The 144,179-nt window shown below is 44.8% G+C and overlaps 2 protein-coding genes across 2 annotated transcripts in view; both read left to right on the top strand.

Annotated features, from left to right (window-relative positions):
• Window positions 1–19,647, top strand: part of VPS45 (vacuolar protein sorting 45 homolog) — a 66,210-nt gene extending 46,563 nt beyond the window's left edge. Inside the window, exons 14-15 of the mRNA XM_089655498.1 lie at window positions 1,995–2,126; window positions 16,919–19,647. Of these exons, the coding sequence (XP_089511624.1) occupies window positions 1,995–2,126; window positions 16,919–16,967 (181 nt within the window). The 3' untranslated portion in view covers window positions 16,968–19,647. The remainder of the gene's footprint in view (window positions 1–1,994; window positions 2,127–16,918) is intronic.
• A 20,412-nt stretch (window positions 19,648–40,059) lies between these two features.
• On the top strand, window positions 40,060–119,794 carry PLEKHO1 (pleckstrin homology domain containing O1). Its single transcript, XM_089655497.1, is given in 7 exon segments — window positions 40,060–40,373; window positions 49,884–50,030; window positions 104,662–104,802; window positions 104,938–105,042; window positions 109,417–109,518; window positions 118,681–118,963; window positions 118,966–119,794. Coding segments are annotated over 7 exon segments (1,206 nt in total). The 5' UTR covers window positions 40,060–40,346; the 3' UTR covers window positions 119,367–119,794.
• The last annotated feature ends 24,385 nt before the right edge of the window (window positions 119,795–144,179 follow it).

Here is a 144,179-nt window from a genome sequence, read left to right as displayed (position 1 = left end):
TCATCAGGAGTATATAGCAGTCTTGTGACTTCTATCAGTGTCCAGCAGAGCACTGGTTAAAGCTTGTAGGAGGAGTTTTATTTCTGCTCTAGGAGGATGCAGAACCCCTGACCTCTGTCTGGACACATTGACGGTGCTATATAAGTACCTGAAATAAATATTTAAATTGTATTTTTGAACAAAACCGTACTGATTAAAAGAAAATCGCACGATCTAGTATTGTACGAGAATAATTTTTGTGCTTGTCTCTTCAAATTATTTCTGACGAAAGCTGTGCACTAACGATCAGATCATCATACGATCGCTTTGAAAGCGGTATTTTTCGGACCGGTTCACACCAGGGACGCACTGTCACATTCCTCTGCGATGCGATTTTGCTGCTCATTCATTTTAATTGGTTGCAAATCACAGTGGAATGTGGAAAAAGTAGAGCATGCATAACTTTTAAAAACTGATGTGGCTGCTGAGGCCATTACAATCGCTGTGTACACTGGCTTGAGAAGGACTATGTATGGGACTTTGGCAGGCTGCTGGCTGTACTAACACGATGAGAATACCAAACTGCTTCCTTATTGGAAGATCTCCCCTCTATTACTTTTCTGGGGACAGCCCAAAAATTGGTATTTTCTTTTACTTCCCTTTCAAAGATAAACAGGAGAAGAGAGGGAAAATCTCCTTAATGGGGACACAGACGGCAATAAAAACTGACAGGGGTTCTAATCCATCTCCATTCTATCCAAACCTAAAAACAAAAGTTTTGTCGTTAGTTATACTTTAATTTGCAGGGAGTTTCTCTCACTTCCTGTTTTGTCTATGGGACAGGAAGTGAAGGGAAATCTCCCTATTTGGGACAAAGAGGGCCAAAAGAAACCTAGCTAGGGATGCACCGAAATTTCGGTGGGCGAAACTCTTCGGCCGAAAACAGCCCTTTCGATATGAAAAAAAGCATCAACACAGGTGCCGAAAAAACCTCGCCACCACCGGCCACCACTCGGTAGTTCTCAGCCTTACCTGAGAAACCATCGAACGATCCCGACGCTGGGCATAGAGATGAGTGAAGGAAAGATGGCCTCCACTCATCTCTATGCCCTTGGAGGACCGGAGCGATATCACTTGGGGTTCTGGCCATTTTTTTTTTTTTTTTTTTTTTTTTTTACTAAGGTACTAGATCAGTGCTTTTTTTTTTTATCTAATGCTTTACATTGCAGTGGAGAGATGTGGGGATTTATTGACTCCATATCTCTCCATAAAGAGGACCTGTCACTAATTATTACTATCAGGGATAGGGATGCATGCATTTATTATGATAAGAATTAAAAGTGATTACAATTTTGTTTTAAAGGGACAGTGCAAAAAAAACAAAAAAAATTAAATAACTAATAAAATGTTTAAAGGCCCCCCGTGCTCGCACGTAGTGGTGAATGCATACATAGGCCACGCCCACATATCTAAATGGTGTTCAAACCACACACGTGAGGCATCGCCACGAACGTCCGATTAAGAGCAGCAATCCTCGCACTAGACCCCTGTAACTTTACACAGCTAACCTGTAGACATTTTTAAAGCATCACCTATGGAGCTTTTTAAGTATCGCAGTTTCACGCTATTCCACGAGTGTACGGAATTTTAAAGCGTGACATGTTTGGTATCTATTTACTCGCCGTAACATCCTCTTTCATAATTTACAAAAAAATTAGGGTATGTATTGGTTTTTTTTTTTGTTTTTTTTTTTTAATCAAAGTGAAAAATATATATTCATTTTTAAAAACTCTGCATTTCGGTTTTCGGCCAAGCGCATTTTGAATTTTCGGTTTCGGCACCAGAATTTTCATTTCGGTGCACCACTAGTTATAACCCTCCCTTACACTATCCATAATGGGGGAAAAAAAGGTTTAGCTGTAATTCTAGTTTAATGCCAGATTCTAATTATTAGCAAGTTGCAGACTTTCTGACTCATTTTACTCCTTTGCCTATTTGGCATGCGTGTCTTTCAGGCCTCAGGATATTATTGTGTTCATTGTGGGCGGAGCTACCTACGAAGAGGCTTTAACTGTCTACAACCTGAATCGGACGACTCCAGGTGTACGCATCATCCTGGGTGGGACCGCCATTCATAACACAAAGAGGTAAGGCCTTTTACACTTTGCGGGTGGAAATCCCACCTTATGTACATGCAGGACACCAGCTGAAACATGGGTCCAGTCACTGGCTGATCCACACAATCAGGCTACGAGGAATCTGAGGTCCCTTTTGTAATGAGAGGATGTTCTTGTTGCTTCTTTGCATCATTTTAGTGCAGTATGGCGGAATAGAAGGGAGATGCTTGGTTGCTGCAGGTAACATTAACAATTGTATACATGCAGGACTGCGGTTAGAAACCACAGGGCCCCTTTAAAAAAAAAAAAAAACAGTTTACTACGCTTTAGTTATGAATGAACACAGTGAGTGATCAGTGCTGATCACTCAATTGTGTTCATTCAGGAAAGGAAAGAGCTGGTTAATGTGACATATATGTCAGACCCTTCCCCTACTCTCCATCCTGAAGAATCTTATTGTGTGCTTGCAGCTGCCGGTGGGAAGGAGAGGAGGGAAGCCGGCACTGTGGGGGGCCCAGGCAGCTAGGTGAATCAGATGTGCACAGGGAGGGTGATCGGCATGGTGGGTGGGGCAGTTACTGGAACCGATCCCTTGTATGGCTTTCTCTGCAGCAGCTGAAAACCAGTGCGAGGGAGAGGAGAAGAATCCAGCTTTCAGATGCTGCAGAGAGAGCCATACAGGGCATCTGTTCCAGTAATCGCCCCCCCCCCCCCCCCCACCGTGCCGATCTCCCTCTCTGCCTACATCCAATTCACCTAGCTGCCTGGGCCCCCCTGCTGACCTGGGCCCCGTACAGGAGTCTTGGTGGTACCCCCTTATTCACAGCCCTGTATACATGCTTTAAAGTATATTTAGATGTTATTAGTTTCTTATTGGGTCCTTTCTGATCTGGCAAAGTGATTTATAAACCTTTTTTATTTTATTTTTTTTAATAATAAACATGTCGTACTTACCCGCCCTATGCAGTGGTTTTGCCCTGAGCAGCCCCGATCCTCCTCTTTGGGGGTCCCCCGCTGACGCACCTAGCTCCTCAACTTTAGTGAGTGCCCCCATTGGAAGGCGCTTCCTATGGGGGAAGTCCTGTGGGCTCGATTGTGAGCCATGCTGCTTGTCTATAGGCACAGGCAATGCGGCTCAGCCTCACAGAATTTGACAGCAGCAGGAGCTATTAGCTGTCAATCTGCCCTGTGAGGCGGGAGAGAGTCGCTGCTCTTGGGCACAGTGCTGGATTGAGATTGGGCTCAGATAAGTATAAGGGGGGGCTGGGGAGGATCCTGCAGCACAGAAGAGCTTTTATCCTAATACAGAAAAGGCATTAAGTTAAAAATATTTAAGCCTTTAGAATCACTTTAAAAATTACAATGAAAACATTTTGATATTTGTTCGATAAGTGCAAAAAAAAAAAACTGTCAATCCTGCCAGAAATCTTGTGACTTGGAAACTTTATGTGCTGCGCCCAATTTTCAGTTGAGGCACCCCAGTCTAAAAATGTAAAGGTTAGTTATGAATAGGAAACCTGAGCCTGGGAAGATGCACACAACTACCTTGGTGAACTCAACTTCATGTCAGAAGCCTCCCATCACATCAGAGTTCCCCCCCCATCACACATCAGAGTCTCCCGATCACATCAGAGGTTCCCCCCATTAGTTCAGAGGTCCCCCATCGTGACGGAGGTTCCCCCATCACATTCGAGTCACCCCTACATGTCCGATGCATCAAGGCTCCCCACATCAGAGGTTTTCTGTCATTCCAGATGTCCCCCCCCCCCCATCACATCAGAGCCCCTTCAATCACACAGTCCTCTTTTATCAGAGCACTAACCTTTTGGCTCCAGCAGCAAAGTAGGGGGTGGACGATGGAAAAAGTCTTCTCCTGAATTCTAGGGATGTCATGCATTGCCATAATGTGGGCTAGTCCGCTGCCTCACCATAGCAACAAATGACGTAATGCGTCCTGGCCCTAGAGCAGGGGTGACAAACTCCATTTCATTGCGGACTGTATCAACATTATGGTTGCCCTCAAAGGCCGGTTGTATCTGTAAAACCAGATGTCCATAGCACCCCCCCATTACATCAAATGTCAAGAATCCCACACCCTCCCTAACATCAGCATGCACCACCATTAGGGCAGAGCTGAAAAGAAGAAAGGGCAGGGTCTGGAGGAGGACCAGATGAGGAGTGCATTCAGTTACCAGAGTATGCTGAATGCTGAGACTAGGGGAGGCAGAGATGACGGGGTGCCACAGCTGCACTGAGAGGTGCAGAATTTGGCAAAGGAGTTATGTTCTCTCTGCTGCCGACTGCTGAGTCAGGGTGGGGGTGGAGACAAGGGGGTACCTGCAGGAGAGGTGCAAGGGCCACATGAAATGGCCTGGAGGGCTAGATTTGGCCCGCGAGCCTTGTGTTTGACACCTGTGCTATAGAAGATCCTGAATTTCTATCCATCTATGTCTGGCTTAAGAGACGACATATGGCCAAACAGTTGAGGACACCTGGCCTTTTCACTTATGTGAGCTCGGTTGGGTCAGAGACAAGGGGGTACCTGCAGGAGAGGTGCAAGGGCCACATGAAATGGCCTGGAGGCCTGTGCCCTAGAGTATCCTTGTTTGGTGAAGTGTCGGCAACTGGCCTGCCTGCACTATGGCAGTTCATAGCAGTGCAAACTGGATTCTATGTTCACAGCAACCCAAGTCACCCAGATGTTTGTGAAATACTGGGTTAGTATTGTTCCCGGCTATCTCTGTGGACTACAGAACACCCAATGTCATGGAGAAAGGAGAGGGAGAAGGTGTTTAGTAGTCCAAACACCATTCTATCCTAAGGTGACAATGCTTCTACACCATCTTCCGGGACAGCACATGAGAGATAGGCACCTCCACCAAGAGGAGCAGGAAACACATCACCAAAAAGACCTTTAAAGGAAGTCCTTCTGCCGAACTGGTTGGTAATTGAGTTTCCTTCATCCAGAAGAGATGCATTGCTTGGAACCTGGTGGAGGGAGACTCAGGATTCTCCGTTGTGGTCCTGCATCCACCCCTTTTGCCCCCTTCCATCCCTTTGATGGTGGGGCTCTCATCCATTGTTGCCCCCCCAGTCTGTTTCTCTTTACAGGCAGGAAGAGATCTAGGCCCACTTCCTTTTCATTGCCTAGGAAGGCCAGTACTGGGAGGTGACCGACTCCTTTGGAGGACCACCCAAGCTGTTGTGGTTCTCTTCTGGTCCCTACCAGTAGGTGATTTTTACAGGGAGAGGTGGCCCAGAGAGTATAAGCAATCCTTGTATTTTACTGCTTTAGCACAGTGGGGGAGATTTACTGGAATTGAAGCACTCGGAATCTGGTGTATGGTAGCCTATCAGTTTCTCACTTCAGATTTTTCAATTCAGCTTTGGCAATAAAACCTGGAAGCTGATGGTTTCTATACAGAGCTGCACCAGATTTTGCACTCTCCAGTATTAGTAAATAACCCCCAATGTTGTCTCCCCCCTGTAACCATCCATCAGTCCTCGTTATCACTAGTGCCCCTTTCAGCCCAGCAATGACACCAAGCTCCAGAAACCTAACCCAGGCCTTTCTAGCGAGCCTGATGTAATGTGCCTGCAGTCAAGCTGGACGAACCATCCTGTGTAACCAACGCCAGTTTTCACCTGACACCGGAGCCGTACTTAACTGCTTATTTTCCAGGCCTTTCGTCACAAGGACGGCGTGCCAGAGAGATCCAGTTACATGATTTGTGTAATGGGGCCAGCACTTCGTGTTTTCCAATGGATTGATAGTAGAGTTCACACGGTAAATGTACGGTAAAGTCAAGCTATTTAACACCACAAAATGCGGTTTGTAGCTGAAAGGCAACATTGCTGAATACCAGTTTTTAACAAAAAGCGTCCTTTTAAAGGGCCAGTCCTTGCAAAACTGCTACTTGTGTTTGGTGGATGCCGGAGCCCGTAGGATTATGGAGCTCCTAACAGATAATCTGAACTGGGGAATAAAGGCTGGGTGCCCACTGCGTATGCGCAACTAGCACTGCGCATTGTGAATGGTCCTGTATTCCTCTGGGAAACGTCCTAGAACACTACAGGGAGGGAGGACAACTTCCGCTTCCAATCACCTAGGCCAGGGGTGTCAAACTCAATTTCATCACGGGCCGCATCAGCATTAGGTTGCCTTCAAAGGGCTGTTTGTATATGTACATGGCAGAACTCCTGAACTCCATACATAGTCTTACAGAGTGCAGGGCCTAGGGGTGTGCTGGGCGCAGAGTGCAGGGCTTAGGGATGTGCTGGGCGCAGAGTGCAGGGCCTAGGGGTGTGCTGGGCGCAGAGTGCAGGGCCTAGGGGTGTGCTGGGCGCAGAGTGCAGGGCCTAGGGGTGTGCTGGGCGCAGAGTGCGGGGCCTAGGGGTGTGCTGGGCGCAGAGTGCGGGGCCTAGGGGTGTGCTGGGCGCAGAGTGCGGGGCCTAGGGGTGTGCTGGGCGCAGAGTGCGGGGCCTAGGGGTGTGCTGGGCGCAGAGTGCGGGGCCTAGGGGTGTGCTGGGCGCAGAGTGCGGGGCCTAGGGGTGTGCTGGGCGCAGAGTGCGGGGTTTAGGGGTGCGCTGTGCAGGGCTCAGCTCTTTCAAGGGCTGTTCACATCTCTTTTCCACCTCTCCTTCTCAGCTTTGACCTCTACACCACTCTGCCACTTTCCAGCTAAAAAAAGCCCTGGGTGTGAGGGTTACACGAAATGGCCTGGCGGGCCGGGCCCTGTGTTTGACACGTGACCTAGGCGGTCGGAGCAGTAGGGGGATCAGGTACCTGTCAAAATCAGGTGCCCCCCCCAAAAGGTGCTAATTCCTCACAGGTAGCAGGGGACCAGTCCTAAAAGTGGGTGGAGCTCCACTTTATTGCATTCCTGGCAATAAATTAAAAATTTCACAGGTAACAGTATAACCCCCACAACCCTCCTTATACTTACCTGAGACCTCGATCAAGTGCTGTGTCCGTTGCAGCTCCCCCCACTCTCATAGGCTTTGCTTAGACAGCAGATGTCAAGCAAATCATGTGACAATGGATCCGCGTGTGGGGCCGAGCCACGTTGTCTGTGTTTATGTATGCAGGCAGCGCAGCTTAGGATCTTAGGATAAGAAGCGACTTCCTATGGTGCCATACTGAAAAGAGGAGGAGCCAAGAGCGCCAGTGAGGGGCTCGAAAAGAGGGGGACCGGGGGCGCTCTGTGCAATTCCGTTGCACAGAACAGGTAAGTATAACATGTTATTTAAAAAATACAACAACTTTACAATCACTTTGAATCGCATATGCCACATGAAATGATCTTGTTAATCTCTGTAGTCTCCTACTAAAAGTATTAGATATCAGATAGCTCATGCTGCATCAGATATTAACAGCACGGGTCCTGGTAATGCCGTATTTACAAAGCCTTGGCTTCCCAGAGCTCCAACAACAGATTACTGTTTAGACCCTACTTCTTCTGCAAGTGAGAATGCCGCCAGTGTGACCTGTCACTAAATATTTCCTTGTCTGTTTGGGGCTTAGCAGTGCTTAAGATATTAAGTGATTAGTAACCTGCCTGTCAGGTTCTCAGTCATGATGTCATTCTCCCTTTCCTGAGCCTGAGGTATCGGAGAATAGCCGCAGTGTGTTCCTGGAGGATGCAGTTATGTTTGCATAAGGTGAGTGTAGTAATAGGAAGCTGACAGTACGGACCTGTCAGTACCTAAGCTCACTGATGGGCAGCAAAACATTAGCCATTTAGTTGCCGCATCTAAGATTCGGGGCTACTGGGCTTCCATAGCTGGCATTTTCTGGTAGTACAGAGCAAGGGTTCTCAACCTTATTGAGGCCAGGGCCCGGTTAACTTTCAATGCCCTAACAGTAAAAAAGAAAAAGTTTATACTCTCACAACGAAAGATTGAGAATATAAAAGCGTTATTGAAATGCTGGAAGGCTCTGGATGGGGTTGTGTGTCACACTGGGGTGGATGCAGATTCTGGAAGGGATTAGGGGACTTTGAAGCAGACTTGGAGGTCTTGTAGGGCAGTGGTCTCCAAACTGCGGTCCTTTGCTTACTTTATTCCAGCCCTTGGGGCATAATTCCTTCTGTTGACACCAACAGTGGGTCACTTATATCCAGCAATATTCCTCCCACCCACGATGGGGCATAATTCCTTCTACTGGTACCAGTGACAGGGTGCTATTCTTTCCAGTATTGCCAGTGACAGGGTGCTATTCTCCCAGTGATACCAATGATGGGGCGCTATTCCCCCCCTAGTAATACCAATGATGGGGCGCTATTCCCCCCTAGTAATACCAATAATGGGGCGCTATTCCCCCCTAGTAATACCAATGATGGGGCGCTATTCCCCCCTAGTAATACCAATGATGGGGCGCTATTCCCCCCTAGTAATACCAATGATGGGGCGCTATTCCTCCCTAGTAATACCAATGATGGGGCGCTATTCCCCCCTAGTAATACCAATGATGGGGCGCTATTCCTCCCACTGATACCAATGATGGGGCACTATTCCTCCCACTGATACCAATGATGGGGCACTATTCCTCCCACTAATACCAATGATGGGGCACTATTCCTCCCACTGACACCAATGATGGGGCACTATTCCTCCCAGTAATACCAATGATGGGGCACTATTCCTCCCAGTAATACCAATGATGGGGCACTATTCCTCCCAGTATTACCAATAATGGGGCACTAGTCCTCCCAGTAATACCATACATTGGGCACTATTCCTCCCAGTAATACCAATGATGGGGCACTATTCCTCCCAGTAATACCAATGATGGGGCACTATTCCCTCCAGCAATACCTATGATGGGGCACTATTCCTCCCAGTAATACCAATCATTGGGCACCATTCCCTCCAGCAATACCAATGATGGGGCACTATTCCTCCCAGTAATACCATACATTGGGCACTATTCCCTCCAGCAATACCTATGATGAGGCACTATTCCATCCAGTAATACCAATCATGGGGCACTATTCCTTCCAGTAATAACAATGATGGGGCACTATTCCTTCCAGTAATACTGCTCACCTCTACTCTCTGGTCTCTGCCCTCGCCGCTCACCTCTACTCTCTGGTCTCTGCCCTCGCCGCTCACCTCTACTCTCTGGTCTCTGCCCTCGCCGCTCACCTCTACTCTCTGGTTTCTGCCCTCGCCGCTCACCTCTACTCTCTGGTCTCTGCCCTCGCCGCTCACCTCTACTCTCTGGTCTCTGCCCTCGCCGCTCACCTCTACTCTCTGGTCTCTGCCCTCGCCGCTCACCTCTACTCTCTGGTCTCTGCCCTCGCCGCTCACCTCTACTCTCTGGTCTCTGCCCTCGCCGCTCACCTCTACTCTCTGCCCTCGCCGCTCACCTCTACTCTCTGCCCTCGCCGCTCACCTCTACTCTCTGCCCTCGCCGCTCACCTCTACTCTCTGCCCTCGCCGCTCACCTCTACTCTCTGCCCTCGCCGCTCACCTCTACTCTCTGCCCTCGCCGCTCACCTCTACTCTCTGCCCTCGCCGCTCACCTCTACTCTCTGGTCTCTGCTCTCGCCGCTCACCTCTACTCTCTGGTCTCTGCCCTCGCCGCTCACCTCTACTCTCTGGTCTCTGCCCTCGCCGCTCACCTCTACTCTCTGGTCTCTGCCCTCGCCGCTCACCTCTACTCTCTGGTCTCTGCCCTCGCCGCTCACCTCTACTCTCTGGTCTCTGCCCTCGCCGCTCACCTCTACTCTCTGGTCTCTGCCCTCGCCGCTCACCTCTACTCTCTGGTCTCTGCCCTCGCCGCTCACCTCTACTCTCTGGTCTCTGCCCTCGCCGCTCACCTCTACTCTCTGGTCTCTGCCCTCGCCGCTCACCTCTACTCTCTGGTCTCTGCCCTCGCCGCTCACCTCTACTCTCTGGTCTCTGCCCTCGCCGCTCACCTCTACTCTCTGGTTTCTGCCCTCGCCGCTCACCTCTGCATTCTTGCTCCTCTCCTCTCCTCTGCTCATGCGTACTTACCTTTATGGCTTAGATTTTAAAATGAATTGCAACATTAACACATCAGCATATATTTGTTTTTGAATGCCAGAGCGACATCACTTGACAGCACAGTGGCCTTTGTGTAACAATTCGTTTGAAGGAAGGATCCATTTAGTTTTCCCTTTCGGTCTTTGAAGTCTGTGAATGGATATGGAGAGTCATGTTGTGTTGGGTTACCAGAACTTTTCCTTCTTGGAGTTTTGTCCTGAGACCCGACCAGTCTGCCTTTCTTGGGTGTTCCCAGGCAACCGTATAAAATAACCCCTTACGTCCCATCACTTTCCCCAGGTATTGTGTCAGGAGGTCATTAGAAGGAATGTTCCTGGGGGAGTCTGTTTCCTGGATGGATCAGGTCTCTCCTCTCAATTATTTACATGCACAGCAGGCTCATGTAGCAGCATTTGCATGGAGAGTAGAAATACTAACCGCTCACACACCAGGATATCATTAACCACTGGATGGCCTGTCAGTGCATGCCGCTTTATGTACTGAGTGATCATGTGAGGACGTTATGAGAAGGATGCAAGCTATTTTTTGAGCAGTCTGGTAAAATCGATCAGCCAAAGGATTGGTTTGGGCAAAATGGAAAGAAAAAAAAAAAGATGCATCAGATATCTGCAATACATTCACATTTCCCCATGTTTTGTCTCTTTAAAATCACTTACGGGAGGCTAAGGGATCTGCTGCTGGCTGGAGACCTAGGAGACCAGGCTGTGGGATGGTGGTTGAGAACCACTGGTGTAGAGCACTGGCTTCTGAGCTGCTTGCATGTTTCTATTGGCCAGTAAGGCTACCGTTCCTATTCAATGAGGGACCAGTAGGAATATGTAACGGATGGGAGGGGCCTCTGCATGTATCTTTGTCTTTTTTTTTGCCCTTTTCTTCCTGTCTTTCTTTCTTTTCTGCTTTTTTGTTCTTTGACAATTCGAGCAATTCAAGAAACCTGCTGGTAAGTCTGCCAGAAATCCACTAACTTTCTATAGTGAGTGACAACCTTACCTCTGCTTCACTCAAATCCCAAGCACTGTTGTCAGCCCTGCCCAGTCCTCCCATATTGGATTACAGAACACCAACACACTTTTTCAACCCCATGATAAGAGGGAGGTGTTCTCTCTTCCCAGGGTGGAGAAATGGGCATGGGATTTCAGTACAGTCATCCCAAGGTGGAAGTTGGGAGTACACTGGACCAACTAAGACCTCTTCTCATTTCCATAACAAAGGGCAGGGGTTCTGTACTCCTGTATGGGAGAACTAAGCAGGTTGATTATACTGTGACCCTGGGTGTATGATTGTGGGTCTCTTCTCAGGCTGGCAGAGTCCTGTGGAATGGATGCTGCTGCGTAGTGAGGGTGGAGGCTGGGGATGGGTTTATCCAGACCCGAGGCATACAGTGAAGATGTGAAGAGGTTTCCCGGCTGCCACAAACCTTGCCTGCACTAGTTAATAGGTAAAAACAGCCATAGCTTGATTCATCAAGGCCATACATCCAACGCATTTCGTCCCACGGGGTGAAACGCGTTTTGGGAGTGGCTTTGATTACTTGAGCTGAGGCTGCTTTTACCTGTTAACCACACAGCTGGGGAAAGTGTGCAGCAGCCAGGAAACCCATTCTCATCTTCACTGTAGGCTGATCATACCACTTGGGCATTCAGTTCAGTAGAGGCAGTGTGTGTTGTCATCTCAAACAGGAAGTCAATAGCTCACTGGATCTCTGGCAGATCAACAGGTATTTTTCTTGACTTTGCAGACCTTGTTATTCAGTGGGAGCCTTAAAATACGTTCAAGCTCTGCCATGTGCCCCTGTGGCCCATCCATAGGCATGCACTGGGGAGTGGTGTGGCACACTGGGTATTAGACTACGTATAGATCACTCCGGGCTCCCTGAGTGGTCTGGATGCCAAGTTATGAGCCAGCACCTTTAGGTGTCTGCTAGGTTCTTATGTTAGATAGACATGACAGGTGCACATTACCCCTTGCCTTCCTGGGAAGTCTTTATCATTGCCGGCCATTCTCTCTCGGCGGGATTAGCCAGTGGATCTCATGAAAAACAAGGGGATTTCAGCTGTTAATACCCCCCAAGCTGCCCTTATAAGAAGCGTCTAATCCCCTTGGCCTGATTGTTATTTCCAGCTCGGCTCTGGTCACCCGTCTCTGACCGACAGCCCCGTGACGCGACCTCTGTGACACGTCACCGCCATCAATTTTGCAGCATAGATTTCTGCCTGTGGGGAGACCTGGATCTCCGCACGGCTTCCTCACGTGGGTGCCACATCTGGCAGAGCTTTCACAGTATGAATTGTTCTAGGCTCCTGATGTGATCCTCCTGTGATCAGATGTCTGAAATAAGGACAGCCGTTATTTCCTCATGACAACCAGTTAGATGCAGTATGCTACCAGCATTTTCCAGTGAAGCTTGGGATCTGGGTGCTGTGAGACAGTAGAGTTTTACTTGGGGTATGTCGATCAATTAGAATCTTCGTGGACCAATGTAACTATGTATACAATATTTATACCTGGAATTCTTCTTTTTAGTGTTTGACTACATGGGTTCTGTGTGATTTGGACGGAACAAAGCTATAGAGTCAGTATTTGTACAGTCGTGTGCATTCCAGCTTTGACGCTCTAGGATGTCCTAGAAAGAAGCTAAAACTGGAGGCACCTAGGGAAGGTGGTTAGCAAGTTTAACATATATCAATACAATAGTCTGATATAAAGATTGTGAAAGAAAAGATTTTTTTTAATGAACAATAAACAAGATGGCTCAAAAAACACATGATTGGTCATGGTGGAAAATCCAATTCAATCTGTTTATGTCAAATAATCATTTTGTAGTATGACATCAAACAATGGAAACCAGGTACACCGGTTTCCTCCCACACTCCAAAGACAGGCTGGTAGGTTAATGTCTAAATTGGCCCTAGTATGTGTATGTATGAATGAGAGGTAGGGACCTTAGATTGTACGCCACTTGAGGGTTAGGGACCTTAGATTGTACACCCCTTGAGGGTTAGGGACCTTAGATTGTACACCCCTTGAGGGTTAGGGACCTTAGATTGTACGCCCCTTGAGGGTTAGGGACCTTAGATTGTACACCCCTTGAGGGTTAGGGATCTTAGATTGTACGCCCCTTGAGGGTTAGGGACCTTAGATTGTACACCCCTTGAGGGTTAGGGACCTTAGATTGTACACTCCTGGAGGGTTAGGGACCTTAGTGTCAGGATCCAGGTGTTCTGCGGCATCGCGTCGGGCGGCGCATGCGCAGAACACCCACTCTCTCTACCCGGCGGGCGGTAGGACCTGGCCGCGCATGGCAGCGGCGGGGTTCGCGCATGCGCACTCGGGATCACGGACGCGCGCCTGGCACCAATGACAGCGGGAGGCGGGCTATTTAAACGCAGGAACAGGTATGTTAGTTGCCGTTTGGTCTTGTATCCTGTGTCCTGTATCCTGTTCCTGTGTTGCTGTATACTCCGTTGCCGACCTCTGCTTGTTCCTGATCCTGCTCTCTCCTGTTTGACCCCTGGCTTGCCTGACTACTCTTCTGTCTGATCCCTGGTACTGTATTTGCCCGCACCCTGCTGAACCTGGCTTGTGACCTGACCATTCTTAGCTCGCTCCTCTGTACCTTGTTGCCCGCATAATACCGACCGGCCTGTCTGACCACGCATACCGTATCCATCCATCCATCCATCCATCCGGTTTGGGTCAGACCTGTGTATCTGTCTGCCTCTTCCAAGTAGATTCCGTTCCTGCACTCCCCTGTCAGTATTCTCTACCACCGCAGGATGCACTCGGGGGTCGCGACCTGGTTTCAGTCTGCACCAAGTCCATCCCCACCATCAGGGGCCCTGGTGAACAGCAGGCTGGGACTTAGAACCCGCGCCCTGGGAGCGTCCGTGCGGTGGGCTGCTAGAGACTCTGCCAGGCGGCTTAACACTTAGATTGTACGCCCCTTGAGGGTTAGGGACCTTAGATTGTACGCCCCTTGAGGGTTAGGGACCTTGGATTGTACGCCCCTTGAGGGTTAGGGAACTTAGATTGTACGCCCCTTGAGGGTTAGGGACCTTAGATTGTACACTCCTTGAGGGTTAGGGACCTTAGATTGTACACTCCTTGAGGGTTAGGGACCTTGGATTGTACGCCCCTTGAGGGTTAGGGACCTTAGATTGTATGCTACTTGAGGGTTAGGGACCTTAGATTGTACACTCCTTGAGGGTTAGGGACCTTGGATTGTACGCCCCTTGAGGGTTAGGGACCTTAGATTGTACGCCCCTTGAGGGTTAGGGACCTTGGATTGTACGCCCCTTGAGGGTTAGGGAACTTAGATTGTACGCCCCTTGAGGGTTAGGGACCTTAGATTGTACGCCCCTTGAGGGTTAGGGACCTTAGATTGTACGCCCCTTGAGGGTTAGGGACCTTAGATTGTACGCCCCTTGAGGGTTAGGGACTGATAGAATTGTACTACACACACACACACTCACACACTCCGTGCAGGTAGTGCTGTGGTTGGAATTCGAACCGATGACCCTAGTGCTGCTAAGCACTTAGCCACTGTCCTGTAATCCCCTTTCATCACCTGGCCATTTTGAAGTTTTCAATGCTATGATATTTTGACCGACAATTACTCGATCAAGCAACATTGTACCGTAAAAAAAAAAGTAAAATGTAAAAAATTTAATTTCTGTGCGACAGGTAGCGCTTTCTTTTTTGTGATATTTAACCACCTCCCGTTTCCCTCCCTATTCACATCAGCTCACTCAGTAGTTCTCAATGGCTGCAAGAATGCAGCCATAGAGAAGGAGAAATGATTGCTTTTACAGCCTTTATGGGTGTAAAAGCAATCAGTGTGAAAAAAAAAAATCTTCATCACCCCCCACAAGTAGTACAGTGTCACCATGGTGACACTGTACTGCTAGGGTGACAGTATGTAAAAAAAAAAATATTAATTAAATATTATAAAAAAATTTAAAAATGTTTAAAAATAATTTTTGGTTATAAACTAATTTGGGTTATTTTTTTTTTTTTTTAATAAAAATAGAACGGAATAAATTTTGGCCAAGATTTATGATGAAATATTATTTATTTGCAAAATTTTATAAGAAAAACACTTTTTTTTCAAAATTTTTGGACATTTTAATTTACATAGCAAAAAAAATAAAAATCCCAGTGGTGAATAAATACCACCAAAATAAAGCTTTATCTGTCTCAAAAAAATGCTAAACAATTCATGTGGGTACAGTGTTGCATGACCGCGCAATTGTCATTCAAAGTGTGAACGCACTGAAAGCTGAAAATTGGCCTGGACAGGAAGGGGGTAAAAGCATCCGGACTGGAAGTGGTTAACAGCCACCAATTTTTTCTCTTTACTATGAGAATGAAAAAAAGATTATTAATATTTTTATGCAGGATTTATATAGCGCCAACAGTTTACAAAGCACTTTACAATATAAGAGCAGACATTGCAATACAATTGGGATTAAACCTTTCTAAAAAAATAAAAAAGTTTCCCTTCGTTTTTGTTAAATTTAAAACCGACAGGACGGTACAGTCACCCCTTGAAATGACAGTGAGAGGATGGAGATGAAGGGCTTAATTTGCAGAAGTGCAGAATGGGGAAGTGAAGAGTTACTATAGATGTCACATGGTGATCAGATGTACAGGAGAACGGGTCCTGAAAAGGTTAAAAAAAAAAAAAAATCTTACAATCACAACCCCCCCTACTCCGAATCTGTTGCTGCCTTCAATCTGGAACTATTGAATGATCATTTATTTGTTGGTTCCCCAAGGAAAGAATTGATTCTAAAATGAAAACGGTGATACGGTTTACTTTTGTGATCGCTGTGGTTGGTCATCACAAGGTACAGAGCCACTTGGATCGGCTCTGTTACCTTGGCTTTGCTGTGATCCAGCGGATGATAGCTCAGATCACAACCATTAACAGGTCCATTGGCTGCCCGAAGGTTATTTCTGCAAGGTGGTTTATAAACGGCACTCCAGAAATAACTGTCCACCTCTTCGCCGTTTATTATTATTATTATACAGTATTTATAAAGCGCCAATAGTTCGCTCAGCGCTGTACATTACAAAAGGGGACAGAACATGTGACAGAACAATATGAATACAATGCAAAACATGAGGGGATCGAGGGCCCTGCTCTTTCGAGCTTACAATCTAGGAGGGAGGGGATGGTGGCACAGGAGGAGATAGCTGTGGGGGATGGGGTGGTAGGAAGAGTGGAGGAGATCGGCAAGTTAGCAGGGGGTGGGGTAGGCTTCCCTGAAGAGATGGGTTTTCAGGGTGCACCTAAAGGAGAGGAGAGTAGGTGATAATCTGATGGGTTGGGGCAGGGAGTTCCAGAGGATGGGTGACACCCTGGAGAAGTCCTGGAGGCGGGCATGGGAGGAGGAGACCAGGGAACTAGAGAGAAGGAGGTCTTGTGAGGAGCGGAGTGTGCGTGTTGGGTGGTACTTGGATATTAGGTCAGTGATGTAGTTCGGGGCAGTATGGTGGACGGCTTTGTACGTCCAGTGTTAGGATTTTGAATTTGATCCGTTGCGCAATCGGAAGCCAGTGGAGGGATTGGCGGAGATGGAGCGGTTGGAAAGGTGGATGAGTCTGGCAGCCGTATTCAGGATCGACTGAAGCGGGGATAGCCAGCGGCGAGGCAGGCCAGTTAATGTATGTAAGTGGTTAAAGCCTAGCAATGTAACTTTTGTATGCTCTGATAATATGGAAGGATGTTGCCGTTGCATTCATTCTTTATTTATGCTTCCTGTTTCCTTTTTTTATTTATTTTACAGTTTTCTGGAAGAAGTCCAAACAGCCGGTTTTCACAGCCGCCATACATAACCCTTTCCAGGATCCAGAATTTCTTGAACTAGGCGATGGTGATGATGAAACCTGGCTCCTCACATCTGGCGTTGTCCATTCCTTTCTCTCCATCGGGGGGGGGGTCCGCTTGTCCTGCTGTGTGCAAAAGAGATCCTCTTCAAAGATTCTCATCCATTAAGATTTTTTTTCTTTTTTTACAATGTTTAACCTTTAGTCATGTCCAGAGTTCTAACAGTCTGTCATACCGTGAGAAGAAGGGTAGAGTCAGTTGTTCCTTCGAGAACACTAAGGTAGGGGTGCAAAAAAACCACTGCAAATCTAACAATGAGCATGGAGCTGAAAAGGCCATCCCATTGTGCTGGCCAAGATCTGAGAGGCATGTCTGTCACATAAACATGTACACTTAGCTAGGGTGGAGCATACATGTTTATGTTTGTCTGTGAGGAGGCGAGAGAATGGAAAGACACCTCATGTTTGCCGAGAGAACCAGTTGTCTGTATGACCTTGAAGAAATTCCTCTTTCATTTCCTTTCTTGGATGTTCCACGGGAAGGAAAATAAAAACGCTCCAAACTGAGGGAAACCCTCACTGACATTTGCCCCCGTTGGATGTTTTCCCTCTCTTTTTCAGTTCCAGTAACATCTGTAAAATTTGGGATTTCCAGCCAAATTCTGTCCTGGTGACAATGGTTTCAGGACATCTGGAGGGGTGGATCCTACTAATGGGGGGACACAGTTTAAACCTGACAGGGGTTCTAATCCTTCTATACTACACAACTTACATTAGATCCAAACCTTAGCTGGTTGGCATTTAGTTTGCTGATGGCACAAATTTTCACCAATGTCTTCTGAATTGGCCGATACCCAAGATGTGAGTGGCCATGTCGGCACTGCCCAATTTGACAAAATAAAATGTTTTAGTCAATTTTTGGCCCCTTGCATGCTGACGGACCAATCGGGTCCCCCTGTAAGTTTTTCAGGCGGACTCGATTGGACCATCCGTAGCTCTTTATGAAGCGGTGGGTGTCAGCGGTTGTGCTCACTGACACCCGCCCACATCCCATCCTATCCTGTATGGTGAAAACAGACGGATGGTGATATGTTCCCCATCCATCTGGCGGATCGAATGACAGTTGGGTGGAAATGCACAAATGGTTCGTCTCCATCCGACCGCCCCATAGAAAGCAGCGGGCTGTGTCTGCTCTGCAGCAGCAGAGCGGACACAGACCTGTCATTCACTTGCTCAGCGGGGATCAGCGGAGAAATCCATCACTCAGCAAGCAGAACCACTGACGGGTCTGCCCCTTTGTCAATGAAGCCAGGTGGAAAAATGTGGCCAAACTGTGACCAGGGCTGCTGTTAGAAACCACGGGGCCCCATACAGGCAACCTGATAGGGCCCCCTTCCCCAAGAAAAAAAAAAACTGTTTACTATGCTTCAGTTATGAATGAACACAGTGAGCGATGGGTACCGATCACGCACTGTATTCATTCAGGAAAGGAAGGGGCTGGTAAACGTGGCATATTTACCAGACCCTTCTTCCAATCTCCATCCTGAAGGATCCTAATGCAGCTTGAAGTGTATTGCAGTGCTGGTGGGAAGGAGTGGATGGAAGCCAGCAGCATTGCAAGGGTGAGGGGCTTAGGCAGCAGGGGAAATGTATTGTGCACAGGGAGGGTGATGGGTGTGGTGGGGGGATTGGGCAATTAGTGGAACTGATCCCCTGTATGGCTCTCTCTACTGCAGCTGAAAGCCAGCGGGAGAGGAGAAGCCAGCTATCAGCTGGCTGCAGTTGCCCCCCCGCTGTGCTGATCACCCTCCCTGCCCACATCCTATTCACCCAGCTGCCTGGGCCCCGTACAGGAGGACTGGTGGTACCCCCTTATCCATGGCCCTGACCGTGACTGCATGCAATCAGATGCAGACACTGTTCGGGTATTCAGTAGCTGCAGGATTAGTGGCTGTCCACAAAAAAAAAAGCCTGCCAGGGGAGATTCCTTCATCAATGCTGTTTAGCATGAATGTAGAAATACATTAGTGTTCTCTTGTTTAGCTTGCGAGCTGAATATGAGAAATCTCTGTGTGTAGTGACGACACAGGAGCACAGTCAAGACAGAGTGTAGTCACCCCATAACAGGAAGTGCCAGAATGAGGACATTTGTGGCAGGATCACCAAAAGCTGGAGAAAATTGATTAAAAGGCATTTTTAAAATGACATTGACATCTTAAAGCTATATGAAATGTTAGGGATCGGGTATAGATCTGCTGTAAGAAAGCAGTTTGGGCTTTATATATACTTTCTTTTAGTATATTTGGTGAAGACTACAGATTTTCAAGTTCTACATCATTCTCTGTGATTGGAAAAGTAAACTCTGGTCAGACTTCATGTAATGTAAATATAATAACTGGAGTGAAGCTATGTAAAGAAGAAGGAGCCTTGTGGGAGAAGCAGAGACACCAATTACTGCAGTAGGTTTGACCTTCATTTCAATTTTTTTCTTTTAACACGTGATTGAAAGAGGGCATGCCATGTACATATCCTTGTGTATGGGACTACTACCAAAAAGCAGCAGATATTTCCTATTTATTTCCTTTGTAGTGTTCTCGGAGAATTGTGTTACAGTCTCAGCTGATATTACAGCTCTACTGAACAAACTGTTTCAAATTAAAAAAAAACAATAAAAACGACTTCATTTAGACTTTGTTTCTGTATGAAGGATGTAGTAAAGGATAACTGGTTTTTTTTAACCAGTTCCAGTCTGGGTCAATTCCAGTTTTTCTCCCCTACATGTAAAAAACGTAATTTCTCTTACGTTCATTGACAAACACAGCGTCTTCTATTCTTGACCATGGGGTTATTTTGCCACCTACAGGAGTAGGACACTAGGCAGAAAAAAGAAACTCGGCACCGCCTATGGGCAGTCCTGGCTGCTCCAAACCACCTTTCTGCATAGACAATCCAATTAGGGAGATTTCCTTGGCCTTTTTAGTGGCTATCACATCTGCTTGCAGGGTTTCGGAGTTGGTGGCCTTGTCCTGCAGGTCTCCGTATTTGGTTATTCACAAGGACAAGGTGGTTCTTCGTCTGTGCCATTCCTTTCTCCCGAAAGTGGTCTCTGCTTTTCATTTAAACAAGGACATCGTCCTACCTTCCATATGCCCTCATCCGGCGCATCCTAAGGAATTTGCTCTGCACTCCCTGGATGTGGTTCAGGCAGTTTGGGTGTATTTGTTCATTACTTTTGGAGGTCCTTTCGGGGGTCGGATTCTTTTTTTATGATCAAGGACGGGCTAGAAGAAAGCGAGGAAAAGATGATGGCTCCAATGAGGGACCATGCAGGCATCAGACCACTGGGGGAGGGGGGCTTGAGTTTCTACAGTATCTCACAGTACATCCCTCACATTTTTGTATTTATTTTATTTCTTCTCCCTTTGGAGACTGGGCCGCAGGGCAGTATTCCAATATAACGAACCCAAACACATCTCCAAGACCACCACTGCCTTGCTAAAGAAGCTGAGGGTAAAGGTGATGGACTGGCCTAGCATGTCTCCAGACCTGAACCCTATTGAGCATCTGTAGGGCATCCCCAAACGGAAGGTGGAGGAGTGCAAGGTCTCTAATATCCTCCAGCTCCGTGATGTCGTCATGGAGGAGTGGAAGAGGACCCTAGTGGCACCTGTGAAGCTCTGGTGAACTCCATGCCCAAGAGCGGTAAGGCAGTGCTGGAAAATAATGGCGGCCACACAAAATATTGACACTTTGGGCCCAATTTGGACCTTGTCACTTAGGGATGGACTCACTTTTGTTGCCAGCGGTTTAGACATTAATAGCTGTGTGTTGAGTTATTTTGAGGGGACAGCAAATTTACGTTATACAAGCTGTACACTGACTACGTCACATTGTAGCAAAGCGTCATTTCTTCAGTGTTGTAACCTCAATCAAATATTTATAGAAATGTGAGGGGAGGACTCACTTCTGGGAGATACTGTATTTTTTTTTACAGTACATTTAAATTTGTGTAGCCACAACCTCTAAAGACTGCGGAGCTGCAAAGTACAATATGTTGTGCTTGAATTTAGGTAGACTTTTATGAAGGTTTCACTCCTTTGTGTTGCAGTAATGCCATGTTGGCGTTTTGTGGTGCCAGTAACATTCTGACCACTGACAGGTAATGCGAATACCATTGATAATCCCATGACAATGGCACTTGAAAGTGGGTGATGATATGTTAGGCAGCAGGTGAACATGTTGTCCCTGAAGTTGATGTGTTGCAGAAAAAAAAAAATGGGCAAGTGTAAGGATTTGAGCAACTATGACAAGGGCCAAATTGTGGCTGGACTGGGTCAGAGCAACTCCAAAACTGCAGCTCTTGTGCGATGTTCCCGATCTGCAGTGGTCAGGACTGACCAAAAGTGGTCCAAGGAAGGAGAACCAGTGACAGGGTTATGGGTAGCCAAGGCTTGATACATGTGGGGAGTAAAGGCTTGCCTGTGTAGTCTGATTCTATTGAAGAGCTACTGGAGCTCAAATTGCTGGCAAAGTTAATTCTGGTTCCAATAGAAAGGTGTCCGAACACACAGAGCATTGCAATTTGTTGTGTATGGGGCTGTGTAGCCACAGACTGGTCAGCATGCCCATGCTGATCTGTGTTCATAGCCAACAGCACCTACAATGGGCACATGAGCATCATAAATGGGCCCAGGAGCAATGGAAGAAGCTGATCTGGCCTGATGAATTCAAGAATGGTTTGAGGAACACAACAATGAGTTTACGATGTTGACTTGGTCCCCAAATTCTCTGGATCTCAATCCAATCAAGCATCTGTGGGATGTGCTGGAAAAACAAGTACAATCCATGGAGGCCCCACCTGGCAACTTACTGGACTTAAAGGACCTGCTACTGATGGCTTGGCGACCGATACCACAGCATATCTTCAGAGGTCCAGTAGAGTCCATGCCTCCACAGGTGATTTTAATGTTGTTATGGATAATTTGTGTGTGTGTGTCTTTATTTTTTTTTTTTACATTGACATCCGGCCCTGCTTTCAGGAGCTTACAATATAAGGCCTCTAACTCTCATTCATACATACTAAAGCCATTGTGGAGCCAATTAAACTACCAGTATGTCATTGGAGTGTGGGGGGAAACTCACGCAGGCACAGGGTGAACATGCAAACTCCTTGCAAGTAGTACCGTGGTTGGGATTCTTGTGCTGCCAGGCAGAGGTGCTAACTACTAAGCTACTACACTGTCCATTTTATTTGTGTCCAAAAAAAGCAACTATTATTCAACAATATATTAACCTTTTTTTCACTTTTATAATGGTTAGTGGAGTCAGTTGCAGTGAACAGAAAATGTTGTAACAGAAATATTGTAATTGTAAATGGAGTGTATGACCAGTTTAATAATGCTGACATGACCCACTGATTCATGTGAAAAATGATAGGACCTCTAAACGAACTTCTTGAATCTTCTAACATTTGTCTTACCCAATCCTTCACCCGCAATAATGATTAAATGAGCAAAAATAACCCTCAAAGGTTTATTTGCACCTCTCAAACTTCCTCATAGGGAGACAAGATGAGGTGCAGAAGAAGGTGGCCTGATCTGATGACTTCTAATAATGGTTTGAGGAATACAACGACGAGTTTGAGGTGTTGCCTTGGGCTTCAAATTCTCCAAATCCCAATCCAATTGAGTATCTGTTGGATATGCTGGAAAAACAAGTCCAATCCATTGGAGGCCCCATAATGTAACCTTTGTAGATCTTTGGCAGTGGGTGAGATTTCGTAAGGATGCTCAGAAAGTTTTCCAAATGTCCCCACGTCACAAGTCAACCGACATTGTTCTCAAGAATCCTAGGTCAGCAAAATCTTGATGATGCAAATGGATCACCTTTCTTTGGACACCGCATGACCTATTGAGGTGCGGGGAAGTGCAGTTGCATGATGCAGCACTTTACAAGAACGCCCTTGGCCAGCAACCCTTCCAACTTCGATAAATTATCAGTGCTGTACATGTTTGTCTCCCCTTGCAGACACATGTGACAGCATTGTGACCTGCAAGGACAGAGTTTTGAGAACTTCCTGAGCATCCTTGCGAAATCACGCCAACCGCCAGAGATCCATGGTGATCGTCTGGTCTCCTTAGGAGGAAGTTCAAGTATATATATATATATATATAGCCATGAGAGTTATTTTTGCGCAGTTCATCATTATTACAGATGAAGGATTGGGTAAGACAAATGATGAAAGAGGAATAAAGAAGAAGTTCATTTAAAGGGGGCCTATTATTAAAAATCACGTTTCATGTGAATCAATGGGTCATGTCAGCAATACTAAAACTCCCATACACTCCATTTATGGTCACAGTTTTGTTTGAGAAAGCTTTCCATCTTGTTCCTTAGAATTTTCTGTTTAAATACAGATGACCTCACTAATCATAAACTTGATGGCTGTCACATGTATTTAACGGCTTGTAGGCAGGTGCAGCAAACTAGTCTTTCACTAGGTGGCCCTGTTCCAGAATAGTGTCTGGTTTCAGAAGACCGTGTCATCAGGTGTTAGCACCCCTTTAGCTAGAGCCCTCCTGTACTGATGTCATGGGTGAGTTAGTGTCCACTTATAAGTCAGGTTGGGAGGAACTCAAGGATAGGTGGGTCATGGGGGCCATACACCCACAGTTGTATAGATGTAGTCAGTACATGGAGGCCCTGGACAGTGCTAGAGGCCAGGGATAAGTAGACCTGCACCCAGGGAAGCTGGCTGTAGTCTTCCTGACCCTTATGGGGTTGGGGACTAGGGCAGGTTGCAAAAGATCTTTCAGGCCAGGCTAAGAGTTCCCTGAGTGAGGCTTTTTCCCTGGTGGGTCCCAGGAGAGGTGCAGCTATGGAGGAGGTACCTACAGAGAACCAGTTTATACCAGAGGAGGTCTCCAAACTGTGGTCCGGTAGCCAAATGCGGCCCTTTACTTACCTTTATCTGTCCCTTGAGGCACTATATTGCTCCCACTGATAAGGCATTATTTCTCCCACTGACACCAATGATGGGACACTATTCCTCCAACTGACACCAATGATGGGACACTATTCCTCCCACTGATACCAATGAATGAAGCACTATTCCTCCTACTGTTCCCAGCAATGGGGCGCTATTCCTTCCACTGATACCAATAATTGTGACACTATTTCTATCACTGACACCAATGACGGGGCACTATTCCTCCCACTGATACCAATGACGGGGCACTATTCCTCCCACTGATACCAATGATGGGGCACTATTCCTCCCACTGACACCAATGATGGGGCACTATTCCTCCCACTGATACCAAAGATGGGACACTATTCCTCCCACTGACACCAATGATGGGACACTATTCCTCCCACTGATACCAATGATGGGGCACTATTCCTCCCACTGATATTATTAATGGGGCATTATTCCCACTGACACCAATAATGGGGCATCATTCTTTTCATTGAAAACAATGATGTGGCACTCTGACTGACACCAGCGATGGGGCACTATTCCTTCCACTGATACCAGTAATGGGGCACTATTCATCCCACTGACACCAATGATGGGGTGCTATTCCTCCCACTGTTACCAATGATGGGGCACTATTCCTCCCACTGACACCAATGATGGGGCACTATTCCTCCCACTGACACCAATGATGGGGCACTATTCCTCCCACTGATACCAATAATGGGGCACTATTCCTCCCACTGACACCAATGATGGGGCACTATTCCTCCCACTGACACCAATAATGGGGCACTATTCCTCCCACTGACACCAATGATGGGGCACTATTCCTCCCACTGACACCAATGATGGGGCACTATTCCTCCCACTGATACCAATAATGGGGCACTATTCCTCCCACTGATAACAATGATGGGGCACTATTCCTCCCACTGATAACAATGATGGGGCACTATTCCTCCCACTGATAACAATGATGGGGCACTATTCCTCCCACTGATACCAATGATGGGGCATTATTCTTTCCACTGATACCATACCCTTCAGATGAAGTATATACAGTTGTGTTCAAAATAATAGCAGTCAGACATCACTAACCGGATCAATCACTGTTTTTGGTAGAAATGATATTTCTACATGGCAAATAATTTCCTAGCAGGTGTAGTAGAGTAATAGAAATCCAACAGACCCAACAGTCATGACATGCATGCTGCTGATTCTGTGTCATTGAATCACTCATTGAAAGGGGCGTGTTCAAAATAATAGCAGTGTGGAGTTCTATTAGTGAGGTCATTCATTCTTTGAAAAACAGGTGGCAATTATTGCCCTTATTTAAGGAAGGAAGGCAGCAGATGTTGGACATGCTGGTTACAGTGCATTTCTCTCTGAAATTCTGAGGAAAATGGGTCGTTCCAGACATTGTTCAGAAGAACAGCGTACCTTGATTAAAAAGTTGATTGGAGAGGGGAAAACATATAAAGAAGTGCAGAAAATAATTGGCTGCTCAGCTAAAATGATCGCAAATGCTTTAAAATGGCAACCAAAACCTGAACGACGTGGAAGAAAGCGAAAAACTACCATTGGAATGGATAGAATAGCCAAAATGGCGCGGACTCAGGCAACAATCAGCTCCAGGAAGATGAAAGAAGGTGTGACGTTCCCTGTGAGGACTGTTACAATTAGAAGACGCCTATGTGAAGCCAAGCTATCTGCAAGAAGTCCCCGCAAAGTCCCACTGTTGGAAAAAAGACATGTGCTGAAGAGGTTACAATCTGCCAAAGAGCACATTGACTGGCCTAAAGAGAAATGGAGCAACATTTTGTGGACTGATGAAAGTAAGATTGTTCTTTTTGGGTCTAGTGGGCGGAGACAGTTTGTCAGACGACCCCCAAACACTGAATTCAAGCCACAGTACACTGTGAAGACAGTGAAGCATGGTGGTGCAAGCATCATGATATGGGGATGTTTCTCATACTACGGTGTTGGGCCTATTTATCGCATACCAGGGATCATGGATCAGTTTGAAGACATCAGAATACTTGAAGAGGTCATGCTGCTTTATGCTGAAGAGGAAATGCCCTTGAAATGGGTGTTCCAACAAGACAACGACCCCAAACACACCAGTAAACGTGCAACATCTTGGTTCCAGACCAACAAGATGGACGTTATGGAGTGGCCAGCCCAATCCCCGGATCTTAATCCAATAGAAAACTTGTGGGGTGACATCAAAAATGCCGTTTCTGAGGAAAAACCAAGAAATAGAGAAGAACTGTGGAATGTAGTCCAATCATCCTGGCCTGGAATACCTGATCACAGGGGCCAGAAGTTGGGGGACTCCATGCAACACAGATGTACAGCAGTTCTCAGAAACAGTGCGACTACAACCAAATATTCATGAAGTCATTCAAAGGAAAGCAAAATCTTCAAACATTTCTCAGTTTATATAGTGAATGTTTGAGTTTGTAAAGAAGAATACAAACACTGCGATTTTTTTTGAACCGTCTAATATTCACTTTTCTTCAATTTTTTTTTTTTAGAGGAACAACACAAATTTGATCTATTTTTCTTCATGTTTTGATTTGGAATAGAATGTGTCGTGTTCACAATGCATTTGTGTGGATGGAAATAAAAGCTATTAGAAGGATTTTGAGCTTTAGTCACTTTTTTCAACACACTGCTATTATTTTGAACACAACTGTACATCACAGTATTTCAGATCCGCAGCTTCTAATACCACCACCTGCCTGCAGTTTGCATGTTCTCTGTGCCTGCGTGAGTTTCCTCCAGGTACTCCAGTTTCCTCCCACACTCCAAAGACATGCTGGTAGGTTAATCGGACCCTGTCTAAATTGTCCCTATTATGTGTATGTATGGATGTGAGTTAGGGACCTTAGATTGTACACTCCTTGAGGATTAGGGACTGATGTGAATGTACGCTTTACAATGGGTCTCCAAACTTTCTAAATCTAGGGCCAGTTTACTGTTCTTCAGACTTTGGAGGGGCCAGACTGTGGCCACTGGGAGTAGAAAATGTCTTGTCATTGGTGGGAGTGAACAATGCCCTGCTTTTTGTATTAGAGAAATAGTGCCCTGTCTTTGGTGTCAGTGGGAGAAATAGTGCCCCATGGTTGGTATCAGTGGGAGGAATAGTGGCCCGTGATTGGTTTCAGTGGGAGGAGTAGTGCTCCGTGGTTGGTGTCAGTGGGAGGAATAGTGCCCTGTGGTTGGTGTCAGTGGGAGGAATAGTGCCCAATTGTTGGTATCAGTTGGAGGAATAGTGCCCTGTGGTTGGTGTCAGTGGGAGGAATAGTGCCCTGTGGTTGGTGTCAGTAGGAGGAATAGTGCCCAATTGTTGGTATCAGTTGGAGGAATAGTGCCCTGTGGTTGGTGTCAGTGGGGGGAATAGTGCCCCATCATTGGTTGACATAAGGGGTAATTATGTCCCATTGTTAATGTCAGTGGGAGGAATAGTGTCTCAAGGGCTGGATCAAGGCAAGCAAAGGGCCACATCCGGCCCTCGGGCCGCAATTTGGAGACCACTGCTATATAAGTAACTGAAATAATTAAAAATTTAATAAACATACCAAGATCACATTGTAAACAAGTTGCAGTGGCCCAAAACTGTCACTAGATGTCAACATACCACAGAAAAATGATAACCATGTAGTTCAATGCAAGATATAAAAAAAGACACAACGAGGCAGAACAGCCTGGCGCTGGCGTCTTCTCCCTGAGTGTTGGTTTTCGACCGTCTTGATCGACCAATGAGGAATGACATGCTCCCACACATGCTCATGGGTGTCATTGAACCCGGCACCATGCCGAGAATACATGCGGAGCTGCACATGGGCAGCTGCGTGTCCCCTCTATACAAGATCGCACGTCTCAGCCGCCGGCTCGCAGTGTTTTAGTTCCATGTTAATGAAAATCTTTGAATCAATAGGACGGTGTCTGGAATGAAAGATCTATAGAGCTACGAGAGCTAGCAATCTGTAATGAGCAACAAGTGGGAGCCTCTTATGCAGGCCATAGATGGGTCAAAAATCGGCCGATTTTTCAGCCGAAAAATGAAATCGGATGATTTTCGCACTGTTAGTGGGTTAATTGGTCGTCCGTTTTTCAGGGTTTTGGCACATTTTTTTTAATCAGTAAAGTTGGAAAAAAATCGTCTGATTTTACCGATTGGCCAATTTTCCTGGCAATGATGGGCAAATTGGCCGATCATTTTACCGATAAAAAATCTGCGCATGAGCCGTGACCTGCAAGAAGAAGAAGAAGAAGATGAAGAAGAAGAAAGAATTCCAGTCCGCTATTATATTTTATATGAAAAGTCTTGCGGTTGCAACAATGTATCTGTATCCGAAAAAAAAACATCTGTATCCGAAATGGATACAAATGGATACAAATGGATACAAATAGATACATTGTTGCAACTGCAAGACTTTTTAATGCCAAATATAATAGCGGAGCTCTCTGCAGGGACAGAAGTAATTAAATGCTGACGGGACGAAAATCGGCCGATTATTTTTACTATTAGTGGTAAAAATCCCACCTATTGAACAACCAATTTTTTTTTTTTTTTTAAACGTCCGGTTTTTGACCCGTCTATGGCCTGCATTAGTGTTCGTTGTGGCCCTCGGGATCGATGATAGGATGATTGATCAGCGGGCTGTCGGAGACGCATACAAAACCTGCTGTCCGGGTGCTTCAGGCTAAACAATCTGCCGGGTGACGCCTGTACAGACAGCAAACCAACAGCCCGCTCCCACCATTGTTCCCATACAAGAATGGAGAGTCCACATTCCCCGGGTCTATTACCTCCCAGCTCCAGGGAGAAGAGTTCCCCATCCACAGCCGGCTACTCTCATCGCTTAAAGGAACTGTCCCACCACACAATGATCTTTTGTCAGGGGAGTGGGTGACTACTGTTGGCTTTTTTTCTTTTTTGTCTTGAATGAGTTGTCTGGTCCGGCAATACTCGGCGTATATAATAAAAATGTTTGTTCACATGTGGGCCGAGGATCAGCACTGTTTACAAAGAAGAAGAGTGGGCGGGGTTACGGGAGGCTGTAGCTTTTCACCTCCGGACTTTGTAGGCTTAGGAATAGGAACATGTTCAAAGGTAAAGTCTGTCAGCGTTTATGTAGGTGAATGCCATTTATTGAAGGGTTAGTCTACCCGAAAATGAGATTTCAGTGTTCTGTGGAAGATAGAGAATTAAATCATCTGACAGTCTCTTCTACCTGCTGTGCCCATTATGAGGGGTACCCACCATCCCTGTGCTGAGTGCCTAAGTCTGTACGCCCGCTGTGCCCATTATGAGGGGTTCCCACCATCCCTGCACTGAGTTCCAGGCTCTGTACACCCGCTGTGCCCATTATGAGGGGTTCCCGCCATCCCTGCGCTGAGTTCCCAGCTCTCTATGCCCGCTGTGCCCATTATGAGGGGTTCCCACCATCCCTGTGCTGAGTTCCCGGGTCTGTACACCCGCTGTGCACATTATGAGGGGTTCCCGCCACCCCTGCGCTGAGTTCCCGGGTCTGTACGCCCACTTTGCCCATTATGAGGGGTTCTCGCCACCCCTGCGCTGAGTTCCCGGCTCTGTACGACTGCTGTGCCCATTATGAGGGGTTCCCACTATCCCTGCGCTGAGTTCCCGGCTCTGTACGCCCGCTGTGCCCATTATGAGGGGTTCCCACCATCCCTGCGCTGAGTTCCCGGCTCTGTACACCCGCTGTGCCCATTATGAGGGGTTCCCACCATCCCTGCGCTGAGCTCCGGGCTCTGTACGTCCGCTGTGCCCATTATGAGGGGTTGCCACCATCCCTGTGTTGAGTTCCCAGGTCTGTACGCCCGCTGTGCCCATTATGAGGGGTTCCCACCATCCCTGTGCTGAGTTCCTGGGCCTGTACACCCACTGTGCCCATTATTAGATTTCCCAATGGTGACACCAGTGTACCATGGCTGTTGAAACAGATGCTAGAAGGTTGGTTTATAGAACATTTGCAGAGCTGTGACACTGCATGTACACTCATTCTGTGTGAAAGTTTTTGTTATTTTTTTTAATTCTTCATACAGAATAGAGCAAATCAGGAAAACACCAAATTATGGCCACTAGATGGAGCTGATGATCCTACAATCACCATCGCCATCTAGTGACCATATTGCAGCATTTTCCTAATTCACACATTCCACCTGGAGAGAACATAGCCTAATAACATTCACTCGGCTCCCACTCACCCAGAACAAATGTATATGCATTTTCTTTTTTTTAAAGATACACTCTTTGCAGTCTCCACCCAGTGTGACAACCCAGGGGCACAACTGGGAGACAGGGGCGGAGTGATGTCACCCTAGAACAGTGGGAGGAGCACCAGGTCTTATCCTAATGGAAGCTGCAAGATTTAAAGAGACTGAAAAAAAATGACTTTGTAATGACATTAACGCTTTCACTGCCACCGCCCTATGCCTGAATCAGCAGCGGGGGAGGGGGGTGTGGTTTACAGCCGTAAAGCCGGTTGTCAGGTGGACACTCCGGTACGCTCGTACGCCTTTTCTTTCCTCTAATAGACCGCGAGCGTCTCATTAACAGGAACCTGTCATGGCGAAATGCTATCACAGAGATAAAAAAAAAAAAAAGTTGGGTGGAAAAGAAAAGTGTAAAAAAAATAATAAAGTTACACTCGGGCACTTACACCCCTCCCCCAAAACTCGCACTCGGGAACATGCGTCGGGGGAGCCTACATAGGAAAACGTTTCCTGTGCTGCACATGTTACGTATCGCCACGCATGCAGAAATGGGATCGATCGTTTGACGGCTCGTTATTCCTGGTCACTGAAGACCTGCGGGGGGGTTGCTCTCAGCACAACCCTCATGGGAAACGTCTGCCATCGAACTTTGTGGTGTACAATTTTAACCCCCTTGTGGTGTACAATTTTAACCCCTTGCCCTTCTGGGGATTTACCCCCCTCCCTGACCAGGCCATTTTTTGCGTTACGGCGCTGCGTTACTTTAACTGACAATTGCGCGGTCATGCACCGCTGCAGCCAAATGAAATTTACTTCCTTTTTTCCCACAAATAGAGCTTTCTTTCGATGGTATTTGATCGCCTGTGCGTTTTTTCATTTTTTGTACTTTTAAAAAAAAAAGACCGACAATTTTGAGGAAAAAAAAACAATATTTTTGGCTTTTTGCTATTAATACCTTCCTGCCCGGTCTATAGCAGATTGACGGCTGGGCGGGACACTCGTCGTTTTGACTGGGTGTCATATGACGTCCTGTCAAAACGAGTCGCCTACTTGGCTGCGGTGCCGTGCAGCAACGCGATCTGTCACCGGCTGTGTCCATGGGACTCGGCCAATGACATATCACTACACCGGCCCATTGCCAGTGTCATGTGACCGCTGTGACCAATCACAGCAGATCACATATCGATTGTATACAATGGATGGCTTCCTGTCATGCCACCCATTGTATACAGTTATGTTGTTAGCTGTGATTGGTCAAAGCAGTCACATGGTACAGACAGGGCCAATCACAGCACATATGTAGGGGTGGACTGACAACTCATGGGGCCCCCGGGCAATAGGGGATCCCCGTGTCATCGCCCACATCCAAAAAAGCCTATTAAAAAGCCAATGAAAGGTACCAGGGGCATCTCTTGGGGCCCCCTACTGACCCCGGGCCCTCGGGCAGTGCCCGAGTGCTCGAATGGTCAGTCCGCCCCTGCCCATATGTATCATGTGATGAGCTTTGCCCGATCACAGCTAATCATAACAAAAGACTGAATTAATCAGTTTCATTCAGTAACAATGATTGCAAATATCAATGAAATACATCGGTATTAGCAATGTGTAGAAAAAAAAAAAAGAAAAGAAAAATCCCGATCACTTGCCCAGAGTAGTTCAATGTTACCATGGTAACACTGTATTGCTTTGGTCACAGTGTGCTGAAAAATAAAATTGTACAAAAAAGAAAAAATGTAATAAAAAACAATAGAAACGTGAAAAAAATACAAATTCAATTATTATTATTATTTTCACCAAAGAAATGTAGCAGAATACATTTTGACCTAAATTTAGGAAGAAATGTTATTTATTTGCAAAATTTTATAACAGAAACGAAGAAAAGTGCGTTTTTTTTTCAAAAGTTTCAGGTGTTTTTTGTTTTGTTTAGCAAAAAATAAAAAACTCAGCGATGATTAAATACCACTGAAAGAAAGCTCTATTTGTGTGAAAAAATGATAAAAATTTCATATGGGTACCAGGGGCGGACTGACAACTCATGGGGCCCCGGGCAATAGGGGATCATGGGGCCCCTGTGTCCTTACCCAAACTCAAAAAAAGCCTATGAAAAAGGTACCAGGGGCATCTCATGGGGCCCCCTACTGATCCTGGGCCCTCGGGCAGTGCCCGAGTTTCCAAATGGTCAGTCCGCCCCTGAGGGGTACAGTGTTGCATGACCGCGCAATTGTCATTCAAAGTGTGAGAGCGCTGAAAGCTGAAAATTGGCCTGGACAGGAAGGGGGTATAAGTGCCTGGTATTGAAGAGGTTAAACATGTCCAGTAAAAAAAATTTAAAAAATCAAATTTCATCATAAATTTCGGCCAAAATGTATTCTTCTCCGTGTCTTTGGTAAAAAAAAATAATCCCAATACGTGTAAATTAATTGGTTTACGTGAAAGTTATACCGTCTACATATGGCGGTATACATACTGGGATTTTTTATTTTTATTAGTAATGGCGGCGATCAGTAACTTATAGCGGGACTGCGGTGGGCATTCTGACACTGGGGGGGAACTGACTTGGTGTCACTGACATCCCCAGTGACACCAATACAGTGATCAGTGCTAAAAAGCACTGACACTGTACTAATGGCACTGGGCAGGAAGGGGTTAACGTGGGGCGATCAAAGGGTTAACTGTGTGCCATGTCTGTGTGTTTCAATGTAAGCACACTGCTTCGCAGGGCTCAGCTATGCAGAGCCCTGCAAAGCAGTGTGCAGGAGATGCCAACTGTATTGTTTACAAACAGTTCCCCCTCCCCCATCGGAGATGCTTGGCAATCACCAAGCCGGCGAGCAATCACCGGCCGGGACCCGGTGATTGACAGCCGAGGCCGCGAATGGCGGCGAAGGTAGGGTGCCCGGGGATGCAAACTCTTGTGTATATACATGATTTTGCGCACCCGTGCCGCCCTGTAGCAGTACTTCTGCTATAGGGCAGATAGGAAGCAGTTACGGCTTGACATGTTGGGTATCTATTTACTCGCTGCAACGTCTTCTTTTATATTCCAAAACATGGAGAAAATATTGGCCTGTCCTAGAATGAACTGTAGTGTCGTTGTAGTGAAATTTTGCGTTTGGTAAACCATTGCACCAATTAGTCCAACGGTTTACCAAATACAAAATGTCACTATAACGACACTAAAGTTAATTTTTTGGAAGTTCCAATTTTTTTTTTAATGTCATATGTGACAAAATTGTATTCCCCAGGGTCTCTGCTTTTCAGAAAATATGTGTTATGGGGGTTTTAAGTAATCTGCATTATTTTATATGTGAACAGAAAACCCCAAACGACTCCAGAAGTAGAACTCTAGGCAGACTTTTTTTTTATTTTGGATAGAGTAAGGGAGGGTTATATCTCCGGCCAGTTTATTCTTCACAATCTGTGTCCCATTGGGGAGATTGTTCTTCACTTCCTGTCACATAGCCAAACAGGAAGTGAGAGGAAATCCCTGCAAATTAAGGGAATTCCTTGGGAACCCCCAGGTCACCAGAACTAGAGAACTAGTGTCCCCATTGGAAGATTTCCCCTCTGTTACCTTTCTGGGGATGACACAAAAAGCCAGATTTCCTTTTACGATCACTTTCAATGATAATGGTAAACAGGACAAACTGAGAGACTGACTCTTCCTAACAGGGGAGCAGACTGCAATAAAGGCCTGACAGGGGTTGTAATCTCTCTCCATTCCGTCCAAAACTATACAAACGTTTTGCCTTTGGTTATACCTTAAGCTAATTGGGTTTATATATTCTTAGGTAACACTGAGATAATACTAATAATAATAAAAAATGTAATAACACCACCTGCCTGGAGTTTGCATGTTCTCCCTGTGCCTGTGTGGGTTTCCTCCAAGTACTATAATAATTATATTAAATATAATAATAATACAAATGCAGTATTAATAATGATACATATAACAATAAGTATAATAATACGACTGCTAACAATAATACATATATTATTAATGATAATAAAAAATATAATAATACTGCTACTATTACCACTAATAATAATAATAATAAAAATAATAATAATAATAAAAATGCAATAACAAGAATAATAATAATAATAATAATACAAATATCGAATAAACATAACATTACTACTGCTATTAACAATAAATATAATACTACTACTGCTAATTATAACAATAGTATATATATTCTTAGGTAAACACTGAGATAATAATAATAATAATAAAACATATAATAACACTACCTGCCTGGAGTTTGCATGTTCTCCCTGTGCCTGTGTGGGTTTCCTCCAAGTACTATAATAATTATAATATTAAATATAATAATAATACAAATGCATATAATAACAACAAAATATAATAATAATAATACTGCTAATAATAATACATATATTATTAATGATTAATAATAATAAAAAATATAATAATACTGCTGCTGCTACTACTACTACTACTACTACTAATAATAATGATAATAAAAATGCAATAACACGAAGAAGAATAATACAAATATCGAATAAACATAACATTACTATTGCTATTAACAATAAATATAATACTACTACTGCTAATTATAATGATAGTATATATATTCTTAGGTAAACACTGAGATAATAATAATAAAAAATATATTAACACCACCTGCCTGGAGTTTGCATGTTCTCCCTGTGCCTGTGTGGGTTTCCTCCAAGTACTATAATAATTATAATATTAAATATAATAATAATACAAATGCAGTATTAATAATAATACATATAAAAACAATAAATATAATAATACTACTGCTAATAATACATATATTATTAATGATAATAATAATACAAAAATATATAATACTACTACTACTACTAATAATAATAATAATAAAAATGCAATAACAAGAATAATACAAATATTGAATAAACATAACATTACTACTGCTATTAACAATAAATATACTACTACTGCTAATAATAATAATGAGAAGAAGAAGAATAACAACCATAATAATAATAAAAAAGGAATAATAATGGTAATAATGTTACTGCTAATAACTATAATAATTATACTAATAATACAAATAATAAAACCAATAATAATAAATATACTAATATTATAAATATAAATAAAAAAAGGAATAATAATGATAATAATAATACTGCTATTAACTATAATAATAATTATACTAATAATACAAATAATAATAATAAATGTACTAATATTACAAATAATAATAAAGAGAAGAAGAAGAATAACAATAACAACCATAATAATAATAATAGTAATAATACTACTGCTAATAACTATAATAATTATACTAATAATATAAATAATAATAACAATAATAATAAATATACTAATATTACAAATATAATTAAAAAAAGGAATAATAATAATAATAATACTGCTAATAACTATAATAATAATTATACTAATAATACAAATAATAACAAATATAATAATAATAATAAATATACTAATATTACAAATAATAAATATAATAAAATGTTAGCTCCTGGAAAACACACAACACTTTTCCTATAACACCCCCAAGCCCATGCCGGGCGGTGAGCGGTATGAGCACCATACCCCCCCATGTGCTCCTCATACAGGGAGGAATGAGTCACTGGTGGAGGTACAATGCAGATGTATGGGGATGTGTTGTGTCCCTCTAGATTTGCAGTGACGCTCAGTGTTGATGCTCCAGACAGTCCTGCGTGCTGATTGGACGGTCAGATGGGAATCTCTCAGTAGAACTGGTGCCATTGACGTCTGACCTTTCCTGTCGCAGTTTTCCCACGCCTAGCTCACCAGAAGACCACCTTATTCCTGGATCCTGAGGGGGAGACATTTGTTTTACTTCCTTTGTCTATGAGGAAGGAGCCGAGGACACTGATAAACACAGCAACAGTATCAGTGTTTGGAATGACTCCATGTATTTTTTTTTATCCCCTTGGTGCCAGCCCTTTATGGAGTCCTGAAAGACGGGAAGAGGTGGTGGGCTTCCCGATCATTTGATCACTCTTATTGGCTGTCACAGAAATCGCATGATCCGGAGTCCCTTGCGCCGGCATCCTGACTAAACGGTGATCGGGAGCTCTCGGTGGACAGCTCGGTCACTGTGCTGTGAATGCACTCAGCCAGGGGCGGACTGACCATTTGGAAACTCGGGCACTGCCCGAGGGCCCGGGGTCAGTAGGGGGCCCCATCAGATGCCCCTGGTACCTTTTTCATAGGCTTTTTTGAGTTTGGGCAAGGACACAGGGGTCCCATGATCCCCTATTGCCCGGGGGCCCCATGAGTTGTCAGTCCGCCCCTGCTCTTAGCACAGAACCATTTGGCGTTAAGGAAAGGGTTAAAGAGCAGTCCTTAATCTCCAGTCCTAGACTGAAATGATGCCATTAGGCTGCTGCAGGCAGGAGGAAGCATTTCCTCAATCTCTTCTCTCCCAGTGATCTCTCAGACTGTACATTGTAACTTTGTAGCAAGTCACAAGTTGAGAGGCTGCAACAGAGGCTGATCTGTGTCAGACTTTGCCTATTCTGAGATGATGTCATCAGTCTTCTGCAGGCAGGAGGAAGCATTTCCTCAATCTCCCCTGTTGACTGTGCACTGTAACTTTGTAGCAAGGTAAGAGGCTGCAGCATGAGGCTGATCTGTGTCAAGCATTTGTGAACACAGCCAATAACTGAACAGGCACCAGGATTTACATGATTGTGTCATCTAAGAGCCACCTTCTGAGGGCAGGAAGTAGATGGTGACCCTGGATGATGCCTGAACAAAGATGGTGCCGGCCTTCTGGGCAGGAAAGTAGATGAAGGCATTGTCAGGGCAGTACTGTGATCTCTGACAACGTATGTAATATACATGCAATGTATGTGGCGGGAGGGTCACTATAAAGCAGCAGATAGAAGAAAAGTGAAGCTGAACCTCCATCACACATTACACTAGGAAAGCCCATGAATAGGCTGCTATGGCACCACTACGGACTGACAATCAGACACCCATCTTTTCCAACACATCACACTTACTAATATCAGGTACAAGAAAGCACCAATAGGGGGCGCTCAACCCACCAAACATCGGTCGGGACCCATTGGGCTCAGTACACACAGCCATTCACTTCACTGCACCTCACGTCAATAGAAATATGTCACTTCCTGTCCTAGGGTGACAACACTCACTGCATGGTGTCTATATGGAGGAGCAGTGTTGTCACGCAGCTTTACATTTAAAAAAAAAACAAATTGTCCTCAATTATACTTTAAAGGTATAACTAAAGACATTTTTGTTGTTGTTTTGTGATTGGAACCCCTGTCAGGTTTTTATTTGTCTTCAGTAGGTCTGTTTGTCCTGTTTACTGTTCTCACTGAGAGTGAAAGAAAATCCCAAGTTGTGTGTTGTCACCAGAACAGGAATAGAGGGGGGAATCTTCCAATGGGGACATTAGTTCTGGTGACAACTTTGGACAGATTTCCTCTCACTTCCTGATTTGGCTATGGGACAGGAAGTGAAGGGAAATCTCCCCAATGTAGACACAAATGGCAGAAAATCCCAAATGAAAATAAAAAAGTTTTGACTACTTTGGTCTATCATGGTCAATTCTCCTCTCCTCCCCACCATGGTGCTCCCCCCCATCCTAGTGGTGCCCTCATCTGCTCCCCCCATCCTAGTGGTGCCCTCCTCTCCTCCCCACCACAGTGCTCCCTCCCATCCTAGTGGTGCCCTCTTCTCCTCCCCACCATGGTGCTCCCCCCATCCTAGTAAAACCCTCCTCTCCTCCCCACCCCAACATGGTGCTCCCCCCCAGCCTAGTTGTGCCCTCATCTCCTTCCCACCATGGTGCCCCCCCCATCCTAGTGGTGCCCTCCTCTCCTCCCCACCCCAACATGGTGCCCCCCCCATCCTAGTGGTGCCCTCATCTCCTCTCCACCATGGTGCTCCCCCTCATCCTATCGGTGCCCTCCTCTCCTCTCAACTACGGTGGTACCTCTCCCATCCTAGTGGTGCCCTCCTCTCCCCCCCACCACAGTGGTAACCCCCCATCCTAGTGGTGCCCTCATAGCCTCCCCACCACGATGGCAACTCCACCCATCCTAATGGTGCCCCCATCTTCACCCCCCACAGTGGTAGCCCCCCATCCTAATGGTGCCCTCATTGTCTTCCCACCAGGGTGATACCCCCATCCTAGTGTTGCTTTCATCTTCTCCCCACCATGGTAGTACCCCCCAACTTAATGGTGCCCTCACTGTCTCCCCACCATGGTGGTACCCCTCATCCTAGTGGTGCCCTCATATCCTCCTCACCACGGTGGTAAACCCTCATTCTAATGGTGCCTCCATCTTTTCCCCACCATGGTGGCATCCCCCATTCCTAATGGTGCCCTCATTGTCTCCCCACCATGGTGGTACCCCCCATCCTAGTGGTGCCCTCCTCTCCTCCCCACCACAGTGGTAACTCCCCTCCCATCCTAATGGTGCCCCCATCTCTTCCCAACCATGGTGGTACCCTCCAATCCAAGTGGTACCCTCATCTCCTTTCCACCATGGTGGTACCCCCCCCCCCCCAAACCATAGTGGTGCCTCCATCTCCTCCTCACTGTGGTGGTATATCCCTTTCCTGGCCATCATGATTATCTCCTCTTTACAATGATGGTACCTCGTTTCCTACCCATCATGGTGCCCTCCTCTCCTCCCCACCATGGTAGTTCCCCCTTATCACAGTGCTGCCCCCATTTCCTCCCTATTATGGTGGTACCCCCATCTTAGTGGTGCCCCCATCTCCTCTCCACCATGGTGGTACACCCTCCATCCTAATGGTGCCCTCCTCATCTCCCCACCATGGTGGCACTCCTCCCATCCTAATGATGCCCTCATCATCTCCCCACCATGGTGGTACTCCCAGCATCCTAATGATGCCTTCATCATCTCCCCACCATGGTGGTACCCCCCCCATCCTAATGGTGCCCTCATCGTCTTCCCACCATGGTGGTACCCCCTCCATCCTAATGGTGTCCTCATCGTCTCCCCACCATGGTGGTACCCCCCCCATCCTAAAGGTTCCCCTAATCGTCTCCTTACCATGGTGGTACCCCCCCCCATCCTAATGGTGCCCTCATCGTCTTCCCACCATGGTGGTACCCCCTCCATCCTAATGGTGTCCTCATCGTCTCCCCACTATGGTGGTACCCCCCCATCCTAAAGGTTCCCCTAATCATCTCCCCACCATGGTGGTACCCCCCCATCCTAATGGTGCCCTTATTGTCTTCCCACCATGGTGGTACCCCCTCCATCCTAATGGTGTCATCGTCTCCCCACCATGGTGGTACCCCCCCATCCTAAAGGTTCCCCTAATCGTCTCCCCACCATGGTGGTACCCCCCCATCCTAATGATGCCCTCATCGTCTCCCCACCATGGTGGTACCCCTCATCAAAGTGGTGCCCCCATCTCCTCCCCACCATGTTAATACCTCAGCGCCCCCTTCTTTTCACACAATTGATTTCAATGAAAAATCTACCTAAAATTGATTTTTCTAAAATGATATTTTTTCTCCCAAGCACGGCTGGCCCCACGGATGGTATAAACTCGCACACTCGGCTATTCAAAACCTTGGCTTGGCCTTAAAACCGCCGGCTCTTCTGGCAGTGGCCTGCCCTCCGCAGCTATGGAAGGGTTACAAATAAATGTATGCCAGCGGTGGGGCTGGAGAAGGGGGGTCAGTAATGATGGGGATGACTGAATAGGTGTCTACAAGCATGAGGGGGCCTCAATATATTACACAATCACCCCCCCCCCTCCATTCTATGCCCCCCACCCCTCCTATTCCAGAGACAGGGAGGAGTAAGGGGGGTGAATAATCAGAAACAAAGGAGGAAGCCTCCTCACGTGTTACAATGTAATGTGCTCTGTATTCTGATCTTACATCACAGTAGCTCACCATAGATGGAGCTACTGAACAGAGAAGGGAAGCAGAGGGGGCTGTGTGTCAGTGTGTGTGGACATGTCTCTGTGTTAAAGAGGCTTGGCTGGACTTAGTGAAACTAGATCTGCAGAAGGAGGACAAGCAGCAGCAGCAGCAGCAGAGCCTGGGGACACACAGAGGGGAAGCAGCTCTGTCTGTGCAAAGCCTGGACACCACCATCAGCCAGCAGCCTGGAGCTCAGCTTGTAGCATGAAGAAGAACATCTCTGCAAAGAGGGTGAGAAGAAAGGGGCACCATGATGATGGGGAGGAGATGAGGGCACCACTAGGATGTGGGGGTACTACTATGGTGGAAAGGAGATGAGGGCACCACTAGGATGAGGGGGACCCAACATGGTGGGGAGGAGATGGGGTCACCGCTAAGATCAGGGGGGTACCAACATGGTGGGGAGGAGATGGGGTACTACCAGGTGGGGAGAAGTTGGAGGCACCATCGTGGGTACGATCATGAAAAGGAGGAAATGGGGGCATCATGAGTGACCAGGGAGGGGGATACCACCATGGTGGGGAGCAGATTGGGCACCACTGTGGTTTAGGGGTGTACCATCGTGGTGGGGAGAAGATGGTGGCACCCTTTGATGAAGGGGGTACAACCATGGTGGAGCGGAGATGGGCACACAGCTATGATGAGCAATTGAAGCGGTACCAGAAATAGGGGCACACTATGCTGATGGGGTACCACCATGGTGGGTAGGGGATGGTGGCACTTCAATGATGATGGGGGTACCACAATGGTGGGTAGGAAGTGGTGGCACCTTTATGACACTGGGGGTACCACCATGGTGGGGAGGATATAGGGACACCTCTATGTTGAGGGGGTACCACCACAGTAGAGTGGAGTTGAGGGCATCTCCATGGTGAGTAGAACAGGGGCTGCCACTCTAGTGAGGAAGAGGAAGGGGGGCTCCATCTGTGTTGAGCAGGGATTGCTGTGCGGTGTAATGTTCGCTGCCTTCCCTGCATTGCAAACAGCTGCCCTCAATTGCTTCTCTGAAGGCTTGCATGCTCAGCCTGCTGCTGTCTGTAGATGGATGGAAATGCGGGCAGAGTGGGGGAAGATTTGCAAGCCAAGGCTGTGTTTGCATGATTCTGAAATGTAGGTTGTTGTAGATCTGTGCAGTGTGATATGTGTCTGTCACAGAGGTATGTGGCTGTGTATATACAGAGATGTGTGCTTGTGTACAGGGATATTTCTATGCATATGCCCATTGGTATGTCTATTTGTAGAAAATGTACTTACATACAGAGACATTGTTCTATATCATGCTTAGGAATTTTAACAATCTCACATTTATGTTTCTCTCTTTCCTTTTTTCTCTTTTCTTCTCTCTCTTTCCTTCCTTCTCTCTCTCTCTTACCTTACTTCTCTCTCTCTCTTTTCTTCCTTCTCTCTCTTTCCTTCCTTACCTCTCTTTCCTACCTTCTCTCTCTCTTTCCCTCACTTTCTCTCTTTCCTTTTCTCTCTTTCTTTCCTTCTCTCTCTCTTTCTTTCCTTCTCTCTCTCTCTCTTTCCTTCTCTCTCTCTTTCCTCCCTTCTCTCTCTCTCTTTCCTCCCTTCTCTCCCTCTCATTCTTTCTCTTTATTCACTCTATTTTCTTTTTATGTTCATCTCTCTCTATTTTTTTGTTCTCTCTATTTTTATTTGTCTCCTTCTCTGTCTCTCTTTCCTTCTCTCTCTCTCTTTCCTACTTTCTCTCTCACTCTTTTTTCCCTTCTCTTTCCTTCTCTCTCTCTCTTTTCTTCTCTCTTTCTTTCCTTCCTTCTCTCTCTCTTGCTTTCCTTCCTTCTCTCTCTCTTTCTTTCCTTCTCTCTCTTTCCTTCCTTCTCTCTCTCTCTCTTTTCTTCTCTCTTTCTTTCCTTCCTTCTCTCTCTCTTGCTTTCCTTCCTTCTCTCTTTTTTTCTTTCTCTCTTTCTTTATTTCCTTCTCTCTCTCATATGCTTTCTCTTTTTCCATTCTATTTCCTTTTTATGTTCTCTCTCACTGTGTTCTTCTCTCTTTTGCTTGCTCTCTATATATTTCTCTCTATTTTTCGTTCTCTCTCTTTTTTTGTCTCCTTCTCTCTCTTTCTTTATGTGTTTCTCTCTCGCCTTATGTTTTTCTCTCTGTTTCTGTTTTTTCTCTCTCTGTTTTCTTTCTGTTTTTCTATCTTTCTGTGTTTCTCTCTCTCTTTTCTTATGTTTCTTTCTCCCTCTCTGTCTCTCTTTTTCTTATTCTTTCTTTTTATCTTTCTATCTATCTCTATCACATCTATTCCACACTACCTCTCTCTCACACATACACAAATCTATTCCTTTTTCTCTCACCAGCCATCTCTTATCCATCTCTTTACATGCCTGTATATCTCCTCTGATATTCATGTAAAGCTCACAACACACGCTACATTACAATCTGATTGTACAATTTCCTTTGGATCTTCCATCAACTATGTAGTGCAAGGGCCTGCCTGATTGGATACAGATAGATTGGATACTTTAGGTATCTTTTCATATTTTTTTGGTTGATTGTACAAATTTATACAAAATTTATTGTACAAAGATTGAACAGTCAGATTGTAATGTGTATGGTGATCTTAAGTGTGTTGATCTTTCAATCTGCGGTATCTGTTCTACACATCATTAACTGTTGGTTGATGTTTCTAGATATATATCTGTCTTCCATTTGATGGGTTTTTTACTTTACCAATACTTTAAATCTTTGTATTTGACTGGGTCGCATATCTAAAAAGGTCTTGTGTTTCCCCATCATTGTCTAGCCTGTGCTGGAAGCTGATTGGTTGCTCTGGCAGCCCAAACAGTCCTCCTATACACTAGTAGTGGAGTAAACAGGATCGTTGCACCATCATCAGTCAGATTTATGATTATTCCCGTAGGCTAGCTAGTTTGCTAGCTCCTCAGAATGGGCTCCCCAGGTGGAGAGTTTTCCACTGATTGGCTAGTCTGATCCACTCAGAACCCCCTCATGGTTTACTCTTATTACTGGTACTTACACAAGGCTTGAGACCATGAGATCCCCAGGCTTGTGTTTCATGGTCTGCACACCTACCATAACGAGGGGCCCCACTATGTGAGATTTCATTGACATCATAGAGAATGCAGGAGGAGGAGCTGGGAACCCAAATCTCCAAAGGGGGCTTTGAAAGACTCCAAACTAAGAAACTGAGGAAGGAAATTGCTCCTCAATTGGACTCCTTAAAACGAGATTTAGCCTACTGGACTCCACTGATAACTGAAGTATCACTTTTGAATGGACTGGCCTGGTAATATGAGACTGTGCCCATGCAAGATAAAGCAATGAATTAACATTAATGGTAGCCCACCAGTCGGTCATTTTTACCTTCCCTTTGCTTCCATGATACTACACTTGACCACAAGGAGAGAAAAGTAATACTGAGTTCATCTGGTTATGGGGTATCATGTTGCCTATTAATCCTACTCCCATCTGGCAGTGCTGGTGATTGGCTGCAGGCAATCCAGTGCCATCCTAATAGAACTTGGCAATAGCTCACCAACTGCTTATTTTCACCTTTCTTTTGCTTTCATGTCGCTACATGTGGCCACAAGAATAGAAAAGTGATACCCAGTACTGTACTTCCAAGTATGGGGGGGTTTGTGTCACTAATTACTCTTACTTCCAATTGGCAGGGCTGGTGGTTGGCTGCAGGTAATCCATTGCCATCCTAATTGAACTTGGCAATAGGATAATGTTATTGGTAACCCACCAGCCACTCATTTTTGCTTTTCCTTTGCTTCCATGACACTACGTTTGGTCATGAGAAAACGAATGCCCAGTACATCCGGGTATGGGGGACAGGGGTGTATTTATCACAAGACAAACAAGGCATTTGCCTAGGGCAGCATTTTGCAGGGGGGGCAGCACTGCCCCTTGGAAGAAGGGACGGAAGAAGGGACACACGCGGCATGGGGACCTGGTGGGTTCCGAGAGATGCTGCGGGTTTCATGACGGTGTATGCACAGCCCGATTCTCGTTCCTGGGGATGTTCGGAGCTGTGAAGGTGAGTGTCTTTCTCGCCATGGGGGATGGTGGCTGGTGTATGGGGTGGAGGGCAGGGGTGCTCTTGGTCAATGTCAGGATCTTTCTGCAAGGGGGCGGGGGCACCAATTTTTGTGTTGCCTAGGGCAGCACAAAACCTAAATACACCAGTGTTGGGGGATTATTGTCACTCATTAATCTTACTGTGACCTGGCAGTGCTGGTGATTGGCTGCAGGCAATCAAGTGCCATCACAATAGTACTTGGCAATATGATAATGTTCATGGTTGTTCACCAGCCCATTTTGCCTTCCCTTTGCTTCCATGACACCACATTTTGCCACAAGGAGAGAAAAGTAATACCCAGTACTGCACTTCAAGGTACGGAGGATCATGTTACTCATCAGTCTTACTCCCCCTGGCAATGCTGGCGATTGGCCACAGACAACCCTGTGCCATCACAATTGAATGGAAGCTCAATGAAACTTAGAGCCTAAAGCACCAGCTAGATAGCAGAAAAACAATGGAGCTAAATTAGGATCATTCACACCATTGTACAATGCAGTTCAAAAACGCAAGTCGATGTATTACAAGATGCATGCGCTAACATAAACGTTGTGGTGTAAATAAACCACTAAAGTCGTATTCACTAGAAAGCAGCCACATCATGAGTAGAACAGCCTGTTCCATGCTAGCATGCTACAGAATGGGAAATGTGCTTTCTGTGTGTAGCCAGTGGTCTCTCTTCAGGGGTCCAACACTTTGGTTTGATGCACTTGGAATGTATGTAGCTGATTTGAATTAGAGCTTTTGTTAGACTTCCTCTGTGGTTGAACAGGGTGGTAGGGGAGCAAAGTGTAGCTGCTATACATGTGCTGCTAGTGCCCTCCTCTTTAAATGAACTTTGGCCTACATGGGCACAGGACAGGTTCACTTTAAGAATGAAATGGTCCTACACAATTTCCTGTAGCTGGAAGTATCCGCTCATTACGGACATTTTGTTTTACCAGACAATTTAGCTGATGTTTATTTTAGTTTTGGATAGAGTGATGAGTGGTTAGAACCCCTGTCAGGTTTTTATTGCTGTCTGTGTCCCTATTAGGGAGATACTACCTTGATTTGACCAACGTCAAGGGAGAAAGCTAAATTTTGAGCTGCCAACAGAACAGGAATAGAGGGGAGATCTTCCAGTGGGGACATCTATTCCAGTGACAACTCTCTAAGGACCCTTTTCACCTGCGTCTTTTGGTGGATTGACTTCTGTAGAACCAGCCTGCCCATACATGGATCATCCAAGTATGGACGGCTCTAGGGTTTCCCTGGAGCAGCCTTTCTCAATTAGAGTTCCTCTAGAGCAGCTTTTCTCAACTTTCATTCCTCTACTGTTGTCTATCTATAGTTATATGGTTCCTCTAGAACAGTCTTTCTCAACCAGGGTTCCTCTAGCATAGCCTTTCTCAATCAGGGTTCCTCTAGAGCAGCCATTATTTCTTCATTACACCCCAAATGCGACTAGCAGGCGTGCGAGGCTCACATGCGCATTGGAACAGTGCAGCGATTAATGGTGCTGGGTTGCTTTTAGTCATTTTTATGATGGAAATCTGGTTGAGATCCCTTAGAGATTTGCATGTGTTGGGTCAGCATTAGGTCATGGAAGATACAAGCATCAGGCCTGCTTGAAGGGAGATTTTCCGAAGAGCTTGAAAAGCTCCCCGTCAATACCTAAAGCCTCCAACTGCCGGAGGTGCTTGTTATCACTCTGTGGGAGAGGTGTCAACCATTACCGTGAGCAATCCTGAAAATCGAGAGCAGCGTTGGCTTTTATAGACTGTCTTGTACTTTGCTTTGTGTACCTGGATTGTAGTTAAATATATTGATAAAGAGATAATGAGCTTCATTTATCAATGTGCCTGAGGAAAGAATTGTTTCAAAGAGGCCTGGAGGAACCAATCAAATTCAAGCTTCTCCCTCTAGCTACCAACTGCATTTGAGGCCCAGTAGAAAGCTGCAGATTCTAGAACAGATACTCTCTGAGGTTCATTCAGATATATTCAGAGTGCAACGCAAGGTCAGTTGGCACAAAAACTCATTTCATCCAATCAGAAATGATCTCTGAAGCTGGCTACGTACAATACAATCTGTTCTTGTAATCCACTAATATTTTCATTGTATTTTCCATGTATAGATACCACATCCAGCAATAAACATGCAGTTCATTGGTGATTGTAAGATTAATGCACTTAGACAAAGATTCTGATTGCCACCTAGCAAAATTGTCCAATCATGATACAAAGGGTGCATCCTGCTTAGATCTTATAAAATTATTTTCCAGCATGTTAAATGAAACCAGTTTTTCAATTAGGGTGCCAAAGTGCAAATCCTGATTGTAAGGTGTGTATATTCAGCTTAAAAACAGCAACAGAATATTTTTTTCGACAAAACATGTACTATTGAAAAAAAAATTCTGGAGATGCAGACAGGTGATTACGTAGGTCAGACTTTCTAAATCAGGGTTTGTGAAACCCTAAGGTTCCTCTAGCGTAGCCTTTCTCAGCCAGGGTTCCGTGAAAGCAAAAGCAGCCCATATATTTGTCATTTGATTTGTTCAACCAGTGGGTTGAATAAAAAAATTACTTAATGTGAGCTTCCTCCACTGTAGGCTTTCTCAACTATGGTTCTTCTAGAACAGCCTTTCTTAAGTAGGGTTCCTCTAACATAGCCTTTCCTAACCAGAGTTCTGTGGAATGCTAAGGGTCCTCTAGAGCAGCCTTTCTCAACCAGGATTCCTCTAGCATAACCTTTGTCAACCTGGGTTCTTGTAGAGCAGTCTTTCTGAACCAGGATTCCATCAAACCTGAGGGATCCTCTAGAACTGCCTCTATCAACTATGGTTCCTCTAAAGCTACCTTTCTGATCTAGGGCTCCTCTAGAGTTTCCTTTCTAAACTAGGGTTCCTCTAGAACAGCCTTTCACAACTAGGGTTCCTCTAGAACAACCTTTCGCAACTAGGGGTTTTCTAGAACAACCATTCTCAACTAACTAGAGTTCCTCTAGAGCAGCCTTTCTCAACTAGAGTTCCTATAGGGTAGTCTTTCTCAACCAGGATTCCTTTGGTATAACCTTTCTCAACCAGGGTTCCATAGGGCAGTCTTTCTCAACCAGGATTCCATCGAACCTGAGGATTCCTCTAGAGCTGCTTCCATCAACTATGGCACCTCTAAAGCTGCCTTTCTCAACTATGATTCTTCTAGAGCAGCCGTTCTCAACTAGGGTCCCTCTAAGATAGCCTTTCTTAACCAGGATTCCGTGGAACACTATTGTTCCTCTAGAGCAGCCTTTCTCAACCAGGATTTCTGTAGAGAAGTCTTTCTGAACCAGGATTCCAAAAGACCTAAGGGTTCCTCTAGAGCCACCTCTATCAACTAGGGTTCCTCTAAAGCTACCTTTCTCAACTAGGATTCCTCTAAAGTTGCCTTCTCAGCTGGGGTTCCTCTAGAGTTGCCTTTGTCAACTAGGGTTCCTCTAGAGCAGCCTTTCTCAATCAGGATTCCTTTACTATAACCTTTCTCAACCAGGGTTCCTGTAGGGCAGTCTTTCTCAACCAGGATTCCATCCAGCCTGCAGGGTCCTCTAGAGCTGCCTCTATCAACTAAGTTTCCTCTAAAGCTGCCTTTCAAAACTAGGGTAACTCTAGAGTTGCCTTTCTGCACTAGGGTTCCTCTAGAGTTTCCTTTCTCAACTAGGGTTCCACTAGAACAACCTTTCTCAACTAGGGTTCCACTAGAACAACCTTTCTCAATTATGGTTCCTGTAGAGTAGCTTTTCTTAGCTAGGTTTCCTGCAGGGCTTTGCCCCTACCAAGAGTCTCTTATAAAGGAATTAAATTGTGGCAGATGGTTCTGTGTAGTTTTTAGAAATGTTAGTGCAATGGCCATTTGATCTCCCTTTAAAGAAAAAAGCTGGATACTGCCATCATTCAGATGCATCCATTAAAGAATATTCTAAAGATGAGACGTGTTCTCGCTTTGTACAGAGAAGACAGCATAATTGTCCTGCATTTATTACTCTACACACCATTTACATAGGAAAAGCTGCTGTATTTGCATGCACTTTGATGGCCATGAAGGATGACATACGACGTGTCGGAGCTGTCCTCGCTGGTTTATTGAAGTTAATAATTTGTAATTAGGACAAGGGATCCCTGTGGATGTTGGAGTCAGGCCCTGGTGTATGTACTGTATAGAGAGATTGGTTCTGTTACTGGTGGTATGCTCATGCAGAGGGCTACGGTTAATTCAGGTTTTCACTTGACACAACTGGATCTTTCAGTACTGTTTTTCTTTTGGTTGGTCTGGAGAAGGAACTGTCCAGAAACAGATTCAATCTTTAATTCTCCAACTGTTGTAATCCAGGGTAGGCTAATGAGGACTGTCCGAGACAGTTCTACCCATAAAACCCAGAGCTCATTTAGACCCAAATATCTGTTCCCATTTTTTGGTCACAGTGGTCGCTCCTTCTTCAGTATGAAGATCTGTCTCAACAGTCCATTCATTATATATACAGTTAGGTACGCCATGTCTGCTTTTGTCCATTTTTTAATGTACGTCTTTGCACATTGACATGCATTTCCAATTGCTAAGTGAAGCAGTTCATTTTTGATGCATTAATTCAAATTTAAATGTATTTTGTAGTTTGGCCAACCGGGATTGATTTCCTCTAGTAACATCAGTGTTGTGAACTTTCTACTTCCAGGCCACGCATGAAAATGCAATAAAACGCATTATATGCATGTCTTCATGCATTGCCATAGACTTGTATGGGCCTCACAGCGCAAAATGCCCCAAAAAATAGACACATAGACATGAACGTCCTCATTGGTAAATTGTTCCTATAATGTGTTCCTTGAATTCCAAGATTTGAATGGGCCCTAACTGCGCATTGAAATTAGTTTTTAAAAGTGCTTTTTTTCTGTACATGCCACATCAAGAGTCAAAATTCTACCTTTTTGTATCATGACAAGCGTATTGGGTTTGCACTTTTATGCAACACACTAGTAGAGTGTGAACTGAGCACGTAGAGAACAATTGTTTCCCGAGTGTCCTTGCATTGAGCTCAATGCAGCTCAATGCACCGGAAATGAATGAGTCCTAAAGAAAATTGTACAATTCAGTTGACTGTAGAGATACAATCACAATTGTGAGGCCATCTTTGCAGTGTGACAGTAACTGAGCCCTCCTTGATGCGTTTCACCAATACTGTCTTGCTCACAAGGATAGGGGAAGTTCTCTATCCTTGTGAGCAAGCCAGCAGTGGCAAAACGCATCAAGGAAGGTTGGTTCTGGATGGAGATTTCAATGTATGCAGTCTTTTTTTGACACATTAAGCGCAGAAAGAAGAGCTAAACTGTGACTTATATTTTTTACTTTTGGCTGAGAAGAGAGACAGGCTGTGCTATCCAGAATGCAAGTGTACAATCCAAACGTACACGTTCCTGCATTAAAAATGGCTGTGTGTATAAGTGGGTGCTGCAGCGACCTTTCACCTAGCATTAGGTGATCAGCAATGGCAGCCTCCATGTTCCCCCCCAATGACAGTTCCACTTTAATACAATACTTTTGTATAAACATGCTCCTCTGCCTTCAATGCATTTTCTTATATCTGCACAGGTGTTACAGCAAGATATGTGGAATGAGCAATTGAAAATTTTGCCTAGCTTACCTGCCTCCTTTTCTCTCTAGGGCCTCCTGGATGGGAACCAACCACCCAGCCAGCCGGATAAAGTAGGCTGGATTCGGAAGTTCTGCGGAAAAGGGATTTTCCGAGAGATCTGGAAAAACCGCTATGTGGTGATCAGGGGAGACCAGCTGTACATGTCCGAAAAAGAGGTAGGTCCCATTGGTAGAATGAGGAAGAATTCCGAGCCAGTCTGTACATGATAATGAAGACTGGACCAAGGGCCCATTCAGACCTAAGTGCTCCATCATGGTGGGTTAAAACACGTTGTGGTACACATTGCCATGTTGCGTTAAGGCAGCTCATTCCGTGTGCAAGTCAAAGGATAAAAAAAAATGCAGTGCATTGCAGGTCACGGTATATGCACAGTGGTGCACTACGGTGTGTTGGACTGCATTAGGAGGATCACTCACAATGAACTGCACCACAATGTACATAGAGCAGGTATGCTACCTTGTGGCAACAAGCATTTGCAAAAGTGTGAATAGGCCCTAAGTGCTTGATTACAAGGTCAGACTGGTTCAGACATTGCCAACTTTTCCATGATGATAAGAGGCCACACACAATAAAAACTGGCCCTTTTGATTGCTAGCTCCTCTGGAAAGGTCTTTTCCTGCTAGTTAATGAAACATGAATTTGCTTTCTATGTATACTCATACATTGCTCTTGAATATATTGGTGGTATAGGGACAAAGTACAGCATTATCTGTAATACTGTTAATATTTATAAATTAAATCAATAATAATAATAACATATATATATATATATATATATATATATAATTAATAATTTAAATCAATAAATAAACTAATTATATATATATATATAATTTATGGCCATATATTTATGAGCATACAGCCTGCATACAGTCTGCATCCAAGGCATACAGCTAAACTGCGGGATCAGGGGCGGACTGACCATTTGGAAACTCAGGTACTGCCCGAGGGCCCGGGGTCAGTAGAGGGCCCCATGAGATGCCCCTGGTACCTTTTTCATAGGCTTTTTTGTTTGGGCATGGACACAAGGGCCCCATGATCCCCTATTGCCCGGGGGCCCCATGAGTTGTCAGTCCGCCCCGTGCGGGAGTATTTCTGCACCTGGGATATACAGCTGCTATGTACAGCTGCCAATAGTAATGAATGGCTGTGTGCAGGTTTACTCCATTACACGCATAAAGCTGTATGCATGCGTGGGTTAAGTAAGTAGTGGTGTAAACCCCCATATGGCCATTCAGTACTATGGGCAGTGGTACACAGAAGTGGGTATCCCAGGCGTGGAATTACATCCTTACATTGCACCCATAATTCAGTCCATAGACATTATTTCTTAATGCAAACCCTGATGAAGGGGGTGTTTCTGGACTCCCAAAACGCGTTGAATTCCACTTTTTGATTTTGTTCTCTGACTCTATACTGGAATAAAATTGTATCTGGACTATTAGTATATAACCTTGTATTTGCTGGTTTGCTGGTCTGTTCTGGTGGGGGTAGAACCTACAAAAAGATGCCATTTTTCCTTGTGCATTGTGTTCAGCTGTTGACAATGTTATTTTTTTTTTTTGTCTATTAATATTGCAGCATTAAGACTTCCACATGTGGAAAAGTTTTGCTATGAGACCATTATGTTCTCTATTATGTTTGGAGATGTTGTTTTGGAAGAGACAACATTCTCAATAGGTTTTTATCTGCTCGTTTAGTAGGTTGTGTGATGGAAAGGAAGAGGTAAATCTAGGATTGGTTTCAGGTTAATGTGGATACTGTTCAAGGTTTATTCCGGAGGTGGCAAGAGCCCAGTCCTCCAAATAGATGAACATTGGAAAGGGATTGGCTGTTATAAGTGTCTTTTTTTTTTGTAGGCTGGATTCATACCTCTCCATGTTGATTTTCATGCGTTTTGACATGTGTTCTCAACAATCTGTAGTTTTTATTCTGGTGCCATCAGTAGGCCCTACAGCCCATCAATGCATCACACAACAGAGAGTGCACATCCACCCATCATATAACTTACCTGTGCACGTGAACTGCAGCATCTGCATTAAAATGCATAGGGTGCTTAAAGAGACCCTGCCAATAACCTAAAAGGTGGAAGTCAAAGGACTGAAAATTCAAGAATTCGAAATGCTTACTTATAGTGTTTTAACTTTCCATAAATTGTTTTTGTCTGTGTCCCATTGCAGAGATCTCCCTTCACTTCCTGTCCCAGAGACACCACAGGAAGTGAGTGTAAATCTTTCCAAACTAAGGAGAAATCCCATTTAGGCAGTTGCCACCAAAACAGTTGGAGGATTGGAAAGATTGGATTGGACAAGTTCCCTCTATTCGTGTTTTGGTGACATCTCTAAAATTTAGGATCACTCTCTGTACTGGTAACAATTGTCATCAGGACAATTGGAGAGGGTAATCCTAACCAATGGGGACATAGATGACAATAAAACCTGACAGAGGTCTCCCCACCCTGGAGAGCTTGGGAGATCAAGAACAATAGTCATTTAGCCCTGATAATGCTGGAAACCACTTGATATCTAGTTTGGCACCAATCTCAATACAGGAAATACTAACGTAATTTCCTATCTAGGGCCCCAGAATTATTCTCCTACTATCAACCAACTTGAGATACAAAGGAAATGGACCTACCACACTACAGAGAGAAGCTGTCTATAGTCTGTTCCTTTTATAGCCATTGCTCCCCTAATAACATTGGAAGCCATCAGCCACATGATTGCCAGGTTGGCACCAGTCCGAATACAGGAACTACAAATCTATTTGCCTTTTTAGGGCCCAGAATTATTCTCCCACTTTTGACCAACAAAAGAAACTAAGGATATTGACCTACCACACTACCGAGGGAGCCAGTCTATAGTCTGTTCCATTTATACCCATGGGTCCCCGGAAAACACTGAAAGCCATCAGCCACTTGATGACCAGGTTGGTACCAGCCCTATCTAGGACCCCAGAATTATTCTCCTACTATCGAGGAGATACAAAGGAAATGGGCCTACCACACTACCTAAGCACCATAGCATGAAGCTCTTCCAGGCTTTCCTGCTGCTGTGAGGTGCTCATCTCCACCTGATGGACCTGTGTACCTGTCTAGGTCAGCTGAGTGAGCTCAGGTAGCTGACCTCTCGGAATATTTTCTCTGACCAGACAATTTTATGAAAGGGTGGAATAGGCCCTTAATGATAGACTAAGGTCATACAGTTACTTACTATACACTAGCTGTATTCAAGTGCTCTGAAAGTACCGCAGAATGGAGTCACTTTCCTTGACAGGTTTTCCGGTTAGAACTGCGGATTGATTTTTTTCTGGAAACATCCATCTCATTTCTCAAAAAAAAAAAAAACATTGAAGGAGCCAAACCAAACTCAGGCAAAGCCACTATCATATATCAGTCTCAGTGTCTACAGGACATCATTCAGCTATGTCTGCTGTTAAAGCTAACTGCAGGCAAACAGCTAAATAGATTAACTACACATATGAGATCTGCTTTGTCTGCCGAAGCATTTGTGTTTGTCCATCCAGTCCTGAAAATGAAATAGTTCTGACCAGGGGTGGACTGACAACTCATGGGGCCCCCGGGCAATAGGGGATCATGGGGCCCCTGTGTCCTTCCCCAAACTCAAAAAAGCCTATGAAAAAGGTACCAGGGGCATCTCATGGGGCCCCCTACTGACCTCGGGCCCTCGGGCAATGCCCGAGTTTCCAAATGGTCAGTCTGCCCCTGGTTCTGACCAAGGGCGGACTTACAACTCATGGGGCCCCCGGAAAATTGGGGATCATGGGGCCCCTGTGTCCTTACCCACACTCAAAGTACACCCAAAAAAAACCTATAAAAGGTACCAGCGGCATTTCATGGGGCCCCCTACTGACCCCCGAATGGTCAGTCCGCCCCTGGTTCTGACACAGCACAGTTCTGTCTGCCTGGGCAGGAGGCGTGTTTGTTTTTCACTTCAGTTCAGTAACACTCGCAGGTCTTGCCCTTCCCCCAGTGAAAGGAGAAGCAGCAGACTGATGAGCCCATCCCTCTGTCACTTTGCTCTCTACTCCTATCAGCATTCATATTCTTTGTTAGCACATGAGCACTGTAGCACGCCGTTCCCTCCTATTGCTGCTTCTACCTCCCCTGGTCTGAGCTCTGCTGTAAAGTAGCCTGCAAGAGACTGATACTAGGCCAAATACAGGTACTTCCACGGTTTACATAAAAAAATAAATGTAATAGTATTTAATAGCACATGTGAAAAGTATACCCTGGACTTTGCTGTATAGGTGATGGGTTCACGTTAACTTATCTTACTAGTATATTGTAGTTGGAGTAGTCTGCATCTCGTCTTCTTGTTTTTTCGGTCTATCCGGTTTTCTTTGCGGGAACACCCACCTCTTCGGCTGCCAGCGTACCTTATTCCTCCGGTAAATGGAATCTAGCGTCTCTTTCCAGCTTGTATTGTTAGCCTGAAAGGCCTGTGGCTTTGCAGAGTAAGCTGTATTGTATTACAAGTCCTTGGATGGCAGCCAATCTGAGCCCAGGTGTGCATGTATTAATACATGCCACCATCTACGCCGATGCGGAGTGCCTCTTCTTTATGACATGTCAGGATTTATACAAAAGGTGCTTATGGGCCTTGCTCAATTATGACTTTTTTTCTTCCTCTGTATCAACTGTGGGTATAAGGTACTGTATATGGAGGTTTTCTGTTTATTATTTTCTTCTATTGAATAAACCAAATGACTAGCTATGAATTTTTCAAGTCTGTGGTGTGGTGCACAAAATCAAAACACCAAAGTGAGCCAAAAAAGTGCATGTGAGCATACACACTATGGTTGTGTCAAATGGTCCCTCCCGAAGAGGAATAACTCCTCCCTGATGCCCCACAGGCGTGAGAGTCCTGATGGGTGTAAAGCAGACTCAAGCCTACCTAGCTATATTAAAAGAGGTATAGACTCCAGAGAGAGAGAGATCATATTACCCCTGTACAAATTATTAGTAACACCTCATCTGGAATATGCAGTTCAGTTTTGAGCACCAATTCGCAAAAAGAACATTGGGGAACTGGAGAAAGTACAGAGAAGGGCAACTAAACTGATAAGAGGCATGGAGGAGATCAGCTATGAGGAGAGATTAGAGGAACTGAATTTATTCTCTATTGAGAAGAGGAGATTAAGGGGGGATATGATCTCCATGTATAATACATAAGGGGGGATATGATCTCCATGTATAATACATAAGGGGGATATGTTCTCCATGTATAATACATAAGGGGGATATGATCTCCATGTATAATACATAAGGGGGGATATGATCTCCATGTATAATACATAAGGGGGGATATGATCTCCATGTATAATACATAAGGGGGATATGATCTCCATGTATAATACATAAGGGGGATATGATCTCCATGTATAATACATAAGGGGGATATGATCTCCATGTATAATACATAAGGGGGGATATGATCTCCATGTATATAGTGAACTCGGTGTAGAGTTATACACCCTGAGGTCATCACAGAGGACAAGGGGGCACTCTTTACGTCTGGAGGAAAAGAAATTTAATCTCCAAACACGGAAAGGTTTCTTCACAGTAAGAGCTGTGAAACCTCAAGAGTTGGTTCTGGCCACCTCAGTGGATTGCTTCAAAAAAGGCCTAGATTCTTTCTTAGATACAGAGAATATAACAGGATACTAACATTTATAGGTAAAGTTGATCCAGGGAATATCCGATTGCCTCTCGGGGGATCAGGAAGGAATTTATTTTCTTGCAGGAGCAAATTGGATCATGCTTTGCTGGGTTTTTGCCTTCCTCTGGATCAACTGTGGGTGTAGGATTATAACTTTTTTTTTTTTAATGATTGAACTGGATGGACTTTTGTCTTTTTTCAGCCAGACTAACTATGTAACTATTATTATTATTATACAGGATTTATATAGGGCCAACAGTTTGCTCAGCGCTTTACAATATAACGGGAGACAATACAGCAACAATACAGTTCAATACAAGAGGGATTTGAGGGCCCTGATCCTGGGAGCTTACAATCTAGGAGGGAGGGGCTAGTGGTACAAAAGGTAGTAACTGTGGAGGATGGACTGGTTGAAGAGTAGAAGATTCCAGTATTAGCTGAGGGCAGGATAGGCTTCCCTGAAGAGATAGGTTTTCAGAGATCGACTAAAAGTGGGCAGAGTAGGCGATAGTCTGATAAATTGGGGTAGAGAGTTCCAGAGGATGGGGGAAGCTCTGGAGAAGTCCTGGAGATGAGAATGGGAGGAGGAGACAAGGGAGCTAGAGAGTAGAAGGTAGAAGGAGCGGAGAGTGCGGTTTGGGTGATATTTAGAGACAAGATCGGTGATGTAATTTGGGGCAGAGTTATAAATGGCTTTATATGTTATTGTTAGTGTTTTGAATTTTATCCGTTGGGCAATGGGAAGCCAGTAGAGGGATTGGCAGAGAGGGGTGGAGGACACTGAGTGGAGGCCAGTGGAGGGATTGGCAGAGAGGGATGGCAGATACAGAACGGTTAGTAAGGTGGATGAGTCTGGCAGCAGCATTCATGATAGACTGAAGAGGGGATAGCCTGCGATGAGGTAGGCCAATGAAGAAGGAGTTACAATAGTCAAGGCGAGATATAACAAGGGAGTGAATAAGTTGCTTAGTGGTTTCTGAGGTTAGGAACGGGCGTATCTTGGAGATGTTGTGGAGGTGAAGTCTACAAGATTTGGACAGTGATTGGATTTGGGGCTGAAAGGACAGAAGGGAGTCTAGGATTACACCTAGTACCCTGGCATGGGGGGAGGGATTGATGATTGTGTTATTGATCTTGATGGAGAAGTCAGGGGAGGGGGCACGGGCTGGAGGGAATACTAAGAGCTCCATTTTGGAAAGATTGAGTTTGAGGAAGTGGAGTGACATCCATGCCGATATGTCACTTAGTAGGTTAGTAATGCGAGTGGAGACTGAAGGGGTGAGGTGAGGGGTAGAAAGATAGATTTGTGTGTCATCAGCATAGAGATGGTACTTAAAGCCATAGGAGTTTATCAAGTGACCAAGGGAGGAGGTGTAGATGGAGAAGAGAAGGGGTCCAAGGACAGAACCTTGAGGGACCCCTACAGAAAGAGGGAGTGAAGAGGAGGAGGCAGCATTATAGGTAACACTGAAGGAGCGCTGCGATAGGTAGGAGGAGAACCAGGAGAGAGCAGAGTCTCTGAGGCCAAGAGAGCGGAGTTTGTTGAGGAGGAGGGGAAGGTCAACCGTATCAAAAGCCGCAAGTAGTAAGAGTACGGAGTAGTGGCCATTGGTTGGGATGAGTATGGAGTGGTGGCCATTGGTTTGGATGAGTACGGAGTAGTGGCCATTGGTTGGGATGAGTATGGAGTAGTGGCCATTGGTTGGGATAAGTATGGAGTAGTGGTCATTGGTTGGGATGAGTACGGAGTAGTGGCCATTGGTTTTAGCAGTTAGTAGATCATTAGTGAGTTTTAGTAGGGCAGTTTTGGTGGAGTGTAGGGGACGGAAGCCAGACTGTAAAGGGTCAAGAAGGTTGTTGTCGGTGAGATAGGAGCTCAGGTGATTGTAGACTAAGCGTTCCAGGAGTTTAGAGGTAAATGGCAGCAGGGAGATGGGTCTTAAGTTGTTCAGGTTGGTCGGGTCCAGGAAGGGCTTTTTAAGTATGGGAGTGATGTGCGCATGCTGAAGAGGAGAGGGGAAGGCACCAGTAGAGGGGGAAAGATTGAAGATGGAAGTGAGGGAGCATAGGATGGAAGAAGACGGTGACCGTAGTAGTTGTGAGGGGACAGGGTCCAGGGGGCAGGTAGTGAGACAGGCTTCTGAGAAAACCTTAGTGACCTCTTCAGTAATAGCAAGGTCAAAAGAGGAAAGTGTTGAGGGAGGTTTGGTATAAGGTATGCTAAGTGGGTTGGATGCCTGTGCAGTGGCGATGCCCCTATGAATTGCATCAATCTTGTTTTTGAAATGATTTACAATCTCGTGAGCATTGAGTGAGGTACTGGGTGGAGGGTTAGGTGGAGAAAGTAGAGAGTTTAAAGTAGAGAAGACATGACGAGGACTGGATGACAAGGTATTAATAAGAGTGACAAAGTAGGCTTGTTTGGCAGCATGAAGGGAGGAATTGTATGTTAAGAAAGCAGATTTATATAGGGTGAATGCTTGTTGAGATTTGGTTTTACGCCACAATCGCTCCAGCGCACGACTATATCATTTAAGATTTCTGGTGTCGTCAGCCTGCCAAGGTTTTAACGGTCGGGGCCTGATGCTTCGTGTTGTTAGAGGAGCAAGTGAGTCTAATGCGGATGAAAGCGAACTGTTGTAGACAGCAGTGGCCAGGTCAGGGCAGGACAGGGGAGAGATTCTGTCATAGAGTTGGTCAGTTGCAGAGTGGAAAGGAGCAGGGTTCAAGTTGTGAAGGTTTCTGTGGGTAATTGCCGCTTGGAGGGATAGGTGTTTGAAGATGAGGAGACTGTAAAGGTGATGAGATTGTGATCAGAGAGAGGAAAGGGGGTGTTTGTGAGGTTGTAGGGAGTGCAAAGACGGAAGAAAACAAGGTCTAATGTATTCCCATCAGAGTGAGTGGAGGACTGTATACACTGTGCTAATGCAAAAGATGAGGCTAGGTTGAAGAGTTGGGATGTAGCCGGGTTGTTGACATTAATGGGGATGTTAAAATCTCCGAGAATGATAGTGGGTAGTTCAGAGGAGAGAAAGTAGGGTAGCCAGGTGGAGAAATCATCAAGAAAGTGCGACACCGGTCCAGGAGGCCGATAGATCACTGCAACAGCCGGAGAAAACAGCCGGATGCAGTGAGTCTCAAAAGAAGAGAAGGATAGAGAGGGAGGGTTAGGGAGGACTTGAAAGGTGCTCAGTGGGGATAGAAGCAAACCAACCCCACCACCTTTCCGACCACTGGGTCTGGATGAGTGGGTCCAGATGAGGGCTCCATAGGAAACTGCTGCGGGAGAAGCAGAATCTGCTGCTTGGAGCCAGGTTTCTGTAATTGCTAGTAGGTTAAAGGAGCGGGTGACAAAAAGGTCATGTACAGAGTGGGCATTCCAGAGTACACATGAAAAATGGAGGGTGGTTTTTGGGAGCACTGATATTAAATTGAGGGGATTGCGGCTATTCCCGGAAGAAAGAGGATGCCTGGTGTGGGGGTGAGATAGTGGAGGACCAGGGTTTGGGGAGATATCCCCAGAGGTTAGGAGAAGAAGAAGGGTGAGGAAAGTAACATGGGAGTGGGATGTACACGAGTGCACATGCCTTCCAGTCCTGGTGTTTGGGTCAGCAGGAGAGTGAAGTATCAGCAGGAGGTGATGAGAGCAGTAGTAGGGAGATAGTAGCAGTGACGGTGAGATGTACAAGTTTTCGGGTGGAGCAGAGGGATAAAGAAGTGAGATTTTGGGAACCCAGGAAAGTAATATGAAAAGGAGGAGTAGAGGGGACATATTAAAAGGTACATGGAGTGGGACTTAGACTTGTAAGAGATGTTTCCCAGGGTGTTTGCTTGCAGTCTGTCCAGCATGCAGTAGAGTTTCTTGCTGTTGTATCTTCCTGCTGCTTGAGTTATCCTGCTTTAGTTCAACTGCTGTGTTCAACTGCTTCTTAGCACTCCATCAACGCAGAGCTAACTGCTGTGTTCAACTGCTTGTAGCACTCCATCAACGTAGCACTCACACAAAAGCAGCACCCCATCAGTGACTGTGCCCCCCATCAGTGATCTCCCCCCATGAGCTGTTCTAAATTTATAGGGAGATGGTCAAATGAGCACTCATCTCCGCTCCAATTAGAAACTGATAAGAATCACATGAATAGGGGGGGATGTTTCTCAAACAGACCAGACTACAGTCATAAAATGAGTGCAACTAGAGGTGAGAGCTAGTCAACTATGTAGCTAAAAGGACTGGTGGACCCTTCTCATGATCAACTTAAGCCAAACAATGAGTACTGGGTGGGAGGCTCTCCTGAAGAGTTGACTAACTATGTATGTAACTTTAAAAAAGCAATATTTCCTGGATAAACAGCATTTTTCGCCCATTGACTTGTATCTCAGTGCCCCACCTGAATTATATCTAGGATATAGTGCGGAAGGCTTAAATATTTGGTCAGGATTTTATTGCTTCAGATAAAGGAGATGAGAGCTTTACAAAGTTTAACATGTCAAGAAGCCATATTTTTTTTAGGGACTCGAATTGGGGGAACCCAGAAAGGGTATAACAATTTAGATAAGTACATCATCTGGGCTCGGCCAAACCAAGAAAGAGTCATACGGTTCCTTGAGGAAAGCAAACCTTGAAGTTGTTTGAGCAGAGGAGGAATGTTGGCTCAATTCATGGTTTCAAAGTGAGCGAGCATGATTCCCTGGTATGGGAGGTTGGGACACCAGAGAAATGTGAACTGAGCTTGAATTGATTTAAAGGCAGTGCGTGAGAGATTAATGTTCGTAAGTATAGACTTGGATGGGTTTGCATGAAGGCCTGAGTAGCGAAGTGGGGAAGAAGCTCCATGAGGTTAGGAAGAGAAATGTGTTGAGAAGTAAGGTATACTAGTATGTCATCCACAAAAAGCAGTCCTATGGTGAACTCCATTGATTTCAAGACCCTTAATATCAGGGTGTTGGTAAATGTGAACCGTTTGCGGCTCTACTGCTAATATAAGAAGTATAGGCAACAGCCCTGGCATGTTCCCCTGTGAATTGGGAATGGTTCAAATTCAATGTGGTGGTATCTTATAGTTTCTAATGGAGTGCTGTAAACCCAGGTCAGATATGTGCAGGACTTGAAGCAATTAGCAGGGTGCTTTAGTGTAGCCAGTGCCTTTCAGGGGTACATGTAGACCTCCTTTATCCGGGCTTTCATGTAGCCCCAAAACATGATGGACATACCCGGGAAATTTGAATTCCTGAGATTTGGGGGGGAGTAGAGTGTAGGGTTTAAGTGCAGCTTCCCAATTTTTGGGTATGGTCAAACTGTGTTTAAAAGTGGGAGAGGCTTAAAGAAAAGGTCTGCAGAGTCTAAAGACCATACCAGTGTTACTAAGAGTGTACCTGGCTCCCACCTATCCACCTTCCAGTGTGATCTCTAAATGCCAATCAGATGCACTATCAGTGTCAGATGCACTGTGTGTACAACATTCCAGTGATGCTGACAGTACATCTTGGTTGACACCTACCTACCCCCCCCCCCCCCCCAACATTTTGTTGAAACTTCTAATGTATCTGGCTGCCACCAAGCAATTGACCCTTTTTCTTGAGTCCCTTGCTGGCCAGCTGAGGACCTCCACTTGTACGCTATGACTTCCCCCTGGGCTACAGCAGGCTTCCATTGACATGCTGAGTGCATACCTTGTTAATAGCAGTCCCCTCAACCCATTGGGCCATTGGTGGCTACCCTCCCAGAGATCTCTGACCGCCCCCGCCCTCCGAATGACTGTTCTACTCCCTCACAGCACCCATCCCTCCTCCTCTCCAAGCTTATAGTCATTGCAAAGTGCAGCATGCATAATGGTGGAGCCCTCCTCCCCTGCACTTTTGTAACATTTTACATCTCTGGAATAGAAATTCTGGTGGTTTCACAATTCCATTACTGTCCTGGCAACTGGGAAAAAAGTTTGGCATAGCCAGATGAATTCCTAAAAGTTCCCAGGGATGATGATGGCTATTCCTGAGCTTACTTGTGGATAAGAAAATGTTTTGGAACTTGTTACACTTTCTACTATCCTTATTTCCTTTACTTGAAGGATCAATCCTTGGGACAGACAGGAAATGGGGGTAGTGGTTGTCACCAGGACAGGAAGGCACAGACAGTATAAAAATGTTGTTACAGATTCTAGCGGTTCCTCGTTCTACTAAAAACTTGTGTTAGTCTCCTGTTGAAGAGACTTCACAACACTTCCTGTCATAACAGGAAGTTAGGAGAAGTCTCCCCAACAGATACAAAGGCGGCAATAAAAATCTAACAGAAGTTCTAAACATTTCCCAACCTATCCGAACTAACAATTTGACTGGATTTGGGATTTAAAGGGGACTTTTATTGAAGACGTATGGAGGCTGCCATTGCTGATCTCAAATTTGAAAAAAGATTGTTTCCTGGCTGTTGTGCTCATCCAGGGGCTCCAGTTCTTTCCGAGAAGAAAGTAACCTCTGCTTATGTGTTTTCCCTTCAGACATGAGTTAGAACCACTATCAGATATTTATTGCTGTGTTTGTTCACGCTGGGGACATTTCCCCTCTGTATTTGTCCTGGTGAGCATTAACGCCAGGAGTAAAAGGGAAGAAAAATCTAAAATTTTGAGATGTCTTCAGAACAAGAATAGCAAGAAATCTTCCCATGTGGGTACTTGTTCTGGTGACAATTGTCCAAGAGAGAAATTCCCTCACTTTAGACAGGTTTCCTCTGACTTCCTGTTGAGTCTGCAGAACAGGAAGTATAGGGATATCTCTTGAATGGGGCACAGGGGGCAGAAAAAAAACGGAGGGATTTCAATTATACCCTACCCCAGGGGTGTCAAACCAGGATTAGTGTTCCCGCTTGGCTTACTGAGCCACGAAAATACACAATTTTGTTTGTCGAAGGGTGGATTGATGGGGTGCATAACCTTGATGATTCTAGGAAAGGGGTGTCAAACCGCAGGCCATATCGGCATTATGGTTGCCCTCAAAGTGCTGGTTGTATCTGTAAGACTAGATGTACAGAGCACCCCCCCCATTACATCAGATGTCAAGAATCCCACACCCTCCCTAACATCACCGTGCACCCCCATTAGGGGCAGAGCTGGAAAGCAGAAATGTCAGGGTCTGGTGGAGGACCAGAGGAGGAGTGGAGTCAGTTACAATAGTCTGCTGAATGCTGAGACCAGGGGAGGCAGAGATGAGGGGGTGCAGGGATGAGGATGATTTGGCAATTTGTTCTATTTTCCTCTCTGCTGTGGACTGTTGAGACAAGGTAGGGGTGGAGACAAGGGGGTACCTGCAGGAGAGGTGCAAGGGCCATATGAAATGGCCTGGAGGGCCGGATTCGGCCTGCGGGCCTTGTTTTTGACACCTGTGCCCAACCCTATCTAAAATAAATTTTAGGATATTTGATATACTTTACATGTTAAGTCCTAATTTTCTTTCCGATGGGTGGGTAGCTTTTCACTTATGATGCCTTCTTTACAGTACAGTAAATCAGTAAATAAAAGTATAATACAGATATATACTGGGTGTATATATATATAAAACGGACATATAAATATTTATTTTGGATCCTTGATCTCCAATTTTCGCTGCTCAGAGACCTCTGAGCCCTTGAGACGTGTTGACGAGCCGGCTCATGGCGGTATAAGTTACAAGGTGAAAACAAGGCCCAGCTAATCCCGCGTAGGCTACTTCCATGTTCCTATAATGGAGATCTCGCTGCTTGATTATAGCTCTCACAATCTGTGGTGCTCAGCTCTGCCTTTCTGTATATATTCTCCAAAGATCTCGAGGAATATGTAGGTGGAGAGTCACGCCGCGCAATTCAGGGAGGATTATGGGAAAGCAGAAACCTCAGGTGGGGGGGGGGGGGAGTTAACTCTCCAGGGTCTATGAGAAATCTAAGCCAGCTGCATAAACAGAGAGGCTTAGCTGTGAGACCATTAAACTGGTTAAAAAATATACACACACACAATATATATATATATATATATATACACAGTACATACAGTATATCAGTAGATGTAAACCCTTTTAGTTTGCTAAAGCACCATGTACCACAAACAATTAGCATTTTTTGTATTAAAATACTTCTTGCCATTTTTATCCTTTGTTGCATCTCAGTGCTGCTGATCTCCTGCAGCCTCTTTGAGTCCACTTCTTGTCTAGTGTACATGCACTGTAGTGATGTTTTCTGATGGTGACAACAGTGAACTATGCCTGTGCCATGCATACCTCCCAACTTTTGAACTTGAAAATGAAGGACACTTTAGGGCAATGTTAACCTCTCAGCACAAATCCTCACCCCCTTCTAGCACAATTCCCCCTCCTTGTGCAAATCCTCACCCCCTTCTAGCACAAATCCTCACCTGCCCCCTTCTAGCACAATTCCCCCATCCCTGCACAAATCCTCACCCCTTTCTAACACAATTCCCTCTCCCAGCACGACTCCTCACCCCTTTCTAGCACAATTTCCCCATCCACGCGCAAATCCTCACCCCTTTCTAGCACAATTCCCCCTCCCAGTGAAAATCCTAACCCCATTCTAGCACAATTCCCCCTCCCAGTGAAAATCCTCACCCCATTCTAGCACAATTCCCCCCTCTCAGCACAAATCTTCACCCCTCCCCCCCTTTAACAGCACAATTTGTTCTCCCAGTGCAAACCATCTCCCCCTTTCTAGCACAATTCCCTCCTCCCAGTAAAAATCTCACCCCCTTGTAGCACAATCCCCTATCCAAGCACAAATCCTCACCCCCTTCTAGCACAAATCCTCCCCACCCAGCACAAATCCTCCATCACCAAATTCCCCCAACACCCCACCCCCCCAAATCACCCGCAGCACAAATCCTCTTATTCCCCTGAATTCCTCCCCTCTCAGGATACATTTTCTCACCTGATAGTGTTCGTTTTGACAGGTAGCCAACAGGGAGAGATGTCAGCTGCTGTAGTAGCTGGGGATTGCAGTGTTGGGGACCCAGGCTGTATGGGGAGTGCGCCCTGGGTGCCTGGCATTAACGCATGCCTGCTAATTCCACAGAGTAAATAAGTGTAGCCAAGTGCTGAAACTCGTTGCTGCTTCGGGATACAGCCCAGATCCGTGGGATGCTGGGATTTTGTTTGAAATACCAGGACGGTCCCACAAGATCCGGGACAATTGGAGGTATGGTAATGTGTGCTGAACGGACCACTTGAAGTCTCCATTGAAAGCCCTTCTGATAGGGTGAGATGTAGCGAACAGATATAACAAACGGCTTTCAATGGTCTATTTAACAGACCAGAAGAAAGCATATAAGAGAAGTTAGGTTTACATGTACTTGGTATATGCTTCTAGGGGTCTTCTTGCCTCCCGTTATATCATTCAGGTAGAAATTCATCATATTGGGTCTACCTAGCTGTATTAAAAGAGGTATAGACTCCAGAGAGAGAGATATTATATTACCCCTGTACAAATCATTAGTAAGACCTCATCTGGAATATGCAGTTCAGTTGTGGGCACCAATTCACAAAAAGAACATTGGGGAACTGGAGAAAGTACAGAGAAGGGCAACCAAACTGATAAGAGGCATGGAGGAGATCAGCTATGTGGAAAGATTGGAGGAACTGAATTTATTCTCTCTTGAGAAGAGGAGATTAAGGGGGGATATGATCTCCATGTATAATACATAAGGGGGGATATGATCACCATGTATAATACATAAGGGGGATATGATCTCCATGTATAATACATAAGGGGGATATGATCTCCATGTATAATACATAAGGGGGATATGATCTCCATGTATAATACATAAGGGGGGATATGATCTCCATGTATAATACATAAGGGGGATATGATCACCATGTATAATACATAAGGGGGGATATGATCTCCATGTATAATACATAAGGGGGATATGATCACCATGTATAATACATAAGGGGGGATATGATCACAATGTATAATACATAAGGGGGATATGATCTCCATGTATAATACATAAGGGGGGATATGATCTCCATGTATAATACATAAGGGGGGATATGATCTCCATGTATAATACATAAGGGGGGGATATGATCACCATGTATAATACATAAGGGGGGATATGATCTCCATGTATAATACATAAGGGGGGATATGATCTCCATGTATAATACATAAGGGGGGATATGATCACCATGAATAAATACATAAGGGGGGATATGATCTCCATGTATAATACATAAGGGGGGGATATGATCACCATGTATAATACATAAGGGGGGATATGATCTCCATGTATAATACATAAGGGGGGGATATGATCTCCATGTATAATACATAAGGGGGCAATATGATCTCCATGTATAATACATAAGGGGGGATATGATCACCATGTATCATACATAAGGGGGGTATGATCACCATGTATAATACATAAGGGGGGATATGATCTCCATGTATAATACATAAGGGGGGATATGATCTCCATGTATAATACATAAGGGGGATATGATCACCATGTATAATACATAAGGGGGGATATGATCACCATGTATAATACATAAGGGGGATATGATCTCCATGTATAATACATAAGGGGGGATATGATCTCCATGTATAATACATAAGGGGGGATATGATCACCATGAATAAATACATAAGGGGGGATATGATCTCCATGTATAATACATAAGGGGGGGATATGATCACCATGTATAATACATAAGGGGGGATATGATCTCCATGTATAATACATAAGGGGGGATATGATCTCCATGTATAATACATAAGGGGGGATATGATCACCATGTATAATACATAAGGGGGATATGATCTCCATGTATAATACATAAGGGGGGGATATGATCACCATGTATAATACATAAGGGGGATATGATCACCATGTATAATACATAGGGGGGGATATGATCACCATGTATAATACATAAGGGGGATATGATCTCCATGTATAATACATAAGGGGGGATATGATCTCCATGTATAATACATAAGGGGGGATATGATCTCCATGTATAATACATAAGGGGGGTATATGATCTCCGTGTATAATACATAAGGGGGGATATGATCTCCATATATAATACATAAGGGGGCAATATGATCTCCATGTATAATACATAAGGGGGGATATGATCACCATGTATCATACATAAGGGGGGTATGATCACCATGTATAATACGTAAGGGGGGATATGATCTCCATGTATAATACATAAGGGGGGATATGATCTCCATGTATAATACATAAGGGGGGTATATGATCTCTATGTATAATACATAAGGGGGATATTATCTCCATGTATAATACATAAGGGGGATATGATCTCCATGTATAATACATAAGGGGGGATATGATCTCCATGTATAATACATAAGGGGGGATATGATCTCCATGTATAATACATAAGGGGGGATATGATCTCCATGTATAATACATAAGGGGGATATGATCTCCATTTATAATACATAAGGGGCATATGATCACCATGTATAATACATAAGGGGGGATATTATCTCCATGTATAATACATAAGGGGGGATATGATCTCCATGTATAAAACATAAGGGGGGATATGATCTCCATGTATAATACATAAGGGGGATATGATCTCCATGTATAATACATAAGGGGGATATGATCTCCATGTATAATACATAAGGGGGATATGATCACCATGTATAATACATAAGGGGGGATATGATCACCATACATAAGGGGGGATATGATCTCCATGTATAATACATAAGGGGGGATATGATCTCCATGTATAATACATAAGGGGGGATATGATCTCCATGTATAATACATAAGGGGGGATATGATCACCATACATAAGGGGGGATATGATCTCCATGTATAATACATGAGGGGGGATATGATATCCATGTATAATACATAAGGGGGGATATGATCTCCATGTATAATACATAAGGGGGGATATGATCACCATACATAAGGGGGGATATGATCTCCATGTATAATACATGAGGGGGGATATGATCTCCATGTATAATACATAAGGGGGGATATGATCACCATGTATAATACATAAGGGGGGGATATGATCTCCATGTATAATACATAACGGGGGATATGATCTCCATGTATAATACATAAGGGGGGATATGATCTCCATGTATAATACATAAGGGGGATATGATCTCCATGTATAATACATAAGGGGGATATGATCACCATGTATAATACATAAGGGGGGATATGATCACCATACATAAGGGGGGATATGATCTCCATGTATAAAACATAAGGGGGGGATATGATCTCCATGTATAATACATAACGGGGGATATGATCTCCATGTATAATACATAAGGGGGGATATGATCACCATGTATAATACATAAGGGGGGGATATGATCTCCATGTATAATACATAAGGGGGGATATGATCTCCATGTATAATACATAAGGGGGGATATGATCTCCATGTATAATACATAAGGGGGGATATGATCACCATGTATAATTCATAAGGGGGATATGATGTCCATGTATAATACATAAGGAGGGATATGATCTCCATGTATAATACATAAGGGGGGATATGATCACCATGTATAATACAGAAGAGGGATATGATCTCCATGTATAATACATAAGGAGGGATATGATCTCCATGTATAATACATAAGGGGGGTATGATCTCCATGTATAATACATAAGGGGGATATGATCTCCATGTATAATACATAAGGGGGGATATGATCTCCATGTATAATACATAAGGGGGGATATGATCTCCATGTATAATACATAAGGGGGATATGATCACCATGTATAATACATAAGGGGGGATATGATCTCCATGTATAATACATAAGGGGGGATATGATCTCCATGTATAATACATAAGGGGGGATATGATCTCCATGTATAATACATAAGGGGGGATATGATTACCATGTATAATACATAAGGGGGGATATGATCTCCATATATAATACATAAGAGGGGATATGATCTCCATGTATAAATACATCAGTGGTTCATATAGTGAACTCGGTGTAGAGCTATTCACTCTGAGGTCTTCACAGAGGACAAGGGGGCACTCTTTACGTCTGGAGGAAAATAAATTTAATCTCCAAACACGGAAAGGTTTCTTCACAGTGAGAGCTGTGAAAATGTGGAATAGACTCCTTCAAGAGTTGATTCTGGCCAGCTCAGTGGATTGCTGTAGGAAAGTCCTGGATTCTTTCTTAGATACACAGAATATAATTGGATACTAACATTTATAGGTAAAGTTGATCCAGGGAATATATGATTGCCTCTCGGGGCATCAGGAAGGAATTTTTTCCATTGCAGGAGCAAATGGGGTCATGCTTTGCTGGGGTTTTATTTGCCTTCCACTGGATCAACTGTATAGGATTATAACTTTTTTTTTTCTGTGGTTTAACTGGTTGGACTTTTGTCTTTTTTCAGCCAGACTAACTATGTAACTATGTTACTGGAAAGTCTTTGGGCACCAACTCTTTTTTTAATTGGCCATCATGACAAATGAACAGAGCAGACCCTCTGTTTGCCTGAGCGATATTTGGACATTTTTTCAGATAGAATGAGCTCCTTCAGCTAATGAATTAAAGGATATATGTGTTTGGTTTCTTTATTCAGTTTATGTCCCACATATGAAACAAAAAATCTATGCTATGCCTCACAAATTGCGTTACTGGCATTTTCTTATTTCCGATAAACAAGTCTCCGAATACCAGCAAATCCAGACATACTCCTCTGTCAGAGTTTTTATCCGATTTAGGTTTTAAATTCTCTATATACAGATGCTCTGTGGTTTAATTTAATCACTAGCCTAGAAATTATTAGATTTATCATGTTATATGAAGGGATTACAAGCCTATTTGGAAGCTAAATTTACCAAAAAAAACCCCATTTATTTCATAATGTATTGACTGCTTATATATCTCAGAATACAGTACAAAGAGCTTGGAAGTTCCCAGTCCCTTCTGCTGAAACTGTAATATCTGGTAGACCAGTTCATCCCTAGGGCTGAAATGAGGACCTATCCCTATCTCATTCTGAGGAGATGGCAATGAACATGGTGGAGAGATTGGATTGTGGTTTTGGTGCTACAAAGCGGGCATTGGTTATTTTGGTCTCCATCAACCCATCAAGGAACAAAATCAGTTTTGAGTGGCTTGCCCTTAGAAGGTTCAGAATTATTTTTTTCATACCCTTACTATGAATATGTAGGTTGTGAATTGTGCTCATGTAGGATATTTGTAGCTAAAAGTAAGGTAGGACATAACTGGGGCATATAATTGAGATCTTGATATTATGACTTTCACGTAACTATCTGCTTTACTATCTTAAAGGTTTCATAATGCTGTTACCTTTCGCCAGTATAGAGCTAGCAAATTCTGTCAAGGAGGTGGGTAAGCTCTTCAGAACATCGCTGAGACACCAAACTCCTCCGCAGCTGTCACTTAGCACCTCAGAACATCTCTGTGACATCAAACTCCACCACAACTCTCATTCAGCACCTCATTGTATCACAATGTCACCAATATCTACTGCAATTGTCATTCAGCGCTTCAGAACATCACTGAGACGCAAAACCCCACCACAACTGTCCTTTAGAACCTCAGAACATAGCTGTGACGCCAAACCCCACCAAAACTGTCATTTAGCACCTCAGAATATCACTAAGGTTGCGTTCACACTAGCGTTGTGTGCAGGCGGCAGAGAGGCATTTGGGAAGCATTTTTACGCCTCGGACAATTCTGCACATTGCAAGACATGGTGCTGTTCTAACGGGAGCGTTAGCGTCGTGGCAAAACGGACGCCTCTGGTCGAGTCAGGAGGCATTGAAGCCTCCTATTCTAGTCTAAGGTGCCATTCCGCAAAAGCCCGCCTGGCGTTTGCGGAGCGGTAACACCATTTAAACTTCATTATAGGCGTTTGTGGGGCATTTTTAACGTTCGGCAAACACCTAGCAACCGCCGCCAAACCGCGCATGCGGCGTTTGCCGAGCGTTAAAAAACGCTCCGCAAACGCCGGACCAACACTTGCCAAACGCTTTAGGGGCGTTTGGCAAGCGTTGGTAAAACAGTCAAGTGTGAACGAGCCCTTACATCAAACTCTATCACAACTATCATTCAGCACCTCAGATAATCACTGAGACTCCAAAGTGCACCTCAGCTGTCATATAGCACCTCAGAATATCCTTGTAACATCTACATCACAACTGTCATTTAGCACCTCAGAACATGGGAGTGACACCAAACTCCACCACAACTGTCATTCGGAACTCAGAACATGGGTGTGACACCAAACTCCACAACTGTAGTTCAGCACCTCAGACCCCCCACCCCTGCCTTCCCATCTCGTTTCCTATACAGCCTATGAATTTCACCAAGACTCCAAGGACACTCAAATCAGACAGTGAAGGGGTGATTTACTAAAACTGGTGCAATCAAAATTTGGTGCAACTGTGCATGGTAGCCACTCAGCTAACTTCGGCTTGTTTAGTCAAGCTTTGGCAATAAAACCTGGATGCTCATTGGTTGCTATGCAGATTTGAACCAGATTTTGCACTCTCCAGTTGTACTAAATAACCCTCTGAGAGTCTGATGATATGCAAGGTGTGGCAACCCAGAGAAGCCAATCAGATGTCGCCCTGATTATTTGGTATGGGTTACCACTCTTGGCCTTTGCCCTTTATGTTGCTAAATTAAGCTTTTTATTGACCATTGCAGGACCTAGTAATCTATGGCTCTATGAAGAATTTGTGTAGGCTCTCAGTTCTGTCATCCATGGTTGATCTCTGAGTATGACGCTCCTGGGCTGAAACATTCCCACGTGTATCTTACTTAATCCATATGTGAAAGCCTCTTTGCACTTGGATGACATCACCTGTCAACCAGGCTATAGATAGTTACACTTTGCCTCCTCTTTCATGTGACCTACTTACTAATGGATGTCAGTCCAATTCCTTGATGTTAGCACTACCGAAAAGTACTCTTCTGAGTGCCGTGGGCACAGAGTGGTTAGGTTGGCCATAGACAGGCTCAAGGGATACTAATGACAATGATAATAAAAAAGTAGGGGACGTGACCTGTCCGTTGCATGAGGAAAGAAGATATAAGGCAAAATAAATTTCCATCTTGCTAGAGAACCTTCTCTGCAGAGAAGCTATTTGAGTTTTTTTACTAGCAAAAGTAATTGTTTCCCTCAAAATCCTAACGCTGACGTACAAAGCTGTCCACCATACTGCCCCGAACTACATCACTGACCTAATATCCAAGTACCGCCCAACACGCACACTCCGCTCCTCACAAGACCTCCTTCTCTCTAGTTCCCTGGTCTCCTCCTCCCATGCCCGCCTCCAGGACTTCTCCAGGGTGTCACCCATCCTCTGGAACTCCCTGCCCCAACCCATCATATTATCACCTACTCTCCTCTCCTTTAGGCGCACCCTGAAAACCCATCTCTTCAGGGAAGCCTACCCCACCCCCTGCTAACTTGCCGACCTCCTCCACTCTTCCTACCACTCCATCCCCCACAGTTTTCTCCTCCTGTGCCACCATCCCCTCCCTCCTAGATTGTAAGCTCGAAAAAGCAGGGCCCTCGATCCCCTCATGTTTTGCATTGTATTGTTGTTGTTCTGTCACATGTTCTGTCCCCCTTTGTAATGTACAGCGCTGAGCGAACTATTGGCGCTTTATAAATACTGTATAATAATAATACTGTAGGCGTGAGTTGCTGTGTACATAAAATCCAAAACCATAGCGATAGGCAATTAAAAAAAACACAAGCATATATGCAATGCAGTGCTTGGATAATCCCTACGTAACTATGTGGGCAGCTGGCTCCCACACCATTTTATGGCCAAACATATGGGGATGGCCCCCAAATTATTGCATCCAAGTGTTTCTAGTGAAGGGTACTAGTGATGCTACAGCATGCAAAGCCCTTTTAGAAGATTGTGTGCTTCCATCTATGTTGTAACATTTTGGTAAAGGCCAGCTTTTGTTAAGTCATAGTTTGACCAGTTTGGTGTGGAGGAACCTGAGTGTCCTGCACAGAGCCCTGGCCTCAACCCTACTGAATGCTACTGAATTGTAATGCCAATTGTGAGCTAGGTCCAGACCCCCTGCAAAATCTTGTGGAAAGCCTTCCCAAAGGAGTAGAGGCTGTGGTAGCTTCAAAGCGGGAGCCCATTGATTTTGGAATGGAGTAGGTATGATGGTCGGATGATAATAATTTTTGTGGCCGTATAATGTATATTCATATCCTCATCAGAATAAAATTTACCTACCTATAGTAAGGATTAAAGAAGAACCACAGGGTTAAAGAAGAACTCCCACAGCTCTCGCAGGTTTCTCCATCTTACCTCCATCTATTACAAGAGACAGTAGTAATGTGGTCAGAAGAAGAAACCAGTGAGAGCTGCAGGGGAACCCAGAAAATCAGCATCCCCAAAAGTGTAGATATTAGTAGAAGGTTTCTTAGCATTGGATTATAGCAACCTTTCTCAACCTTTTCAATTAAAAGGAACCCCTGAATTAACTTTCTGGTCTCAGGGAACCGCTGCTATAAATTACAATATCTACAACTTGTGGTCACTGAAAAGAATTACCTCCTTACAAATAGCTAAAAAAGATCAGTGGTGTCAGTGGGAAAATACCTAGGAGGCAGAAGATGCTCATTTCTCAAAGAGCCCCTAGCAACCTCTGGACTGGAGAAACTCTAGGGTTCCATGGGACCCTGGTTGAGAAACCGTGGATTATAGTTCAGCAGCACGGGCATCAGGAAAGGTGAGCATTTACTTACTTCTTTGTAGGTCTGCTGTAAAGCAGAGTAATGAGGTATACCCTCAATGTATTTCTAAATGTTTTGCTCTTAGAACAAAGGAAATACAGACTATATGTGGGAGGACTGCAGTCTTGTATAGAAAAAAAAGACACCTCCACCCCCTGATTCCAACATACGCCACAGATATGTTCACTTAGCTCTGAGTCCATGTGAAATAATTTTTGTACCGAACCATTGTAAGAAACGAACTGTAAATAATCTGTACTTTTGAATATATTATCCCTTTAATTATGTAGCTGTGCTGCCCGTTGTGCCTGATGGCTGAATCAGATGAGTGGGAACTGTAATGGCAATATCTCCTCTGTTCACACTGACTGTTGTGTAAACTCCACAGCCCCCTGATGGTGACTCATGCAAGGGATTCTGGGCTTTAGTGGGGCCTGGGCCTTTAGTCTCCTTTGCGGAAAATAAACATGCATGCAGTGGCCATGATATTGAAGCTGAACTGCAGGCAGATTATTAAAAAATCCATCTAACACAGCTATGTATTCCTTTGAAAATAAATGTATTTTAAATGCAGCTAGCATGGGCACCAGAATCCAACCTCTGATTAGCCTCCTGATGTGCCTTGTGCAACAGCACTCAGACTGGGAGGGGGGGGGGGGGGCAGGACTGTGAGCCAGGGCTTTGTGTCATGCTCATGTTCTGATAGGGAACATGCCACCATAATGAGGGAGCAGAGTTGATGGCTTATTGAGGGAGATTTACTAAAACTGGTGCACTCAGAATCTGGTGCAGTTGTACATGGTAGCCAATCAGCTTTTAAATGCAGCTTGTTCGATTAAGATTTGGCAATGAAACCTGGAAGCTGATTGATTTCTATGCAGAACTGCATCGGATTTTGCACTCTTCAGTTATAAAGTGAAAAAAAAACTCATTGTGTTGCTTCTGTATTAGGCCTCATGCACATGGGCCTAATTTGCCCATACAGCCTAAAAAACAGAAATATATCAGCATCCAGGAGGCATTGGTGGTCCAAATCAATGGCAGGATGAAAAATGCTTTGGCAGCAGCGGCGGACTGACAACTCATGGGGCCCCCGGGCAATAGGGGATCATGGGGCCCCTGTGTCCTTGCCTAAACTCAAGAAAGCCTATGAAAAAGGTACCAGGGGCATCTCATGGGGCCCCCTACTGACCCCGGGCCCTCGGGCAGTGCCTGAGTTTCCAAATGGTCAGTCCGTCCCTGTTTGGCAGTATATGGCTGTTTGCACATCCAAGTAGCATTCACATAGAGGGCTCTAGGCATACAAGGACGTATGCCTCAGACACAGAAAGTCCCGCTGATAAAATTCGCAAAGACTGTGAGCTTTACCTGAATATCTCAGAATTTTTGAACTACAGCAGAGACAGCCATGAATTACACTTGTTAGGAAAAAGACAGTTTTGGCATGCTGGAATTCCTGATTATGTGCGTGACCCCATCGGAAGTCATCTTCCGTTCTCACCAGCGATAAGTAACAGGCGCACATTCCAGAAGGACTTGTACTTGTTAGATAACATTTGCTGACAATTTCCAATCCACATGCTGAGTAACAGAAGCAAGCGGATGGAACTGCTGGCCAGGCTCCAATCCCGACACTGTTTGATGTCTCCGAAATCTTCTCACCACCCCCTGAGGTGAAAGAATCTTCTCTCCCTATCCCGGCTGATACGAAACATACTTGTTCTTTTTTGCATATAGATAGGTAGATAGATAAAGCCCTTTGGAATTGTCTCTTTTGATTATTTTGTCTCGGATTTATTTTATGAAAAACAGCTTAATTCTGTCGCTCACTTCTGTATTCTTTAAAAGCCATAGAATTTGCCTTGCGTACATGGTGGCCATGCCCTGAATTATTCTGGTCCAGGGTCTTTGGCCTCTTCCATACACTATTTCATTTGATGATTCCCAAAGAAGCTTGTTAATGCTCTGCTTCACTGTCCGATTCTAGGCCTTCATGCCCACAAACAAGGGTTAGCCATGTTTCTCTTTCTGTCGGCCAAACAGACTATAGCCGAGGCCTAAAAGAAGCCCTCAAAATCCATACAGGAAGTTAAGTTCCGCATAACCTTCATGTTAATTGACAAAAAGATGTTTAGAGTCCTCAATGACTCCCAGCCCACATTTCTCAAAACATTGGACTCTTGGCTTCATTATGCCGTGTCTTTCTTGGACCTGGCAAGCCTAACATCGCTTTAATCACCGCCTCTCTTGCTTCACCAGATTGAGCCCAAGCTTTGGGGGGGGGGGATCCCCAGTCTCCTGTTCTTGCCCCTACCTTCCCCCCATATTAGCCACCTCTTGTCCCTTTTGACCAACATTTATCCTCTCTCTTCCACACATCCCTCTATCCCATAATGACTTGCCTACCCATTTTAGCAGATGTATTCATTCTTACTATTTGTATGCAGAACTACTCAGTTACATGTGATCTACCTTTTGATTGATTAAACGCCTTCTAATGCAATAGCCCCTGCGGGGGCATAACGGTGTTTTATGAAAACTGCAATAAAATCCTTGAACAAGAAAAGCCATACAATTTGTTTTCAATTCATCCAGTATATATTCTTAAATTCTCTTTTATATTGAGTTGCCCTCTGCCATTGGAAAAGTGTGACTCCAACCAAAACAGCTTTTCTAGATTTGGGTACAGCATGGACAGGGTTAGAACCTTTAGCAGGTTGTTATTTCTGTATCCCACATCAAAGAGATTTCCAGGTTCTTTCTGTGCCCAGAAACCCAACAGAAAGTGACTGTGTTCTATCCAAAATGCGGGGAAATCTCACCTTCTCTAGTCGTCACCAGAACAAGTGCCCTTCCTCTTTCTGGGACTACTGTAAAATTGTGGATTGTGTCCTTGCCCAAAACAATGGTCACCAGGACAGGTTAGATCCTTCAAGACCCTTTCAATGTGATCAGTCCAGCACCAAGCTATGTTGAAAGGGAGCCTTGAACTCCAGAAACATATTGGTTTGTTATGAGACAAGAACCTAAATAAAATTTAATCTGAAATGTATATGTTCTGCTTTTGGCACTTTCCTTCTTGCACACTCAAAATGAAAACTTTCCAGGGGTTCTAAGGCTTCCTTGCTCTATCCAAAACTAGAAATAAAAATGTTTTAACTGGAATTCTACTTTAAAATCAGGCGTACAAAGGGCGTTCCTGCTGTAATACCTAATGGGATGGAGAGGGAGGCATTCAGGTGGTCATGTCCTCTAGTAGACCAGAGAGAACAATGGCATATCTGCAGAACTGTTGGCTTTCAGTGTGGCTTCTCGGCTATGGTTGCCCTGTAAATCACAACCCTGGCATTCTCTGTGGCAGTTCTGGATGTTTTCTATCTGCTTTCAGCTAAGCAAACAATCACAGGGAACTGAACATACCACAGCAACCTGCAGCCCAAGCTTTCATTCCCTTCCCAGTTTTGACCATCTAATCAAGACATTCCATAGCAATCTGCCACCCAAGCTTTCATTCTCTTCCCAGTTTTGAGCATCCTGTCAAGGTTGAAACCACCATAATTCCAGTTGATAGACATTTTCATACAATTTCCACCACAATTTTGATTGCTTGCTCAAAGAAAGCAGGAGCAGTCAAAACGTTAGCAGCTTGTTGTGGGCCCTCCATGACCATTAAATTATTTTTTTCAGTCAAAGCCTGATGAACATAATTCAAACTTGCTACAGATTTGCCATGGGTATGGTCAGCTCAAGACCAATTATGAGTACAGTACATGTGAGGATACCATACATGTACTGTAAACATTACCTACTTTAAATACTTTTGAGAAATTTCCTCTTCTGCCCTATCTTGGACAGATGTTGGTTGGGATTTTGTGCAAACTGGATTGTGTTAATTTATATAACGTTAAATAATACCAGATTCATATAACATAATACATAAAATTAATCAATAAAAAGGAAGGTCACCAAATAAATTATTATAAAAAGTCCATGTGATATGCAAAAGTCCACAAATAGTGCAGTTGAAACAATGATCCACCACCAAGGCTCCTGAAATCTATGCCGCACTAGATCAAGAGCCACAACCTAGCGGACAAAAATGCAGGCTTACCAACTCAATATGACCCTCGAACTCAGTGGTCTCTAAACTGCAGCCCGGGGGCCAGATGTGGCCCTGTGCATTATTTTATCTGGCCCTTGGGGCATTATTCTCTCACTGTCAGCAACAGTGGGGCATAGTTTGTGCCACTGACACCAACAATGGGGTACTATTCCTCCCACTGACACCAACAATGGGGCACTATTCCTCCAACTGACACCAGCAATGGGGCACTATTCCTCCCACTGACACCAACAATGGGGCACTATTCCTCCAACTGACACCAACAATGGGGTACTATTCCTCCCACTGACATTAACAATGGGGCACTATTCCTCCCACTGACACCAATGATGGGGCACTATTCCTCCCACTGACACCAATGATGAGACACTATTCCTACCTCTGATACCAATGATGGAGCACTATTCCTCCCGCTGATACCAATGATGGGGCACTATTCCTCCCACTGACACCAATAATGAGACACTATTCCTACCTCTGATACCAATGATGGGACACTATTCCCCTCACTGATACCAATGATGGGGCACTCTTCCTCCCACTGACATCAATGATGGGACACTATTCCTCCCACTGCCATTAGTCATTTTTTACTGCCACTGACACCAGGAGTTTTTCTACTCCCGCTGGCACAGTCCGGCACCACTAAAGAATGAAGGACAATAAACTTGTTTAGAAAGTCTGGAGACCCCTGCTCTAGCTAAAGAGGAGTCATAAATGGAATGTGAAATAAGGTTCCACCACGACTACATCTCCCTTGCTGTCAACCACTTACATATACTGTATGTCTCCCTTCTGATCACCATCCAGTAGGTAGTCAAAGAAAAGAACATAGACTCCACATAATGCAAAATCCTTCTGCGCTACGTGTTTCATCATACGTGACATCCTCCGGGCACACATTACATAAGCGCATATAAAAAGGGGCGCAGCGCTAAAACACAATATAGCTAATATACATGCATATATAGCAAATAGAATAAGTGATAATAATGTGCCAAGAACTGTGCAAAAAAGCAATATAAGTCCTTAAGTAATAGATGGTGACTCAAAAAACGTGCGTCTTCCGGTGATCAGAATAATTGAATCATGCACTCACCAGATGCATAATTCAAATATGCATATAGATGATATCCCGATATCCAAGCGGAGTTATCTTAAAACCAGATAAGGTCATCATCTGGGTACATCAGTCCGTCCAGGTTTCTCCTTATGGATCGTGTGTTTCCACACTAAAACACCTCTCAGCTGTCCCCTAGGTGGCTCTGCAAGTGATGGACTCAGCAGGGTCCCAAGAAAGAAAGCCAGGATGGTGTGATATCGTTTTAAATAAAATTTAATGATCCAAAACAAAAACAAGGATAGCATATACAAAACTGACCATAAAGGTATGCTTTCTTTAAGGATGGAGGCTTGAAGAAGAAACGTATTCTTGTCAGTACAGTTTCTCCTGATCCTCAAAAATTGGCTCTTAGGTATATTACTCAACCACATCGGATGGTGGCAACTATCAAGGGGGATGTAGCTGTTTCTGTCAGTAACCTTAAAAAAGGTTTCAGTAACAATCCTCCCTTCATGATTATACAAAGTTAAATCCAAAAAATGAATACTAACTGTACTATACTCAAATGTGAGCTTAATGATTGTTACTGAAACCTCTTTTAAGGTTACTGACAGAAACAGCTCCTTAAAGATCGCTTCATAGAAAAGGGTTATGATGAAAAGAAATTGGATAGTACTATTAAAGAGGTAACCAATTTGGAGAGAGAGTCAATTCTATATGGAGCTAATATGCAGAGACAACAGAAAATATGCCCATTTGTAACTGGCTTTTCAATTCAACATAAGGCTGTTTCCAAAATAATTAAGGCAAATTGGAAAATATTGAAAGCCGATCCTGTTTTGACTGATTTCTTGCCTGATAAGCCTGAAATAGCATTTAGAAAGGCATCAACATTGCGAGACAAGATAGCCCCCAATGTTGTTAATCCCCCTAACAGTTTTTCCTTTTTCTCAGGGCTTAAAGGATTTTTTCCTTGTAATAAATGTATTATTTGTAGATGTAATGGAATTAGAAAAAAGAGTATTGATAATTTCAACTCAACAGTAACAGGAAGAAGCTATGATATTGATGGCTTCATTACGTGCAATAGTAGATTTGTGGTCTACTTATTGCAGTGCCCGTGTAGGAAACAATATATTGGAAGAACTACGAGGAAATTAAAAGATCGTTTAAGAGAACATGTCAGTAATATAAAAAAGGGGTACAAGGAGCATTCCTTGTCGAAACATTATCGTTTATTCCATAATAAGGACCCCACTTCAATGACGTTTGCTGGAATTGATATAGTTAAGACCCATTGGAGGGGCACTAATAAAAAGAGATCAGTCTCGCAGAAGGAATCTAAGTGGATTTATGAATTAGACACTTTTTATCCTAAAGGGCATAATGTAGAGTTTGACATTAATAGTTTTATTGATAATAGCTAATTTTGGCAGTTTATATGTTGCCATCTCACATCTTCATTTACCTAAATTAAGTCACTCATTTTTCGCTATCTTATTCCATACTAATTTATACTGGATTTTTACTATTATTCATTTGATGAGCTCATTATTAACTATTATTATTGTTAGAAATCACTTATCATCTCAACGCTTGATACCTAAATATATCTTTTATATATATATTTTTTAAATTACGAATTAATTTTTAACTTATCATGAACTGTAAATACAGTGCAACCTTGTATTTATGAGTCTTTTTATATTACACATTATATCTAATCATGTGGTTTACCTTGATGAGGTTCTTGGTCATTGTGAGCCTCTATTTACTTATGCATTTTCGTCTGTATGGATAATATGTATTCCATGTATATTGGTGTTTTTATTTTATATATTATGTGTTCAGATACCTCAATATATATTTTGTGTTATTATTTTTAACTGTATTTTATTGTATATCTACACTGGAGACACCTTATGACTATGACATAGTTATTTGCAACATGTAAAGTTTGGCATAATTTTGAGGAACATGCATTTACCAGCATTCATGCATTTAACATATATCGATGTTAATTCATCTTTATATATGTATTTACTGTTTATAGTTTTCATAATAACCGTTTTGGTATGGATCTATTGGGTGTCTTCACTGTATTCTTTGTGTTTTATTTCTGCCCTGTGTGTATTATTATGGCCAACAGCTGCTATGGACTATGGTGGAATGACATCATGTCCATCACTCAGCTGTGTTTGCGGCTGGTATCGTAGCCGCCGGTGGTTATGGTTAAGACCACAACAAAATGGCGCTGGACTATGATGCAGACGTCGTAGCGATGTTGGTCCTGCGCATGCGCGAGGGCGCCGAGAAAATGGCGGACGCGCTTATGCGATTGCCATTTACTACTTATACAGGGCTAGGAGCAGATGTCTGGTTAGCTGACACACTCCCTATGAATACGTGCATATGGCACGAAACGCGTCAGGTTAAGAGCAGCATACCCCAGACATCACGCCACCGCATGGAGCGGCGGCCATCTTTGTACACCTTTATGGTCAGTTTTGTATATGCTATCCTTGTTTTTGTTTTGGATCATTAAATTTTATTTAAAACGATATCACACCATCCTGGCTTTCTTTCTTGGGACCCTGCTGAGTCCATCACTTGCAGAGCCACCTAGGGGACAGCTGAGAGGTGTTTTAGTGTGGAAACACACGATCCATAAGGAGAAACCTGGACGGACTGATGTACCCAGATGATGACCTTATCCGGTTTTAAGATAACTCCGCTTGGATATCGGGATATCATCTATATGCATATTTGAATTATGCATCTGGTGAGTGCATGATTCAATTATTCTGATCACCGGAAGACGCACGTTTTTTGAGTCACCATCTATTACTTAAGGACTTATATTGCTTTTTTGCACAGTTCTTGGCACATTATTATCACTTATTCTATTTGCTATATATGCATGTATATTAGCTATATTGTGTTTTAGCGCTGCGCCCCTTTTTATATGTTCTTTGCAGAGTCCTTTGGTACTTATTGGCGCATAGCAGCTTTTCATCTAGCGCTCACTTGTATATTTTCTTTGATTTGATTACATAAGCGCAGTTTTACTTCTTTTTTGCACTCTGGTTGGGATTGTGTCTGTAGATTTTATATCATCTTCAGAAATGTCCAATGTTGTTGCGGTTTTTAAACTGTAGTCTGCAAGCCATATGGCCACGCACTGCTACTGTACACTACACACCTAAGAGTTACTGAAGACTAAAGTTCTTTGGCTTTACCTAGTGCCTGACTAACATTTCTAAAAAGGCAGAGGCATAGGAGGAAAAAGAAAGACTTTATGAAGGCAAAGAATCATACATTAAGCGGACCTTGGCACTTATAAGTAATACATTGCAGCAACATTGGGTTGGATGTCAAGCTTCGCTCTTTCCACTAGCCTGGTATCTCTGTTGACCTGTGAGGCCACCCATCATGTTAAAGTGACTCTGATGCGTGAAAAATTGTAAAAAGGTTCCTGCAAAAGAAGACTTAATATTTGCCTTCTGTCAACCAACAAGTCCTTGCTTCCCATAATCAAGAATTATGGCCTTCAGAATCTAGCACTTTCAGGTGTGTCCAATGCCTAGTCCCATGTTGAGCCCTGTGGTTCCGGCTGGCAGGATAAAGCACATAGCGTGGTAGGGTTCACAAGCATCCAACGCACTTGGAAATATTTGGATGCTGAAGATTCTGCTGGAACCACTTTTAATAACCAAAAGGGAATTTGAGGATGCAGAAAGAGTTAAGGCTATTTTTAACTTTTTGGGGGAAAATTGCATCATTATAAAATTGTGAGATCATTTTGAAATTTTTTATGATCATGTGTGAAATATTTGTCACTTTTCTTATTCTCCGTTGAGTCTGGCTTTTAACTTTCTTTTTCAGAGAGATCATGCTGCAACTTGTAGTTCTTTTGTTGTCAGCAAAACTCAAGATCGTAGTGCAGTGCTGTATGGGACTATTAGATCTTTCATTTGTTGTAAAAGAGTAGGCTATGTTGCTTACATCCCATTACTATTCTGCCTTCTTGGTTTACATACGACAGGCTTGTAATGTACATACTTTGCAAATAGATACACGTGTAAATGGTGTTAAAAATAGACTAGGTCGGAGGCTTACTGCTCTGTAAACTTCAGTAGAGGTGCAGGAGGTAAGCGTAGAAGTGTCTCCAGCACTTAAAGAGTTAAAAGGTTTTTTTTTTTTTTTTCCTCTTTCATTGGGGAGCTTGAATCTGAAACAGGCCCTGAGGACTGTCTGACTGTAGCAGACTGTTGGAGTGTCTGGGTTCCCAGGGGATAGATCAAGGGTTCCTATTCCCTTCCCCTGTGTGGAGGTATCATGGAGGCTTTTTTTTTCTTCTTTCAGCAGCAGCTGTGGTCACAATTATCATATTGTATGTCATTAGTGATAGAGTGCTGCTATAGAGCTTTGTACCTACTTTAGCATTTTTGAAAGTTGAACTTAAGTGACTTCGTTTTGTTTCGGCAGCAGCAGCTTAACCTTGAAGGCAAGTGCTTTAAGTACAGGAAGCTACTTTACATGAAGGCACAATGGTGGACATTGAAGAATGCTTTTGTAACCTACCTGTAAAGCATTGGTACGACTGCTGAAAAGCATAGAAATACACAAAAACAACACATGCATATTGTTACCAGCACCATGCTCAATTAAGGTAGCCATCTTATATGGAAAAAGGCAAGGGCATGCTGACAAAAACATTCCAGCATAAGAAAATCTCGACCAAAACCATTAACACCCCATGCCAGTCCCAGAAATATTGCAACAATAGCAGATTTGCTATTGCTGTCTCTTGAGGTAGAAAGCCCCAGTAGGGCAACCAACTTTTTTATTGCAGCAAAAAAAAAAAAACAGCGTTTGCACAAAAAAAAGGCAAGAACATAAAAATAAATCCTAACATCTACCATTTAGCTCAAGGTCCTGTGTGGAAGAACAAACAAACCTTTGAACTTTCAGGGCTACCATCAAGGTAATTTAGGAAGGTTTTTGCCCCAGGGACTCACAAAGTTTGTGAAGATAACTTCCTCTAAAAAGGGCTCAAGGAAAGGTAAGGCCAAGATGCTGGAATCTCCAGCTCATACAAATAGAAGTCCTTAAGTCAACCTGGTGGCCTAGGTATGGCAGCTTTCCACAAAATCCCCTTTCCGAAAGGCAGAGGTCACCCGAAACAAATAATCTATGTATTATTGAGCCAGCAGACCAGTTTCATATGCGCATTCACCGAACCCTTCTTAATTGGAAAAATAAAATGATTTTTCAAATTCAAAACATAGGTATATATTTAGGTATATATTTATACATAGGTGCACAAAATGAACAAAACCATTAAGAACAAAGAACAAAACCATTAAAACATGATTTTCACACAAAAACAAAAACATAATAATGAATATTTACTGCACGAATCATATGAGTCGGGTGTGGGTCTTCACCTCCGCCGAACCCGCGAGACTGACTCACCGAACCCCTGGGGTTCGATCGAACCCAGGTTAAGAATCACTGATTTAGATGCTGTCTATGGTAGCATGCCACTGATTCTTCCCGGAGCAATATGGGTCTTATTTTGCCTGTGGTGGCAAGGCTTTGCTCCTGCATTACCACCACTTGACCACCCAACCACTTGAAGTCCAAGCCGGTAACAGTAATCTTTTCTTAGATGATATATTTCAAGGGTGTATAACATTATGGGAAACTTACCGGTTTATGTATGTGCTCTATGCCACGTGTCACAATGCCAGCAAAGGTCTACCACCAAAAAAGGTCTGTCAAGGAAGGGGCATATTGTTCAGAAGGTTGTATCGGAAAAATGGTTCTTGGGTTGCATCTGGTTTATCTCCTGTCTGTGGCAACATGATTTAGATGCTGTCTATGGTAGCATGCCACTGATTCTTCCCGGATATGGGTCTTATTTTGCCTGTGGCGGCAAGGCTTTGCTCCTGCATTACCACCGTTAGGTCCAGCCTCTGGTAACAATGTGCCACTTCTGTCTCAATGAGGATCCACTTCTGCTTTTTTAGATGAAAAAAACTTTTTGAGAGTTGGGACTTTAGTGGTGCTACGTATAGTCTTTATGTACCTAAACTAAAGAGCCATAGACACCCATTGAATAAAAAGATTCCAACATTCTATTACAAAGTCGTAAAAATAGAATTTTAAAAAAGACATTGCCATGAGCACATGGACAAGTAGCCACCCAATACTTGACACCTTCCACACATTTTTTCTTTTTTTTTTACAAATTTGTAATAAAATGTTGAAATCATTTTATACAATGGGTATTTATATCTCTTGGACATAGAAGTAGATAATGTGATTGGGAGCACAGTGGCTAAATGGTTAGCACTTTTGCCTGGCAGTATTAGGGTCGTTGGTTCGAATCCCAGCCACAGCACCACCTGCCTGGAGTTTGCATGTTCTCACTGTGCCTGCGTGGGTTTCCTCCGGGTACTCCGGTTTTCTCCCACACTTCAAAGACATGCTGGTAGGTAAATTGGATCCTGTCTAAATTGGCCCTAGTATGTGTATACATGAATGTAAGTTAGGGACCTTAGACTGTACACCCCTTGAGGGTTAGGGACCTTAGATTATACACCCCTTGAGGGTTAGGGACCTTAGATTGTACGCTCCTTGAGGGTTAGGGACCTTAGATTGTACGCCCCTTGAGGGTTAGGGACCTTAGATTGTACACCCCTTGAGGGTTAGGGACCTTAGATTGTACACCCCTTGAGGGTCAGGGACCTTAGATTGTACGCTCCTTGAGGGTTAGGGACCTTAGATTGTACGCCCCTTGAGGGTTAGGAACCTTAGATTGTACGCCCCTTGAGGGTTAGGGACCTTAGATTGTACGCTCCTTGAGGGTTAGGGACCTTAGATTGTACGCCCCTTGAGGGTTAGGGACCTTAGATTGTACACCCCTTGAGGGTTAGGGACCTTAGATTGTACGCTCCTTGAGGGTTAGGGACCTTAGATTTTACACCCCTTGAGGGTTAGGGACTGATGTGAATGTACAATATATATGGAAAGCGCTCTGTAAATTGACGGCGCTATATAAGTACCTGAAATAAATAAATAAATTATATGTAGTACCAATAAAGTCCCAAGTCTTTTTTCTCTAAAGGTCTTCAGTGATGTAGATGCAGAGTCTCCACTTTTTGGTTTACTTCCCCTAAACCTTCAATGTGCTACGTTCACTTCTGCAAACTAACTTTAGCAGTTGGGTTCAGGCCAGGGGCCCCCAGACTTCAATATGAGGGTAATATGAATAATAGAAAAAAAAGTATGGGCTGAAAACATCAGTTTTATAAATGAATGAAGAAAGACTTTAAGTAAAACAAAGCAAAAAGAATTTTAAAAAACTTGAGCCGTTAATAACGGGTGAACAAGACTACATTCAGTCTGCTTCTTTCTCATCAGAGTTTTAAATTGGGATCCCCATCACAGTCCACTTTACATCAGAGTCCTCATCAGAGTCCACCTTACATCAAGGTTCCCATTAGAGTCCCCCTTACATCAAGGTTCCCATCAGAGTCTCCCTCACATCAAGGTTCCCATCAGAGTCTCCCTTACATCAAGGTCCCCATCAGAGTCCCCCTTACATCAGGATCCCCATCAGAGTCCCGATCAGAGTCCTGCCTTATATCAGGGTCCCTATCAATGTCTCCCTTACATCAGGGTCCCCATCAGAGTCCTCCTTATATCAGGGTCCCCATCAGAGTCCCCATAACATCAGGGTCCCCATCAGAGTCTCCCTTACATCAGGGTCCCCCTCACATTAGGGTCCCCATCAGAGTCCCCTTTACATTAGAGTCCACATCAGAGTCCTGCCTTATATCAGGGTCCCTATCAATGTCCCCCTTATATCAAGGTTGCCTTCAGAACAGGGGCCAGATCTTGTAGTAGGGGGCCATAGCTGGGAGATCTCTGGTTTAGGTTAAGGCATCATGACAATAAATACTGTGGATTACATCAAGGTCCCCATCAGACTCCCCATCAGAGTTCCCCTTACATCAGGGTCCCCATCAGAGTCCCCCTTACATCAGGGTCCCAATCAGATTCCGCCTTACATCAGGGTCCCAATCAGAGTCCCTCTTACATCAGGGTCCCCATTAGAGTCCCCCTCACATCAGGGTCCCCATCACATTCCCCTTTACATCAGGATCCCCATCAGAGACCCCCTTACATCAGGGTTCCCATCAGAGTCCACATCAGAGTCCTGCTTTATATCAGGGTCCCTATCAATGTCCCCCTTACATCAAGGTTTGCCTCAGAACAGGGGCCAGATCTTGTAGTAGAGGGCCGTAGTTTGGAGACCTCTGGTTTAGGTTAAGGCATCATGACTATGAATACTGTGGATACATCAAGATCCCCATCAGAGTCCCCCTTATATTAGGGTCCCCATCAGTGTCCCCCTTACAATCAGGGTCCCCATCAGAGACCCCCTTACAATCAGGGTCCCCATCAGAGACCCCCTTACATCAGGGTCCCCATCAGAGTCCCCCTAACATCAGGGTCCCCTGATGATGTAACAATGTAATCCACTGTTACACATAAACCTCAGTTGTCTCATTTTCCCATCTCTTTGGTTTCAGGACTGGCTGGATACTACATGAGAAATTCTGTCCAGTCCTGTTAAAAGCTCTTCATCAGAGGAAGGCCGGTTTCTCGGGGGAGCCGTGTCTGTGTACATCTGCCTCTTGATGGTGGTTGTGTACAGGCCGCTTTGATTGTCTGTGGCGGGGGGAGCTTTGTTCTGAAGTTCACACCACTGAGAGATCTCGGCGTTCCGCATTTTAATCAGAGGGATCTTTAGCGATTTGTGCATCAAGACGATTAGAGCCTGGCTGCCCTACTTTTACCAGGGAACAGCTCACTTAACTCGCTATAATCACTCCACTTTCCAAGGGGGGAAAGGGAAGTTGCAGACGAGGCAACTTGTGTGTGTCCCCTGTGTTCCTCCCGCACCGAGGGGAAATATCGGGCACTTTCCACTAAGCAGTGATAACGTTTAATCTGCAGATTTCCATGGAAACACGGACTTGCCATAACCGCCATAGCAGTGCTAAAATTTTTCCTCTGCCTTCAATTCATTTCTCAAACCTGTTTTTTTTTTGTTCAAAAGAATAACAGCAGCTTGGGAGGGCATTCTGACCCAGGCAATGCGGTACCGGCTCTGGGCTTGGCTCCTGGGGCTACATGACGTAATCATTTTTAAAGTGACACTAAAAAAGTCTCCTTGTTGTCCAAAAATAATCCACATCCACTACTTAATGGCCCTGTAATCTATTTTTCTATAAATCAATTCTTGCTGTATTTTTCTGCCTCCTTGTAACGTCCTTTGTGAGCTCCTCAACCTCTCCTTCTCCGTCTTCACTTGTTTGTTTGGATGAGCAGTGCACATTAGTTGTGGTCATGTACACTGTTCTATGTGAATTACTAATCCTATGGTCCAGGGGTCTCCAAACTTTCTGAACAAAGGGCCAGTTTACTCTCCTTCAGACTTTAGGGGGGCCGGACTGTGGCCAGTGGGAGTAGAAAATGTCTTGGCATCAGTGGGTGTAAACAATGCTCCATCCTTGTTATTAGGGGGAGGAACAGTGCTCCATCGTTGGTGTCCTTGGGAGGAGTAATGCCCCATTGTTGCTATCAGTGGTGGGAATAGTGCCTCATCAGGGGTGGACTGACAACTCATGGGGCCCCTGGGCAATAGGGGATCATGGGGCCCCTGTGCCCTTGCCCAAACTCAAAAAAAGCCTATGAAAAAGGTACCAGGGGCATCTCATGGGGCCCCCTACTGACCCCAGGCCCTCGGGCAGTGCCCGAGTTTCCAAATGGTCAGTCCGCCCCTGGTAATGCCCCATTGTTGCTATCAGTGGTGGGAATAGTGCCTCATCAGGGGTGGACTGACAACTCATGGGGCCCCCGGGCAATATGAAATCATGGGGCCCCTGTGTCCTCGCCCACACTCAAACCTCACCCAAAAAAGCCTATGAAAGGTACCAGGGGCATCTCATGGGGCCCCCTACTGACCCCAGGCCCTCGGGCTGTGCCCGAGTGCCTAAATAGTCAGTCGCCCCTGTGCCTCATCATTGGTGTCAGTGAGAGGAATAGTGTCCCATCATTGGTATCAGTGGGAGGAATAGTGTCCCATCATTGGTGTCAGTGGAAGGAATAGTGCACCATCATTGCTATCAGTGGGAAAAATAATGCCCCATTGTTGGTGTCAGTGGGAGGAATAGTGCCCCATCATTGGTGTCAGTGGGAGGAATAGTGCCCCATCATTGGTGTCAGTGGGAGGAATAGTGCCCCATCATTGCTGTCAGTGGGAGGAATAGTGTCCCATCATTGGTGTCAGTGGGAGGAATAGTGCCCCATCATTGGTATCAGTGGGAGGAATAGTGCTCCATCATTGCTGTCAGTGGGAGGAATAATGTCCCATCATTGGTGTCAGTGGGAGGAATAGTGCCCCATCATTGCTGTCAGTGGGAGGAATAGTGCCCCATCATTGGTATCAGTGGGAGGAATAGTGCCCCATCATTGGTATCAGTGGGAGGAATAGTGCCCCATTGTTGGTGTCAGTGGGAGGAATAGTGCCCCATCATTGGTGTCAGTGGAAAGAATAATGCCCCATTATTGGTGTCAGTGATCGGAATAGTGCCCCATCATTGCTGTCAGTGGGAGGAATAGTACCCCATCATTGCTGTCAGTACCTTTGTAGTGCAGTTTGAGCCCATACAAAATTAATGGTCTCAAATTGCACTGCACAGATTCGCATGTGATTTGTTCAGCAATGTGATGCCATTCCTGTCTGAATCACATGCTGTTTCCCTCCAGGTGCAGTGCGATTTGAGCCATTCATTTTGTATGGGCTCAAGTTTCAGGTATTGTAGCATTTGCATGAGTACTCATGCAAATGCTTAGTATCGGCAGCGATACCTATTGGTGCAACCCTACTAATCATGCAAGAAAACACACAAAAATGTCCGTTTTTAGAAACGCACTGCAGTCGTGGGTCACGCTTGGGGTGCCATTAATTTTTTAATTTTGACACACGATAAAATGCACTACAAACACACCAAAATGCGGATTTAAAAAACGCCCAACGTTCCGCGAATGAAAATGTTCTTGAGTTACTATGGAGCGTTAGTCATGCATAGGGCAACCCATGCAAGTGAATGCGCTGCCCTCTAGGCGCGATGTACGGGAATGCATGTTCCTGCTATGATGAGGTGTGAATGAGGCCTTAGCCCTCCTGCACACGGGACGTTTTGATAACGCTGGTAACGTTAGCTGTGTAAAGTCACTTTAAAAATGTGAGTTTTTCAGCTTTTTTTAGCGTTTTTGCATTAGCGGCGTTTTGCCGTGTTTAGCGGCGTTTTCCCACATTTGAGTTTTTTAGCTTTTTTTGGTCCAAAAAACATCCAAAAATGGCAGTTTGTGCCGTTTTATCGTGTATTTTCAGCGTTAGAGCGATTTTACAGCTAAAAAACTCCTCTAGAAACCCACTAGTACTGTGTTTTTTTTCCAGCCAAAAAACATCCCAGCCACAAAATGTTGATTCCAGTCTATGTGTGTATGGACACCTAGGATAACATGCTGGGGGGTTTACTGGCTGTAGAAAAAAACGTCAAAAGCCAAAAACAGCCGCTGTAAAAACGCCCCGTGTGCATGAAGACTACTACAGGAGGTGTGTTACTGGCCAGATCACCTGGTGAAAACAGAGGGAAAAGATCCTAAAAAAAATGAATATAGGCAGCACAGTGGCTAAATGGTTAGCACTTTCGCCTGGCAGTACTGGGGTCGTTGGTTCGAATCCCAACCATGGCACCACCTGCCTAGAGTTTGCATGTTCTCCCTTTTCCTGCGTGGGTTTCCTCCCACACTCCAAAGACATGCTGGTAGGTGAATTGGCTCCTTTCTAAATTGTCCCTAGTACGTGTATGTTGAATGTGAGTTAGGGACCTTAGATCGTACGCCCCTTGAGGGTTAGGGACCTTAGATTGTACACCCCTTGAGGGTTAGGGACCTTAGATTGTACACCCCTTGAGAGTTAGGGACCTTAGATTGTACGCCCCTTGATGGTTAGGGACCTTAGATTGTACACCCCTTGAGGTTTAGGGACCTTAGATTGTACACTCCCTGAGAGTTAGGGACCTTAGATTGTACGCCCCTTGAGGGTTAGGGACCTTAGATTGTACACCCCTTGATGGTTAGGGACCTTAGATTGTACACCCCTTGAGGTTTAGGGACCTTAGATTGTACACTCCCTGAGAGTTAGGGACCTTAGATTGTACACTCCTTGAGAGTTAGGGACCTTAGATTGTACGCCCCTTGAGGGTTAGGGACCTTAGATTGTACACCCCTTGAGCGTTAGGGACCTTAGATTGTATGCCCCTTGAGGGTTAGGGACCTTAGCTTGTATGCTCCTTGGGAGTTAGGGACCTTAGATTGTACACCCCTTGAGGCTTAGGGACTGATGTGAATGTACAATATAAAAATGCTGTGTAAATTGACAGCGCTATATAAGTACCTGTAATAAATATAATAAAAAATGAAAAAAAAAGAAAACTAATGCAGCCATCACATCTAATGATTGGTAAACTGCAATATATTACATTTTTGGTTTTGGGTTTACCACCGCTTTAATATCTTTTTAGAGACATAACTGCATTAATTGGTGTTTATATCTGTGTTGAGTTCAGCTTGCTGAAGGTCTAGGACTGGTGTTGGAGGTGACTCATAGCCACAAGCTACTTCTGCGTCTGTTTTTTGGGGCTCAGAAAGATCATTTCCTTCTTTTTTTTCTTATTTTTTACTCGGTGAATGTGTAAACGAGGAAGCAAGCTGTTACGCAAAGTCGCCCACAAGTCACACTGATTTCTAGAAATAAACTGCTGGCACACCTCCCTCCAGCGCTCTGACTGAAGAGCAGTTTCCTCCTGCTTCTTGAGTTTCATATATATGGTGATGCAGGCCAACCTGTCTAAAGGGGGAACTGATATTGTTGGATGTAGCAGCCAAGCCTCCCTTCATTCTCTTAGTCCTCGCCATAATGGACCAATGTCTAGGGAAGCCGGATTCAAAAGGCAAGCTACAACTTGGGCAAACTGTCCTTTTTTGTATAATTTCTTTCCCTCTTGCACTGTACTTCAGTAAACAAACGTGTTGGCATGGTCCTGAGCCCATTTGTACATGAAAATGGGTATCAATCTCAACCCTTGGAGGCTGCTCTCCATCAGCTAGGGTGCTCCTAGAGATCCCCAGAGCAGTCTGAAAGTCTATGTAAAGGATAAGAGCTTCTACGGGAGCACCACGGCTCAGAATTTAGTCCAGTGAGAGTTCATTGTTCACAACAAAATGTCGGAAAGTATATCCATTACGTTTCAAGGAGTCACAAACCCTCCTTCATCAGGGCTCACTTGCTGGCAATGATGTATGATAATACAGGTGTAGGTGCAGATTTTCCCTCCGTTCTGTAGGTGGCACTGTGGCATTATTACAGGTGTAGAGGTCTTCATCAGGGCTCACATGCTGGCAATGATGTATGATAATACAGGTGTAGGTGCAGATTTTCCCTCCGTTCTGTAGGTGGCACTGTGCCATTATTACAGGTGGAGAGGTCTTCATCAGGGCTCACATGCTGGCAATGATGTATGATAATACAGGTGTAGGTGCAGGTTTTCCCTACGTTCTGTAGGTGGCACTGTGCCATTATTACAGGTGGAGAGAAGTCTTCATCAGGGCTCACATGCTGGCATTGATGTATGATAATACAGGTGTAGGTGCAGGTTTTTCCTCCGTTCTGTAGGTGGCACTGTGAAGTCTGTCAGGGCAATTGTCTCCTTGTGAACTTCTTCAGGGTCTCAGAGAGGCCAGCAGTCCGATTGGTTGATGCAATCTCTGGAGCTCTCAGGCAGCCATCTTGACCAGGAACCTTACAGTTGTGCTCAAAAGTTCACATCCCCTGGCAGACAACATGAAATTTTCCCATTTATATTCAAAATATGACTGATCGTGCAAAAAAAATTGTCTTTTATTTAAGGATAGAGATCATATGATGCCATTTATTGTCGCATAGTTGTAGGCTCATATTTAAATGATAATGATAAAAGAAATCACCCAAATGGCCCGGATCAAAAGTTTCCCTCCCCTGGAATGTTTGGCCTTGGTACAGACACATAAGGTGACACACATGGGTTAAAATGCCAATTAAAGCTTAATTTCCCACATCTGTGGCTTTGTAAATTGCAATTAGTGTATGTGTATAAATAGTCAATGAGTTTTTTAGAACTCATGCAGATGCACTGAGCAGGCTAGATACTGAGCCATTGGGTGCAGAAAAGAACTGTCAAAAGACCTGCGTAACAAGGTACTTGAACTTTAAAAAGATGGAAAAGGATATAAAAAGCTATCCAAAGCCTTGAATATGCCAGTCAGCACTGCTAAATCACTTATTAAGAACTGGAAAATGCAGGGATCTCTTGACACCAAGCCAAAGTCAGGTAGACCAAGAAAGATTGCAGCCACAGCAGCCAGAAGAGTTGTCTGGGATACAAAGAAAAATCCACAGGTAACCTCAGTGGCTGCAGAAGAAATCTGTGTATTGATCCACTGATCGTAGTTGCAATGCTTTTCATTTGTTTTTCCTGCAAATATGGGTGCATCTATTATTTATTTTTCAAAAGGTGCACTTAGCCTGCACTCCTAGCCTAACTACCCCTGCCCTCTTCAATGGGACATATACTACCCCTTTTTCTTAATATCAAATGCCATGTTAGACCCCATCAGGAAGTGAGAAGAGTGTAGTGTAGAGTAGTCAGGCTAATGAAATCTCATTTCTGATTGGTTACAAGGGGTCACTTCATAAATGTGTCCTTTGTACCATATATAGGCCTTGCTGAATTGGCGGCCAGGCTTGATTTGTGAAGCGTTATCATGAGGCCCATTATTCCATATCTCTCGGGTGTCATTTTTTTACTTCTTTACACTTCACAGTCCATTTCCTCTCCGTCTAAAGTTTCTGAAAATAGCAGCAGTTAATCCCTCAGCTAAATTTAGAGTAGGCCTCTGAAGATGCTGATAGCAGCTGACACGAGCTTATAGGCGCATTTGCTGTCCGTGACTCTGCAACACGTTTCAATTATGCAGGTGGCGCTTCTAATATTATTCAATTCAGATGGTATTCGTCTGCAACGAACTGGCAGGACGGGGCCTTGGTCATGTCGTGATTTGCCCTTGAAGGCACTAAGTACATTTACTGGAATAAGCAACCTGAGCCCCTTCAGCTGTTATGATGTACAGCTCCCAGCATGCCTTGGAGATGGTCGATTTGTGTCCGCCTTGTATCGTCTGGACTGGAGGGATGACTCCAAGACTCGGTCTGGAAAATGCAGATGGGAAAAAATAGGTCCTGGAGTTTAGGGAGCTTGGATTGGAGGTTTTAAAGTACACTGATCAGCCATAACATTAAGACAGTGGTGGGCAACCTTTTTTTTCAACTGAGCCAAATCTCGCCAAAACCACGATTGAAATTTATTTTGAGAGCCACATTTTTAAAACTGAAAATACATCCCCCATATAGTAATTCATCCCCCATAGTAATTCATCCCCCATATAGTAATTCATCTCCCATAGTAATTCATCCCCCATATAGTAATTCATCCCCCATAGTAATTCATCCCCCATAGTAATTCATCCCCCATATAGTAATTCATCCCCCATAGTAATTCATCCCCCATATAGTAATTCATCCCCCATAGTAATTCATCCCCCATAGTAATTCATCCCCTATATAGTAATTCATCCCCCATATAGTAATTCATCCCCCATATAGTAATTCATCCCCCATATAGTAATTCACCCCCCATAGTAATTCATCCCCCATATAGTAATTCATCCCCCATAGTAATTCATCCCCCATATAGTAATTCATCCCCCATAGTAATTCATCCCCCATATAGTAATTCATCCCCCATAGTAATTCATCCCCCATATAGTAATTCATCCCCCATAGTAATTCATCCCCCATAGTAATTCATCCCCCATATAGTAATTCATCCCCCATAGTAATTCATCCCCCATATAGTAATTCATCCCCCCTATAGTAATTCATTCCCCATATTGTGTCAATTCACTTACCTTTGCTCCGCGCGTTCCTCTCGCCGTGTTCCCGTGCCGTTCCAGTCTTCAGGGCGGACTGTGAGAGGAGAGGAGTTTGTCACGCTGCCCCGCCTACATCCTGACAGCCAATGTTTGCCACGCTCCGCGGGCCGGATTAAAAGGTCCGCCGGGCCGTAGTTTGCCCATTGTTGGGCTAGCTGCAGAGTCCTGACTTTTGGGGCGGCCGCCCGAGAGGAGGGAGGGGAGCGGGTGCCCGGCACACAGAAGAGCCGCATTGAAGTGTGTAAAGAGCCGCATGTGGCTCGCGAGCCGCGGCTTGCCGACCACTGCATTAAGACAACTGACAGGTTAAGTGAAGAACACTGATTATCTCATTATAATGGAATCCAAAAATGAATGGCATATTAGGAAGCAAGTAAACATGTTGTCCCTGATGTGCTGGAAACAGAAAAAAATGGACATTGCAGTTTGTTCTGTCTCGGGCTGTATAGCAATGGACCACTCAGGGAGCCCATGCTGACCCATGTCCGCAACCAAGAGCACCGACAATGAGCTCGTGAGCATCAGAACTGGACCATGGAACAATGGAAGAAGGTGACCTAGTCTGATAAATGCCATTTTCGTTTACATCATGTGGACGGCCAGGTGTGCGTGCGTCACATACTTGGGGAAGAGATGGCACCAGGATGCACTATGGGAAGAAGAAAAGCTGGAAGAGGCAGTGTGATGCTTTGGGCGTGTTCTGCTTGGAGACACTGGGTCCTGCCATTTTTTTTGTATGTTACTTTGACATTTTGACACTCCTTAACTACACATTGTGGGTGACCAAGTACTCCCCTTAGAGGAAGCAGTATTCCCTGATGGCAGTGGCCTCTTTCAACAGGATACTGTGCCCCGCCACACTGGAAAAATGGCTCAAAAACGGTTTGAGGAACACAACAACGGGGGCTCCAAATTCTCCAGATCTCAATCCAATCAAGCATCTGTGGGATGTTCTGGAAAAACAAGTCTGATCCATGGAGGCTCCACCTTGTAATTCACAGCACTTAAAGAATCTTTTACTGACGGCTTGGTGCCAGATACCACAGCATACCTTCAGACATCTAGTGGAGTCCATGCCTTGATGAGTCAGGGCTGTTTTGGCACCAAAATGGCTGTTTTGGCATCAAAAGCTGGACCTACTCGATATTATGCGAGTGGCATAAAGTTTTTGGCTGATTGGTATATTATTCCCATACATATTCCCTTTACTACCCACTAATTGATATATAATTGATATATGCCATCTGTCATCTATATAGGAAGGTTTTTAAGAATACATCAATGGTTCACAGTGGAATGATGGCAATATTACGCATTTCTAAAAGTCCAGTCTGCTTCCTCAGGCAGTATGGGAACAATTCATAAGTCGTATATGTGTGGTACCATGTGTAGTCAATATAGATCCCACAGGAGACTGCAGGGAATATCAGAAGCCAAAAACAGCAAACCTCTGACCATGCTTACTCTCAGGATCTTCAAAATCAAGGCTCATCTACAAGATATGTACCCATTATACAATCGATGGACCTTGGGTTAGAAAGTAGGGTAGCACTCTATGGATAGATAATCGTATCCTATTACTGTAGGTGCAAAAAAGTCTGATCCACAACAAGGGCCAGAGTGTATACAAAGCCAGAGATCAATGGAGGCAATCATCTTGTTCCCAGCATACCAGTGGGCACCTCCAACCCCTGTGGTTGCCATATAGTGTCTTATTTTTCTTCTGTATGTTCAAAAGGATCAAAACTGGAGTGTATGGTAGGGTTGTTTTATAGCAGCTACTGACCCCCATTCCATGACGGTTTTGCTGCTAGCACAATGCTTTGCTTAAAGCTGCAGCATGGTTAATCAATTCCACACGGTGCTGGCTGTGGTCGGGATGGAAGCAGTTAAACAACCCATGTGCTTTCTGGGAAGCTTTATTTTCAAACAAATGTTTTATTGATGGCCTATTGACCAGTCACTCAGATGTCCCACAGGGCAGTATATCACTTTGTCAACAAGGGGAGGGTTATCTCCCAGGATGCACTGCTCAAATCTCAGAGCTTAAATGGCTTGATGACGATCATTGCTTAGAACATCTAACAAAAAACTAAACAAATCTTTAAAAAACATAACAGTCTTACCTTAGCTTGGAATCTTCAAAAAATGTTGGACTTTTAGTGAGATTCATTTGCCACATGTACATTGATAAGTTATAACATGGGCATGGCCACCCTGACTTTAAGACGTTAAGGAACCACAATCAGCTACAGGCTGTTTGTCCTGTCAACTCAGAAGGGTGGACATCACTGCTTAGAGTAGTCTTTATGATTGTGGCAACAATGAAACATGAATACACAATGTGGGTTGGGATGGCTGCTTCTAGTCTTCCTTGTCTCAGAATTAGAAGTGTATTATAGACATGCTGGATCCCATCAGTGGAAGAGGGCAGGTAGTCTGATATAAGAGATTTTGGAGTCAGATCTCTATCGTTGAGAGTATCCCAAGGAGTATTCGGAAACATCTGCAGAGTATTTGAGGAATGAGAGTGTCATAACCATTGGATAAGTCCACGTTTTTTCATTAAACAGGATGTAAAGGTAGAAACCCAACGTGTTAAGGGGACTTGCAACTCCCACTTTGTCAGACTGGTTTGTGAACAATAAACTCATATGTATGATGATTATTTTGGCTGTCCTAGATTGTCAGGAAGCACAGTGGCTAAATGGTTAGCACTTCCGCCTGGCAGTACTAGGGTTGCTGGTTTGAAGCCCAACCATGGCACCACCTGCCTGGAGTTTACATGTTCTCCCTGTGTCTGCATGGGTTTCCTCCCACACTCTAAAAACATGTTGGTAGGTGAATTGGCTCCTGTCTACATTGGCCCTAGTATGTGTATGTATGACTGTGAGTTAGGGACCTTAGATTGTACGCTCCTTGAGGGTCGGGGACTGATGTGAATGTACAATATATATGTAAAGTGCTGTGTAAATTGACAGCGCTATATAAGTACCTGAAATAAATAAATGTAGAGAGAATGGATATAGTAGTGTCAGGTGCAATCACATAGGCATTTGACTGCTACCATATTCGTACTCCAAGACTTTGAATTAATTGTCAACATACAAGCCCTAGTTAAGGGAGAGTTGTTAGCTCCCAAAATTAGTTGACCTAATTCATTACACAGCCCTGTAATGACCTTCTACCTTTTACTTCATGTATAATAATGTAGCACCCTCCTAGTTAGGTGCTAGTAGGTTAAGGTAGCCAGGGGAGAAAGTTGATTGCTTTTGGCTGTCCTAGGTTTCATTGGTTGCAGGTTTGAATACTCGTTCCCGCATTCCAGAAATCTCTGGGTGGTTCTGGAACATAGGCGTGGAGTAGCTTCCTGGGCAGCCTGAATATTTATGCAGCCTCAGCCAATCCCTGTCAGGAGGGTGACCAGCAGGGGGGTAAGATGTGCTTAAATATGGGGCCTAGAATGGCAGGGTCCTTTGCCTAGTTTAGAGACCCTGCTTGGAAGGGGCTGCCGGTCCTCCTGGACCATCCAGTGGAGCTACAAGTGGTTCAATGCGACCCCAGCTAACAGAGAGCTGGAAGCCGATTCCTAAATCTAAAAGAACAGTCTGGAGTAAAGACTGCAGAGGATCTGGCTGGGAGGCTCACGGTACAAGGCCTGGCTGATACTGGAAGGAGGCATCCATGTATACAAGGACACAAGGCGTAAAGGTCTGAGAGAGATCCTGAAGAGACTGTTGCTGTATTGACCCCTTTTTTCAAGGGACTGTTCCAGAGTTTGCTGATTCGGGGCTGTTTCCAGTGTGGGATCCCCCTGAAGCTCTATGTCCACATCCTCTTATATTAGAGGCCTATTTTTGAGAAATTGGTTCTATTAGAGAATGTCCTCAGTTCAAGTTGCGCTAGTTCTGGAGTATCCCAAAGGCTAACCCTATTCCCCATCCCAGTTCTTCAACCAATAAACCCAAAAAATAAACTTTTGCCTCGATATTGAGTGGAGGGACTGAGAAACTGCTATGTGCCTGGCTGTCATGTATCCAATAGGAAAGAGACCCTGGGACAAACAGTGGGAGCATTTTGGGGTCTGTGCTACAATAAGGAACCCTTATTGTTGTCCAATTGTTTTTGTGCTCTCATCTTTCCAATATTCTTTAATTTTTTCTGCTGGAGAAAAATTGGAGCAGGGGACAGAGCATTGTCAACCTATAACAGGAAGTGACTGAGCAAGGACCTTCATGGCAGAAGAAGGAAAATGATTGAAAACAACTTCTGAAATGACATTAACAAGTTGAAGATTATATGAGATGAAATGACTGGGCTTAGGTCTACTTTAAACTTGCCCTTTCCCATGTATATACCGTACATTTACATGTACAATATTTGCAGCATTTGTTGTCAATGAACATATCCTGCATTGCTCAAATGAAAAGTACAGCCCATTTGATGTACTGTGAAAGGACTGTAATGTGTTTGCAGGGAATTTTCGGAGATGTCATCTTTGCCAGGCCACACAAAAGCAGGGTAGTATGGGCGTCACACAGCTCGGCCACACACAGCCCTGTAATGGGAATTCCTGTGGTTTGCATACAGCCGAGATCCTTGGAGAGGTAGAGTCGAGTTTACAATAATTGTGCATTTAAATTTAATTTGCAGAAGCATTCAGAGGTTTGGCAGGTGTTTTCAGAGAGCTATGGTATATAGTAACCCAGGAATAGTTACAGCAGAATGCCAGGAAATGGCTAAATACACATGTGGAACACATACATAGGAACTTATTTTAGCTGCAAAGCAGTTCTCTTCCACTGGTCTTGTCATCTGGCCAGCACAGTCCTGGACCTCCAGTACAGACTATTGCTGCAATTAAAGTGTAGGCAAAACAAAAAGTGTTTTTTTTGTGTGTTTCCTGTTGGGTAGGTTTCTCTTTACTTCCTATCCCAAAGACGACAGGGAATCAAAAGGAACAAGAAAAATCCCGTCAGGCAGTTGTCCTTGGAACGGATAGAAGCCTAAAATATTGGATTTCCACAGTAGTAATTCTTTTCAACCACTGGATGTCCTCAGTCTTCTGGATTGAGTAATGCTAACTGTCAATTAACCTGGATGACTGAGGACATCCAGTGAGTGCTGGGCGTCATGGACCTGCCCCCTGAGGGGGTGTCACCACAGTGATGCAAGGAATGGTGATGCTTCATCCCCTTAGCACTGTACTCTGCGTCTATCAGTCCACTGCCAGAGAAGAAGAATCTTGAAGACATTTGGAAAAGGTACAGTTGCAAGAAAAAGTATGTGAACCCCTTGAGATTACGTGGAGTTTTGCATGAATTGGGCATAAAATGTGCTCTGAACCTCATCTAAGTCACAACAATCGAAGAACACAGTCTGCTGAACATAATACTACACAAACATTAGATGTTGCCATGGTTTAATTGCACATAATATGTAAACATTCACAGTGCAGGGAGGAAAAAGTATGTGAACCTTTGGACTTAATAACTGGTTGACCCTCCTTTGGCAGCAATAACCTCAACCAAACGTTTCCTGTAGTTGCAGATCAGACCTGCACAACAATCTGGAGTCATTTTGGACCACTCCTCTTCACAAAACTGTTTCAGTGTAGCAATATTCTTGGGATGTCTGGTGTGAATCGCTCTCTTAAGGTCATGCCACAGCATTTCAATCGGGTTGAGGTCAGGACTCTGACTGGGCCACTCCAGAAGGCGTATTCTATGCTGTTCCAGCCATTGTTTTGTTGAATTACTTGTATGCTTTGGGTCATTGTCCTGTTGCATCACCCATCCTCTGCGGAGCTTCAGTTGGCGGACAGATGGTTGTACGTTTTCCTGCAAAATGTCTTAATAAACTCTGGAATTCATTTTCCCATCAATGAGAACAATCTGTCCAGGCCCTGAGGCGGCAAAGCAGCCCCAAACTATGATGCTCCCTCCGCCATATTTTACAGTGGGGGTGAGGTTTTGATGTTGGTGTGCTGTGCCTTTTTTTCTCCACACATAGTGTTGTGTGTTCTTCCTAAACAACTCAATCTTGGTTTCATCTGTCCACAGTAGATTTGTCCTCCCTGCACTATGAATGTTTACATGTTATGTGCAATTAAACCATGGCAACATCTAATGTTTGTGTAGTATTATGTTCAGCAGACTGTGTTCTTCTATTGTTGTGACTTAGATGACGTTCAGAGCACATTTTATGCCCAATTCATGCAAAACTCCACGTAATCCCAAGGGGTTCATATACTTTTTCTTGCAACTGTATATATAAAGAAAAGGAAAAAAAAGGAAAAGAATATGGCAGCATTCAGTCATGTGAAATTAGACATCTTAAGCCAGCCTTTCTCAACCGGTGTTCCTCCAGAGATTGCTAGGGGTTCCATGAGCACTGAGCAACTTCGTTCTCTCAGATAATTAACCATGGATCTTTTTAGCCATCAGTAAGGGAGGGAATGTTCCGAATGACCACAAATGTAGGAATCATTCTCCCCAATGAACATCACACTAATGTACCGTGATCTGTAGATAAAGTAATTATTAGCAGGGTTTCCTTGAGACCAGGAGCATTTCTCCACCTTGAAAATGTTGAGAGAGGCCATCTTAAGCAGTTGAGACAAAATGAATAACGCATCGCCAAAATACGCACGTTCCTAACCCCTGAAACCACTAAACAGCTCATCCACTCCCTCATCATATCACGACTGGACTACTGCAACTCCCTCCTCACTGGCCTGCCTCGCCACTGGCTATCCCCGCTTCAGTCGATCCTGAATACGTCTGCCAGACTCATTCACCTTTCCAACCGCTCCATCTCCGCCACCCCCCTCTGCCAATCCCTCCACTGGCTTCCGATTGCGCAACGGATCAAATTCAAAATCCTAACACTGACGTACAAAGCTGTCCACCATACTGCCCCGAACTACATCACTGACCTAATATCCAAGTACCACCCAACACGCACACTCCGCTCCTCACAAGACCTCCTTCTCTCTAGTTCCCTGGTCTCCTCCTCCCATGCCCGCCTCCAGGACTTCTCCAGGGTGTCACCCATCCTCTGGAACTCCCTGCCCCAACCCATCAGATTATCACCTACTCCCCTCTCCTTTAGGCGCACCCTGAAAACCCATCTCTTCAGGGAAGCCTACCCCACCCCCTGCTAACCTGCCGACCTCCTCCACTCTTCCTACCACTCCATCCCCCACAGCTATCTCCTCCTGTGCCACCATCCCCTCCCTCCTAGATTGTAAGCTCGAAAGAGCAGGGCCTTGATCCCCTCATGTTTTGCATTGTATTGGTATTGTTCTGTCACATGTTCTGTCCCCCTTTGTAATGTACAGCGCTGAGCGAACTATTGGCGCTTTATAAATACTGTATAATAATAATAATAATTTCGGACACCATATGAAAAAACCCCCCAAAGTTTTTGATCTGGTGATAAGTATTTTTTTTCTGCAAGCAGATGACTTCCTGTTAGAAGTCCCATTAGAGGAAGCTGTGGTTCTCCTCTGAGGAGCCTCAGCCCATGAAGATGTGAACACTGCACTTAGTATTATATTAATCATAGATATAAAGATATGCTAAAAGTATATGTAAAGACAACATATTTTCACCCTTTTTGTTTTGTCTTGGTGACCAGTAAAGGGAATTCCAAATTACAGTTAGTATGGGATCAGGTGTAGAAGATAACTCATCCTATTGGGACACCTGCTCTGGTGACAACAATCTAGGAGAGGATTTCGCCTCACTTAGGAGAGATGTCCACTCACTTCCTGTTGAGTTATTGTTGTGTCTTTGGGACTGAGGGAAAATCTTCCCAGTTGGACATATATGGCAAATAAAATCTGACAGATGTTCCTACGCTTCCCTAATGTATTATTATTTTTATAATACAGGATTTATATCGCTCCAACAGCTTGTACAGCACTTTACAATCTAAAGGGAGACAGTACAGTTACAATACAATAAAATACAAGAGGGTGATCATAAGAGCTTACAATCTAAGAGGTATTGGAGCCTAAAAAGAAAAAATGCCTCTAGATACATCTAAATATTTGTGTATGGTGTACTGTATATGGGAACTTCTACATACATATGTCTGCATGTGAATATATGCATTTCCTATGCAAAAGACAGCCACGGGCTCATTATTTGCCCACTCCACTTCCATGTTGCTCCCCCTGTTCAGCTCCATATCGGGGGGCTGGTGCCGCCTGAAACAGCCATTTTTGCCATATGGGCCATCTGCATCCTAGCAAAAAAGGACAAATCGCTACTGGTGGAACATCATATCATCGGTTGCTAGGATGCTGGCGGCCAGCCCCTGCCCCTTCCCTGCTTGCAAATCATAACCATCTCCTCTTCTGGGGATGTGAATTTACAATCCATGCTGGCAGATTGCCACATGGGCCATCTGCATCCTAGCTGTAAAAGATGATGTGCTCTTGGGGCCACACAGCATCATTGGTTGCTTGGATGTCGGTAGCTGGGCCCCATAACGTCATTGTTTGCTAGAGCACAGATGGCCCCTGCCACTTCCCTGTTTGCACATCATAGCCCTCTCCTCTTATGGGGATGTTTAATTACAGTCTGTGCTGGCCCAACTCTTCCACCCCTCCTCTCATCTCCCTACACAACCTTTTATGTGGCTTTGAGGGTTGGAACAAAAATGGAATATTATAGTGGGGCTCCCTAAGTGACAGCTCTGAGTCTGCTGGGGCCGCTGACCCCACACCGAAGCTGGTATACAAAGGAGGCTTTTAATGATAAATAACATGCCTAAAATACACTATATTGCCAAAAGTATTGGGCCCGCCCTCGAAATCATTGAATTCAGGTTTTCCAATCACCTTCATTGCCACAAGAGTATAAAATCAAGCCCCTAGGCATGCAGACGGCTTCTACAAACATTTGTGAAAGAATGGGTCGCTCTCAGGAGATCAGTGACTCCAAGCGTGGTCCCGTGATAGGTGGCCACCTGTGCAATAAGTCCATCCGTGACATTTCCTGGCTACTAAATATTCCACGGTCAGCTGTTAGTGTGATTATAACAAAGTGAAAGCAACTGCGAACAACAGCAACTCAGCCACCAAGTGGTAGACCACGTAAAATCACAGGGGTTAGTGCATGCTGAAGCGCACAGTGCGCAGAAGTGGCCAACTGTCTGCAGAGTTTCTAAAGACCTCCAAATTTCATGTGGTCTTCAGATTAGCACAACAGTATGTAGAGAGCTTCATGGAATGGGTTTCCATGGTCGAGCAGCTGCATCCAAGCCTTGCATCACCAAGTGTAATGCAAAGCGTTGGATTCTGTGGTGTAAAGCACGCCGCCACTGGACTCTAGAGCAGTGGAGATGTGTTCTCTGGAATGATGAATCACTCTTCTCTGTCTAGCGATCCGATGGATGTGTCTGGGTTTGGCGGTTGCCAGGAAAACAGTACTTGATTGTGCCAAGTGTAAAGTTTGGTGGAGGGGGGATTATGGTGTGGGGTTGTTTTTCAGGGGTTGGGCTTGGCCCCCTAGTTCCAGTGGAGGGAACTCTTAAGGCGTCAGCATACCAAGACATTTTGGACAATTTCATGCTGCCAACTTTGTAGGAATAGTTTGGGGATGGCCCCTTCCTGTTCCAACATGACTGCGCACCAGTGCACAAAGCAAGGTCCATAAAGACATGGTTGAGTGGGTTTGGGGGGAGGAACTTGACTGGCCTGCACATAGTTGAAACTGTTATAGCTGCAAAGGGCAGGGCCAACTTAATACTGAACTCTACGGACTAAGACTGGGATGCCATTGAAGTTAATGTACGTGTAAAGGCAGGCGTCCCAATACTTTTGGAAATATGGTGTACATTAATTGTACCAATACTCTTATGGGAAGATTGTTGTTGAAATGAGCAGAACATGTTCTCTATGTGTCTTTTTTTTATGATACTTTCTATAATTTGGGTCACAATGTCTTCTAGGTGAAAGACGAAAAGAACGGACAAGAGATTTTTGACCTCAGTGACTACGAGAAGTGTGAAGAGCTCCGGAAATCTAGGAGCCGGTCCAAGAAGAACCACAGCCGCTTCTCACTTGTGCGGTCAAAGCAGCCGGGAAATACAGTAAGTTACACTTAGGGTTCTCAATATGCCCCTCAATACCCGGTAGTTCTGCATTAAATGTTTTTTAATGTAGAGATTTCATCCATATTACTAGAGCTCAGATATAGAGTATGATGGAGCCATTATTCTCCTCAGGCTCCGAACCTGATCTTCCTTGCCGTGAGCCCCGAAGAGAAGGAATCTTGGATCAACGCCTTGAACTCTGCAATCACACGAGCCAAGAACCGCATCTTGGATGAGGTAAGCTGTACCCACTCAGGTTAAAGTTTCCTATGTTAACAAACTGTTGTCTTATCTTGAGACCCTCACCCCAAGTCAAAATAAAGAAGCCCCAAACTTTTTATTGTATTTCTCTTACTTTACAAGTTAAAGCATTTCCAAACCCGAGAATGAATATTTAACCCCTTGCTGTTGCCTTCTGGCACCATCTTTACACCAGCAGGCAGAGATGTCATTCCGGATTCTTGTGACCACTGTGATTGGCTGTCAGAGTGGTCACATGATCAGAAGCCCATCCTGCTGGCTCCTGATCAGTGTTGGTGACAGCTTGGTCAGTGTGCTGGGTGCCTGCTCTCAGTACATAACAGCTGATCCCCAAGCTGGCATTAAAGCCATGGGTACCAGAACACTATACTGCAGCTTACCAGTCCTTAGAGTTACATAGTTAGTCTGGCTGAAAAAAGACAAAAGTCCATCCAGTTCAACCATAGAAAAAAAAAAAAAGTTATAATCCTATACCCACTTGTAAGCTCAAAAGAGCAGGGCCCTCGATCCCCTCATGTTTTGCATTGTATTGTTATTGTTCTGTCACATGTCCTGTCCCCCTTTGTAATGTACAGCGCTGAGCGAACTATTGGCGCTTTATAAATACTGTATAATAATAATAATACCCACAGTTGATCCAGAGGAAGGCAAAAGAAAAAACACCCCAGCAAAGCACGTTCCAATTTGCCCCCGCTGGGAAAAAAATTCCTTCCTGATCCCCTGAGAGGCAATCGGATAATCCCTGGATCAACTTTACCTATAAATGTTAGTATCCAGTTATATTCTGTGTATCCAAGAAAGAATCCAGGACTTTTTTGAAGCAATCCACTGAGCTGGCCAGAACCAACTCTTGAGAGAGTCTATTCTACATTTTCACAGCTATTACTGTGAAGAACCCTTTCCGTATTTGGAGAGTACATTTCTTTTCCTCCAGATGTAAAGAGTGCCCCCTTGTCCTCTGTGATGACCTCAGGGTGAATAGTTCTACACCGAGTTCACTATATGAACCACTGATGTATTTATACATGGAGATCATATCCCCCCTTATGTATTATACATGGAGATCATATCCCCCCCCTTATGTATTATACATGGAGATCATATCCCCCCTTATGTATTATACATGGAGATCATATCTCCCCTTATGTATTATACATGGAGATCATATCCCCCCTTATGTATTATACATGGAGATCATATCCCCCCTTATGTATTATACATGGAGATCATATCCCCCCTTATGTATTATACATGGAGATCATATCCCCCCCTTATGTATTATACATGGAGATCATATCCCCCCCTTATGTATTATACATGGAGATCATATCCCCCCCCTTATGTATTATACATGAAGATCATATCCCCCCTTATGTATTATACATGGAGATCATATCCCCCCTTATGTATTATACATGGTGATCATATCCCCCCTTATGTATTATACATGGAGATCATATCCCCCCCTTATGTATTATACATGGAGATCATATCCCCCCCTTATGTATTATACATGGAGATCATATCCCCCTTATGTATTATACATGGAGATCATATCCCCCCTTATGTATTATACATGGAGATCATATCCCCCCTTATGTATTATACATGGAGATCATATCCCCCTTATGTATTATACATGGTGATCATATCCCCCTTATGTATTATACATGGAGATCATATCCCCCCTTATGTATTATACATAGAGATCATATCCCCCCTTATGTATTATACATGGAGATCATATCCCCCCTTATGTATTATACATGGAGATCATATCCCCCCTTATGTATTATACATGGAGATCATATCCCCCCTTATGTATTATACATGGTGATCATATCCCCCCTTATGTATTATACATGGAGATCATATCCCCCTTATGTATTATACATGGAGATCATATCCCCCCTTATGTATTATACATGGAGATCATATCCCCCCTTATGTATTATACATGGAGATCATATCCCCCCTTATGTATTATACATGGAGATTATATCCCCCCTTATGTATTATACATGGAGATCATATCCCCCCTTATGTATTATACATGGAGATCATATCCCCCTTATGTATTATACATGGTGATCATATCCCCCCTTATGTATTATACATGGTGATCATATCCCCCTTAATCTCCTCTTCTCAAGAGAGAATAAATTCAGTTCCTCTAATCTTTCCTCATAGCTGATCTCCTCCATGCCTCTTATCAGTTTGGTTGCCCTTCTCTGCACTTTCTCCAGTTCCCCAATGTTCTTTTTGTGAATTGGTGCCCAAAACTGAACTTCATATTCCAGATGAGGTCTTACTAATGATTTGTACCGGGGTAATATGATATCTCTCTCTGGAGTCTATACCTCTTTTAATATAAGAGAGGATTTTGCTCGCTTTAGAAGCCGCAGCTTGGCATTGCATGCCATTATTAAGACTGTGATCTACCAGAACCCCCAGATCCTTCTCCACTATTGATTCCCCCAGTTGTACCCCCCCTAGTATGTATGATGAATGCATATTCTTAACCCCCAAGTGCATAACCTTACATTTATCAACATTACACCTCATTTGCCACATAGTTGCCCAATTAAACAGTGCATTGAGGTCGACTTGGAAGTTGAAGTCCCCCTGTACGGACGTTATTCCACGGCACAACTTGGTGTCATCTGCAAAGACTGAAATGGGATTTATAATCTCAGACCCGATATCGTTTATTATATATATATTAAAAAGTAAGGGTCCCAACAATGAACCTTAGGGTACACCACTGATGACCCCAGACAATTCAGAGTATGAATCATTAACCTAGAGGTAGTAGTTTCTTTGTTTTCATTATTTTTAGACTAGGTAGATTTTTTCAGGTACTGAGAAATACCTAATGATCCTGCTATAAATCAAGACTCCTTGTAGCTTCCTGTGCGCTGAGCCTAAATCTCAAGCAATGGTATCGGCTTTCCCAGTTCTGTTCTGTTAAAGGATAAGTTCACTTTTATTAACATGTTACACCCATATTTAGGGTGTAACATGTGACTAGGCAGCACCCTCCATAATCCCCCACTGTGACATTGGGCAGGGGTTCTTCTCCCCACACCTCCAATCCCCCACTGTGACAGCAGGCAGGGCTTCTTCTCCCTGCACCCTTGATCCCCCTCTGTGACAGCAGGTGGGGGTTCTGCTCTCTGCACCCGATTCACATTGTGACAGCAGGCTGGAGTTCTCACCGCGCCCCAGATCCCCCACTGTGACAACAGGCGGATGTTCTCCCTGCCCCCGACCTATCCTCCATTGTGACAGCGGGTGGGGGTTCTTCTCCTCGTACCCCTGACCCCCACTATAACAGGGGTTCTTCTACTCACACCCCAATCCCTCACTGTGACAGCGGGCAGGAGTTCTTATCCCCAACCCCTTAATCTCCCACTGTGAAAATGGGTGGGGATTCTCCTCCACACACCCCCAATCCCCCCACTCTGACAGCAGGCAGGGGGTTCTCCTCCACACACCCTGGATCCCCCTACTGTGAGAGTAGGCAGGGGGTTTTCGCCCTGCACCCACTGTCACAATTAAAAAACAGCACAGCTGTGCGGGGCTGCACCCACACAGCCACGGCATCCATTCACAGGAATCTGTGAATGAATGAACTACAAGTCCCATATGCCACCTATATTTTTCAGCTCACACTACCGCAACGAGAGGTGTGAACTCTCATAGGAGATCAGGCATTTTGCCTTGTCTTGCGGCAGAAATGTGCAGGAATAGCTGCCCAACGCAGTCCTACCACACCTGTTGTGAACAAGCCCTAATACAACGCACCAAGACACCAACGTCTGAATGGGCCCTTACACTTTACATGTGCAGTAGCGTTTCCTGCCACTCTGAAAAATGATTCAGAGGCAGTTGACAGGTGCGTCAGAGGTGATATTGCGCCTCCTTTTTTTTTTAACCCAATTTTTGGTAAAATATAAAAGATGAGATATGTCACCTCTTTTAACACCTGCATAACAACTGAATGCCCACCTCAACAGTGTGCATTGCATGTGGCTGCTTCGTGGTCCAATTCACTTGAATGGCCCAGGTTTGGTAGACAAAACTGCTACTGCTACTGAACCTATTTATCTTGCAGCCTCGTGGTCAAGGGGTGGTAAAATTGTGGATCAATCTCTTGTTTTTAAAGACTCTTGGCCACATGTGTGAACACAAATTCTGTGGGAACCTTAGGAACTGGCTGGTCAAATCGGGAACCTAAAATCTGTTGAAAGTTTGACAAGTTGTTAGAGATCTCTAACTTGACCTCAGATGCTCTTTTTCTCAATGGCTGCCACAGCTTGAAACACAAGTCTCTGTGTCATCTTCTAGGTAACGGTGGAGGAGGAAAGTTTTCTGGCCCATCCAACCAGGGATAGAGCAAAAATCCAACACTCAAGGCGCCCACCGACAAGAGGTCACCTCATGGCTGTGGTAAGTATGGCAGACCTGGAAGGTGGACATTCTGAAGATGTTGCATTTATTACAATATAAACCTATCGTTTACCATGATCAGCAGCTGGTCAGATTTAGACTGGAGAGAACTTATAATAGCAGATGTCTGGTGGTTGTTTTATTGGTTTACTTGAGTCATCTGCATTAATTCTTTCTAATTTGGTTAATGAGACCCTGTCATCAGACCATTCTTTATATTAAAAATCTTCACATCAGATTATACAGTATGTGTATTTAACATTTTATTCATGTTATTTACCTGTAAAAGCCTTCTTTGTGTAGACATCCAAACCAAAATCCCCGAGACTGCCACTGCGCTCCTCCATCTTGCATGTGATGTAAGCAGATTGAGAGCTCTCTCTCCAGTGACACTCTGTAGCTGTCATTTTCAGCCTTTTGACCCCAGGGGAACACAGAACACCTAAAATAAACAGATTTTTAAAACTAATTTATCATGGGTCAATAGGGAAAAAAGACCTTTACATTTGTGGCCAGTGGGAAGAAAACCTCCTTACAATGGTGCTCAATGGGAAGAATGCCCCTTACATTGGCGGTCAGTGGTAAGAATGCACCTTACATTGGTGATCAGTGGGAAGCATGCTCTTTACATTGGTAATCAGTGGGAAGAATGCTCCCTACATTGGTAGCCAATTAGAAGAATGCCCCTTACACTGGTGGGAAGAACATCTCCTCCTTACAATGGTGGTTAGAGAAGAATGCTCCTTACATTAGTGGTCAGTGGTAAGAATGCTCCTTACATTGGTGGTCATTGGGAAGAATGCCCCTTACATTGGTGTTCAGTGGGAAGAGTGCTCTTTACATTGGTAGTCAGTGGGAAGAATGCCCCTTACATTGATCAGTGGGAGGAATGCTTCTTAAATTGGTGGTCAGTGGGAAGAATGCTTCTTAAATTGGTGGTAAGTGGGAAGAATGTCCCCCTACACTGGTGGTCAATGGGAAGAACGCAAGTGTTATGATCCGCCAGGCGGAGCCTTCCGGCTGCCAACTGATAGACCAACCCAGAGCGTGGGGTCTAAGCCCGGGCTGTGCCTTCACCAGGGCCCCTGATGGTGGGGATGGACTTGAAACAGTCCCGGGCCAGGTCACGACCTCTGGGCGGGCCCACCAGCGGCTGGGAAGGCCTCCGGGGATGCGTGTAGGTACCGGGAGAGCCAGATATGAGGCGGATGACGGCCCCAGCAGGGTGGCACGGATAGTGGTTTCCGTGGGGGGTAAGCGGGGTACCAAATCAGCGGGCAAGGAGTAGTCAGGTCACATGCAGGGTCAGCCAGGTAAATCAGTCCGTAGAATAGTCAGGATATCCGAGTCAAAACGCAGGAGCAGGCAGAGTAGTCAGGACAAGCCGGGTCAAACACAGGGGCAGGCAGCGTAGTCAGGGTCGAAAACAGGGTCACAGAACAGGAGCAGGTATCCAGGATCACATAAGACCTTGCGGCAATGGGTGTGCAGTGCAGGGCATCTTTAAATAGTGCGCCCTGCACTGTCATTGGCTGGCTGGGACGCGCCCCCGGCTGTCATTGGACGCCTGAGGCGCGCCCTCGACTCTCTACTGCGCATGCGCGGCGTCCTGTCAGCCGCGGCTCGCCGCCAGTGCGCATGCGCGGGGGGACGGCGCCGTGATGCAGGATTCCGGCGCCGTGATCCCTGACACTGCCCCCCCCCAATGGGCACCCTCCGGGAGCCCCACTGATCTCTCCACCGCGGGTGTCCACGAAAAAATTCCCGGATGAGCCGGGGAGCGTGAATGTTCTGGGCGGGTTCCCATGAGTTCTCCTCAGGGCCATAACCCTTCCATTTTATCAGGAACTGGGTCTGGTTCCCCCTCCGTCGGCAACTGAGGATAGTCTCCACTTCGTATTCCTCCTGGTCATCTACGGAGATTGCCTCGGGAGGTCTGGACTCACGGTCCAGGAAAGGATCCGGTCTGGATGGCTTCAGGAGAGACACATGGAACACAGGATGTACCCTGAAGGTCTGCGGAAGCTCAAGCTCGTAGGCCACCTTGTTGACTACACGCTTTACCGGAAATGGGCCAATGTACTTGGGTCCCAGCTTCCTCGAAGGATGCAGCATCTTCAAGTTGGTCGTTGACAGCCATACCCGATCCCCTGGTTGAAGCAGTAATTCTCCTCTTCTTTTCCTGTCGAACGCCCTCTTACTGTCCCCTTGGGCTTTGGCGATGGCTTCCTGAATTGTCTTGTTATTGACAGAGAAGAAGTTTAAGACGTCCTGAGATGCCGGTACCGGGTTTTCAGGCATCAGGTCAGGGAGAAATGTGGGATGATACCCGTAATTGGCGAAGAACGGGGATTGCCCCGTTGCAGAGTGACTCGAGTTGTTGTACGCGAATTCTGCGGACGGCAACAACGTCAACCAGTCATCCTGAAGGTAGGACGTGTAACATCGCAGGTATTGTTCCAGCGTTTGGTTGGTCCTCTCGGTTTGGCCGTTGGTCTGTGGGTGGTAGGCGGATGAAAGCGACAGCTTGATTCCTAGTGCTTTACACAAGGAGTTCCAGAACCTGGAGGTGAATTGGACTCCCCGATCTGACACTATATCTTCGGGGACCCCATGAAGCCTGACTACTTCCTTAATGAAGATCCGTGCCGTTTCAGGTGCCGATGGGGTTTTCTCCAGGGGTATAAAATGTGCCATCTTTGAGAAGCGGTCCACGACCACCATTATTGCTGTGTAGCCTTGGGATGGTGGGAGTTCGACCACAAAGTCCATGGCAATCATTTGCCAGGCCCGCTTGGGTATTGGTAATGGACGTAACAATCCCCATGCCCGGCTCCTGGAGGGCTTGTTCCTTTGACAGGTGGAGCAGGTCTGGACGTAACGCTCGCAGTCCTTATTCATGTTCGGCCACCAGAACGAGCGCCGTAGTAGTTCCAGAGTTTTCGCAACCCCGAAGTGACCTGCCATTCGATGGTCGTGGCAGTGCCCTAGGACCAGGGTTCGCACCTCTTCTGGGACCATGATCCGGTCTTCCTTCCAAAACAGCCCGCCGTGGTTCAGGAGGGGTGACCCCGACGGAACTGGTAGTCCTGTAGAAGCGTCGAGGAGTCTGGAACGAAGTTCTGTTTGTAGAGCAAGGAAACTTCCGGAAGGTAAGATGGTGTCAGGTGCCACTGTGTCATCGGGGTCCTCAAACATGCGGGACAGAGCGTCTGGTTTTGTGTTCTTAGTACCGGGTCGGTACGTAATATGGAGAGTGAATCGCGAGAAGAAAAGAGCCCATCTTGCCTGGCGAGGTCTCAGTCGTTTCGCTAGGATTGGGTGTGTGGCTCCTTCCAGTAAGTACCTCCATTCTTCTAGAGCGGATTTGATGGCCAGGAGCTCCCGATCTCCAATGTCATAGTTACGTTCAGCCGGCGTCAACTTCCTGGAGAAGAACGCCACGGGGTGCAGTAGTTCCTTGGTTCCATTTCTTTGGGACAGAACCGCTCCTACCGCGTTCTCAGAGGCATCCACTTCCAAGACATATGGGAGGGAAGTATCCGGATGGCAGAGGATGGGCGCAGACGTGAATAATTTTTTGAGCTTCTCGAATGCCGTCTGGGCTTCGGAAGTCCACTTAAAACGGACCCCTTGTTTCGTCAGTTGCGTGATCGGGGAGACCAGACCGGAGAAGTTCCTAACAAACTTTCAATAAAAATTGGAAAAGCCGATGAAACGCTGTACCCCCTTTTTGTCGGCGGGTATTGGCCAATCTAAGATCGCCGTGACTTTCTGGGGATCCATCGCGACCCCCGCGGAAGAGAGAACCAGTCCCAAGAACGTGATTTCGCGCTGTTCGAAACAGCACTTTTCTGCCTTGGCGTATAGCCCGTGTTGACGCAACTGTTCTAATACCCGTACTACGTGACCTCGATGAACCTCCAGTGAAGGGGAGAAAATTAGGATGTCATCCAAATAAACTACTACAAAGACATCGAGGAAATCACGAAAAACATCGTTGATGAAATGCTGGAAGGTTGCCGGTGCATTACAGAGCCCGAATGGCATCACTAGATATTCGTAGTGACCGAATCTCGTACGGAAGGCCGTCTTCCACTCATCCCCCTCCCTGATACGGACAAGGTTATAGGCCCCCCGCAGGTCTAGTTTAGTGAATATCATTGCCGATTTTAATCTCTGGAGGAGCTCGGGGACTAACGGTAAGGGATAACGGTTCTTTACCGTTATCTTGTTTAGATCACGGTAGTCTATGCAGGGCCGTAACGATTTGTCCTTCTTCTCTACGAAGAACAGCCCGGCCCCGGCTGGGGATGTGGAAGGACGAATAAACCCCTTCCGCAGGTTCTCGTCAATATATTCCCTCAGTACACCCGATTCCGTTTCTGACAAGGGAAAGATCCGGCCGAACGAGATCTCAGATCCGGGTAGGAGGTCTATAGGACAATCGTAAGAACGGTGTGGGGGAAGAACGTCAGCCCCTCGCTTACTGAAAACGTCCAAGAAGTCATGGTAGGCCGGGGGAATAGTCTGGGATAGATTGGCATCACCGTCCAAGCACAGGAGGAACCGGGGACCCACGGATCCCGTGACCTGGCAGTGATTCAAACAGTAGGGTGACCTAAATTGAATCGTCCCCCTTTCCCAGTCAACCTGGGGGTTATGGGCCCGCAGCCAAGGGAGCCCCAGAATGACTGGAAATAGGGGTGATGCGATGGCATCCAAACGGAGGAACTCCTGGTGATGGTCTGCTATTGTGGTAAAAATGGGTGGTGTCTCCTGGTCCACCACCCCTGATTTTATACTGGAGCCGTCTGCCAAGAAGATGTTGAACCCCCTTTCTTTGGTCTGCAGTGGTATTTTTTGCCGGTGGGCAAAAGTCAGGTCGACAAAGCAACTACAAGCTCCAGAGTCAACGATTGCGGTCACCGATAGTGTTCTTCCCGGGAGCTGCAAAGACACAGGTATGGCCAGGTAATTGGACTGATCATCCCTTCCTGCGGGTAAGGTAAAAGAAAAGGAAGCGGACTTACTCATCTTTGCAGGACAGGAGCGCACCTGGTGACCAGCTTCCCCGCAGTACAGGCATAGGTTCAGCGATCGTCTCCTTTGACGTTCCTCGACCGACAAGTGGGAACGGGCCAGTCCCAGCTGCATGGGTTCCGGGTTGTCCCCCGATTCCGTGCCTCGGGGATGGTTCCCTGGGGTTGGAGCTGTGTCTCTCGGTGGGATCCATGCCACCCTTTGACCCTGGCTGCTCCTTTCCAGCCGACGTTCCCTTAACCTACGGTCAATCTGGATGGCCAACTCAATCAGTCTTTCCAGGGAGTCTGGTAGGCCTACTCGTGCTAGTTCGTCCTTGAGAGACTCAGACAGCCCGATGCGGAACTGGTGACATAAGGCCGCATCGTTCCATCTGGTGTCTCCCATGCATCGCCTAAAGTCGGACCCGTATTCTTCGGCTGCCCGGCGGCCTTGCCGCAGAGAGTATAGGGTAGCCTCTGCGGAGGCAGCCCGCTGAGGGTCGTCATACAATACTGCCATGGCCTGAAAGAACTTGGTCACGGAGTCAAGCTGGGGGTCACGCCTCTCCATCAGACGGTGAGCCCAATCCTGGGGCTCATCCTGAAGGAGAGAGACTATAAACCCCACCCTGACGGTCTCGGAGGAGAATGTGCGGGGCTGCAAGTCAAAATATAGTGTGCAAGCATTCCGGAAGGCTCGGAAGCGGCTCCGGTCACCACGGAACCGTTCCGGCAGGGGAACGCGGGGCTCAGGAGCTAAGGGTGTGGCAACCGCTCCGGATGTCGGGGTAGCGGGAGGTTCCCCAGACGCGGGACTCTGAGCAGGGGGAGTCTGGGGGGCTAATGTCTCCATGTGGTCTTCCAGTCGGGCGCAGCGACTGTGGAAGTTCTGGAAGGCCTGGGTCAAAGTTGCCAGGTGCTGGCAAATATCCTCTAGGGACGCCGGTCCACCTCCTGGCTCTGTCATGGCCGCAAGGTACTGTTATGATCCGCCAGGCGGAGCCTTCCGGCTGCCAACTGATAGACCAACCCAGAGCGTGGGGTCTAAGCCCGGGCTGTGCCTTCACCAGGGCCCCTGATGGTGGGGATGGACTTGAAACAGTCCCGGGCCAGGTCACGACCTCTGGGCGGGCCCACCAGCGGCTGGGAAGGCCTCCGGGGATGCGTGTAGGTACCGGGAGAGCCAGATATGAGGCGGATGACGGCCCCAGCAGGGTGGCACGGATAGTGGTTCCGTGGGGGGTAAGCGGGGTACCAAATCAGCGGGCAAGGAGTAGTCAGGTCACATGCAGGGTCAGCCAGGTAAATCAGTCCGTAGAATAGTCAGGATATCCGAGTCAAAACGCAGGAGCAGGCAGAGTAGTCAGGACAAGCCGGGTCAAACACAGGGGCAGGCAGCGTAGTCAGGGTCGAAAACAGGGTCACAGAACAGGAGCAGGTATCCAGGATCACATAAGACCTTGCGGCAATGGGTGACAGTGCAGGGCATCTTTAAATAGTGCGCCCTGCACTGTCATTGGCTGGCTGGGACGCGCCCCCGGCTGTCACTGGACGCCTGAGGCGCGCCCTCGACTCTCTACTGCGCATGCGCGGCGTCCTGTCAGCCGCGGCTCGCCGCCAGTGCGCATGCGCGGGGGGACGGCGCCGTGATGCAGGATTCCGGCGCCGTGATCCCTGACAGCAAGTCTAAAAAGGCATCTAAAAAGATAATTGGTGTCATGCTGCTGACTCTGCTGAGTGGTGTTGACCCTGGAACTATGCAGGCACCATCAGATAGGAAGACAATTGCCCACAGCTCAAGGAATCCCTAGAAACATCTGGAGGAACCCTAGAGTTCCACATGACCCTGGTTGAGAATGGTTGGTTTATAGTCATCACCTTTGCTCCTTCCCTTGGAGCTACATAAAAGGTTAGATGGAAGGGGCACAGTAGCTGGATCAGCAAATAGAGTAATTAGACACTTCCACAAGAGGACAGAGTTATGAAGTGCAAAGAGGGAGGGAGCTGTGGAAGGGAATTTCAAGCCAATAGAAGATAATTTATGGAAAAGAAAAAGGCTGCAGGTAAATTTTAAGCCAATAAAAGATAATTTATGGGAAGGAAAAAGGCTGTAAGCAAGCATCTAAAATACCTGATATTTCTGTGCTTATACATGCAATTTTTACGTTGGTGATAGGGACTCTTTAAAGAACATGTAAAGTCCAGAGACCTTTTGTTTCTTTAATTTTGGATAGAGTGGGCAAGGGATATATATATATATATACACACACACAAACATATATACACACACACACATTAACGGTTGTATTTTAATCTAAACCCATGAAATGTGAGAACCTGTTCTGCCTTTCTTGTTTTCGAACATCAGGTAGTTGTTCTAAAAATTAATACTGGCACTTCCTGAGATTTAGGCCATGATTTTGTCATAGAGAAGTAGAGGCTTTTTCAGTCTAGTAACTTTTATTACGTTTGACATCTCCACAGTTGAAGAGGTTAGGTCGAGTTTAACCCTATAGCAAAACATTTAAAATAGTCACCATTGCTCCAACAGGTGTGACCGGTGGCCATATGGGGCCGTTGGTGACCCCTGATCTGTAGGATGGCCCCAGACCCACCTGGCAGATCAGCTGCAAACACAGAGCCTTGTGTCATGAACAACATGTCTTTTCTTCCTGTTGCAATGGGGAGCAATCTCTGCCAAAACATAGTATCAATGGGGGCATCATTTGTCAAAGTTCCCACGTCTCTGTCACTGTTCCTGAAATGAACCTGGGCTCACAGTAATGGTGGTAAACCCATCACATACGGTCCTTCCTTCTCCTAAATTAAGGGGTGAGGAAGGACCAAATGCTGTACACTTTTTTCTCATGACTTCATGGAGTAGTATCTTAATGTTTCTATATGAAAATAACAAATATTTCCACAAAAAAGTATTTTTCCCATCTTGGAGTCACAGGTTGAATCACAAGATTTTTTTTTAACAATCTTTTTTTTTGAAGGGGGGGGGGGCATTTACAGAAAATACTGCTGTAGACATCACAAGAAGTATACATCAGAGTGCTGGGTACAGGGTTGCAAAAAAATACAAAACAAAACCCCAAAACATGCAAATAATAAAAAGCGATTAGAAAAAGGGAAAGGGGGGTGGAGAGTCTCAATGGGTGGCAGAAACCAGTATAGTGAAGGTGGAATAGCAATTTGTCATGTCACCATATATCATTGAGAATATAGCTTCCTTCTGTTCACAAGTTAGAAGGCCAACCTGGTTATGTGTGTTTGAGATCTCTGTAATTAAAACAAAAAAAAGTTGGGAGATGGTGAAGGTGGAGTTGTTGTGCTGACCAGAACACCCTGGTCATGCATGGATCAAAGTTTGCCCAGTCCAGCAGGGACCAACCGAATTTCAATCCACATATGGGCAAGCTGGTTGAACAAATCAGTCTATCAAATGACTTGTGTACAACTAGTCTGTTGGGTGTTTTTGGAATGATTAGTACCACTGGCTATAGCTGGAAAAAAAATGATCATTGTATTCTGAAGGCTGAGACGGCTCCCTGCTGTCAGAATACAAAGGCACAGTGGGAAGAATTCAGCTTTTTTTTTTCATTCAACCAGGTAATTGAACAAAAAATATGAATCATGTATGGCCAGCTTAAGGAGCGGTCTGGTTCATATGGACCATATTTTTCATTCAAACACCTCTTTTCTATTCTGGCAGCAAGCTTTTCTAATAGTAGCTTGTTTGTTTGTTCTTTGCCTAAAGGGAGACTGAACTCTGGAAGCTATGCCAAAAAAAAATGGCAGATAAGAAGACAAAGGACTAATATTGCCTGTGGTTCCTCTGCAGTGGATCTTTCCCCATTACTGACTTATCATGTCGTCTCGCACCATGTATCTGTATGAAAGTGGCCATCTTGGTAGAGGCAGGACTTTGCTTCCTCATTTGAGAGCTTGGAGGCAAGAACAGTAAGCAGCACAATAGTGATTTCATCAAATCTCATTCCATATCTCCTGAGGCTAGCAGCCAGAAACAGCAGTAGATGGCTAGAAATCTGTGTTTGTTTATGCTTTAAGTCTTACCTGTTTTGCATTTTGGAAGCTAAACCATTTGTTAAAGGTTTCCCTTTTCTTTTTGTAGGCATCTACCTCAACGTCCGATGGTATGCTGACTCTAGACCTTATCCAGGAAGAAGACGCCTCTCCGGAGGAGCAAAGCAGCTGTGAACAAAGCTTCAGAGTGGACCTGGACAAATCGGTGGCCCAGCTGGCTTCCACCCGCCGCAGATCCGACTCTGAGAATTTCAAATCTTCAGAGAAAGGAAAGTCGGAAAACCTACAAGCGAAAGAACAAATTCCTTGGGATAAATGGGGTACGCACCGTGACTCATTTGGAAAGGGCACAACCTACACACCTCAGGTCCCTAAAAGTTGTCCTATTCTGAGAAGAACAAATGTGCCTCCATGGAGGAGATCCTGTCCCGTTCAGACTCTACTGGCCACCGACCCATCCCGAAAAAGATCCCTGAGTCAGAAAAACTGTCGCGGATACAGGAACTGATTACTCAGAAGATAGACAAAACTCAGGAACTTCTCACCGAGGTGAAAGAATGTGAGGAAGGGAAAAAAAAGGGAAAGGATTCCTCTGGGAAGGAGGACTTGGAAGAGGCTGAGAGGCTTTTAGGAGAGGCCTCTGCCAACTGGAGGCAGGCCAGGAAGGTCCTGCAAGAAATTAAGGAACTGAGGGACCTATACAAACAAGCGGACCTGCAGTCCACAGACCCTAAGCAGAAACTGAGCAGTCATTATAGAAAAAGCCTAATGTGAGGAGGCATAGTGTCTATTACGTCCTTGTTTCCAAAAAAAAAAAAAGAAAAAGTAAAACAAAAAGGAGTATTTCCTGCTTCTGGCTTCACCATGCAAAGCTCAAGGACCATGGTGAGCCGGAGAGCCCAGAGCAGAGGAGATGGGCTTTCTTTGGCAGGCTCCCTTGGCTTTGCACTTTTCTTAAACCTCCTCGGGGGTGGTTGTACATGATGTAGGATGCAGCAGGCTGTGCTTATGTGCAGGGAGCCCCATGGAGGACCTTGGGAGCTTAAACCCTTTGCTTGCAGCCTGCACATTCTGAATCCATAGGCCCTGTGGCGTTAATGTTGACCGATGCCAAGGAGGCTGTGGGCATCTGGGCAAGGCATGTGGCAAAACTGTCTAGTCTTGTAGAATGTCCTATCCAATACAAACTTGCCCTTTTTTGACTTTTCTGTTTACATCTGCTTAGTTTTCAGCGCTTTTGTACCTTACTGCACCACTGGCACCAAACCAGTCAAGAGAAATCAATGTCTGACCTTATTCTTCTTACTCAAGCTGTGGCATAAAGCAGCTCTGGGTATGACTATGCACTATGTACAGATCTGTTCATCTTTGCATTTCCTTTATATGCTGGGTTTCCACTAACAAAACAAGGTAGTTCTAGTCACATTCAGTGAGCTTTTTTTTATTTAAAGGGAGATGTTTGATAGCATGTTAAGTAAATAACATACTGGCTTTCTGATATATCTGGGGAGATTCCAGAGGCTGTATTGTCCTGCTGGAGGTCCCAATTTGGCCCTGATGGCCTGCCCAATTTCGCTTTGCTTGCTGCAATGTAAAATATAACATACAAGCTAACGGAAAATGGTATAACCCCCCCCCCCCCACTTTCTATAGCCAAAACAGTGCAGTGGCGCATGGCAGGAATTGTGGGAGAGCTGGTGGGTGCTTTTGCCCTTTAAATGTGGGAACGTTTATGTGAATCTGCCACATTCACAATGTAGAAGCAGCCATTTTGTGAATTAGAGAATGCGTCCTTGATCCTTTCACTGGAAAGCAACGATGCCATTGTCTCCTAGGTATTTGTTAGGAGCAGTCACAAAATGGCTCGCTGCTTTTGTGAACTGTAGATATGTGGGTGCACTTTAAATGCATATACTCTGGCTTACTGCATGATGCATAGGGTCTCTTTGGTGAGCAGTAATGAGTAACAAAAAAATGGATAGAGACGTACAGAGAGTTTCTTTGTACTCCAGCCCATCAAGCCTTCTTTCACCTTTTTAGGGAATTTTCTATTGAAGGACAGGATAGCAAATCACCACCTTTCTAAATGGCATCTATTACTCATGTTGTTCTCTTGTGTACATGTAGCTGTAGGCTTCTGTTGAAAGTATATGCTGAGACTTTGATTAGCAGCGGCATGTCAGATCCTGCAAAGAGACCACTGTTCCACACAGATAATCCATGGTCTTACATTAGTTTCCCGGGATCATGTGCAAATGATGGGATAAAAGATTTTTTAAAGCCCATGTGATCTTTCAGTTTACATTCGCTAAATACTTTTTCATGTGGCATAACAAGAAAAAGCTGTGCAAACTCTTAGAGTTTTTTTTGTAGAAAATGGCCAAGTAGAAAAGCCTGTTCCCCTTCCAGCATGCTGCACAAAGAACCCTTGTACTTTGGGTGAAAGCAGTAGTCTCTTTGCAGATATCTGAAACACCCCCATCTGAGTCTTGACCAATAGCCAATCAGCATTAAAGTAATTAAAAAGGACCCTTGTTCTCTGTGTGGAAACAGTGGTCTCTTTGCAGAGATCTGACATGCCCCGCTGCTTAATCAAAGTCTCAGAGCTAGAACAAATCAACATTAATTATTAAAAAGCACCCTTGCTCTCTGTGTGGAAGCGGTGGTCTCTTTGCAGAGATACTACACCCCCCCCCCCCCCCTGCTGAAACAGAGCTAGAGCTCTCCAATCAGCAAAGTCCATGTATTTAGCTACTTTAAACAGCAAGTTCAGTTGGGTTTTAAAGAATTCCACGTTATTTTGGGGTTGATTTACTAAACCTGCATGGTGCAAAATCTAGTGCAGCTCTGCATAGAAACCAATCAGCTTCCAAGTTTTTTTTTTTTGTGTCCAATTGAACAAGCTGGCGTTAAAAGCTGATTGGCTACCATGCACAGATGTTGCAGTCTCCAGTTTTAGTAAATCAACCCTTTATGTGTGTCTAAACAGATTCTTAGCGTAACATCAAAGTAAGGAGGTCCTCAATAGATATGAAACTTTATCAGACTTGAGCATATGTGTCCAACAGGAGCACAGATGATGCAAATTTGACAAATCCCTGACCTCACAGCCCTCAGCTATGCTTCATTGAGGTGCTGTCCATCATTCGGAATTCTAGGCCATAGACAATGCAACTTTTTGCAGATTACAACCAGCTTTTTGATGGCAGAAACAATGGAGCAGATGAACTCAACCTACCACTATCCTTGCCATATAGGTATAAATGTAAACAGTTGGTAGGTTGCCTTGATCTGTTTGACTATTTTTGGTTGAAATTCCAACAAGAACCATGAAATAGGCATAACAATCAGAGATGTCCAGAGATGGAAAAAACTAATGAGGTTTTAAAGTAATTCTGTTGGCAACTCAAACTAAAGCTGGCCATAGATGGATTAACATTTGGCTGGTTCAGCAGGGACTGGCTGAATTTCAATCTGTCTATGGGCAGGCTGGTTGTACTGAAGTTGATGCATTGATGGACTTCAATACAACCAGCCTGTCGGGTTTTCTTTTATGTTTTATCACTGCTGGTGGCTATAGTTGCCGGCAATGATGATCATTGTATTGTAACAGCTGGGAAACCTCCCACTGTCAGGATACAAAAGCTCCATGGGAGGGATTCTCCCATCAACACTGGGTTGATAAGGGGAATTAAGCAATTTTCTTTCCTGCAATCCATGGTTGCAAGCCCTATCAATTGCATGCCCTATCAGATGCCTACACAAACCTTCACTCTACTCGCTCAGTGCCAGGAGACACCGCTAAAGTCCTGCAAGTATTCAGTACTTTGAGATGGGGTATATTATATATGTACAGCCCCCTTGACTTCTGCAATGCACTGCTTGGTGCCTGATCAGGCATTACCAAGTCTGACAAAGGGGCTTGGACACTTCAACAGTGTATATGCAGATAATCTTTATATTGGGGTTCAAGTTACAAAGACAGAATAGAATAGAGGCACTGCAGTATACAAGGCTGGTCACTTCAATATCCTTCCTTACTGTATAAAAGTTTGTAATCTTTAAGCATTCTTGCACTGCCCTTTTTTAATCGTGGTAAAATTGTCTTCCGATTTATTGGTCCCATCAGTTTTTGTATTTGAAATTCCACTTTAAATTATAGCGTTCCTTCATTAATTGTCCAGTGTTCCATTTGGCACATTCCTGCTAAGGACCCCATACAAATGAAATGAATGCAGCTTCGAGAAGTCAGTTCAAGGCTCCCTAGCTGTTTTTTTTTTAATGGCCTTAAATGGTGGTGGAGTCTGAATCAGACAATGAATAAAGGATGCGATGTATTGTATCGTCAATGTAATGTTCGCTCAAGGACGTTACGCAGTACAACAGCCAAGAAGCTGGCGAACAGTTAATATCAGCATCTGCATTGCAGGAGCGTTGGCTGTCAGGAACAATGCAGAAAATATTAAACTTTATGCTCCATAATTCCCAAGCAGAAGCAGGGCAATGGATTCTGGAAGGCTGCAAAGCAGCTGTAGAGTCTGACATGATGTTAGGCCAGGGATATATCAGATTTATATCAGTAGTTTTTACACTGCAAGGGTGAGCCTACTTTGTCCTACCTGATACAGAGTAGTAGGAATGTTTGGATCTGGAGACTGTCACACAGAAATAAACCTGGGATCCAGGGATGTTTAGAAATGGAGACTCCGTCACACAAAGACGGACCTTGGATCCAGGGATGTTTGAACCTGGAGTCTCTGTCACACAAAAATGGACATGGGATCCAGGGATGTTTGGAACTGGAGACTCCGTCACATAGAGATGGACCTGGGATCCAGGAATGTTTGAACCTGGAGACTCCATCACACAGGGACTGACCTGGGATCCAGGAATGTTTGGACCTGGGGACTCCCTCACTCTGTCACCAACAAAATGGTTTAGAGAACCTGAACAGGTTCTCTGAACCATCTTCTCGGCAATACCCATAGCGGTAGTTCACACCCTTTGGTGTGCCCGAGCCCTCCAAGTTTGCAGTAGTAAGTGATCTGCTCCTGGGATTCATTCAAAACCCCTTAGTAGCTACTCTCTAGGCCTTTCACAGAAGAAGGAGCAATTTAGCCCTGTGTAAGCTCTGATACCATTCAACACGGAACTTACCCAAGGTTAGATATTCCTGTTCCAACAGAGGAACAGAAGAGGTGACTAGTTGCCATGAGCAGCTCACGCTTTTGAGGTCTATGTTGTCAGAGCTGCGTTTGCTGTAATTAAAGGCCAAATCTGCCTCAAATAAATTATTCACCAGTCAACTTTTTCTAGCTTTCAGAGACCCAATGTCCAGATCTCGGCCACTAGTAGACCATAACATATGGTGCTGTCTCGCAGCTAGATTCCCAGAGTATTTGTTCATTCTACATTATGAAGAACCTACTGGGGTGGCATGGCACCGCCATTTGGCTTTGTAATAGATGTGGTGGTTTGATGGACAGAGCGGAATATTTGGATGAGGAGATCTCAGCAATGCAGTCATCAAAACAGGCAACATGTGAATCAATAAATGTAAGCAAGCAAACCAAACTAAAATCTCAGATTACATGGAGTTGACCTTTCAAGGGTCTGCTCAATTGCCCATTTTGCTGTCTTATAAGGTATACGATAAAAAGCCCTTTCATTCCTGTTGGCTGTACTTTGCACCCTTACTAGCGGCACATGCTTGCCTGTTCTGCACTTCTTTTGCTTAGCTGCTTGGAGTAAAGAAAGCCCTGTTTAGCCTTTGAGTTGCTCTAGTGTGAGCTTACACAGAGATGAGGGCTTCCCTGACCCCATATGACAGAGCTTGGCCAATCGCCAAACACCTGCACTACTATGAGGAGTAGGTCTCATACCTCTCCATACCTGGAAGGAGCAGTATTTTCTTCACTCCTAGTGGCTCTGAATTGCAGCAGAAGAGCAAACCAAAGGTGAGTATGTGCTTCTGAAAAAAGAAGGCCTGTTGCTTTTCCTGCATGGGAAAATGAGGGGCATGCATTAGGCTGATGGATGAGGCCAAAAGCATGCGCTGCATGCAAATGAGCTGTCAAGGAACATGTGACAGGAGGGGAGCAGAGGGATGAGCTTATTATAATGCTACATCTTCTCTATTGTCTAATCACAGGTTGGTGCGCGGGTGGGTGAGGTGGTGGAATGAGTGACCAACCTATATTGCTGAATGTGAAAATTCCGGTCACCAATCCTGCCGGGGGTTCTGCTTTCATGGAAAATTATGAGTATGGAAAATATGAGCGCTCTCACTGCTAATTCTTTTGATTTGGAATTGTTACCTTGTAATGCAGGACGGAGGCTTGGCTGCATGCTTGTTACCAATCATTCATTGACTAGGTAATGAAATCAGATCAGGATGACCACCCTGGTTCCTGCAGCCATAAAAAACAAGCCTGCCATGGCAGCTTTCATATTAAAATCCTCGAAGATCCACTTTAAATGTTTCCGCTGGCTGCCGGCCCTAACATCTGCACAACCCATAGAACGTAAACCAAAAAATATGTCATTGGCTTCCTGTGCTGGAAAAGTATTTTAGGACTGTATTTTTTTCATGATCCCTCACTTGAGTCAGACTTGTCCTACATTACTGAAATACCTTGATGGTTTTTATTCTTTTTTTTTCATTCCTTGGCTCCAATGGAAATATAGGTGCTCTATATCACCTCATAATTTCTGATCCTTTTATTGAAGCGTCTATAGGACAAGGGCTTACCGATCAAACGTATGCAAAACCTGACAAAGTCATTTCCATTTTTTAATTGGGGGTCTTAGTTTCGTGTGAAATATTGGGTGCTTTTGAAGCTCATAAATTCTTTAAGTAGGTCTAAACTCGATCATTAAAATCTCATGTATGCTGTAACTTCACAATAAAAATGTTAGTGTAGTTGGGTATTTGCTTACTTTTCCTATGCAACCTGCTATTCTCCCCTACTCCCTTGTGCATCCTAAGGCTGCCATATACTCTTAGGTCTCATGCACACGGATGTATTTGATGGTATATGGCCATACACTGTATACAGGTATCCGCGTGTAAACACCTGTAATTATGTTTAAACACGCATGGACTAATTTTCCTGAAAGCGCAAGTTTGCACCTGTATATACAGCATATTTTTTAATCCATTCCTATAGGCAAAATTGCACAGTAGCTAGGGTTCCCGAGCATCAAAAATATAGGAGTAAAGTATGCTGTATGGCTAAATGCCTGCAAATACGTCTGTGCTGAGCACAGAACGCACGTTTCCATCAATGCTAAACAGCCTGGATGGAAGAATCCCCCCTGCTGACTGTTGTAACACCCAAACTGTAGCTGATTGGCTGCCATTACTGTTTGGCTGACAAGTCTCTGCCTGGCATCTTCAAATTTCAAATCAAAGAATATTGAGTGGCATGGTACCAACAGGGCCACCCAAGGCTCAAATTTTGGTTGATTCATCGGGATCCAGCTGAAAGGTGCTCCATGTATGGCCAGCATAAGACCGCTGAGGAACTTCCAGGCTGCATGACATTTAATGTTGTCCAGTCCCTCCCTCAGCAGCCTGGGAGTCATGGACACACCCCCTATTCAAGCAGCTGCTTACATGGAGCAATCTTAACATGTACACCTTCAAGTGTGAGTTCCTAGACATAGTGAGGATGGACTGCACACTCACGCATGTCATATTGAGAGCAAAAAACACATAGATGTGAACGTGATCCATAGAAATCATGATAAATGGCATGCACTGCGTTCCTGCAAAATGCATTAAAAAACGCACAGGTGTGAACCTGGCCTTAATGAAACAATAGCTATAGATCTCTGTTATAGTCACATTTGCACAGACCTCCCTAGTGGGGTCCCCTCCTACCCCCAAGTCCCCTAGCAGCTGTGTGGGCTGCTATATCTATAGTTACACCACTATGTGAAGCCTTCCCGTGCAGATCATTGATTCAGAAGAGAGACATTGTTGTAGTCTTGTCATAAAAGCTGCAATTGTAGTTCTGTAGGACCCATAACGATAAGGTGGCAGCGTTATGATGTATCTTTGACTGTATTCTGATTTTCAGTATCTGTTTTCCATGCCACAGCTATTACTTCATACTGGTTTTTTTCCCATATCTTTCCAAAAAATTGTTTCGATGTATGCAGACAGTTTGCCAACTGTGTGGGTTGCTGGGATGCAGACAATTTTTTTTTCCTTGCCTACAGTTGTCAGTATAACTGTAGTAAAACACCCTTCTCCTTTTCAGCTGCCACCAATCAGATCTTCACTGTTTCAAGAAGTGCCTGATTAACTGTACTAATGCAAGAGGTTTCAGAAGTGGGGCCATCTTGGCAGGCGCACAGGTTTTTCTCCTTATGATTATCATGATATAACCTCAGCTTGTATCTCTTAAAGGGTCAGCCTAAAGTAAAGTTGGCATTTGGTAAATCGTGAAGAGTTAAAAGGGTCAGCCTGCCTAAAGTTATTATTTCAGATTTTGGTGGCAGCTGGAGGGATACAGCCACCCCACAGTTTTTATATCTCTATTGATGAGATATATGTGCCAAGTTCCCTGGCCCTTTGAGGGGTTCCCACCAACCTAGAATTTTTTGATTCCCAGCTCCAGAGAATAATAACATGGTCAAAAGTCCTCAGTTAAAGTAGAACTAAAGCCCAAACTTTTCAAAACATTTTTGGACAGAGTATGGGAAGGTAATAACCCTTGTCAGTTTTTGCCACCTGCAACCATTGAGACGATTTCCTTCCACTTACTGCCTCATAGACAGAACAGGATGTAAGAGGAAATCCCTCCAAATTAAGGAAAATCCCTGGTTGTCACTAGGGATGAGTCCACTGGCCCAATTAATTGTGGTCAGAGAATTCCTAGAGGGAATCCTGTTGACAACATTGACCTAAAATGGCCAGATGGCCACAATTGGTCTATTGCATTTTCCAAATATGGCGAACCCAGTCCAAACTTTAGTTCATCACTAGTTGTCTCCAGAACTGATGGTTCCCAATAAAAATTTTTCCCTCTACTCCTTTTTTGATGATGAGTTTAGGTTTGGGCCAAACCAACAGGAAACTGTCACATGAAAACATTCTACTGGCCCAATCAACTGTGACCAGGGAATTCTGGGGAGAAATCCTGTTGATAACATTGACCTTAAATGGCCAGATAGCCACATTTGGTCAATGACATGGTGTATAAATGGCCAGCCCAAATGGGTCCAAAGCTTAGCTCATCACTAGTTGTCTCCAGAACTGAAAGTCCCCAATGGAAAATGTTCCCTCTACTCTTTTTTTGGTGGCAACTTGAATATTGGAATTTTATTTTTCTCTTGGCAATAATGGTTACCTGGACAAAGATTGGAGGAATCTCCGTAACGGAGACAAAGAAAGCAAAAAAAAAAACCTCTCCATTATGTTGAAAAAAAAAAAAAAGTTTAGAAAAAAGTTTTGGGTGCAGTTGCACTTTAAGTGTGTTTCCACTTTTACAGTCCAATTTGAGAAATCCCCACATATGTTTGTTATGTGTTCATACCTGAAAAAAAAACATTTCAAAAACATTTTTTTTACCTTTGTAGTTCTTTCTGTTAATTATCATACACATGCAAAGGGATGCCAAGGCAGCTCTGAATATGTAATAAGCGCTCTGTGGCATCCTACCTTAATTTTGTACTGGAATTCCCAGAGGGAGAGATTTTGTAATGCAGCTACAGTACATGAACTTTTCAGAAATGAGTGGGGAGCCCCTTCTCTTGCACCGGCCTCCCCTAAGACACTGGAAAAATCCTTATTATAAAATGCTTTTTTTCCCTAATGCATTGTTTTATTTTCATAGTACAAATGGCATGCTTTGAGCAACTTTATTTAAAAAGACTTTAAAAAATTTAAATTGCAAGAAAATGCATTAAAAACACCCATCCTTTGTTTCCTGGCACAACTGGAGGCAATGTTTTGCTTTATGCTGTATTTGAACGCGCCTCTGTGACTATGCTTTTGACGCTGCGTCGACCTCTGACACTTGATTTTCGCGACTGCTTTATGGTGCTTTAAACTCGCGCCTGCTAGAAGACATGATGAGATCGCCAGTTTGTGGGCCTAATCCATGTTTATCCAATTAATCCTTCAGTAACATATCTGGGTATCGTTTATCAAAAAGTTTAATAAGGACTGTGACAATGGCCACCAATTGGATCCCACGTTTTACAACTTTGAACATGGTTTGTTCAATACAAAACTTAAACTGTTTGGGTTATTTTAATTGGTTTTGGTCATTTTATTAAATCAAAAATAAACTGAATAGACTGAACATTGTTCATTTATATTGTGTGTGGGAAATTTGTTTTTGGATTTTTCTTTTAATGTAGACATACAGTTGTTTTTATTAATTTTTAGAGCCTTAAAGTGAACTGGACTGGTACTTTGTCTAAACAAGATTAAAAAATCTCACTTACTTGCCAGTACCTCTGCTGCATATACTTGCCTACCCTTTGCTCCATGCCCTATCTGTTCATCCACCAGAGCCATGTAAAAATAGCCAACACTTTGTGGATTGAGGGGGGGGGACAGAGGGCACATAAGTCTATCTGTTGGCAAACACAGTCACCAAGGTTTTTGGCTCCCCCACCTGCAACTGTTAGCCAAGTACAAACAATTACTGTGTATTAATTTGCTGCTATAAAAATGAGCAATGTCCACATGTAGGTCCCAGCATCCATTTGACCTACATCTAATATAAAAAGGGCCCCTAAGTCCCAAAGTTCCCTTACGCAGATGCACAGTCTACACCAGTCATTCTCAACCGGGGGTCTGTGGAACCCTAGGGTTCTTCCAGAGGTTTCCAGGGGTTCCTTGAGCTTTGGCTACTTGAAATACCATTTGATGATGCCTACATAGTTCCAGGTCCAACGGCACTTAGCCAGGCCAATGGCATGATCTCCTTAGCCAACTGTAAGCGTGACATTATGACAACCACTGTAAGGGGGACAGTCTTCCCATTGACCACCAACATAAAAGGCATTTTCCCAATGCCCCCTTATGGACTAATGCTAGCTGGGGTAAAAATATTGAGAAAGCCTGGTCTACACAACACTATGTCCACCGTTGACTCTCTCCCCTTCCCTCCACGGTGCAATGCTGGCTGCCTGAACAGCCAGTCACAGGCTTGAGTACTGTCCCATGGTTGCAGGGGATACATTTTCAGTCTTGTTTTTAGCTCTTCCCAGACTGACTTGATAATTACACAAGGATGTCACTTTGTTCAAGTGGGTGAACAGAGCAATGGGTACTTAACCATAAAGGGCGAAGAAGGCAATTAAGACCTGCATGGGCAAAGGTAGGTTCACTTTAAAAGTGAAAACCGATTACTGGAAAACCAAAATTTGGTTCTTAATTTGGATTCGATTAAAAAAAAAAAAAAAAAAAAGTATATTAAATTAAAAATATAATTTTTATTTAAACATTAAAAAACATATATATATATATATATATATACACACACACACACATACATATAGTATGTTGCACTACCAACAAAAATAGACACAAAATGCTAAAATAAAAATGAGTATGTATGAAATTCATTCTCCCCAAACAGTCGCTTCTACAGGCAACATCCAGTTCTGGCTTCAGACACTTTGATAAACCAGGCCTACTGAATTCACTTTTTGGGTTAGGCTGAGCATGGATGGAATCCCGCTCACAAATTGGACACCGTTGTGTCGCTGACAGGTGCGCGTCGATTCTCACGGTATTGCTAATTTGTAATGCAACTGGACAGTACAACTTTTGTTTCCCTTCCCTTTTCAAGGTTTGTCCCTGCTGTCAGACTTTTCTTTCTCTTCTTCTGCTGGGGGAGATAATCTGCACTGATTTGTTTTGGGCTTTTGGTCTTTCCCCAATGAGCCGCCGATAGCAGAAATGTTGCAAATGATAAAAAAGCTGTGATTATTAAATAAAAAAGATGGAGATTTTACAGAAAATGGCTTGGTGGTTATTTCTACACACACGGGGGGGGTCACTTTAAGAAAGCTAAAAAGGAAAGCAGACTGTTAGTGGGTAAAAGTTTGATATTATTCTGTAACAATAGCCTTGAGGGCACGTTTGTGCTTGTGCATCCAAAACGCATGGCAACCTGCTCTATGTGCAGTGCCATTCATTGTGAATGGCAGCCCAATGCATTGTACAGTAGAGTGCAACACAATGCACATATACCATGTACATTTTTGATCCATTGTGGTACATTGGTAGCCTATTTCTGAATGGCTACGCCCACCTTTCTGACCATATTTCATATTACATCTCCCACCCCAAAACTGTCCCCCCTACTACTGAATCCAGGGGTTCTTTTCCCTGAAGTGCCCAGAGAATTTTTTTTAGTTTGGGGTGGCTTTGCATGACTCCTCTCACACAGCCAAGTCATTCATTTACAGGATCTGTGTATAAAAAGACTACAAGTTCTATCTTCCACTGCAGCAGAGGGACATCACTGCACTTGTAGTCCATTGATACTTCCACCAGCCCCATAACCAAAGGCCTGTCCCATATTATGGATTTGAGGCTGGAGGAATAGCCAGCAAGAGCCCTATTACGGACCTGAGACTGGAGGAATAGTCTGCAGGGGTCTGCAGGACTTGTAGATTTCAATTAAGCACAAGTGCAGTGATGTCAACACACTTATAGTCCATTGATATTTCCTGCATCCCATAACTGAAGGTCCATACCCCAATACAAGCTTGAAGCTAGAGGAATAGTCAGCAAGAGCCTGAGTATGGACCTGGGGCTGGAGGAATAGTCTGAAGGGGTCTGCAAGACTCATAGATCTTAATGAAACACAAGTGCAGTGATGTCACCACACTTGTAGTCCATTGACACTTCCTCTAGCCCCTTAATTGAAGGTCTGTACCTCAGTAGGGATTGGGGTGGAGGAATAGTCAGCAAGAGCTTCTGTACAGACCTGGGGCTGGAGGAATAGTCTGCAGGAGCCTTGGTACAGAGCTGGGTCTGGAGGAATAGTATGAAGGGGTCTACAGGACTTGTAGGTCTTAATGGAATACAAGTGCGGTGACTACACCACATTTGTAGTCTGTTGATACTGCTTCCAGTCCATAACAGAGTATCCACACATCTGTATGGACTTGGGGCTGGAGGAATAGTCAGCAAGAGTCTCAGTACGGATCTAGGCCTGAAGGAATAGTCTGTAGAGGTCTGCAGGACTCGTAGATCTCAATGGAGCACACGTACAGTGGTCGCCACACTACACTTCTAGTCCATTGATACTTTCCCCAGACCTGTACTTCAGTATGAACCTTTGGCAGGAGGAAAAGTCTGCAGAAGCCTTGGTACAGACCTAGGGCTGGAGGAAAAGTCTCTAGGAGCCTTGGTACAGATCTGGGGCTGGAGGAATAGTCTGCAGGAGCCTCGGTACAGACCTGAGGCTGGAGGAATAGTCTGCAAGAGCCTCAGTACAGATTGTGACTGGAGGAATAGTCTGAAGGGGTCTGCAGGACTCATAAATCTCAATGGAACATAAATGATGTGATGTCACCACACAGTGCACTTGTAGTCCATTGATACTTCCTCCAGCCCTGTAACCGAAGGTTCGTACCTTAGTATGGACTTGGGACTGGCTGGATAGTCAGCAAGAGCCCAGGTATGGATCTGGGGCTGAAGGAATAATCTGCAGGGGTCTGCAGGACACGTAGATCTCAATGGAGCACAAGTGCAGTGATGTCACCACACTTGTAGTTCATTGACACTTCCTCCAGCAGCTAGCGCAGTCTTGTGACTTCTATCAGTGTCCAGCAGAGCACATGATAAAGTTTGTAGGAGTTTTCAATCTTCTCTGACTGTCCTATGGAGTTTACACCCTTGTGCCTCTGTCTGGACAGTGCTGATTGGCCCTGTGCTGATCACATGTACTCTCCCAAGAAAAAAAAAAAACTCTCCAGCAATACACACCAAACAGAGCATGTGCAGCTGGCCCCCAAGGTTCTGTTCTATCAGCAGCAGGATTAGGGACAGTAGAAGGGGAGGATCAGAGAAGACAGGATCAAACATCCTTTTTACACAATGCAGAGAATTAACCCCTTTGGTTTCACAGTGAGTAGAACAGCCATGTTTTACTGCATATACAGACTGATTTTACTGTTGTGGGTTTACTAAAACTCTAAGTAAATAAAGCAGTGATAGTGTCTTTAAACTTACATCCAAATATGTTGATTACACAGGTCTGCAAAAAATTTTTTTCAAGAGCTGTTTTGGTTATTCCACATAAACTTTATGTTTTTTGGTGCACTGAATCCGACAATGACCTCCATTTTGTCATAGGACATCACGTTTCCTGACAATTTAGGTAACTATGTTAAATAAGGCAATACCTCAAAATAAATGGAAATAGACTTATAAAATTAAAGTTTTATTACAATTTTTTCATGAAAATCCTTTTTTGAACTGAAATGAGCTCACCTACACACACTAAACTCGATTCTTCTTCCCTGTGAGGTTCCTCTTGGTGCATTTACGCTTGTGAGTAGCATCTGGAATGTCTCTCTGAAGCATCCAACAGTAGTCTGCCATCATTGTAAGGCTCCATTTTCCCTGGTATCTTCTTTCCATCTCTTTAATGTCTTGGTGGAATCGTTCACCTTGTTCCTCACTCACAGCTCCCAAATGTTCAGGAAAGTAGTCAAGGTGGGACTGGAGGAAATGCACTTTCAAACTCATCAGGCAACCTAAAGCTTGAAATGCTTTCAGCATTCGTCCGACGATCTTTTTGTAGTGAGGATCTTTGTTATTGCCTAAAAATTTCTGTACGACTTCTTTAAATGCAATCCACCCTTCTTTTTGAGGATCCTTCATAGTATTTGCAAACTCTTGATCAGCTATAAGCCTTCTAATGTCTGGTCCGACGAACACACCTTCCTTCAATTTTGCCTCCGACAGGCCTTGAAACTTGGTGACCAAGTATTTGAAGCATTCTCCATCTCTTGGAAGTGATTTTACGAATTGCTTCATCAATCCCAATTTTATGTGGAGAGGTGGTAGAAGAACTTTATGGGAAGGTACCAAAGTTTCTTGGAGGACATTTTTTTCACCGGCTCTTAGCACCCTCGGCTGCCAACTCTTCTTGGTCCAGTGATTTTGTCGGTCTCGACTGTCCCATAGACACAGAAAACAAGGGTATTTGGTATACCCAGCTTGTTGCCCGAGCAGCATGCACAAGACCTTCAAGTACCCACACACTTGCCAACCATGGTCTTCATATTTAAGTTTACGAAGAACCAATGAGGAAATAGAATTTTTTTTTCCCTAAAACTTGCTTAGCTTATGTATATATTGCTGACCATCAGATTTGCAGTGCTATATCTTTTTTTACATAACTTGAATAACCCCTTTAAGGTTTTTTTGGCATTTTATATCTTAAATGCACTTATATGAATTAATTAATAGTAATTTGGACTTTAAATTTGGATAAAAACTCATAATATAAAAAAAATACCAAAAATTAAAAAAAATTGATAAATTTGAAGACAATTTTGCATTTTGTGGCAAACCATGACGTCTAGGAGTTTTTTCAATATTTTATTTGTTTTCAGCACACCAAAATACATGGAAATTAGATGAAAATAATCAAACTGATTTTGAGCCGCAGACCTGTATTATTGTATTATACACTCCATCAGGGGCGGACTGACAACTCATGGGGCCCCCGGGCAATAGGGGATCACGGGGCCCCTGTGTCCTTGCCCAAACTAAAAAAATTCTATGAAAAAGGTACCAGGGGCATCTCATGGAGCCCCCTACTGACCCCGGGCCCTCGGGCAGTGCCCGAGTTTCCAAATGGTCAGTCCGCCCCTGCACTCCATCATTGTTTCATTTCTTGATGAGGGCAGCGGAGTTACAGCCCTAGAAACACGTTGGCTTTGCAAACAATCTATCATTGGAATACACTTGAATTTGGACTTGAATAATACGGTGTGGCTCTTCATTTCTTAATTGATTCATCCCTATTACAACCAAAGGTGATCGGGAAGACCTTCAGCATGCAAAAGCTGCCAGCCCAATATTCTCTGTGTCTACACCATTACCATACTACTGGCTGATAATGACGCAAAAGAACCATGAGGGTTCCAATGCCTCCCATTCACTTTCCCAACTATAGTAAGACTATGGCTTCAATTCTCTTACCTACATGGAACACAAGTATGAACGATTTCTGGCATTTATTTTTTTTACCCCGAGCAGTATGGAACGCAGCCCATGAGCATTTTCAGAAGAAAACCTGTTCCCATGCTTTCATGACAGGTACACTTTAATCCACATCTGATGGTCCTTTCTACAGGAAACTCTTCCTAACCCTTCCTATTAAACATGATTCAGAGGCAGGAACTGGAAATGTCAAGCCTTAGCAAATAAAGACAAGTTGCCAGCTATAAATAGAAGGTAAAAAAGGAATGAACGTACAAATTTTCGGTCCACTGACGACACACGCTCAAGGTTATCCACTTTATTAAATTCCTATTATGGTGGAGGCTATGGTAGAGTGAGAAAAAACAGGGACCAATTCCAAAAACAACAGGAACATTTAACAGGAGGATGACAGCAAAAACTGATCAAGGGTGCCAAAGGTCAGTCCACCCAAAACTGATGTCTGCCTTATGGGAGTCTCAAACCTCTGCTGTAGAGTCTAGTTCCTCCTACTCCATCGTCCATAAGGTTTGAGGAGATCTGTGTTGGGTACGATGCATACAATGCTTTTTCTGACCTCCTTCTGAAATTGCTAGTTGCTTGGCTGTCCTCATGATTCAGGGGTTTGCTCCAGAACAAGCAAATTTGGAGTTGTGAACATTTTTGTCTAGGAAATTGTCGCTTGCCCAAACCTTACTGGTCTACCCAGTGGTCACTGAGCCGTTCTAACATATTGCTGGTTGCACAGGCAGGGGTGGGGCTAACCACTGACTTCCTAGATTCCTAGGGTTCCTTGGGCTCTGAGGCTCATGGGAAGGTGGGGGAATTTCTATTACCAGTTTCAGAGCTTTTCATTAGCCACAGAAGCATCCAACCCAAGTAAAACCCAACCACTAAAATTTCATCCAATAAATTTCAAAGAGTAATTTTTTGATATTCTTACTTTTAACAAACTAGCTAGTAATCCTGTGACCAGAGATTGTGGGAAAAAGCTTGTGGGTGCCGCTCAAGGCAATCATCCCAGCATGGCTCCAGTGGCCAACATTAAAGGTGGGTGGCGGTGCTGAGAAGAGCCTGTCCGGCTCAGTATACACATGTAGAGAAAACAGGAAGGAAGCGCTGCCCACCAAAGAAACAGCCCAAGTGTATTGTAGAATCGAAATGGCTTCAGCCCGGCTCCTCCCAGGCCACCCCCAAAGCATTTCATCCCACCCACAGGGCTTAATTATTATTATTATACAGTATTTATATAGCGCCAATAGTTTGCTCAGCGCTGTACATTATAGTGGGAGACAGTACAGTAACAATACAATTAATCATGAATAAGCCTTGTGATTGGGGCGAAACGTGTCAGGGGCGTGGCCTTGGAGGAGGCGGGCTGAAGCTGTTTTAATTCTTGAATACATTCGAGCTGTTTCTTTGGTGTGCGGCGGTTCCTTCCTGCTTTCTCTAGCTGGTGATCCTGCCTTGAAAGACCTCATTCAGGCACTTCCTGTTACACGGTGACAAGGCTTTGTTCCTGTCTCTCAACTGTGCTTTTGCATTGTCACCCTCACACAAAAGCAACACACATTACACAGACATGGTCCACTGTTGTCACCATCAGGATACCTGCCTTGAGAAATGCCATGTGGCTATTGTTGAAGCGCATGTGGCTGCAAAGAAGCTGCAGGAGATAAGCAAAGCTGAGATGCAGGATAGGATGGAAAAAGGCAAAAACAAGTATTTTATATGAAGAAAAAAATGGTGGTGGTTTATGATACACAATGTCATTCAATAAGGGTTTACATCTACTTTAACCTATCACTTAAAAAAATTAAATAAACATACGTGTGTGCTTTTAATTTTTCTAGATAATTTTAATTTAAATTTGGATAATTATTCTTCTTTGATCCCATACTCAGTAGGAAGGTCTCAATGCAGCCTCTGCCCACCCTTGCCCTCTTCCACCACTGAAACAGTGAACAGTTGAGACATCTCCATCGCTCTCTGGGATGTGGACTCTTCCTTGAGCCGAGGTCACGTTTGGGATGATTTTGGGCTTCTACCAAAATTAGACATTTTAATTTAATCTTTTCATTTGGATAATTTTTCTCCTCTGCTCCCAAACTCAGCCATATTCAGTGGGAAAGCCTCAGCGCTGCTCTGCCCATCCTTGCTGGACTCAACCACTCATGCAGAGAATGGTTGAGGCATCTCTATTGCTCTGTGGGATGGGGGTTCTTCCTTGAGCTGAGGCCAGGTTTGGGATGACCTTGGGCTACAACCAAAATAATACATTTACATTTTTTAATTTGGATAATTTTTCTTCTCTGATCCCAAAATCAGCCATTTTCGGCAGGAAAGTCTCAATGCAGCCTCTGCCCACCCTTGCCAGCCTCATCCACCGATGCATTGAATGGTTGAGGCATCTCCATTGCTCCATGGGATGTGGATTCAGCTGAGGGTAGGTTTGGAATGATCTTGGGCTATGACTAAAATTAGACATTTTAATTTAATGTTCAGCAGGAAAGTCTCAACGCAGCTCTGTCCACCCTTGCTGGCCTCAACCACTCATGCAGAGAACGGTTGATGCATCTGTATTGCTCCGTGAGATGGGGGCTCTTCCTTAAGTGGAGGCCAGGTTTGGGATGATCTTGGGCTACAACCAAAAGTATACATTTACATTTTTTAATTTGGATAATTTTTCTTTACTGATACCAAAAACAGCCATGTTCGGCGGGAAGGTCTCAACGCGGCCTCTGCCCACCCTTGCCAGTTTCACCCACCGATGCATTGAATGCTTGAGGCATCTCCATTGCTCTGTGGGATGTGGACTGAGCTGAGGCTAGGCTTGGGATGATCTTGGGCTAAGGTTGCCACCCTTTATAGCTGAACATACAGTTGCAAGAAAAAGTATGTGAACCCCTTGGGATTACGTGGAGTTTTGCATGAATTGGGCATAAAATGTGCTCTGAACGTCATCTAAGTCACAACAATAGAAGAACACAGTCTGCTGAACATAATACTACACAAACATTAGATGTTGCCATGGTTTAATTGCACATAACATGTAAACATTCACAGTGCAGGGAGGAAAAAGTATGTGAGGCCCTAGCTTAATGACTTCTCCCAGAGATAATTGGAGCCAGGAGTGAGCCAACCTTGACTCCAATCAGTGTGATGATATTGGATGTGTTGCTGACAGCTGTCCTGCCCTTAAAAAACACACACCTGTTTTGGGTTTACTGGTTTCAAGAAGCACTGTCTGATGTGAACCATGCCTCGCAGAAAAGAGCTCTCAGAAGACCTACCATCAAGAATTGTTGACTTGCATGAAGCTGGAAAGGGTTACAAAAGTATCTCCTTGAGCCTTGATGTTCATGTGTCCACGGTAAGACAGACTGTCTACAAATGGAGAAAGTTTAGCACTGTTGCTACTCTCCCTAGGCGTGGTCGTCCTGTAAAAATGACTGCAAGAGCACAGCGCAGAATACTGCATGAGGTAAAGAAGAATCCCAGAGTGTCAGCTAAAGACCTACAGAAATCTCTGGCACATGCTAACATTTTTGTTGACACATCTACATTAAGGAAAACATTAAAGAAGAATGGAGTACATGGAAGGACACCACGGAGGAAGCCATTGCTGTCCAAAAAGAAGATTGCAGCACATTTGAAGTTTGCAAAAGAGCACCTGGATGTTCCACAGCACTACTGGCAAAATATACTGTGGACAGATGAAACCAAGATTGAGTTGTTTGGGAAGAACACACAACACTATGTGTGGAGAAAAAAAGGCCCAGCACACCAACATCAAAACCTCATCCCCACTGTGAAACATGGCGGAGGGAGCATCATGGTTTGGGGCTGCTTTGCTGCCTCAGGGCCTGGACGGATTGTTGTCATTGATGGGAAAATGAATTCCAGAGTTTATCAAGACATTTTGCAGGAAAATGTACGACCATCTGTCCGCCAACTGAAGCTCCGCAGAGGATGGGTGATGCAACAGGACAATGACACAAAGCATACAAGTAATTCAACAAAACAATGGCTGCAACAGCACAGAATACGCCTTCTGGAGTGGCCCAGTCAGAGTCCTGACCTCAACCCGATTTAAATGCTGTGGCATGACCTTAGGAGAGCGATTCACACCAGACATCCCAAGAATATTGCTACACTGAAACAGTTTTGTGAAGAGGAGTGGTCCAAAATGACTCCAGATCGTTGTGCAGGTCTGATCTGCAACTACAGGAAACGTTTGGTTGAGGTTATTGCTGCCAAAGGAGGGTCAACCAGTTATTAAGTCCAAAGGTTCACATACTTTTTCCTCCCTGCACTGTGAATGTTTACATGTTATGTGCAATTAAACCATGGCAACATCTAATGTTTGTGTAGTATTATGTTCAGCGGACTGTGTTCTTCTATTGTTGTGACTTAGATGACGTTCAGAGCACATTTTATGCCCAATTCATGCAAAACTCCACGTAATCCCAAGGGGTTCACATACTTTTTCATGCAACTGTATATTAATTACATGGGTTCTGAGGCTACTTTATTGCAACTAAGGCACCAAGTGAGTTTAATTACCACCTTAATCAGCTACAGAACCTGTGTAATCAATATGTGTTCGGTTTTAAAGGGATGAGGTGGCAACCCTATCTTGGGCTGTGACCAAAATTAGACATTTGAATACTTTTAGTGCAGGTATTTGACGGTGCTTGTTCTTAAAAAATTTACTTTTTCCCAACAGGTTCCCTTTAAGTCACATTGACTTAAAGGGAACTCAGCAGGAGAGTTGGAATATTAGCAGTCCATTCGCATCCCCAGACAGACAGGTCTCCCAGGCAATCCAATGACCCCCTTCCCCCCTCCACAGCCATTCAGCATCAGCACCCTCCCTTCCCGTCTCCTCTCCACACCATCTTCCAGCACAGCCAATCACCAGCCTCCATCTGCTTCTATCCATATAAGGCTATGAAGAAGCAAGGGAGACCCAGCATTACACAGACTTGGAGCTGATGTCAGGCATTGCATTACCCAACTCTCTCTAGTTGCTTGGTTATCACGCCTTCTGCTCTGCACAGCTCTTCCAGGCTTCCCTAGGCTGCTAGTTCAATGCCAAAACCAGCATCGTATTTCTGCTCAATATTGACATCTGTGCGTTTAATCTGATTATAACGTGTATTCGGCCTCCGTATTAAGAGTTAAACCACACAGTAAAGTTTTGCATATGGCCAATTTAACCCTTTGGTTGACAATCTCCATGATCCATGAGTCGTAAATGAATGTGTAGTCAACAAGCAATTAGGTCGCTCAGTAGCAGATCATTAAAATCGTTTGCATAGTGGTCACAGACATTAAGCAATTTTAACATGTATGTGGACTCACATAGACAGCACAGGTCGAGATATCTAGGGGAAGGTGGGGGGATAGTGATCCGATATTTTTCTAGGCTTTAAACTGACCACACACCTTTCATTTGTGTAGATTGTGCAGTCTTGAAAGATGTTATTATTGTGGTCACTGACACCAGTGCTGGGGGTTATTATTGTGGTCATTGATACCAATACTGGGGGTTATTATTGTGGTCACTGACACCAATGCTGGGGGTTATTATTGTGGTCATTGACACCAATGCTGGGGGTTATAATTTTGATCACTGACACCAATACTGGGATTATTATTGTGGTCACTGACACCAATGCTGGGGGTTATTATTTTGGTACTGGATGCCAATGCTGGGGGTTATTATTGCAGCCACTGGCACCAATGCTGGGGGTTATTATTGTGGTCGCTGACACCAACGCTGAGGGTTATTATTGTAGCCACTAACAGCAATGCTGGGGTATTATTGTGGCCACTGCCACCAATGCTGGGGAATAATATGGTGGCCACTGACACCAATGCTGGGGGCTATTATTGTGGCCACTAATGCCAATACTAAGGGTTACTACTGCAGCCACTAACAGCAATGCTGGGAGTCAATATTGCAGCCACTGACACCAATGCTGGGGGTTATTACTGTGGTCACTGACACCAATGCTGGGGGCTAGTATTGTGGCCACTGACGCCAATGCTGGGGGTTACTATTGAAGCCACTAACAGCAATGCTGGGAGTTAATATTGCAGCCACTGACACCAATGCTGGGGGTTATTATTGTAGCCACTGGCACCAATACTGGGGGTTATTATTGTAGCCACTGGCACCAATACTGGGGTTATTATTGGGGTCACCGACATCAATGCTGGGGGTTATTATTGTGGTAATTGACATCAATGCTGGAGGTTATTACTGCAGCCACTGACACTAATGCTGGGGATTATTGTTGTGGTCACTGACACCAAAGCTGGGGGATATTATTGTAGCCACTGATACCAATACTGGGGTTATTATTCTGGTCACTGACATCAATGCTGGGGGCTAGTATTGTGGCCACTGACGCCAATGCTGGGGGTTATTATTGTGGTCACTGACACCAATGCTGGGGGCTAGTATTGTGGCCACTGACGCCAATGCTGGGGGTTACTATTGAAGCCACTAACAGCAATGCTGGGAGTTAATATTGCAGCCACTGACACCAATGCTGGGAGTTATTATTGTGGTCACTAACACCAATGCTGGGGGTTATTATTGTAGCCACTGATACCAATACTGGGGTTATTATTGGGGTCACCGACATCAATGCTGGGGGTTATTATTGTGGTCACTGACATCAATGCTGGGGGTTATTATTGTGGTAATTGACATCAATGCTGGGGGTTATTATTTATTATTACATCTAGTTTATATAGCACCAAAGGGTTTGCTCAGCGCTGTACAATAGAGGGGGGGACAATACACGAAACATTACAGCACCTACAAGCAGCACACGAGGGGTTATAGGGCCCTACTCTTTCGAGCTTACAATCTAGGAGGGAGGGGGTATTGGTACAGGAGGAAGTGGCTGTGGGGGATGGAGTGGTAGGAGGAATGAAGGAGAGCAGCAGTTAGGTGAGGGTGGGGTAGGCTTCCCTGATGAGGTGGGTTTTCAGGGAGCGCCTGAAGGTGAGGAGGGAAGGTGACAGTCTGATGGATTGGGGAAGTGAGTTCCAGAGGATGGGGGAGGACCTGGAGAAGTCTTGCAGACGTGCGTGTGAGGAGGAGACCAGGGAGCAAGATAGAAGGAGGTCCTGTGAAGAGCGAAGGGTACGGGTAGGGTGGTACTTGGGAATCAGGTTGGTGAGGTAGTTAGGGGCAGTGTTGTGAAGGGCTTTGTAGGTCAGAGTGAGTAGTTTGAATTTGATGCGTTGGGCAATGGGGAGCCAGTGGAGGGATAGGCAGAGGGGGGTGGCAGAGGTGGAGCGGGTGGTGAGGTGGATGAGTCTGGCCGCTGAATTCAGGATGGTCTGAAGCGGGGAGAGCCTGCACTGGGGTAGGCCGGTGAGGAGGGAGTTGCAGTAGTCAAGGCGTGAGATAATCAGGGAGTGTACGAGTAGTTTAGTGGTGTCTGGGGTAAGGAAGGTGCGTATTTTGGCGATGTTCCAGAGGTGGAGCCTGCATGTGTTTGTAAGTGATTTGACATGAGGTTGGAAGGAGAGGTTAGAGTCCAGAATGACTCCAAGGACTTTGGCTTGCGGGCGGGATTGATGGTGGTGATGTTAGTAGTGATGGATAGGATGGGGGGGGGGGGGGGGGTGCGGGCAGGAGGGAAGACGAGAAGCTCGGTTTTGGAGAGGTTGAGCTTGAGGAAATGGAGCGACATCCAGTCAGAGATGTCGTTTAGGAGGTGAGTGATGCGGGCGGAGAATGTGGGGGTGAGGTGGGGGGTGGAGAGGTAAATTTGAGTGTCATCAGCGTAGAGGTGGTAGTTGAAGCCGTGGGAGTGTATGAGTTTGCCAAGGGAGGAGGTGTAGATGGAGAAGAGAAGGGGTCCAAGGACAGAGCCCTGGGGGACCCCAACATAGAGGGGGAGGGAAGGGGAGGTGGCACCATTGTAGAAAACGCAGAAGGAGCGTCGGGATAGGTAAGAGGAGAACCAGGAGAGAGCGGTGTCTCTGATGCCAAGGGAGAGTAGTTTATTAAGGAGGAGGGGGTGGTCAACTGTGTCGAAGGCCGCGGAGAGGTCCAGGAGGAGGAGGACAGAGTAGTCGCCTTTGGCTTTGGCGGTTAGTAGGTCGTTGGTGATTTTGAGGAGGGCGGTTTCGGTGGAGTGTAGGGGACGGAAGCCGGACTGTAGTGGATCAAGGAGGTTGTTGTCAGTTAGGTGGGCGCTTAGGCGGTCGTAGACTAAGCGCTCCAGGAGTTTGGAAGTGAGTGGCAGCAGGGAGATGGGTCTGAGGTTGTTTGGGTCAGAGGGGTCCAGGGAGGGCTTTTTGAGTATGGGGGTGATGTGCGCATGCTTTAGGGGGGAGGGGAATACGCCAGTAGAGAGGGAGAGATTGAAGATGTGGGTGAGGGAGCAGATGAGGGAAGAGGGGGGTGACTGTAGGAGTCGAGAGGGGATAGGGTCCAGGGGGCAGGTAGTGAGGCGGGCTTCTGAGAAGACCCTGGTGACTTCCTCAGTGGTAGCGGGGCTGAAGGAGTGCAGAGCTGGGGGGGTTACTGTAAGCGGGGTCTTGGGTGTGGAGGGGGGCAGTGCGGTTGTTAGGTCAGAGGAGGGAAGAGATCAGGGGGAGATAGGGGGGGGCTAGGTGGGGAGGTAGATTGCGAGTTGACTATGTCCTGACGGATTGCATCAATCTTGTTGTGGAAGTGAGTGGCAATTTCGTGGGCGGTGAGTGAGGTACTGAGTGGAGGAGGGGGGGGGGGGAAGTAGGGAGTTGAAGGTGGAGAAGAGTCGGCGAGGGCAGGAGGAGAGGGTGTTGATCAGGTTTACGAAGTAAGCCTGCTTGGCGGCGTGGAGGGAGGAGGTGTAAGTGAGGAAGGCAGATTTGTAGAGGGAGAATGAACGAGGGGACCTGGTTTTGCGCCATAGTCTCTCTAGCGCACGACTGCGGCGTTTGAGGCATTTAGTGTGGTCATTCTGCCATGGTTGGAGCGGTCTGGGTTTGATGTAGCGTGTGGTTAGGGGTGCCAGAGAGTCTAGGGTAGCTGATAGTGAGTCGTTGTACGTGTTAGTGGCTAGGTCAGGACATGACAGTGGAAGGATGCTGTCGTGTAGGCGGTCGGCAGCTGAGTGGAGGGGGGCCGGGTTCAGGTTGCGGAGGTTGCGGCTGGTGATGGTTTGGCGCTCTGGGGGGGGGGAGTTAGGGGAAGGGGAGATGGAGAACGTGAGGAGGTGGTGGTCGGAGAGAGGGAAGGGGGTGTTAGAGAACTGGTTTAGGGTACAGAGGTGGGAGAAGCCGAGGTCCAGGGTGTTCCCAATGATGTTATTATTGTGGTAATTGTCGTCAATGCTGGGGGTTATTATTGCACCCACTGACACCAATGCTGG

Source organism: Staurois parvus, unplaced genomic scaffold, assembly GCF_062004578.1.
Source record: "Staurois parvus isolate SC_StPar_1 unplaced genomic scaffold, SC_StPar_1.0 ptg000842l, whole genome shotgun sequence".
Taxonomy (NCBI): Eukaryota; Metazoa; Chordata; class Amphibia; order Anura; family Ranidae; genus Staurois; species Staurois parvus.
This window is presented reverse-complemented; position numbering and strand designations above follow the sequence as displayed.